This window comes from Lineus longissimus, chromosome 1 (assembly GCF_910592395.1).
Source record: "Lineus longissimus chromosome 1, tnLinLong1.2, whole genome shotgun sequence".
NCBI lineage: Eukaryota > Metazoa > Nemertea > Pilidiophora > Heteronemertea > Lineidae > Lineus > Lineus longissimus.
In genome coordinates this window covers 17,789,916-17,914,673 of record NC_088308.1, presented here as the reverse complement: position 1 = coordinate 17,914,673, position 124,758 = coordinate 17,789,916, and the positions used below count along the sequence as shown (strand labels likewise).

Sequence of the window (124,758 nt, the reverse complement as noted above, 5' to 3'; positions counted from 1 at the left end):
GTGGTACGTCAGGTAAAAATAAATAACCCCATTAATTCTCGTACACTATGTAAGTGCTCGTCAAGATATCGGTCACCATCCGACAAAAGATTTTTCTGTTTTCAGTTCTGTTTCCAATTCCTCAAGCCTGGCGTTTTCTGAACCTGACATTACAACAAGGTCCAGTTTCCGTAAAAACTTTAAATGACACCTTCATTCCTCGATGTACAAGTAGCTCAGCAAATTGCTTTACTTTGCTTGCTTGATCCTTTGAATCCGTGATAGGGGCTAGCGCCGTGGTGTCTATGCTAAAGGGCAAGTGAGAGGCCAAACCCAGCAGGTGGACGCTAGCTTGCATTGGACAGGCCTTAAGCCGATCCTCAAGCCATTGAAAAAAAAAACGGGTGGCCAGTAACCCCAAATGGCGTACAAACGTAGTGACACGCAAAACGCTCATGCCGCATCGGAGGAGAAATACTCTATCTAGAGAATAACTCATCCAAGTCATATGCCAGTGCAGAGCAACGAGAGGACGAATTTGATTAGTTAACTGTCTTTCTTTTTAATGCATTGTCTATTTCGACTCGATTGGACACCGTAGACGCCAGCAGGTGGTTAATTGGGATCCACAATGCTTAGAGGGAATGAAATTTAATTTTTCATGTATGCATCGAGGTTGTCGGAATGGAGCAGTGGCAAGACAGTGTTGCCTCCTTTTCTTCTTCAGCGTTTGCCCTGCACTTGTAGGCGTTTTAACGTGCCACTACGTTTCCGGCCAATTTGACTTATTGCGGGCATAATAACTCCATCTTCTGCTAGAGGTAGAGTCCACGTAAGTCACTCGCATCATTCTCACTTGGTGGAGTCTTTGGTTTGCCCTGTGATGGACACCAGAAACAAGGAACCACGCCCGGCGTTTTTTAAGTCGTCAGCATGGCCATGCTCATTTCTCGCGAATATCTGACCCAATTACTCCCCTTATCTCTACGACGACAAGGCTACAGCTATAAATAGCACATACCTCCCATTCATATATATATCGCCATAGCGGCGGGGATGAATGGAGGCTCACTACTTGTTGCTTCATTACATTATTGGCTGTCGACAAGATTTCCCACCAGCGTGCACCATAGATATTTGAGAAGATGGTGATTTGTTTTTATCATTCATGATTGGATGTGGACGGATTGCAGACGAGGCCGGGAGACCAGGAAAAAATGTGATCAACCATCCTCAAAATGTCGTCATCTAGTTTGAGATATACATTCCGAATGCATTCTTGTTTTCACGACTGAGGGGAAAACTTACCATTTCGACCATTTCGACCAGTTAGACGGTATGACTGTGACCATCCTCTGACGACCTGCCCATGTATATTTTGTATCCTAATAGTCAGTTTGTTGTTATTTGTAAAATAGAATAATTTAGTTTTGAGGGGTTTACCAGCTACCATGCTACCTTGGCGAGTTAACCATAGCATTACATAGAGGTCGATAAAGATAAACATGATTTCATCGCTCTGTAATTCTTGTTTTGGCGCAAATTGGTTGACTTTGCAGGGTCAAGTGGAAACTCTTCAATCATGCAATAACAATCCCAAATTTGAACACCAGACCCCTTTTAAATTATACGAGCTCTATAATCAGTTGCCCTTATCTCAATTTCTGAGACCCGATTGAAGTCGGTATGCGTCGACTCCTCGATACATCATGAACCTAATGAACACCGGATATATTTAGATTCTCCAAGGATAAAACGTGACCAAGATAAACCAACGAAACGCCGCTCAGAATTTGATCTTTCAATTTGCGTCGGTGGGTTGAGATCCTGTCATTCGGTCCTTCAGTCAATGATGATGTGGTGCTGGGGGCCGCACCTTGAGCGATAACTTTGTTCAATTCTCCAAGCAGATCGAAGGGTGTTCTCTCCTCAAAAACTGAATTCCATTACACCGTGCGATCCCAATGTTGCACAGGCGAGTGATGATATCCGAATCGACGAATCATTGACGATCCATCAGTCCCCACAAAAACATATAACCCTGGATCAAAAGAGTGATACGCGTGTTATTTTTCCGACTGTGTGACTGCGCCACTTCGGGACTGGGATCGCTATGATTCTGTATTCTTCAAGCACCTATGAAGTGGTGATCTACACCACGAGTCGTGGAGTCAGTGGCAGATACAAAATGGCGGCCCGCCTGTGGCAGCCATGTAACGATGTGAGACAAGACCACTAATGAATATTCATAGGTTGGAGGGTCGAGGCCTATCAATTAGACGAGTGCATGTTTTTTACTCTCAAGTACATATTTGGAGAGGTATTAAAAAAATATTTGCTGTGGCAAGTCTACAGATATAAAGAAATTATTTGATGAAAAAATTAATTTCGAATTTTGCTAATTGGGTAATAGGGGGCGTGTTTTGAGTTTTTTCTGCCAGTTGGCTGAAAAGAGTGGAAATATCAAAGTCTATCTAATTTGTCGATTATAAAAAAATTTCCGTGGTCAATCACCAATTTCCATCGCACCAGTTACTCGCAAGACTAACCCGTATATCATATCCGAATTTCAGTTTCACTACTTGACGCATTCTTTGATGCGTCGCGGTCAAACATTGACAATTTAACTGCTAAAAGGCTTAAAAAATCAATTGTGGTCTTGTCTCCATTTACACTACATTTTGGGTCAATATAGTGAAAAATTTGAATGTGCTCAAATCACTCTAATTCATTTAGAATATTGTATTGCTGATGATTTAAGGTCAAAACAAGCTAAAATAATGAGAAAAAAACTTAATTTGACCCAAATAAGAGTCAACCTAACCCCGGTCTAAGTTCGGTTTCATTTTTACAAGTATTGTTGTGTTGCCATTCATTTTGTAATTTCTTTGAAACTACTTAGGCCTTGATTCTGAAAGTTGTGCCCTAAGCAGCAAAAATATTCCCAAATCACATCCTAAATTTTCAGCTCCATAACTTGCTTATTCTGGCCAGGGTAGGTCTTTGAATTTGGTGCTGTTGGCTGCAAAATCATGACTTTTTGTCGATTTTGTCCTCTTTCGTCGCTTTGGCACAGTTGTACCACTCTTTGAAATGTCTCTCATTTCTCCAAAAATGTCCAGATATGACTTTCCTTTGTTGGATAGTTGTGGGATGTCATCTACATTAGTTTGAAAAAATTCTCAAAATGTTAACCCCTGAAATGTACCTTCATTGAGACAAGACCACTAATGAATATTCATAGGTTGGAGGGTCGAGGCCTATCAATTAGACGAGTGCATGTTTTTTACTCTCAAGTACATATTTGGAGAGATATTGAAAAAATATTTGCTGTGGCAAGTCTACAGATATAAAGAAATTATTTGATGAAAAAATTAATTTCGAATTTTGCTAATTGGGTAATAGGGGGCGTGTTTTGAGTTTTTTCTGCCAGTTGGCTGAAAAGAGTGGAAATATCAAAGTCTATCTAATTTGTCGATTATAAAAAAATTTCCGTGGTCAATCACCAATTTCCATCGCACCAGTTACTCGCAAGACTAACCCGTATATCATATCCGAATTTCAGTTTCACTACTTGACGCATTCTTTGATGCGTCGCGGTCAAACATTGACAATTTAACTGCTAAAAGGCTTAAAAAATCAATTGTGGTCTTGTCTCATGTAGTTTTAAGCGACTGCGCATGGGTTTGACCTGTTTGCTATCGATGGGAAAATGAATACATGTATACTCAGTAGGCCTATTGCGCAGTCAAATAAAGTTTTTACCATGTCATCGTTTCCATGACAACCCTCAGCTTGATTCTCTACAAAGGTTGTAGGTATTTTTTTTCAGACACATTCGGCTACTAGCGCAGCATCCCGAGAGGGCAGTCCAGCATTCGACGACAGAAACCACGATAGAAATTATTCATTTCTTGAGCTAACGTCCAAGCCGTCACGTCGTTGCTCTGCGTTAAGATTTTATTTTTCGAGAAGACCTTATGATCACATGGTAAATTTTCATTTTATTGACAAATTGAGGAATCAATTATTAAAATGTGAATATTCGGTGACCTCCCAGACATCACCTCAAATGCTGAGATGAGGGGTATTCCCATTTTTCATTGTTTATCAACTTGGCACGGAGCCATAATGTGACGAAAACGTAGATAAATGCGTCTAATTATCACTGTTTATTTATAGAAAGGGCAGAAAAGGGTTGGTCAAAGCTCATTTTAGAGGTTATATAACGTGTCTAAACGAACTTTTTGCAATTTCTATCATAATGCCTCAATCAAGGTGATAATGATGTGATAACGATACACTATGAAAATTATAAATAAAAAGAATGGCGCTAATAACGTATCAGCTATCTGTTCATATTTTGCCACGTGTTATATTATGCAGTTAAGGGCTGTTTTAGTTTGTGAACATTTCGTATTCGCGGTGCACGGTGCTTGATTTGTTGTAATTCGTGTCAGTATGCGTCCTAGCCACGCTACTCCACGTGACCAGGTTTAGCCTACATCTTTCTAATCAGGCAGCCAATCAGCGCCCCCACTTCATCTAGTATTCTTTATATATCACTGTCTACTCTAGCGACAGCACTAACCGTTCTTCCCCCAACCTTTTCCGTCACTGACGCGAATAGCAACGCTGCTGCATTCATGATTTATTTACTGAAAGACTTCGGTATACTGATCTGATGTTGTTGGCGGTACAATGACAACGGGAAACACTGAGGTATGAACTGTGGTTAACTCACAAGGTAACAAGGATATATTCAGTTTTATACATCAGCGGAACATAAAAATCGACTGTCTCCCGATTGACCATTTTTCGGGAACTAAAGCTCTGTGTTATATATCACCTTGTCGGCGATTCAGTGTTTACACTCTGTTCGCGCGCGCATCTCGCGGGATCGAAGTTCTGAGAAACGGCGCTATGTGCGCTCCTCACTGACGGTTCTGCCAATCTCCGGCACACGCTCTGATCGATCGCCGGTATATGAACAAAGGTCCGAAGCAGCATCAGACAGTAGAGCAGTTGGAGTCAAGCTCCGCCAGGGCGACACGATCTTGGTCATTTCTCACGGAGGAGGCTATACACAGAATCGCGTTACGACATCGAATCCGTAGACTCCGGTAGCGGTATTGGTAAAGTGGTCGGAAACTGACTTGGCATTTTTCGGTAAGTTGATATTACTCCCCCAACTTTTTCTTTGATTAATTGTAGATCTTTGAGTGCCTTCGCTTGTGGGCGCGTGTTCATTACAATACACTTGACTCGATAACTTCTCGGACTACCTCAACTATTTTCTATCACCTCTTTTCTTTCAAAAGGAAAGTTTGTCTTTTTATGCTTCACGTCTATTGTTGCTATGAGGATACTCTTTCCTCATAGGATCTGACACCAAAAGTGGGAGTATAGCTCCGGCTGACTCAGGTTGAGATTACAAACTGGTGTGAAATAGCCCGGGTAATAGAACCCGATTCGCACTGTATTAGTGTAACGTTTTGATCAGGGTTAGCAACGTCCTCATGAAAAATGTTTGGTACTTGTAGTTTAGGTGTGCTTGCAAGCCTGTCGCACCCGTGTGATGGAAATCGAACTTCTTTAAAATGGATGAGTGGCCAAGTAAGGGTACAAGGGTTCCTCTGAGTGCGAATTGATGCGATTTCGCATGAATTGCACAACACATGCAATCCTTGCATTGTTGGTCGCAGTTCCGCAGGCGTTGTCGTAAAGATACCCCATCAAAATTAATGCTCTCATCCTTTGGTCGAGGTAAGGGTAGGTTCCCATTGAACATGCGATTGAAACAGCGCAAGCGAAAGGGTTTTGCCAATTCAAGCTACAATGCATCCAAACATTGCAGTAATGTGATGCGTAGTGAATGAAACTCATGCGAAATCGCGTCAAATTGCCTTTTTTTGGTCTAAGGGTGTGTTGCCACTGACCGCAATAGCTTCATTATAGCAGAGGGGATGCGTGATCACAGGACCAGATCCTTTGTCTGGGTGGGTGTGCAGGGAGACGTAGTAAAAGAAGCCGTAACGCCGGTGTTGTCGCAATCGCGTTCAGTAGTAACCTGGCTTAAATCTACCATAAACTACATCGTGATTTAGTGGCCGTGTTAGCCTCAACCTAATATCTATTCTTAAAACTAACTTGCATTCGAGAGAGACTGCCGTTAGTGTGACAATGCGATTGCGATATCAAGCAACCGGCAGTATGTTAACAGACCATTCATAACCGGTATCTATCGAAACGCCAATGAGCCTTTTTCCCCCGGCTTTTTTTTCCTACGTTTCTCTGCGAGAACAGAACGTGTGATGATTTATTCGCTCACTTTACGTCACTATAGGAGCTGTCAGTTGCAATTCGCGCGATATGTAATCAGTTTTATGTGTTTGTAAGATCGATCTAGTCGGGAAAGTAATAGTGCATGCGTTCGTGGTTTGTCAATTTAACAATTCATTGCCGTGCTATATACAGGGTGGCTGTCATTGATTTTTTAACTTTGGTCTTGTATCCCATTTCGGTTTGCTTTACATGTATTTTAAGTGCGCTGTTTACAAGCGGAAATGCGAGGAGGACGCCGTAATTGCGTAACGCCGAAAGTTCATACGGCGCAAGAAATGGTTGGAACCTCGTCCCCGGAGAATGAAATGGCGTCTGTCAACTAAATAACGTCGAAGTAATGCGTTTTTAGTGTAACGTTCTTATGATTTGTTTTATTACATTTATAGTGTCGTATCTTCCTTTGGTGGAAATGTAATGTTATGATGACATCCAATCGGGAGCATTTTTTGTCCAGCTGTGCCTTACATCACCCACACCTTTCCGGCCACGAGAGCATTGTCAGTGAAAGAAAGGATATCAGTATATTATTGATGCTTTTATCATTAGCCCATTGTTGCCATGCCAAACTGTTGTTTCCAGGTCGTCTTGATAGAACTCGGCAACTCTGCCCGATCAATGACATCGATACAAATATGGGGTTAGTTTAGCCTTGTTAAGGATGAAAAAAAGAAACCAAAATCATTAATTGTTCCGCGCACAAAATGCCGGCAAGACTTTTTGTGACAGAGCATTCTACATGGCCGCTCCAAGCCTTCGGAATACCCCCTCCGACGTCCCTGTGTTCCGCAGGGCTGACTCAACTCTATCTTTAAGGGCTCATGCTAAAAACTCATTTGTTTAGAAGTTTCTTTTAAGAGCGCCGGAGAGATGAGGAAATTGTTTCCTCGAGTTAGGCGCTGCACAAATTATTGATTGACTGATTGAACATCGTCCCTTAAGATCGATCAGCAAGTTTTTCATGGTTATGAAAATACCAGTTGTAAAACAGATCTCGATTGCATCACCATATATTTTGGCGGCGCCGGTAGTTACATCTTTATCTTATTGAAGATAGTATTGGGGAAAAGAGCTGCTTCATTTTTGGTATCCTTTTTCAATATATCGTTTGTAATAAACATCGCAACAAATGGCTGCTTGTCGAAATAGCCTGCCATGTGATATATTAATATGATATATCAATATGTTATGTAATACAATGTATGTTATATCAATATTTTATATTATTTGGTGTATGTTGTGGTTATTGTTTGCCTTAAAATAGATCTGTTTATTTTGATGCGCGGTTACCAATCGTCCGATCGTTTGCAAAGACGATATTAGATTCGAATTATAGTCTCGAAACTTTCTCCGCTAAACATGCTAACAGACGACGGAAGAAGCGGTGGCATCTCGTGTGTTTGCATTGATAGATGACGTCGCTCAATTTCTTTTTGTTCGTATTTCAGGATAGCCTAACTTCCCTTTTACTTTTTTTGGATACTTTGCACGGTGTTGTTTTGATATGATTCTAGATGGTTAAAGACCACCGCTTGCAAGTTCAGGGTCATTTTTTTACAGCTGCGCTATTGCATTCGGAGCACAGTTTTTGTTATTTCTATATCATCATTTAATTGAACTCAAAATAAGATAACAAAAATTCCTGTATTATCAGAACGTATGCGGTGATAGTGTAGCTGCCAAGTTCGGCGAAAAAAACCCTGGCATTTGGTACATTTTACGACCTTAAGATTATGATGAATGCTTGAAGCGTCCTTACCGTTGAGGTGCCGTGCGTATTTTTTGTCAATTGGTAGATTGTTTATTCAACATTGTCAGATTGCCTGCAAGCAAACCCATTTGTTATTGATAAACTCCGAGGAGATTTGTGTAAATCCAGTAACATTGATGTGAAAATCGTTTAAACAGTCGCCCCCTTTTTCAGACAAAGTGAAACCTATTTGACTGTTTTGAACATCTGGAAAATCGTTTGTCGCGTGGGAGTAGTCACGTGATTATGATTAGGCCAATCGCGTTCCTTGATACAAACAAATGATTTCTTTAGGTATTGGTGGCTCGAATTGAGTTTCGGAAATGATTAGTACCTTTTATTCCTTATGTTAAGGTCATGTTGGCATTTTGCTTAATTCCTGAATACTGGCGTAGCATAATTTGATAAGGTCATAGTAATTTTACTAAGTGGCAGTTACGATGCGATTCATCTTTAGTGTGCACGGTCGTGGTAAAAGTGTATTTTTGTTGTGTTCGATTAATTTCACCACGCCTACACTGTGTAAGCGCCAGGCACAGCGTCCGTTAACCCCGGTGACGTCACAACTAGCTCCTGTCGCGCCTGAAAAAGAAACCACCTCCTCTAGTCGACTTTAGAAGTAAATGCCATTGTCCACTGTACGAAAAAGAAAGAACAAATTGGCCCTCAGTAGTTTTCGCACAGCGCGGGGCTGAAAAGGATATGGACATTTACTTCTGAAACCGACTGTAACGCGGTTTTCACACCTCAAAGATTAAATAAATCTTGGAACCTAAACTATCGCTGTATTGGGAAATCTCCAAATGCTTATAACAGTAAGGGAACATGATCTAAGTAAAAGTTAAATAGGTATGCCCGCTCGCATATCCGCCAGTGTATCATGCCTAAAATAGCAATAACAATGCAAGAAATATTATAACTCTGTCATAAACGTATATATAGCCACAGGTCCGTTGGAATTCCCCGTATTTTTCACAGATACCAAAATATCACGAATGGCGTCACAACTGTTTCTCATCATGTGTATTGAATTACGAACGACATCGTTTTCGCCTCTGGCAAAACAATAGCATGTAAATAAACTTGCAAGTGCATTTTTGCTGATCGACTACATGATTGGGATAACCTTTAAGCGCAATATGCCAGAGTTGTGGTTATAGGGGACAAATGGCAACATAATAGTATCGGAAACTGAATGTTATTACAATGAATTTAGGCGCTAGAGCCAGTACGAACATTTTTTGCTTGTTTTACCGTTAACATTTATTGCTTATGTCATTTGGGATGTATGTCCGTTGTTGAAGAACAGGCAGATTTTAACTGAAGACAAACTTTAGGCGCACCACTGACATTCACAGCTCAATGTGGAACCGAAAGTCGCTGCACGATTTTCCAGGTGCCCATGATCCCATCAAATTTCATTCCCAAATCACCTTCCAAATCAGTCAAAATGGTAATGTAGCAACACAAGCAAACTACAATGCGCTTTCCATTTGCCTAAGCTTCCTCCAAGTAAACAGTGCGTATTTACCCCGCAGATTATTTGCAAGTGCAATTCCTTCCACAATCAAATATCGGCGGTCACCCGTCACCATCGACATTCGATCAACAAAGCCGGAGCACTTGGTGAATCAGGGAGCAGAATCGATATGAAATTGCTTGCCATGCCTAACTTGCAAACTCGGGTTCTCGTGCCCTCTGCCAAAATTCTTGCACTGCACCGATTAGTACCAGTAAATGGTGCAAGTGCCACGCAATAAATAGCCCTTCAATTTAGCCCAGATAATAGCGTTATCTTCTCATTGTTTCGTGGTAAAAAATAAAGTGCAGTTTGGGTGAAATGTATACGACTTATTATAATTTAGTTGAAAATCTCAAATTCAATTTAAAAAAAATTTAAAAATTCCAACGTACGGAATATACAAGAATACCGTTGTGCATGCTTGAAGTGTATTATTGCAGTAGAGGCGGGCGGAGTCCTTTCGTGTCGCCATTTGTATTCATTTCAGCTAAATATAAATCACTATTATTAGATCGTGACAGAAATAGTCCGGTAACTGTCACATTTATTTCCCAAAATAGAACAGGATATTGACTTTGGTACCTGTGACAAGGTCTGATAACAGTGTCGCACAGAAAAGCAATATCGGAATATCGATTCAATCTCGCTCCCATGGTGGACATAATGATGCTAGCGATATGACTTCCAGACATGCACAGATATCGTCAGTAAAAGAGTAAACATTTCATCCTCTTACAACTCGAAGTATCTAAATATCTAAATAACCGGGCTTTTCTTCACAAATGAAATAGCTGATTTTTTGCTGATTCGTCCTTTGCGTCAACTCCTGCACATGCATGTCACTGAACAATGCAATGCACTACGATCATGATGACTTGCCTGAATAATACCACCTCTTGCACCTGCGTGTCACCTATACAATGCATGTACACGTCAAGCTGCCTAAACATGCGTGTCACTTTCAAACAATGCATGTACCGCGAAGAACTGCCTGAACAACCTCCCCTTGTGCATTTGTTTCACCTATTATACAATGTATGTACTACGCGTCGAATTGCCAGAACATTACATCACGACCTGTAAATTTGTATCAACTATCGAACATGCACAACGATGAATTGCCGTGCCTGCATGTAAACACAACGTCGATACATGTCACTCCGCATACAGCGCATTCTGTATCACATGCTTAGCACTATTAATAAATATGTCGTGTCCGTGTCTGTGTCACATTCATGTCACATTGAGCAAGTTATCATGCATATCACGATCAACCTCCTAAACAAACCGTTTTTATATCATGTCACCTACACCATTACCGGCGGAAATCTTCTTATGATGCTTTATGCAATAGGTTTTACCATCTCCTACCAAAGATAGATGCCGTTCATAGTATCAATCCTATATCAAGAAAGTCAGGAGCGTGGCTATTCCCTGTAGATTGCTAATGGAGCTGTTGCGTGTCTCCCGTCAATTGATATAAAATGTCTGATAGAACGCCCGAGTCGTCCATTAGCGCTGTTTGGAGCATGGTCGTGACAACGCCTACACTGACCCAAGACAGGGACTACTGCGCTCTCCATGTGGCTTCTGTCTATGCGTTAATCATGACCAGATCTTATCAGTGCCAATTCTTTTAAGATGGTCACCAAGAGGGTTTCTACAATATCCTCCTTCTGCGGCTGCTCACCAAGATTGGAAAAACGTGGCCGGAAGCATAGAGAAGAAAATGTCAAGTATTAGGGAGGTTTCGCAACCGCCCGGTTAGGCCCTTCGACGACGTTTATCTATTGTTCAGGTAAACTCACACAATAAACGTCGTCGTAGGGCCTAAACGGGTGGTTGCGAAACCTCGTCGCAACCACCCGTTTAGGCCCTACGACGACGTTTATCTATTGTGTGAGTTTACCTGAACAATAGATAAACGTCGTCGAAGGGCCTAACCGGGCGGTTGCGAAACCTCACTATTATACATGATTTCACGACGTTTAGTCCGGTAACCGGAAAAACGCTGACCGACCGACCTACCGACCTACCAACCCAAGGAGTTTTGTAGTTGAGTCTCAGGTCTCATAGGTCAATTGATATATACAACCCACGATAGCAGGTCATGTGAAATGAAATTGTAAACAAGCGCACGTGCGCTGTTCAAATGACAACAAATGCATGTTGCGCGTTGCAGTTCATGCATTGCATCGGTCGAGACACTCGAGTAGGAAAACTACAGTGCATAGATTAGGCCCAAATCATGTTTTTATATCCACCGACCATGTAGACAAAGCATATCTTTAGAGTATCGTTATCAGTTCCTTACCGCGTGGGTTCGTTTTCCCGGTATAATTGACTGAAGATGCTGCTGTCAGACATGTCGGAATCCATCACGTCCAGTGCGCTGGGCACTACACAGATACATGTGCTATAGAAAAGCGAAAGGGATATGACGGTAGGTCGGTAGGTCGGTCGGTCGGTCGGCGTTTTTCCGGTTACCGTTTAGTCCTGTATCATAAAGGAAATCAGTTTTTTATCATTTGATTCTTTTTTCAAATGTGTGGAGGTTAAGACTAAGAGAGTTTACACGAACGAGAACGATATGTACACGTACCACTGTATCATGAACCTCATTATCTTATACTCCCTTCAAACGTAGCCGGGGACTGTGGCACCCATTCTCGTCCTTTGCCTCCCCGGCTTTGAACGAAAGAGGCGGGGCGCACCTGAAATGCACTTTATTCCAGCCATAATCAACGTTTGTGATATAACGCACTTTCCAGCCGGATCAACTTTGTCAGCATCATATAGCCCCAAGTATTTCCGTGTATAGGCCGAACGCACCGTTTCGTTCCATTTGGACTGAAGACCTACATGAGTTGTTTTCCCAGCCTTTGTCTTTGAACTGAAGTTATTGATACTGCAACGGTTAACAAATCTGTCCTGATTATTATTGAACTCTTAGATTGGACGGGCAGATATATATTCATCTTACTGTCCGCCCTTGCTTTCGTTAATCGTTGTCCAGAGTATCAAGTCCGGGTTCTCCAAGTTATCTATCATATTTCAATTATAAATTGCAACTTTTTAAGCGGCTGGCTGTAAGAAGCAAGCTTTTCATAATCAAACTGAAGACGTTAGATAATCTTTATCACTATCAAGCGATTGATAACTAAATCTGGGGGATTAATTAACGGTACCCTGGACGTCAGCTTACCTGTGTAACAATGCCGCCAGTTCTGCCGCGGAGGCGTTATAACTCCCTGGAAATCACGTCCTCCACTCTCCGAATCATATTTGCAGTAATTATCACTTTTTAGGCGTCTCGCTGCAAAGGACAAACAATAATCTTGCCTCGATATCACTTTCTTAGTGTCATGTTTGTAATACATATCATTGTGTATCTCTTGTTATACATCACACTTTATCACATTGCATGCAATGCCTGCTTAGCCATTGGAGACGAATGTCTTCATTTTTATCCTAAGCTGCTAATTAAGATAACATTATATCATTCTTTAGTGCGATTACTTAATTGTAAATAATACTCCGCTATCCCCTCCGGACAATACATGTTATTTGCCTTTCGAAAAATGTGACAGCTCTCTGGTAGCAGTAATATTCGAATTCTGCAACGGACAGGAAAGGTTACTGTCTGGCGCATCATGTTATGAAAAGGGCGGCATAAAGGGAAATATCTTCTAATAAGCCTTTAGGAGCAGTTAAAGTGGTCCTGCCCTGTCATCCGGCAGGTTGTCAATTTGTTTCTCAAAAACCGATTTAGGGTGAATGGAACAAAACATCACGAATTCTCTCTCCGAGCAACAATGGGCAATAAGGATGATCTGTTATAAGAAAATTGCTCTATCATTCGCTCGCTGTAAAGTCGATCGACCTGGGAATTGGGCGAAATGCAGTAAAATAGCCCAATCTGCCTACCAACCGTAAATCGAGGATCCTTCTCTGTTTGATGAGGTGGAGAATATCCGACACTTTACGAAGTTGATGATTTGATGTCCGTTTCAAAGTTTGACCTCAGGCTGCTCTACCCACATCCAAGTTATATTCTTCCCCCGGCGTTTTTCTCAATGCATGCATTAGGGATTTATTCGACTTCTTTGACTGTCGACCACATAACCGCCCACTGTGGCATATACGGACCTCTTTTGCTAATGGAAATTCTTTAACCATTTAAAGTTACAGCAATTCATAAGGATCAATATACTTTATACATTAAGTATTATTTTTTCGGCGTCTCGTTTGTATACGTGTGGGTTTTATTTCAGCAGAGAATTACCAGTTTAATAAGCAGAGCGGGGAATCATGCCGCTGGAAGACGTATCTGTAGGGATGTATAATAGATATTTCTTCACTTTCTAAGCGGAAAACGATGATTTGGCATCGGTTCAGTGTTGCCCTAACCTTCATTCGCCCACACGCTTTCCTTGATTTGTGTTCTTTCGGCGGCTTTAAGGCTTACTCTGTTTGAACGATTGTCGGCCTAGCATCCGCCCACCACCCTGAAAAAGGATATATACGCTAATGGAAAATCATCAACTATCAAACACCTGACCACATATAGAGCGACTTTTGCCCCTGGATCACTTTAGCATAAGCGAGCAATAGGCAAAGATTGAGAAATGCCGTAGCAATCGAGAATGTCGAGTCTGCCTCCAAGTGCTCTGGCAGAAGCTTGGTATGTTGAGAAACAATGAAACAACTTGTTTGTATCAGTTGCGAGGACCTTGCAAGGTTCGGCAAAGCTGTAACCCCGCAATTCTAAGTTAAACTTTGGAGGGGCGGGGGGCAAAAGTCAGGGGTTGCTCGTCGAATATACGCCGCCCAGCGCACTATTGAAGAGCCTGCAACTTTCTCATCCAGGGTAGTAACAGTTCCTTAGATCAATCATCTGAAAGCGATTAAACCGTAAAAACGGCAAGGTTAAACGATATGTCATCGTTGATCATTAAAGTGACATCGCTTCCAGACTGCCAAGTCACTTAGCATTTTAATCCAACTATTAAAGCGTCGCAACTCAATAACTCCAGATAGAGTAGGTTTGGGTTGCCTCGATTAACTGATCTTACGCTTATATAGACAATTCCATCATCATTTCAAAAAGCTTACTTTGTATGAGGTTACGGGTGCCTAATACTCTGTAAAGTACATATTTCAGCAATGAACGCTGCTTAATACTGACTTTGGTACATGTGAGGTTGCAAAAAGATCCGTGTCACCATCCTCTTACACAATCTTCTAATCTATCTACTCGAAACGATCCTAAAGAAATTGGGCAAATCTAACGCTTTTGAGCACATGGTAGTTATGCCTCCCGTATGTCACTGGCAATCTTGTGTTTGGTCATGGTAATTTTGCCCTTGGCAACATGTACACCTTAAACAAACTGCCTTAAATATATATGGAAGTTTATCTGACGGAAATTCTGAAAACGGTCCTTGTATTTACAAAACTGTTGAGATAAAATATCCAGGGTCCCAAACATCATATTTGACATACTCTCTGTCGCGCCGAATGTCCTCCTGGGGATCCCGGCGCACCTGCTGGCACTATTCGGAAAAGCGATATTGCAGACTATATCCAGGGTACAGAACATCAAGGGCAAATAAAGTAAACTGGCACCTTTTGATCCATGTAGGCTATCCAGACTCGACTCATTAGCTTTGAATAGCTGGAACCTTTTCTAAATTCTCCTTGAGACAATGTACCTTGATGCAGGGGCATTATACAGACAAAGGTCTGACATGTGATGCTGCAGGGAAAAGTTTTCAATCATATTTTACTTAGCTGTGTGATGGCCGTTTGGTGATGAAGCCCTGATCATGATTATGCAACAGAGCAAAGTTACCGTCAACTGTATTTTCTAATGCAACTGGACATTCCTCTGCCTTACCGATTTTCCAGGCCAGGCTACGTTGCACATGGACCACTGTTGACGATTGTCGAACGAACCCCACTAACTACTCAGCAAACCGGCCACCGACATGTTGGCATCTGTACTCGAGCACTAATGTCCATTATCACCTCGGCGAAAAAAAAAATGCTGCTGGTGTGATGAATTACGTCGTTGGGAAATGCAATGACTTTTAATAAAGGAAATAGTGACTGATGAGAAAAAAAGTTGTGAAGAAGGTACTTACCTTCTGTGCGACAGAGGAAACAACCAAAAGAAGGAAATAAGTGATTCGTTATAGAAACAATCTGATAAAGGTTATATGAAATCCTCATTAAGGCGCAGTTGAGGTATTCTTTATAGGCCGAGTTCAAGTTTTCATGTTACATGTATACGAGTGGTTTTTCACTTTTTTAAGAGAGCGGGCCGCATATGATTCATGATGCCTGTTTTTACCGTCATCTTGTGTCCTGTCATATTTTCAAGCCTGTTCTGGTTGCCTGCTTTAAATGGCCGGTAAATGTCGGACACCATCCGGACGCTAGATGGCGTTAAATGGTTATTTTCTCATCCAAAACGTATAGTATGTATTCTGTAGTGTACACGTATACAGTGTACGTGATTTGTATTGCGTTGCGGACCTTCGTAAATGCGTTGCTTTTCTACCTATATGCGAGGCATGTATAAGTCAACTTGTGACGTTACATCTTTCAAACAGTCACAAATCCTATTGTAATTAGCCACAGAGATCTTAGAAATAGGCCCAGATTCATCATCTATAAGATGTAAACAGCATTTCATGGAGGCTGCCATTTTGCCTCTTTGTTGATGAAACAAAGGAAGCTGATTGGTTAATGAGGTCTTCCGGAGCGCTCTGTGATTGGAATTTTGAACTACAGTCAGTGTAAAACAAAGACTTCAGATTGGCACCTGGTAGAGTTTTTAAATGACTGTTACTAATTAATGTGCAAGTAACTTTTCCAGAAAAATGGGTTTCTAGGACACGTTTATCATTATCTAGAAGATACAAGTGTCAGATCATGGTTCGGTGTAATGTCAAACGAAACTTTACAATTTCATGGCATGCCCCATGGCCTAACAGCTACCTGCCTGTGGGCATACTTATGAACCATACCTTAAAGAAGGCAAAAGAGTTCAGAAAATTATGTATTCTTGATAGAGACCATTGGCGAGTACAAGAAAAATCCACAAAGTAATACATTTCTCCAGAAGAATGCAATCGTTAGAGGCCATAAAACAACACAACAATTGTATGCCTAGCGCATCCTCAATGATGGTATCACAAGACATTGCACACATCATCATAAAATGGGGTGTTTGTTGTATATCGGATGGCTTAATGTTCTCCAAGGATCTGCTTTAGGACGTCTGGGTGAATTGCGCGATGAGAGGTTTGGTTTTTATGGACAGCTCTGCGCAGAAGGAATCTGGAGGTTGTTGTTTTCGCCTACTGACCAGAGGCTTGCCGGATGATTACGACATATGTCATTTTGGTAAAAAAGTCTTTTCCACTCCCGAGTACGAATTCGTCTACACTAGACCACTTTGAAGGAGGATGAAAGTTCTAAACTATACAACAATAAAATATCGTCCGATCAATGCAGTGATTGAAATGGTTAAGAACGTGTTTCTATCGCACAACAGGGAGTTATTAACACTTTTTTGCCAACGAACTTCGTAGAATTTATTCCATGCAGACATCCAATCATTCATGCTTTTAATGCGAAAATTTTGACGACACGTACCATTTCATAATAATTTGAATAAACGGTCAATTAAACACAGATTTGGAAAATTTGATGGCAATATCGTAAAATTAATCGTGAGTGTTAGTCGAGTTTAACGATCGCAATATTTTCAAATCGAATATATCTGCCAGTGGAATATAAAATAATGCTTCATTTTGCGTTGCATGCCTAGTGATACTTGCAAATTTTTATCCAGTGTTCCAAAAATGTTGATATAGGGCCAATGGCTTGGAGCTATGATGGTCGATGTGCATAAAACCTGAATCAGCATGTTCAGATAAATTGGATCGGAAAATGTGATCGGCTGTACGGCGACTGATCAGGATGCATCTTCCGAGGAGCTATCAGAAATCGACAAGATTATGATAATCAACTCTACAAAATGTTGGCAATGGCTAATCTCCTGAATTCATGAATGGACAAGGCAGCAACGTGTAGATCATGAGTAAACAAGGAAGGAAATATGTATGGCTAATAAATCAGCAACTTCTCGCAGAAACTAGATATTCCATAAGAAAAGAAAAATTGGAAAAAATGTGCAAATCAGCCTAGTAACTACGCACCCCACAACGAGATCTCAGATATTTGGGTGGTCGAGCGCTCCCGGCAATCTGATATAACCCATCAAGCGATTTTCAGAGGGGGAATAGGTGAGACTTCCGGTTGTATTTTCCTATCAGAAGGACTCTACCAGCAGCGTTCAAGCATTGTCCTCCTCAGCCAATACCCGGCGAAAGGTTGGAGTGTAGCTTCGTCTTTTGATCGAACGGAGCGATCAACCATCAAAATACAAGGAAATCTTGCAGCGAGGTTATTACTGACCGCCTTTAGCTATTCCCTCTGTTCACCTCCTCGGGGTGAGAAAGCAACAGGTGCCGTAGTCAATGGTAACTCTTCTCACGATATCCCTCACTTGATGCATTTGTAGAATTGTACTGACCCCAGTAGAAACACACCCAGTCCACGATTTCTTTGAATCCCATCCTTACCACAATCCGGCCTCTTCCTGCATGCTTAACCTGATCTAATTTCTAGTCCATACGTCTCTGGTCTGGGCATCGCCTGCGTCAGTACCTTCATCCGATTATCGCGACCAGTGTAATCTCTGGCCCATGATATGTCATAGGTGTACTGCATGACTGAATTAAAGGGGAATATTGGCAAAGCCTGAAGGATCTGAATATGTTTAGGGGATTTAAAGATGCAAGGTGTGTGTGTGGGGTGGGGTGGGGGGGGGGGGGGGGGTATTCTATCATTCGTTTTCTATTAATCCACCTAGCGAAGGCCACTATAAACGATGTGCAGAGAATGATAAGCGCGGTGAAAATTTCTGAGATTCTAGACTCCAAAAACGATGCCAAGAATGCAATATGCACAGCATGTTTTTGTGGTAATAAATCTGCTGAACGCTACTACAACAGTCCCGGGGATAATGAACGAGATGTGTTAACACTGCTCGTGATAGTGCATTAATAGTCTTTAGTCTTAAACCAAACGGCAAAGAGGTTTGTGTGCTGCATGAAATAAAAGAATATGATATTGCTGAATGGATGTGTTACTGTGAGACCCTCGACTTGGAAAACAAATGCTAATGCAATCTCCATCGCACTTGTGTGCAGGTCAAGTGCAGTACGGTCGAAATCAAATGCTGTGAGTAGCAACCTCCGCATGTCAATCGCCGGTTACTGGTTGTTGAAACCGCTAATCCGTTCTCTCAAACGAGATCTAACACACATTTTGCCTTAAACCAATGACTACTTTATGATTACTATGTAGTACACACCGTGCATGATCTGCAGCGGTGATCTATACAGGTGTTAAGGTTTTTATCACCAAGGTGGTAAATACGTAAATGGCTTGTCACGACTTGGCAATTTGGTGAGATCGATAGTAATCAGGGGACATGAAGTAGATCGAGTAGTTGTCACGAAAGTGGCGCTGGAAATCTCGACCTACTCCTCGTAAATGCCGCCCCCGCGATTTTCCAGGTTCTGCTAGTTCTTCACTCTACCCACTGTTCCGTAATCCTTGCCCGCCTTCTTACTTGCTACACCTTTTGCTCCGAATCCTCTAAATACCTTCCTTAGCGGACACCTCTCTGTAAACCGGACACCCTCTTTATTAAGGGCGTAGATTCAGTTTAGGAATTGGGTATTTCTGCTGGCGTCCGTTGCTATATAGTTGACACCAAACTACGTATCAATCACAATACTATCAGCGCCATCTATATTCCTTCCGGTCTCGTTGGCATTTACAGGTGTGGCACTCGGCCATCTTTGATTCAGGACGAAGGCAGGAGAGTATAGGTGCTACTATTTCAAAACTAAAATTGCAATGAAGTGATCGCCTCATTTTACTATGATCTTGTGTAAAGTAAGTTTCTCGACTTTTGATGTTACCACGGATGTATGTATAGCGCTGAGTCTGTGATGTGACAATCCATCAGCTGCCATCTTATCGACCGGAGGTGAAAAAATGTAAGACACCCTGAATTGCGTTAGCCATGTTATCTAAGCGAACTATGTATTTAATGGTCAACACCGAGAACGTTGATTAAGTTCGTTGAAGGGGCGCATCTGGGTAAGGTATCAGATTTAAAAACAGCGTATAGAGATTAGACTGCTGAAATTATCGAACAGCGTGGGCGGAACAGTTGCAAATTGATTGAATTTACTGACGAGAGAATTTGATTGCGGCGAACATCTCTGCATGAAAATATTTTGGGTTAGGCTATAAGGAAGGGTTCATTATCACAAATGATGGGAGCGGATCGAATCAGATCGGCCTGATAAGGTCACTCTTTTTGCGCCGGAGCAATAAAGTGTGATTATTACGCGCTAGTAATCGTGTGGCGTGACCTTTCCGATGCTAGCTCATTACGCTTTGAGTGGTAGCATGGTTATTGGGTTAGGTCTAGTGCCTTGTAATAGCTATTTAGCCACCCACTACAACAGCAGTACTTGCAGGGGTTACCGCCGTGGTGTGATACATGCTTGACGTTCTTGTCATGGCATTTCTTCAAGCTACGCAATTCCGGCATGAAATATTTTTCTTGCGGGAGAACTGTACTGATCGAATGGAACATACTTGATCTACGCGCTAGATGGAAGACGAATGAGTAGATTGGCCATGCCCGCTATTTCACTAAAAATGGGGAACAACCTAAAACGTACACCGGTCCGACAACAATTCTCGATGCTCGTAGAGTTTCCATGATGGGTCGAATAATTTATTCGAGTCCATGTACCCATAGTGTAGCATCATCATTCATACAGATCCCGTCCGGCGATCCAACATAAAGAATCAGTCCATCTCCAAAAGCATAATGTGTATATTTTCCTCGGCATTTGTGTCGCGCCTTTATTCTTCAAACAATTGCATTGTTGAGTAGGCGCCAGAATGAAACGCACTGCGCAGAAACTAGTTCGTAATAAAATTTTGAAGTAGACTTGCAATGTCCCATAACATTTGCACAAGTGGTATGCGTAATGCCGCTCTCTATTGCTATTGCCGTATCTCATTGATCTAAACTGTCGGTTCATGAGCGGAAATATGGTCATGTCAAACAATCGGATACACGTGAAGGCAAAACAGGAAATTAAAGAGGGACTCGCACGCTTTAAGGTTTATGTCAGTCCCTTTGAAATATCATATACATTTCATTATACATACATCATTTTGAAGAAAAGTTCTTCCCACAATGAATGAAGGTATCTAGAACTATGAGCACATTGGTATCATAAGTACTTAGATATTATGAGCTAACTTCAGTATTACAAAGATGTGTAGCTTCTGTTACATGTAACCTACATGTAAGCAACATTTTCTTTGACGCCGTGCACTTACTAACCCGTGTAATGATCATATTGGCTTACTTTCAGAGCATGATTCCTTGTATCTTTTTTGCCTAATATCAAGCGCAGCGGCCGCTTCAGCGTCGCAGGTTGACTTCCCGTGCATGATGGCGGAAATCAAAGTTGAACTCCGAGCAACTGCGTGGGTTTAATTTCTGTGCATTATTGCCGATAGTGTGCCATTTCTGCTGGCTCCATTGTCTACATTGGCTGCGTTACCACAGAGACATCAGGTAGGAAGTCGTGCTTATTGGAAGAGTTTGGAAAATCATTTAATAGGCCGGCTGTGAGCTATGCAGAAGGATTTACTGCCTGTCGCTGTCATCTTGATGTTTTCATTGATTGAATTTATGGCATTAATGTGGGTGAAAGTAAATACCTTCTTTGGTGAACTTTACTGCCAGTGCGAAAGTGGATAGCGACTGCAGAATGTTCTGAAGGGAATATCATGAATTAGTCAGAATTGCTATGCAAAGTACCCAAAACGAAATAACGACGAACTACCCACGTTGATCTATCCGTTGTCTTACATGGAAGTTTGGTCCATTAGGAGTATGGACCTGTGGCAATCTTGAATAAAAATTGTTTTAACTGACCAATACATTAGCTTCCTCAAGTGACGCATTTTGGTAGGACGTCAACTGTCTCCTACAGTCGACGCACATTGAGCACAAAAAGAAACGTACCATGTGGACTCGACTCCAGACCTATAGGCTAATTCCTGAAAATTAAATCTTAAAAGTAGGCGGGAGACACAAAGATGAACTCTGTAAAAGAAGCAGAGAGTACAAGCACCTAAATTTATCCCGGCAACAAGTTACACTGAATAAGACTTTCAAAATAGTAATTCAGCAACATTATGACGATCCATATCCAAGTGAACCTTGTTTTTTTGCGACAAACTGCATTTGCAACATTGTCCCACGATTCGAAGTAGCTAATTCTTATTCTTTATTCCATTACGTTGCTTACCCAATTTCGTTGATAAACACATTGACAAACCTCGTAAGCCACCTGAGCAGTCTTTCATCTCGTCTTCCGAGACCCGTGTTCCAATAACAGCGAGTTGAAAATTGCAACAGACCAATGGACCCCAAGAGGCTTGGGTCTAAATATAGGACGAGCTTAATCGAGATAGCGGGCGGATGCGTTATTTTAAGATATTGCTGCTAAATAAAGATTTCCTTAGCCGAAATAGATTCGTGTCGTGCGAGACAGGATGTGCTCCTGTCTCTCGGTAGTGTGATTATATAGAGAACATTATCGAGTTCCTTCATGGTAATTAAAGTAGGTTTTTGTGATTAATTTGGTGATTTGTCTTTTCTATGTAAACGTACTGTCAATGGTATTATGCTATAAATGGCAATTATCGATTATGGAACATGATGTAGTCAATAGGTGCAATATACCATGGCAAAATCAAGCAAATCGGTATACACAGAAAATATTCTAAAAATTCCTCTCGGAATGATTATCGATCTTAATATTCTGCAAGCAGTGGATTAATTTTAGGCCGGGTCTATTTGGCAAGCCGCTCGCCAAACAGGCATCTTTTTTTGTTCTGTTCGGCAAGCCGGGCTTGCCAAACAGGGCAAAAATACTACCCTCTTTGGCGAGCCGGAGAGGTTACAACATGTTGGCCAATCAGAGAGCAGTGACGTCATATTCGAATTTATATGCGCATATTTAACAATGGCCGACTTCCCGCTCTCGATTCAATTTCTGTTACTAAACTCGGGTTTTGATCAATAATCCATGAAGAAGCATGTACATGTACATGACTGTATGGATTTACAAAAAAAGTCATAAACGTGATTTAACTGATAAGCATGTTAAATGCATTAGTGTGCATTTCTAAAGGCGTTTCGGTTGTAACTCCGGTGTTGCTGACCGTGTTGCCACAAATGATAATGAGCTCCTGGATGGTTGAATATGCATGAGTTCGGCTCTCCATCTAGGGCAGAAAAAAGGCGCTGTTTGGTGAGCCGGGCTTGCCAAATAGTCACTTCCATTTCAACCTTCTTTTCAATGTCAGAAAATGTCAAACTCTAAAATTTGATGTGCCAGGGTTTTTTACACTGGTTATCTTATTGTAGTTTTGATGTATAGACATGTAGACATAAAATTGCCATTCGTTACTATTGTGATACGGATATAAATTGGTGTCTCGATCATGTGATATATATTAGCCAGGATGGACCATCCTTCGTCTTCCTATAACTTCATTGATCGCCAAAGATAACCATTGTGCGCGTACTCTATGAGCTTCTGACTCTTCCAGCCGGCGCCTCCTTAAGCTAAGATGCAAAGATAGCGCCTCCCCGTGAAGTTTGCGATTGATGTCCCCTTCAGGACCAACAAAACAAGTCTGGCAGTTCCCTCAATGAAGTCGTTTGAAAAGTTTTTATTTAGAAGTGTTCAATATCCTTCCCTGTCAGGCAAAGAAGCTGATGCGTGGGCGGAGATGCTTTATATTAAACTCTTTTTCTTTAAACCACTTGTCAGGGCTTTCCCTCCAATTTCCTGCGATGTTCTTCAGTTTGAATTGGTATTCAGTTTCATCTGAGAGGTACTGATGGATAAAAATGGATCACCGGTTGACGGTAAGTCATTTTTAGTGTCATTACTCATGAAAGTTTAGCGCAGGTTGTTGAAACCAACGGTCACTTTAAGAAGTTCCTGTGTATACATGGTTTGGGATGCATCAGCACATGACTGTACAAGAAACTGAACCGACTTGTCACGTACCCTGTGATCTTACAGGGCCACAGTCTCCAGGAAAACGCCGGGATAAAATCACTTTGAGATATTGGAATTCGTTAAACATAATGCCCAGACAATGATGCTTTGCCGAATAATATTATTACCCGCCAGACGCGACAATCACCAAGTTGTCCTCCAGACCTTTGCTGATGAAAGTTTCTGATATTTCTAATAAAGACTTATGTCCCTCCAATGACATCTTACTCAGCAACTTTTATTGATATCAATGTGAAGGAGGCATTTTAAACCAATAGCTTGTCGCGGCCTGGATAAATTCCCTGTAAATCACTATTTCGTCTGAGCGATCAACGTGCCTGGATAGATACATATTAAAAATGCCATTTGACAATGATATTGGAACCATCTATACGTTGATGATCGTCTAACTAATGTCCAATACACGTAGCTTAAGTCAGATGACATTTGACCGCTGTTCGGGAAACTATATGAGAAATTTCCGCTCAGCCCTGGGAAATTCTTCACGAATCTTGGTCCAGCTGCCCGAACGCAATGACTTTGCCTGGTGCGAAAGAAATTGTTGTCCTGGGAGTCTAATGTCACAATGTTCCTACTCTAGCAACGTCAATATCAATGACGTAATGGGTAATATTTTAACTTTTACCCCGATATCTCCGCTGACTCGCATCAAGGGGAATAGAATTTCGGTCAAGCTATTCTCAGCTCTGATCGTCCGTGAGGTTGTCTTTGGTAGCTCTTGTTTTCGAGACAAGCAACGGCAAACAATGTCTGTACATGATATTTTTTAACAACGCTGATTACCAGTTGCCAGTGGCAAGCACGACTGCAAAACCGCGCGCACATCTGTTTCAGGAGTTGTTTACGATGGCGAAGCGAGTAAACTTAACTCTGAGTTGTTCAATCAGTTAATTTCAACGTGCCCGGAAGATCCTCTTTAGGTAGTGCATGTACCTTGCCTCTACAAACGGGGTCCTTCGAATCTCTACTTGTTTGAGACTGGCACCAATGGACGTCAATACAGTGTCTACAGAATGGGAGATAGCCAGCCCAGTTTGATCAGAATAACAAATCGTTCATCGTTTCGATATGTTGCCTCACTATTTCTGTGACAGTTAGAAAAAAGGCTGTTTTATCCTCAATTTTTTGCAATGCACATTAACCAGTTTTAGATTTTCCCCATAAGATCATTTTTGTTTATATTTATCCTTGGTATCCACCCACTCGCAACTCAATACTTGGTATGTAGGTTGTAATTTATAACCCAGTAGCGCTATTTCTGAATGTATCAGTGAAAAAAAACGTCGTTTCACACAACGCAGTTTGCAGTATGAGTTGGAATGCATTAAGATAAGACCAGTTTGAGCCCCAGTAGGTTAACATTTAGCCAAATATTGACAAAAGAAAAGATTTCACGTTCAAATAGTAATTTTTCAATTGGGTTATTTGTCACTTTCTAAAATATCAGTCGTCATCAATTTTATATAGATTTGAAAAACGTGGAAATGGTTCTTTCTAAGTAATGAAAATGGCAAAAACATTAATCAAAAACTCAAACCCAAACAGAGACAAACAGTTCAAGGCGCGCGATATGCGTCTGATAGAAAACGAGTTTAAAAGCGAATGGTGCGCCTGAAATGATAGAAAATGAGCAGACCCGCCACCAGCAGTAAAGGTCAAGGACACTCTTGGTAGATGTGAAAGGCATGTGTTGGCGGCTTTGACGTTTCTGAAAATAGCCAAAGCAGTCCATTAGTCTCAGATATCAAATGATGGTCACTTTGTGGAGAGAATGTCGCGGGAGACAACGGTGACACTACCCTTTATGTCCAATTCAGTTAATATAACACCAGAGTTGGGCGCCGGGTTTTGGCATTGTAAAGGAGTAAAACCATATTTGAAATAACACTTGTTTTAACTTAAGGTAGATGCACATGTACACATTGAAATGAATATATGCATTTGTATTCTCATTGGCATTAGATATAGCTGACTGGCTCATGGTTTACACGAATAGGCAGGGTAAAAGCCTCCTTGATACCATGTGAACCCACGAGATCCCTCCACCACCAGTGGCCTGATTAGTTGCTAGAAGATGTCAAGTACCATCAAGCAATGGCGAATTTGATCACGATCAGTGTCTGAGCGATCGCGATCGGGTTTAACATGCCATTCCGTGTTGCCCTAATCAGCGAGGATGGGTAGAGCTCCTCACCTGATTAAGGTCACTGCTTTAAGGACACTGGGGATACCCTGTGATAATAGTGATTCTCTAATTAGATCCTGAGGGATGATTCAGGAAAACATTAATTACGACCAAGGCTGTCTACATGTAAATCGTTTAAGGGTGGGCGAATCACTGAAAGCGATGGTGTGCCTTGATTGTTAGGAACATTGGAAAGGTTTATCAGACATGTACTGTAAGCGCGAAAGTATTTTACTGCGTTACTTGTACGTGTTCCCAAGTTTATCATACAAAAGAGTTTTCTGAAAACCTTCTGCGAAGTCAATTGATGTTACAGACATGCAAAAAGAACTTAGCGCTTCTTTCAAGAAGCTTTTCTCGAAAGTATGCATCGACGATGTTGTAATGTACATGTAGTCCCGTACTAGAGGGCACTGTTGCTATACCATGCCAAGGTGAATGCGAACAAGTTGTAGACGGTTCGTGTTTTGTTTTTTTCTGAGAGACATCAAAGAACCGCCGTCTTTAAGGAACTGTTTATCAATCAGTAGTGTCGTCCCAGCATTATCTCGAGGTATATGCTCCTCCTTTAATCCTGTCTTCGATTTTGATTATTCAGTATTCTATTCTTCATGCTAAACTATTTGTAGTCAGGAATACAAGCAGATCCGGCTATTCTAACCCGACAAAATTGACAAATACATGTAACTTAAAAAGAAAAAGGCTGAAACAACGCTTTATTTGAAGAGGATCGTTTGAATTCTATGACAGGGTGAACCTCATCAAAATTTAATTTAATCTTTGTAACAATGTATGCCCATTGCACGGGTAACAACATCCACCTAGAGAGACACAAGTCTGTATTCATAACAGTTGAATTCGCCAATTTTACTTTAACTTGTTCCGACAGTCCAACAGGGACACTGATAATGGTCTTCTTTATGGTTATGCTTGAAGTGAAAGAGAAAATTGGAAGTGACAATATGCTATCAGGTGACGAGTTCTTGATGCCCTGTTTTCTGATATTGGTCCAATATTGAGTGTAACTTCTCAGATATGAATTGTGTTGATATTCTGTTGGGTTCCCGGCAGACCTGGAATGTCGGAGTGGCTGTCATGGCTGACAGCTCTTTCAACCATCTCCAGTCTCGCTTGGAGAGAGCCTCTTGATTTGAATATTGAACATGTAGCCGTTGAGTGTACTTACCTAAGTACACATGGATGTCACTCAGACTATACCGTTTGGAACAATTTTCTGATTAACTATATTGTGTTAGCAGGTGATGTCGTGATGGTTGCAAAGTACAACCAACTGTAGAATACATTCCTAAATGTCTTTCATCGGCTCAACACTCAATCAGAATGCATTTTCGTCTCCCTCTCGTTCACTGCGATGTCCATTGCATTTCCACACTGCCTCTATAGAGAGTTGATCCCAGATAGGTTGACTGCATTTGGCCAGGTTTCTCGGGCCAGTCCTGTACGCAGCTCGTTGTCACCTCTTCCGCGTTGCAAGAACATTGGTCGTTAATATATTACCTAATGTTATCAGATACAATAATAGTTGTATGATGTAATATCTCTAATATGATGTTGCAGCATATCTAGTATTTATAATGGCACAAATAATGTGCATGCAGGGCAATGGTGTCTTATCGGGGGTTACATAAAAACAATTCCAGGATTTATTGCACATAGTTTTATTGAGGAACCTAGCATACTGGCATGTACATGTATTCCACACTCCTAAGAAAATGTTAAGATTACCAATGAACGGCCTTCTTGATTAATCAACGCTGCATTTACATTACCAACACAGCTTTCGGGTTGGGATGACGGATGTTCCCACCCCGTCATTCTTTATATTGAGGGGAAAGCGTGTCATGAATGTAAAATGGCCCAATCTAAGTAACGCCGTGTGAAAATGTCACTGTCTGAATTTACAAGAAACTGAATGTTCCACAGGGGCTGAGACGTATTTCACTGGTTATATAAGACAAAGGAGATTTGCGAGAAAACCGTATTGAGATGACATGTCCCGAATTTCGAACAGTCGTATCCCTGTGCAATTCTGTTGAGTGAACCTTAGATATGCATGTACTTTTGTATAAGATGATCAAAAAAATGGTGTTACCCTATGTGCAGTCAGAACTTAATTGAAACAATAGAGTCATTGCCTATTGTTTGATTGAGAGTCACTTGCCATTGCCTTTCACCATGACTGAACTTGATATTTATGACCGTACCACACCAAGGGCTTTATGACCTTTTTAAAGGTTACAACGTTGGCCTTTTCAGCACAGGAACAGCCATCGTTGCATTGCTTTGAAGTTCAGAGTCATGGGGTATTTGTATTTAGGATATGAAATTGACATACTAACAGCAATGTAAACATGACTGTTATAAAATGATATGGCACTGGGAATTAAACATGGTTATAGGTAGGAGAGTAAATATACAAACTCGCTACACTTTCAGAGAAAGTAAATATTAAGGTTTCATCCTTTTTCACCTCCCATCACGAGTGTTGATTATAGGCGGGGTTTCTTTGTTCGTCAATCCACCCACGCTTACCTTCGCCAAGCAAACATTGAGGATTGATACCAGTGAATCAAAAACTCTATGCTTTGGACAGAGTCATTCAACAAAACGTCGCTCTTTTGAAAAGATGGACAAAATCATTTAACGAGACAGCTCTAGTCTTATGTAGTGAATGATAACGTCCGTCTCTTCAAAAAAGTATTTTCCAATTGAATGATTTTTTCCATCTCTTCAAAAGAGTGTTGTGTCATGGAATGATTTTGGTCATATTGAATGATCTTGTCCATAACAGAGCATTTACAGTGTTTACATTCTCATGAGCAATTAAGAACAATAATGAAAAGAATCAAGCCAAATGATGGAATACTTGTGTATCCATGTCAATTAACTGTGTTTGTGTTTCCCTTCACCAAACTGAGGCGCAGCATGCTGAGAGGTTGTTAGCAGAAGGAAAGGGAGTGTAAGTGACAATACTAGGATGGGTCGCCTTCCTTCCGGAAACAAGACTAATGAAAATGTGAGTCACAGGTTTTTTTCCATGTCGTGTGGGTGGGAGGAGTGTACATGACAGGCTGGAGTGTTGCATACAAACAATAAAATGCATGGCCCGGTCGCCGGCGTGATTTGACCAACTCGAGAGAAGCAATTTAAGGGTATATCTCCAAACCCAGGAACTCTAACACACAATAAACTACAAGATAAGGGATAAATACACCTTCTCATGTATATTTTTGCCTTCGTTGTAATTTTTTTTGCTAGGAAACTTTGCTCGAAAACATAAAACTTTGCAAACGTGGTAAAAACTATAACCATCATGTTGACCAACAAAAACTATAACAACAATGCTATTTTAAATTGGGATGACATTCAGTCCTGAGTTAATAGGCTTTGCTGGACTTGACACGCTATGTCTTCATCCATCTAATCAACATCATCATAGACTTTTTCAAGGGAGAATAGTGGCGATTGTAGTGGGGCCGATTACCTGAGAGGTGTCTGAATATTGTAAATGTTTAGGACAAAATGGTCATTGTGTATTCGACTCCGCGTTCATACCTGAGCCGGACAGATCAGAAACCTTCACCGAGTGAAAAAGCTGCTGCATAAAACAAATGTGTTCCAATATCTTGCCGTGATTTGCATATTGCCGCGGCTTGCCACGACAGATAAAGTAACATCAAGATTGTAATATGGAAATCATATCCAACGATCAGATCGATCATTTCCATATTCTGTTCCGTCACAGCAAATAGTAGACCGGTGTCTTTATTTTATGGGACGCTGTACTTCAGAAATGGTAATTTTGTCCGGCTGTTAACTTTATTGCATGGATGCTTGATAATATTCATAATGCGACTGGTGATCAAAGATACCGTACGATTGCATCTATAAAGCACTTGATATGTGCATTTTTCATCAACGGCTCTCAATAATTATTAGGAATAGAAGTGTAACTTTTGAGTCTGCTCAACTCATCACTGACTTAAGAAGCGGTGATCCATAGAACATTGCATGATGCTTAACTCAGTATTACCGCCTGATTTTAAACTTAATACACGACTACCTTTCCACAATTTAGTCAAGGTTCACGATCAAGGTTGGTGGTGATAGATGAACAAACCAAGATAAATTTCACTTTGAAATGTTGTTACTTTAAGGCTTCCGAACATTTCTTCTATTGCTGACATCACAGGATTGTTCATTTACACTTTCCTTCCATAATAGTACCTTTGCGTTGATTTCATATCCCAACAGGCTAGATTCAACTCATGATTTCAAGCTTATTTTCACTGCAGATTGGATTCAGAGCACGAACTTATTTTCCCAAAGGAGCGCAATAATGGTAATAATCTTATCCTGCCAACTGACTGAATGCAAAGAATGTGGTGTAAAAGAGTTCAGTTCTGGTGCGATACAGATGTCAAGACTGCATTTGTCGAGCGAGTGCACGTCTCTGGAGTATTGGAAATTGGATAAAGTAACGACAATCGCTTCCAAGAATCGCAATTATTACAGTGTCTTTAACTTGGTTAGGGTAACATCTGTGTTTGAGTTTAAGATCGTACATTCAAATCTGCAGTGCAGTGAACTATCCTCCGTTAAGTTGCATTCTGCTTGATTCGCAATGTTGTAAATTTACCATCTGTATCTGTTTTGAACGATGTGAAAATCGTGCACGTTCGAGCAATGAAGTTGGCATAAAATTGTGATTCTCGAATACTGTGACTTCTCAGAATGGTACAATACCCAGATACACATATATATATTTGTGGTAACTTAACTGAGCCGTGAAGACTAATCTTTCATTCTGATTTTATTAGGATTTTTTTCTGATGGTCATCTTGCGCAAGTGATAAAACCATTGATGCTGACTAACCGACGTCCTTTCGCAATGTATAAAAAACATTTATCACAAGGGCGAGTTCTCTAAAAACAAAGTGTACATATTTAACTTGGGAATATTTGGTTTTTACCACTAATTGGCAGTGATATAAAAGATCCAGGGTTCCCAGGCACGGGAGATATCATATCACCTAACCTCGCGTGATACATCATGCAACGGCGTAATCCTTATATAAGTTCTCGATTAATGGATTATAGAGATACTAGGTGACGCAAAAATGATCGGATTATTTTGATTATGAATAGCACCCACGATATGAATCATATATTCGCCAAATTTTAGCCAGATGAAGCTGAGATCAAAACTTAATGTTTCCAGTGTGTTCGGTTTCAATACTTGCATTAGATTTTTGTAGTTATTGTATAATATGCTTTTTTTTACACTTTGAATAGTGACCAGTCACGCCCAAGTAAACCTGTCCGGGTCCTGAAATGTCGAAAAATATAAATGCTTTATATACTGTGCAATGATAAGTAAGGCGGTGAGATCAAACAAACTGAAGCAAATATCATTGATCTCAGCTTCATGTACCAAAATTTAGTAAATTTCTATTCGCTAAAGTGAGAGCTGTTCAAACATTTATTTTTTTTCGTCGCCTATAACACATGTACACATTCTGTTTGAATGATTAGAGACATATTGCAGAGACAAACCGCACTAACCTCGGACCTTCACCCACAAATGATAATGAACATAAACCCGATATTCAGTCCTCCGATCGGTTCGGGTGGCTTGGGCATGAATAATTTTGCCGTCATCGATATCTGTGGTCATACTCCCACGGGGCAGGGCATCTCATTACTTTCCAGTCTCATCGCGGCGACTGTTCGCTTCGCGGCACCGATCTCAATTGATAAGCGTCACCATATCCTCGGCGGGACAACCTGGCCAAAGTTCACAGCTCAGACAATCAAAAGTGTGAAAAACATCAACATGGCAAATTATAGCCTGCCGGGAACCAACTCCAATATCATGAAAATGCGACTTGTACTTCGAGAACGTCTGTCAGCGGTTGGTGATTTCTCTAGTCAAAAACGCTTAGTTTTCGCAATCTTGTGTCATCAGCTCGGGGACCATGTGCGAACATTTGGAAGATTTCACCTCAGCGCGGCTATTTTTCAAAACGAGTCAGCACCAATCTGCTCTGGCTTCTCATGTGAAACCGAGTCTAATTGAGTTAATATCATCATCGGAATATCAAATATGTACTTATTGTAACATTTCTGTTGATGATGACTGGAAAACAAACTTCGTTTATGAAGAATTCGTTTCTTTTTATGAGGTCTCATCTTGAATGATCATTTTTTCAGTCCATATATATTCTTTTTTCCTTTTCCATCGTGTTGTGACTGTTGGTTTGCAATCCAATTAAGTCTCTTTATATCCAATGGGTAATTTGATTTGACACACCGTGCCGAATCTCGCTCGACAATAGGGCCGTTTAGACGACAGGCGAAAAGACCGCATTCGGATCGAATCTGGATGAATCCGGATTAAAACCACCCAAGGCGATGGTACCTTTTTAGTCCGGATGCAACCACATTGATCCGGATCTTTTTGCGTTTACACGACGAAAAATTAATCCGGATTCGGGACGCATCCGGATTTTTTCGCGTCGTCTAAACGGCCCTAATGTTGCGCTTTGCCCTCAGCGGCGTCGGGTCCCTCCACCTCGCCAGGCCACCCCAACATCAGCTCATCAGTATTCGGACGAGCTGTTTAAGTCAGGACCCTGGGAAAGCGGATAAATCACCCCTCCGCTACAATTATGCTGATTCGTTGCAGCTGCTAGGTACATCGGAATTGGAATTGCGACATTAACGCGCATATCAAACAACATCGGAGCAATGAACTTTGAGATATGTTTCTGGTGAGAGCCGATGTCTTTTTTAAATAGCGTTTCCATGCAGTGGGCAGTCAGAGAGACCACGACTTAGGGGAACACGGCAGAGAAATACATCTACATGTATGTTCTTATTGATTTCTTTTGTTTCTTACTGGCTTACAGTGAGAGGGAACGAAGGAACAGAAACGATAGCTGGCGGTCGTCCAACAAAAGGGTTCAATTTTGGCCTGTAAGTTCAGCAGCTACATTGTATCAGAGTCTTTCAAATTATTTGAAAGACTCTGATTGAATGAAAGATAAACAAAGGGATAATGCATTATGTGTCCTGAATAAAATGATTGTTATGCTTTTTGTGCATTGTATCGAATGGCATAGTGAGACCACTGCCATCTCATACAACAGTATCATAGGTGTTTATTAATTAGATAATTTGATATGTAGATGTATCTGTAATAATCTTTACCGACATTTTTAACACTGATGAGGGGAAGTGATCAAAAGTTCTGAAAAGTGCGGAACATGGGAAATTGATGCTGCAAGCTCTGCTAAGCAACGAATTATTCTCCTGGCCTTATTAAAACTTTGTACTTAATAGTCAATTTATTCAGGACAGGCACCGTGGCAGGGTTTGATTAAATCTGTGGAACTTAATCGTAAAATAACATCGCGCACTGGCGATGTTTGATACGATTTATTTGAGCTTTAAAAAACTGACTGTGAAATCGAATTTTTCTTGATTACTGGCCCATCCAAGTGCATTTATGTCAACAAACTAGTTGCAAATACTGATCAAGAAGTTTTAACCATGTTTACATGAATTACAGGCACCATCGCCATCACCACGGATCTATGCTCTATATCACCATGTACACTCATAGAATTAATAAGTGAAAACAATATTTCATAATAAAGGGACAATATAGGCAGTAGCTTGGCAGGCAAGATAAAGTTACACAAAGTCGCCAATAGGGGTATCTCACATCTCACAGTACGTCGAAATGATTCACAGTTGTACGATGATTTTATTTAGTGCTGAATCAGACATTACCCAATGCCTTTACTGCGTATATTAGTCACCTGAAGATGGCCAAATTAGCCCCTCTGTTCCTGCCTATACTGCTCTGCCTACTGCATCATGGAAAAGGCCTGCACTACAAATATACATGTACGTCTTATCATATCCCTTTTAATATCGCCTTTTAGAGGCCTACGGTGAAGGCTTACTGCTCTGCAGATTGCAGTGACAGGACTGACGTTTGACCTTACGATCACCATATTCTACCGAGATGATTAAAATCAATTTGTTCTAATTAAATTGAATCCCACATAATCTTCCAATTATATACAAATCCACTGTTTTCAAGAAAAATTTGTCTAGAACATTGGTCAGATAAGCTGCCAATATCGGCCCACTCCAGCGTGATGTGATTTGGCAGGGGAAGCAAGGAGATGCTATCTTCTTTATCTAACGTGACATCCGAATTAAATTCTAAATTGCAGAATGGCACTTGGCTGTAGATCATATCTCCTCCCTTTTTATATTAGGCAAGATATGAATATCCATTAAAACTCCCATCCTGGGATTGGGAAGTGCGTTACCATTTGTTTTGCTGGTGAAGTGCGTGAAAGAATAGCCCTGTGAATTATGAAGGGGACCTCGAAGATATCCAAGATAAAATAGCAACAAACCCAAGTTGATTTCTGATTCTGATGGGTAACACGTTTGCTGCACGCACACAGTAGAAATTATTAGAACAAAGCTTAGAAGTGGGCATGTCTAAACATGTTCAAAGGAACACGAAACCTACCATTCATTTTTTAAGAGCAGTTGCCGAGATAAGCTTGGTAACGGTTGGATACAGCAGTCATTCTTTAGGAATGGCAATGTTGTCTGCATACATGTAGGTTTAGACCATTTTCTAGTTTCGAATTTAAAACAGAACACCTTAAGCAATGTGCGTTATAATTCGCTGTAAATAGCGGCTGCGAAAGATTAATTGAAAAATGAGAGGCAACGAGAAATGTATGAAAAAAACGCGACAACACGCCAGCGGGAATAAACCGCCCACTATTTGATATATACCAAGCGATAAATGGCGGCATTGTGGTATAAATCTTAGTACGGTGCTCTATGTCGATTTTTGCACGGAGTATTCTCTGCGAAGCTAAAGATCATTGGGTTGAACATTCAAACCCCAGGCGTATACAAGCAGCCATTTTTCTGGGGCAAATCTACATGTACGCACCCGAAGTGACGTCAGGGAGTTTTTGTCCTCGGAGAATGTTCAGACAAAGCAGTGTCAACAGAATGGACTGTTGAAGCCACGAAACAAATAAGAAATGTTAAGAACTTCAAGAGCATCTCATGCACCGATATATCGATATATATATACTGGTAAAATGAAACCTTAAACGAAGTTGTTCCTTGGTACAGATGAAGGATCTTTTTCCTTAAAGGCACTATAGTCGTGATCAGTTGTGTACTAATAAACATGTATTAAATGATGGTCAACATTAGGAGGGCAAGCGAAGCCGGCTATATGTACATGTAAGCAGGATGAACAATTCAATACTAGTATTATTGTCCCTAAGAAGATGTCATCTCAGAAAATGTTCTCAACTCGACTTGAATGAAAACGTAAAATGGTCATCCGTTCATAGGTAAGAGTGTGATATAGTAGAGTCTTTCAAATAAATATTTGAAAGACTCTGGATATACAATGGGCCATTACCGTGTTTGAATGGACCTCGAGCAAAGAAAGTTCTTGTCAACACCATTCACGGTGTGGAAAAAAATATGACGCACGCTGTCCGCTCAACCGTGTGACGCTTGTCACTTGCACCTTACTAACAGTTAGAAATCACTTCTCGATCATAAACCGCGAGATCAACATACATTCGCAAACGTACGAGGTCGAGCTTTGAATATGACGTTTTGATTTAGAATGAACCTTTTGTTTTCGCTTTCGTACCGATCCACTCGGGTAAACTGTACATCATACGACTTGAAATACATGTATATTAGAAACAAAACTTTCTACAGACACGACATCAGAAATGCACTGCAATCCATGAAAAATAACAAGCTCGACAATGATATATTTCAAGGACAATATCGATGGGCAACACATCTTCAGGGCCAGAAATATATAAGGATCGCATTTTGAACCCGGCCAAACTGTCTAGTTTTAGCTTCATCGCATTTATCGGTGTCGCAGAACAAAGGCCTTTTTGTATCTTGTTTGACGAACAGTATATGCTTCGATGTGACGGGGAAATGTCATAGCAGCTCATCGAGTGCACAATCGGTTTGTGTTGTCCAACTCGAAAAGGTCAGACTAGTCTCTTTAGCAAATTTTTTTTTCTGCTGGAACAGGCTTTCGCGATGGTTCACGGCAAACTTGATGGCGCATTGCGCAGCATGCAGACAGACTGCAGCAACATGAGTTGGCGAATCTTGTTCTAAGTTTGAATTTAGTTTCAGGGAATCCGGTTCGAAAGTTAATAATCTTGTCCCCTGAAGAGTTAATTCCACCATTTGTATGATGATGGGGGTTAGAAATGATGGTATGATGATGGGGGCTAACAAAAAGATATCAGCGTAAAGTATTTTTTAATCATCGATGGGTCACATGAGACCTATTGCGCAGTTTATTTTTTATTTTGAAAGTCCGTTTGAAAATATCCAGCATCATGATTAGTCAGCATTATCAACAAATCAAAAACGCATATTGAAAAACTGAACGAATTCTTTTCGTATCATTGCCTTTTTGCTTTGACTTCATGTCTTGGTGAATTCTTTCCCTGACCAAGAGAATGTCTGTGTGACAAACATAGAGTCATGTATGACATTCATGTAACTTAAAGGATTCAAATGGGCCTGCAGTGTTCCCTGTCAAGCGATATTTGGCCGGAAATCAATCTGTTCTGTAACATCACTTGAATGTCACTGACACGTCAAATGCAATTCGAACACGCGTTTCTCCGATTTAATCTAAAGAAGTGGTCAGTTTATCTGATACAATTTCCTGTCAATGTATATCTGGATTAATTTCCAGTACAACACTCGGATATATTTTTGATATCAGACTTATAGACGCGACTCCAACTGACATTCGGGTGGTGGACGCAACTCGGTTTTTTGTGTTCGGTATACGACCAGCTAGAGGTCGGGGGAAATCACTTCGTTTTTAATCATTGAGGTTGATTTCATTTGATACACGTATTTCATAAAAATGTGATTCGCTTGGTTCTCGTCATCATTAAAATGGATCGCGGATTTCGATAACGACCTCCCGCTATCAGATTCACGGCTGATGATAATGGTAACGAGAAGCGAACAAAACAGCTTTTTCAGATACAGCTTCGCCATGATTTCCCCATGATTAATGTTCTTTCCTGCCTTGTATCGTTGCAGAAATCCAGGGAGAGTTCTCGGCCTATTCAGAGTCCGTTGCCAGCTACGTATAGCTCATCAAAAGCTTGTCGGAAAGAATCCATTGTTTACACCAAAGGTGACCGAACGATTGCCCAGGAAACATCAGAAGTGAACACGACTTTCTGCTTGAAAGAGCGAGGTGACAGGGCCGTCTAATTTGAATCAACCTGATGCAGAACGCGTAGGAAAAAACAACCTCCCCGCATACTGATCATATTATCGAAGCAGCTTCTTTCTACCCTGAGGCAAATGGGAATGTCACTACCTTTGAAGGGATTTCTTTCGCTATGCGCTCAGACAGCGTACGACCAGAGGCCTGCTGTTGAGAAGCTGCATGCCATTGCATCCTCTGCGTAGAATACTAATGTCTTCTGGTCTGTCGAGAAACTTGTCAGATTGGACAAGGCGAAGGAATAAGCACTAAGTTGACGAGTGGTCCATTGATCTATGCCGTGGTGTTATTACAGTCCGCAGACTAATCGCATCCAAAGACCGGTGCTAGTGTACTTTCCTGTGTCTGTAATCAGTGGTAAGGACCGTTAGTTACCATTGCCTATCATCAGATGGTAGCGGCAGCAACACATGACTGTACCCAATTTAGCAACGCCAAAAAGAATTGACTCCATAGCCTTATGCCTCGGGGACTTCGCCCTGACATTGTAATTTTCAACATCAGTGTCACCAGGTTCACAAAAATCGACGCGGACCGCACATCTATAGACCTGCATTGTCTCCGTGTAAATTAGTTAAATAAACGTTAGCTTTGCGAAATAACCCGGCATAGGAATTATCGCATCTGTGTATTAGACAAGATCAAAGTGACAGTGGATGCGTGGGCGTAGCTTCTGCTGCTTCTTTGGGGAGATAGCGGTATATGAGATGATTACTTGGCGGCGAGTGAAGACCCTCAATCGTAGCAATTCGTTTAGCCCTGTGTAGTGTCATTGATAATAGCCGCTGATAGATAAAAATCACAGGTCATTAGAACGCTTATCTTTTCATACAGTATCGTCGCGGGAAGCGAGGGTGGACGACGCCAATGTCATACGTCATCAGAAGGCACTTTCTAATCAGTCAAATTGGCGCTGGAAGTTTCAGAAGAAGTGCTGGCGTCAGTGTATTTCTGGCGTCTGGACTCGAGCGCCTTGCTCTTAGCTCGTTCGTTGCGCATCGAGCCTTTGTTTTGTCTGCCCCCTGGAACGCCTCCTCGGCGGAAGACTCCGCAGCCGGATCTGATGTTCGAACCGTTCGCTTAAAAGCGTTCATTTCCGATGGAGCATGAGAGGAGTTAAGGTATTGTCATTTACAACGTGACGCGCTCAAAGAACTAATGGAATACACCCACAGTTTAATCCCTCGCGACGTGAATGTACTTGCCATGCAAACTGAGTTCCATTTCCATCACATTTATTGACACTCACAGTGCCTTTACCGATACATTTAACTAACGTTTACGCTAAGTAGCAGTATCTATAACGATAATTATTGTAAGATACGTTACTGCAAACTATTCTGTCCATGTTACTGATAACTGATAGGTTGGAATGTGGTTTATTGCAGATTGATTAACTATTGTCAACTGGCGCAGGAAGATTGCAATATGTGGTGTCAATAGTCACCCAGAGGACAAGATAAGACACAGCAATCACTTGAAGAGATATCTACTATCAGTTAGTCATATGCAAGTCGAGACATCCCTAGGGATTCAACTAACTGAGCTGTAGCGTTGAATTGATTCGCAACCCGGATGAAAACGGTGGTGGCATATTATCATAACGCAAGGTGTTGAGCATATCATTATTCTCAGCACATTTCATCAAATTGTTTACATTTGTTGTCATTTCTCAGATAAACCTCTCGCTGTCTGGTCAACAACTCATACCGTCCACAAATCGCCTCTCCTTAGGAACGCATTTGAATAAAGGCACGCAGCTATTTATACGAAATAGCACGAGCGAACGAAAAAAGCAACACACTCTGGAAGGCAAGTATTTGCCGTGGATATAAAATTGTGTTTATACTGTGGATTCGTGGAAATAAAGCGTGCTTGGCGTAGAAAAAGGAGAATAATTTAAGAGACGTACATACATAATCAACGTGATTGCCAGAATATATTCTGGTCACATCCAAGTGCGGTTGTCTCCTGTCGTTGACCGATCCACTTACTTACTGGGGGAGCTTGCCAAGATTGGAACCAGTCGGCCGAGGAATCTCTGCAAATAACTTAATTAATCGCTTTGGTCGTACAGCAGCAGGGAAATACTCTCCGATTCCATTGGTGATCTTCGCTTTGGCTATTACTGGATCCGAGTGCCTGTTTGCGAAAGACTTGAAGATTTGTTCAGTGCTTATCGAATTACACGCCGTAATTGTGGTGAATTTGTCTCCGCTGTGTGCTGAGGCGAATGCGCTATCACTATGGAGCCGCAGGGAGATGAGCAGCGATATCGCCTTGTGGTTCTTGGTTCAGGAGGAACTGGGAAAAGTTCAATCATCTTGCGATTTCTCCACGGAACATTCTCCGACAAGTATAAACAGACAGTAGAAGATCTTTATTGTCGGCAGTATGACTATAATGGTATGATGATAAAGGTCGACATACTAGATACCGCTGGTGACTTCTCTTTCCCGGCAATGCGCAGACTTTCTATTTCAACAGCTAGCGCGTTTGTCTTAGTGTTTTCGATGGACTCAATGGTCTCTTTTAACGAGGTACAGCAACTACGAGAACAGATTAAGGAACAGCGAACAGCTTACCAAGACATTCCGTGTATAATTGTGGCAAATAAAACCGATGTTGATGAGAATCATCGGGAGGTTTCATCCGATGACATCTTGGACTGGTTAGATCGCGAAGATCTGCAAGACAATTTTGTTGAGGCATCGGCGAAGTACGATGACGGAATAATCGAAGCGTTTCAAAATTTATGGGAACAGGCAAAAATGAACCTTTTGCCAGAGATCAAGCCGCCCGTCTCGCGTAAGAGACGCGTGAGCGCGTTTGCGATCCTTGGACAGTTACCCGGGACGGAAAAGTTCAAACAGGATGATAATTCACGACTGTCTCGCAGTAAGAGTTTGATGAGGCGGGGCAGTAAATCTAAGGTCAAGCCTGGTTGTGAAGAGATGGAACGCCTCGATTGCGTCATTTCCTGATTGCCTACGTCACAACCGTAGTGTAAATAATATGGTGGCGGTGTGTTCGATTTAAAGTCATGGCAAGGTTGTTCGGCTCAACTGTTTAACACTTTCAGGATTGACGGCATTTTAAAAATCTTTTGGAAGAATAGTAATTGCATCATTTTTAAAATCGAATAATCAACGTCATTATAATTTTTTAACAAGAAAGTAACAGATACATGTAGTAGGACATCTGTCTTAAATTCCACGCAATTCGCTCCTACTAAATATTTGAGTTTTATTATTTTTGTCAACAATGCGTTTGATTTTTAAATCATTTTGTTTATAACCAAACTGGTCGTCAGTCTTAAAAGGACAAAATAATTTCTTACTTGGTTTGTGAATTCTTAGTACATTATGCAGACTGCTATAACGTTATAGAGCAATAGTGCACACCATAGGCTATGCATTAGCAACATTGATAATTAGTTTTAAATATGTTTAATTGATATCTTCTCAAATGGGTACAGTCGCCAGACCCGGTGACAACATTTTGGTTTCTTTTTCATAATTGTCACTTCATTTCAATTGTTTCTCTTGGTCATTGGACCGACAAACTTGCATAAGCTTATTACATGTAGATATTTTCAGTCACTCGTGTTTTCCGTCATCACATCTTGTGCATATATAGCGATATTATGGATAAAATTTCACTTGACCGTTCCGAACAACCTGGTTTACCAAACAATGCAGCTGCAATTCGATTTCGGGTGTGATGGTTTCAGCGTTAATGTTGAGAAATCCTACAGTGTTGCCACCTTCAAATCATCCTTCGAATTGTCGGATGGAACAGGAGCACTGCTGCGATGCATGAAGATACCTGCCGTTTATTCACCACTTCTTCGAGAAGCTTCTTTCAAGACTCCCTGTCACATTTTGACCAATCAGAAGCTCTTCATCCCGATTGACCAGTGTTGTCTTCAAGATTAAGCCAATCACGATGCAGTATTGTATTAACATCTAGCCTATGTAATACTCGTAGGTCTAATTTTGGTGCATCTATGAGTGAGTGTAACTAACTATTATATTGAAAGGTGAACAAACAGTTTTAACAGTTTTAAGTTAATATTAATAGAAATACACAACAAAAGGTTGCACTGCAGAAAAAGCGGTATTTGCCATTTTTTGTGATGTGTCCTCAATATGTATATTAGTGGCGGGTGACAAAGAGGAGACGTTTCACGTCATTGTCCGATGATTGTAAGCGAATATCGTCTTTAAGCGTGAAAATATCTTCACAATTAAAAATTAGTAAGCATTCTAATGTGGGTGAGCACTATCGGATATTATGGTTACTTCTAAAATATTATATAGTCAGTCCATCTTTAAGTTGTTTGTTATTCATACTGTCCCACTGATGCCCGATCGCATAGGAATGTAATGCACTGTGTTTGTACATAATACATTCATGAAACGGTCGTGGTTGTTTGTAAATAGTGTATCAAGCATGTAGGCTGCCGTTTACTTTGGCCAACCATTTATTGTTAAGACTTTTCTCATGCAACTTCTGTCCATAGGGTTCACTGTATCAGGCCACAGACAAATGGGTCACTAACATAAAGAGATGTAAGATACTTTGTAAAATATCTAAAATAAATCGAACATTATCAAAATTAGATTAAGCGTTCTTTCTATACTGATAAAAGTGCTCCGTTAACGGGCGATTTCTGTCGTTATTTTCTGCGAAGTAGCCATGACATCATGACCATCGTGATTAGAAAGCCGCTACGCCTGGTTAACCTTCAGGTTGTCATGGCTTCTTCATAGGTCGCTAGACAAACATTGCTCGTTTGCGGAGTACTTCAGGGCGTACATGAAGTTATAGTCGGTGAACCATGTCAACAATTTTTAATGACTCAGATGTACTTGTATATATATAGACATCTTTATTCGACATGTAAATTACATTCAAATTTCTTGAAAAATGAATGAATGCAGATTATGTGAATACAAATCATGGTGCAGGTGGAAGCACATTATAATACAGGTCACTACTATGTCCACAGGGTTACGGTATTGGTTCAAATTTGGATTTGATTACATAAGTGGTGTAATGGCATAGACACAGTCCAAATCAAGATGACATATATCTAAGTCCTTATTGAAAAGGACGGGTCCGGACGAGTGATATCGAAGCTTTAATCTCTCAATTAATCTTCTAGCATCACCGTGTAGCTCAGGGAGGCATAAAAGCAATGTTGTGCACTCATTCTGGGCATCCTTCACGGCAAACTCAACCAGACCGACAGCAGTTTCAACATCATTGGCAATTAGTACATCAATGCACCAAAACGTCTCGTCCTTAAGTGGAGCACTGTGACCAAGAAGGACGCCAGTGATACTTCCATCACACAAAACAGCATAACGGTTACCAAATTTTGACATTTCACTGATGATATTCTTTCGCTCTGACAAACCAAGAACTTTCCTTTCTTCGAAAGCAGCAAAGTCTTCAATAGATATGTCGCCAGATTTTACGAATGATTTTTCCGGTTTTGCAGAAGACTCACAGAAACCTGTAACACCTCTCTGATAAACATGCCACATACCCTTTCTGTGACTGAAGCCAATTTGTTTATAAAAGGTATGCGCCTCTTCAATCGAGTCTATCATGATCGCTCTTGAGCCCATTGCGTCTGTTGCCTTGCCCATGAGTAGTTTACCCACGCCTTTCGAACGCCATTCCTCTTTCACCACCACATATGGGCAAATTCCGAGGTCAGCATTGAGAAAAGCCATACAAACATAGCCTGGAAAACGAAGAATAAAAGATGGCTGGTGGAACCGTTAAGTTTTTTTGCATTAAGAGCAGGAACGTGCAAAGTAGGATCAACCTGCACAGAAAAAGAATCTTTTACAGTATACTTTGCATTCGTTTGGCTGGAATACGTTCCTTGAGATAACTGTTTCGTTTCAGCTAACGATGACTTCGAACTTAAAATGTGCATCAAAATTATCTATAACGTCATTCAAATCTTTTCGGAAAGCTACCTTTCAAAATTGACAGACATTTAGAAATATCGGTAGTTCTATATTTTACATGTGACTGAGGAGGACGAGCCAATAAGGACGTTGAGAGAACTATATTGGGTAAAGGAATGACCCTTACATTGCATAACAACCTAAAGTCAGATGGATTCAGCCATACACTACCTATGAGATCTCCCTTGTATTCAGCTGCAATACCCCCATAAACTTTAGAAAATGCCTGAAAAATGTAGTGGATTTGTTTTCGGAAAAGAAGCATTGGCAAAATACATATAGATCTCGTCTCGTTTTTAAGGTCAGTTTCCTGAAATGCAAGTGTGACAGGAATCTACTAATATATCATATACGACCACGTTAATGTGTTAACGAGAGCAAAAGCGTCTTCGACACAAAAGCATGGTCTCTCTTACCAATAATCCAGTAATATGACTATATCCGAGGGGCTTTAAATGACTAAGTCCTATCCGCAGGGTCCTATTATATCATTGATCATGACATTTCCTCGGTCAACCTTACCTTGAGGAGAACTTCATCTGACAGTGACCAATCAAAATCTTTGGTCCACTGTGCAACCCTCAGACCATCTTCTTTGGTCACTGGTCTTGTGGTGACCGCTTCTAGGTGTTGGTCCAAAATGTCCATCTGGTGTTTTTTTCTGAAAATCGAGCGCTTAAGTCCGGTACGAACTATCCTATGCACTATGTATTCATGAATTAATCCGACATTTGCGTTCAATACTGTGAAGGTCTGTCTACTCGACACAGTCTAAATTAAAACATCATGTGCACAAGATTATCCAGCAGCAGTGTATGATATCTCCGGTCATAAATTGCCGCTATTTATGCAGGAAATTATTCAATTCATGTCCGTCATCGATGCGACCAGCCCTTCGGCGAAAGCGGTCACAATGTAGTGTATGAAGATGCTACATGCAGAAGCATGACGGCGGGGATTCTGAACAATGGATCAAAATTAGCCAAGAAAACAGTGCAGAGCAGAAGATGTCAAAATTCAATGCAATACTTCAACGCACACAATCATACAAAAAAACTATTTCGTTAATATAGGTATACCATGATTACTGAGGTGAAGAAAAAAAATCATTAGTCGTCACGAAGCTCAGATAAAAAAAAGGAAGTGACTATTTGGCAAGCCCGGCTTACCAAACAGCGCCTTTTTTCTGCCCTAGATGGAGAGCCGAACTCATGCATATTCAATCATCCAGGAGCTCATTATCATTCGTAGCAACACGGTCAGCAACACTGGTGTTACAGTGAAACGCCTTTAGAAATGCACACTAATGCATTTAACATGCTTATCAGTTAAATCACGTTTATGACTTTTTTTGTAAATCCATACAGTCATGTACATGTACATGCTTCTTCATGGATTATTGACCAAAACCCCAGTTTAGTAACAGAAATTGAATCGAGAGCGGGAAGTCGGCCATTGTTAAATATGCGCATATAAATTCGAATATGACGTCACTGCTCTCTGATTTGCCAACATGTTGTAACCTCTCCGGCTCGCCAAAGAGGGTAGTATTTTTGCCCTGTTTGGCAAGCCCGGCTTGCCGAACAGGGTGGATTTTTAGTGCTGTTTGGCAAGCGGCTCTCCAAACAGGACAAAAAAAGATGCCTGTTCGGCGAGCGGCTTGCCAAATAGACCCGGCCAAAAAAAAATCGAAGAATCGCCCGGCCGGCAAGCGTCAGGTATAAATGAATAGACCATATAAGCCTAGTTAGTTACTGACAGTTACGGGTATTCGAAAAAGCTGGATCGCTGGACTACAGGATTCACTGGACTCTGACTCATGGATCACCACCGCCTGGATTGGGGATCGTTCGGAAAATGGGATATGATATTAATCTGTGTATAGATTTGTTCCTCATCCCTACAAAATCAAGAATTCGCTGAGCAGTCCACAGGCTATGCATTAGCAATATTGATAATTAGTTTTTAGTAACCAGACCAAGTAACAAATTTGGTTTCCTTTTCATAATTGTCAATTCATTTCAATCGTTTCTCTTTATTTAACCGACAAACTTGCATATTATAAGCTAATTAAATGTAGATTTTTTCGGAGTCATTCGTGATCTTGTATAGTTATATTACGGGTAACATTTCACTTGACCGTTCCGAAAAACATGGTTTCAATTGATCAAGCAATGCAGCTGCAATTCGATTTCGGGTGTGATGGTTTCAGCGTTAATGTTGAGAAATCCAACAGTGTTGCCAACTTCAAATCATGTCTTCAAATTGTCGGATGGAACAAGAGCACTGCTGCGATGCATGAAGATACCTGCCGTTTATTCACCACTTCTTCGAGAAGCTTCTTTCAATACTCCCTGTCACATTTTGACCAATCAGAAGCTCTTCATCCCGCTTGACCAGTGTTGTCTTCAAGATTAAGCCAATCATGATGCAGTATTGTATTAACATCTACGTAATACTCGTAGGTCTGATTTTGGTGCATCTGTGAGTGAGTGTAACTTACTATTATATTGAAAGGTGAACAAACAGTTTTAACAGTTTTAAGTTAAAATATTAATAGAAATACACAACAAAAGGTTGCACTGCAGAACAAGCGGTATTTGCCATTTTTTGTGATGTGTCCTCAATATGTATATTAGTGGCGGGTGACAAAGAGGAGACGTTTCACGTCATTGTCCGAGGGTTGTAAGCGAATATCGTCTTTAAAGGCCATATATCTAGGTTTGAAAACATGCTTGATGCTCATGAAATATGTTGAGGGTTAAAAAAACAAGATCCCAGACATTAAAAAATTCTAATAATAAAGTCATTATTTAGTTATTTCAATTTTCAATTTTAAACTATTTGAATTTCCCACCACACACAACTTTAGATTAGTTCCACATGTGGCCGCTAGGGATTTTTTGATGACGTAGATCAGGCTAGTCAGAACAAAGCAAGATGGCTTCCGCATACAGTTCAGAGAGTGAGAGCAGTGAATTTGAGGATGTTTTGGTCGATACAGAAGGATATTTAAACGTTGAGCCGTACATGTTCGAGCCATTGATATCACTAGATCATAATGAGAGTGATCATTCGGACGAAAGTGATAAGGAAGTGGAGGATGAACGCCCTGAACGTGCAGGCAACAGAAAATGGCAAGTTTTGTTTACAGATGGAACAGCTGTTTTTAACAAGTGGCATTTAATATTCAGTTGGATGCAGATATCCGGCTTCATGTGATAATCCGTATCGATAAAGTGATCACTGCAAAGTTTGGCCGAAGGCCCAGGCTTCCAACACTCCAAACGTTTGCACTTCCGAATCCACAGCTTCCTCCTCTCTCGTTCAACTGGCTTTGGAAATTCATGAAAATGGGTCCCATCCGTCATTCGATTGTTCTTTGTGCTATCCTTGACACAATTCGGAGCCACACAATACACCATAGTGAATGAAACACATTACTTCCAGGTGTGCATAATTAATTAAGGCCCTCCTGCTTTTATGATTGCATGACATGTACAGATAGCCTGATCTACATCACAACTTTTGCTAAACCCGCCGCCTTGCTCTAGCAAGCCAGTTGCTAGCCAAGGAGGATACCGCGGTGACGTCACGGCTTTTCCAAGATGGCGCTGCATATTGTAAACAAACTCGATCCACGGCCAAGGGAAAATCAAGTCATCAAATAAAGTTAGATTTTTCGCATCAAATCAGAGTTATTAGTACTTTTCTGCTATGAAATAAGTCTTCAGACAATAAGTTATCATTTAAATAATGAAAAGTGCTGTTTTGATGGGGGAAAATAGGGTTTTTAGAACCAAATAGCCGGGCACCGATCTTCCAAAATTAGCGATGGTTTCAAAACAGTCTCCAAGATATGGGGCAATCTCTTCATTATCAGAATGGATTTGGAGGCATGTTTACAGATTTTACAAGTTCGAGACCTGCAGGACCTAAAACACGCATAGATCCCCATAGATCCCCTCTATTTGTCGAGTTAGCGCCCCTATAAGATCATGCATTTTCGGACACTAGAACGAAATCTTCCTGCGGATATCGCCGTTTCGGTGATGATTTAAGGAGAAATTGACTGTTCTTAGAGTTGTATGACACAGAAATGAGTTCATACTTCATGAATACATGAATATATCATGATATGGGCGGGCTTCTAAGTCAAAGCAATAACAAACTCAACTGCATCTCTACCGTGTATCGCGTAGTGCATTGCCTAGTGTATTTCGTAGTGTATTTTAGCGGAGACATTATTTCCGCAGTTTGGCCACGCCAAACGTCTTTTTTATTTGTGGAAGTTAATCTGCTCTGTAAATTTTATTTTTCACCGGAAGAATCCATACTAGGTATTGCAATATTTCATGTCTATTGGTGTTTTTGTGTACAGGAGCGCACCAGACAGTGAGACGTGGAGATGTGTTCAGCGCTGGTGCTGTCAGTAGACTGATTCTGATTGGCCATAGCGATCAGTAATATGGGTCGTGATCACGTGATATGACGTCACCGCGGTATCCTCCTTGGTTGCTAGCCTGATTAGGTAATCAAGTTGTCAAACACATTATTGGCATAATCTTCAAAATGGATGGAGCTAATTGCATTTGGTTTTCTGTATTGTATAAAGTGTTAGGTACACTTTTGAAATCGTCTTACAGCAGAAAATGGCAAAAAACCTGGAGTTATGGCCTTTAAGCGTGAAAATATCTTCAATTAAAATTAAAAATTAGTAAGCATTCTAATGTGGGTGAGCACTATCGGATAGTATGGTTACTTCTAAAATATTATATAGTCAGTCCATCTTTAAGTTGTTTGTTATTCATACTGTCCCACTGATGCCCGATCGCATAGGAATGTAATGCACCGTGTTTGTACATAATACTTTCATGAAACGGTCGTGGTTGTTTGTAAATAGTGTATCAAGCATGTAGGCTGCCGTTTACTTTGGCCAACAATTTATTGTTAAGATTTTTCTCATGCAACTTCTGTCCATAGGGTTCACTGTATCAGGCCACTGACAAATGGATCACTAACCTAAAGAGATGTAAGATACTTTGTAAGAGATATCTAAAATAAATCGAACATTATCAAAATCAGATTAAGCGTTCTTTCTGTACTGATAAAAGTGCTCCGTAAACGGGCGATTTCTGAGAAAAGACCACTAATGAATATTCATATAGGTTGGAGGGTCGAGGCCTATCAATTAGACGAGTGCATGTTTTTAACTCTCAAGTACATATTTGGAGAGGTATTGAAAAAATATTTGTTGTGGCAAGTCTACAGATATAAAGAAATTATTTGATGAAAAAATTAATTTCGAAGTTTGCTCATTGGGTAATAGGGGGCGTGTTATGAGTTTTTTCTGCCAGTTGGCTGAAAAGAGTGGAAATATCAAAGTCTGTCTAATTTGTCGATTATCAACAAATTTCCGTGGTCAACTACCTGTTTATTTTTCACCATTTACTTGCCCGACTGTCCGGAATAACATAATCTAAATTTCAGATTCACAACCCCACGCAGTATTTGATGCGTCGCGGTCAAACATTAACAATTCAACTGCTAAAAGGCTTAAAAAATCAATTGTGGTCTTGTCTCTTCTATCGTTATTTTCTGCGAAGTAGCCATGACATCATGACCATCGTGATTAGAAAGCCGCTACGCCTGGTTAACCTTCAGGTTGTCATGGCTTCTTCATAGGTCGCTAGACAAACATCGCTCGTTTGCGGAGTACTTCAGGGCGTACATGAAGTTATAGTCGGTGAACCATGTCAACAATTTTTAATGACTCAGATGTACTTGTATATATATATAAACATCTTTATTCGACATGTAAATTACATTCAAATTTCTTGAAAAATGAATAAATGCAGATTATGTGAATACAAATCATGGTGCTGGTGGAAGCACAAATAATACAGGTTACTAATATGTCCACAAGGCTACGGTATTTGTTCAAATTTGGATTTGATTACATAAGTGGTGTAATGGCATAGACACAGTCCAAATCAAGATGACATATATCTAAGTCCTTATTGAAAAGGACGGGTCCGGACGAGTGATATCGAAGCTTTAATCTCTCAATTAATCTTCTAGCATCACCGTGTAGCTCAGGGAGGCATAAATGCAATGTTGTGCACTCACTCTGGGCATCCTTCACGGCAAACTCAACCAGACCGACAGCAGTTTCAACATCATTGGCAATTAGTACATCAATGCACCAAAACGTCTCGTCCTTAAGTGGAGCACTGTGACCAAGAAGGACGCCAGTGATACTTCCATCACACAAAACAGCATAACGGTTACCAAATTTTGACATTTCACTGATGATATTCTTTCGCTCTGACAAACCAAGAACTTTCCTTTCTTCGAAAGCAGCAAAGTCTTCAATAGATATGTCGCCAGATTTTACGAATGATTTTTCCGGTTTTGCAAAAGACTCACAGAAACCTGTAACACCTCTCTGATAAACATGCCACATACCCTTTCTGTGACTGAAGCCAATTTGTTTATAAAAGGTATGCGCCTCTTCAATCGAGTTTATCATGATGGCTCTTGAGCCCATTGCGTCTGTTGCCTTGCCCATGAGTAGTTTACCCACGCCTTTCGAACGCCATTCCTCTTTCACCACCACATATGGGCAAATTCCGAGGTCAGCATTGAGAAAAGCCATACAAACATAGCCTGGAAAACGAAGAATAAAAGATGGCTGGTGGAACCGTTAAGTTTTTTTGCATTAAGAGCAGGAACGTGCAAAGTAGGATCAACCTGCACAGAAAAAGAATCTTTTACAGTATACTTTGCATTCGTTTGGCTGGAATACGTTCCTTGAGATAACTGTTTCGTTTCAGCTAACGATGACTTCGAACTTAAAATGTGCATCAAAATTATCTATAACGTCATTCAAATCTTTTCGGAAAGCTACCTTTCAAAATTGACAGACATTTAGAAATATCGGTAGTTCTATATTTTACATGTGACTGAGGAGGACGAGCCAATAAGGACGTTGAGAGAACTATATTGGGTAAAGGAATGACCCTTACATTGCATAACAACCTAAAGTCAGATGGATTCAGCCATACACTACCTATGAGATCTCCCTTGTATTCAGCTGCAATACCCCCATAAACTTTAGAAAATGCCTGAAAAAAGTAGTGGATTTGTTTTCGGAAAAGAAGCATTGGCAAAATACATATAGGTATCGTCTCGTTTTTGAGGTCAGTCTCCTGAAATGCAAGCGTGACAGGAATCTACTAGTATATCATATACGACCACGTTAATGTGTTAACGAGAGAAAAAGCGTCTTCGACACAAAAGGCATGGTCTCTCTTACCAATAATCCAGTAATATGACTATATCTGAGGGGCTTTAAATGACCAAGTCCTATCCGCGGGATCCTATTATATCATTGATCATGACCTTTCCTCGGTCAACCTTACCTTGAGGAGACGTTCATCTGCCAGTATCCAACCAAAATCTTTGGTCCACTGTGCAACCCTCAGGCCATCTTCTTTTGTAACTGGTCTCGTGGTGACCACCTCTACGTGTCGGTCCAAAATGTCCATCTGGTGTTTTTGTCTGAAAATCGAGCGCTTAAGTCCGGTACGAACTATCCTATGCAGCATGTTATACATGAATCAATCCGACATTTGCGTTCAATACTGTGTAGGTATGTCTACTCGAAACAGTCTACATCAAAACATCACGTGCACAAGATTATCCACCAGCAGTGTATACTATCTCCGGTCATAAATTGCCGCTATTTATGCAGGTAATTAATCACACAAAATACTATTTCGTTAATATGGATATACATGTTCCATGATTACTGAGGTGAAGAAAAAAAAATCATTAGTCGTCACGAAGCTCAGATAATTGTTTTTCGAAGAATCGCCCAGCCGGCAAGCGTCAAGTATAAATGAATAGATAATATAGGCCTAGTTGGTTACTAAAAGTTACGGATATTCGAAAAAGCTGGATCGCTGGACTACTGGATTCACTGGACTGTGACTAATGGATCACCACCGCCTGGATTGGGGATCGTTCGGAAAATGGGATATGATATTAATCCGTGTATAGATTGGTTCCTCATCCCTACAAAATCAAGAACTTGCCGCTGAGCAGTCCATATGCTATGCATTAGCAATATTGATAATTAGTTTTGGTCGCCAGACCCGGTGACAACTTTGGTTTCCTTTTCATAATTGTTACTTCATTTCAATCGTTTCTCTTTATTTAACCGACAAACTTGCATATTATAAGCTAATTAAAAGTAGATATTTTCGGAGTCATTCGTGATCTTGTATAGTTAGTTATATTACGGATAACATTTCACTTGGCCGTTCCGAAAAACATGGTTTCAATTGATCAAGCAATGCAGCTACAATTCGATTTCGGGTGTGATGGTTTCAGCGTTAATGTTGAGAAATCCAACAGTGTTGCCACCTTCAAATCATGTCTTCAAATTGTCGGATGGAACAGGAGCACTGCTGCGATGCATGAAGATACCTGCCGTTTATTCACCACTTCTTCGAGAAGCTTCTTTCAATACTCCCTGTCACATTTTGACCAATCAGAAGCTCTTCGTCCCAATTGACCAGTGTTGTCTTCAAGATTAAGCCAATCACGATGCAGTATTGTATTAACACCTACGTAATACTCGTAGGTCTGATTTTGGTCCATCTATGAGTGAGTGTAACTTACTATTATATTGAAAGGTGAACAAACAGTTTTAACAGTTTTAAGTTAATATTAATAGAAATACACAAAAAAAGGTTGCACTGCAGAACAAGCGGTTTTTGCCATTTTTTGTGATGTGTCCTCAATATGTATATTAGTAACGGGTGACAAAGAGGAGACGTTTCACGTCATTGTCCGAGGGTTGTAAGCGAATATCGTCTTTAAGCGTGAAAATATCTTCAGAATTAAAAATTAGTGAGCATTCTAATGTGGGTGAGCACTATCGGATATTATGGTTACTTCTAAAATATTATAAGCCCCCCTCTTAGGAGGGGCTCTTAAGATACACGTGTGTGCGGGAGTATATAGTGAATGATTAGAAATAAAGAGAGTAACTATTGTATATCCTACAAACAATTTTTTTTGGTATTTTTCTGAATTAACTCCGTTGAGTTTACCGATTTCTCCGCGATCTTCCGGTGGTGGTTGCTATCCCATTGGTTGAAATTAAGTTAGATTAAATTTTAATCTTCATGGGAATTCGCTACATCATATGCCTAAGAAATTGGCCAATTATATCAATATTTTTATTAGAGCAATATCCGTCCTAAATAATGACAGAAAAGGGTGGTTTATTTCAATTTTGTGTCGACATGGTCGAGGTCACGTGACATAAAAACAAAACAATCGCACACACCCGTCCAAAAAAGGCACTTTAAGAAAAATAAATACGTTTTTCCAGCTTAAAACCACATTGACGACTAAGTTATATTGGTCTACTGCCCAAATCTGAAGTATCAAAATGAATCACAAACTAGAACTAGCTCTAGGCCTATTCAGCTATAGTTGCGTGAAAAATTCGGGTGAGCGACGTACATTCTGTACCCTAGCGGCCAATAAATAAACTACTTTCAGCCGTCTGCTCCGGTCTCGTTAGGGAGTTTTTCCGAAATGTACGCGATGGTGACGTGCCCCATTAACAGGATGTAACATCTATTTTAAAATGTGTTTCCAAAGTGAATGCATGAGGACAATCCATTTAAGTGTCGTATATCACTGGAAACGCCCGATTCCCGTGAATAAGGACAATCATAATGTATTACATTACCAAAACAAAAATGTGTCGGAAGGAACTATATGGATGGTCCCATCGCACCCCCCCCCCCCTCCAGCAGTATGACACAGAAGGGCTAGTTGACTGTCCACCGGGGGGGGGGGTTTGGGGGGAGCTTCCCCCCAACGCACTGGTAAAAACCTATGTCGACGGAGGGGGGTTTGGGGGGTGTCCCCCCCCCCCATTGTAACAGCTGTAGTTGTTAGAGCTTGCACTTAACATATGCTCGTAGGGGGGTTCGGGGGAGCTCCCCCGACCTAAAGGGGGGCTCACTAAGTCCTTGACTTTACATATTATAGTCAGTCCATCTTTAAGTTGTTTGTTATTCATACTGTCCCACTGATGCCCGATCGCATAGGAATGTAATGCACTGTGTTTGAACATAATACATTCATGAAACGGTCGTGGTTGTTTGTAAATAGTGTATCAAGCATGTAGGCTGCCGTTTACTTTGGCCAACCATTTATTGTTAAGACTTTTCTCATGCAACTTCTGTCCATAGGGTTCACTGTATCAGGCCACTGACAAATGGGTCACTAACATAAAGAGATGTAAGATACTTTGTAAAATATCCAAAATAAATCGAACATTATCAAAATTAGATTAAGCGTTCTTTCTATACTGATAAAAGTGCTCCGTAAAAGGGGCAATTTCTGTCGTTATTTTCTGCGAAGTAGCCATGACATCATGACCATCGTGATTAGAAAGCCGCTACGCCTGGTTAACCTTCAGGTTGTCATGGCTTCTTCATACATCGCTCGTTTGCGGAGTACTTCAGGGCGTACATGAAGTTATAGTCGATGAACCATTTCAACAATTTTTAATGACTCAGATGTACTTGTATATACATGTATATATGGACATCTTTATTCGACATGTATTAAAAATTACATTCAAATTTCTTGAAAACTGAATGAATGCAGATTATGTGAATACAAATCATGGGGCAGGTGGAAGCACAAATAATACAGGTTACTAATATGTCCACAAGGTTACGGTATTGGTTCAAATTTGGATTTGATTACATAAGTGGTGTAATGGCATAGACACAGTCCAAATCAAGATGACCAATATCTAAGTCCTTATTGAAAAGGACGGGACCGGACATGCGATATCTAAGATTTAATCTCTCAATTAAACTTCTAGCATCACCGTGTAGCTCAGGGAGGCATAAAAACACTGTTTTGCACTCATTCTGGGCATCCTTCCCGGCAAACCCAACCAGACCGATAGCGGTTTCAGCATCATTGGCAATTAGTACATCAATGTACCAACACGTCTCGTCCTTAAGTGGAGCACTGTGACCAAGAAGGACGCCAGTGATACTTCCATCACATACAACAGCATACCGGTCACCAAATTTTGACATTTCATTGATGATATTCCTTCGCTTTGATAAACCAAAAACTTTCCTTTCTTCAAAAGCAGCAAATTCTTCAACAGATATGTCGCCAGATTTTACGAATGATTTTCCCGGTTTTGCAGAAGACTCACAGAAACCTGTAACGTCTCCCATATACCGATGCCACATACCCTTTCTGTGACTGAAGTCAATTTGTTTATAAAAGGTATGCACCTCTTCAATCGAGTGTATCCTGATCGCTCTTGAGCCCATTGCGTCTGTAGCCTTCCGCACGAGTAGTTTACCCACGCCTTTTGAACGCCATTCTTCTTTCACAATCACCACCGGGCAAATTCCGAGGTCAGCATTGAGGCGAGCCGTACAGACATAGCCTGGAAACCGAGAGGGGTAATTTGACAAAGTTTCAGAAGAGAAGACCGTTGGGTTTTGTGCATTTTGAGCAGGAACGTGCAAAGTAGAATCAACCTGCACAGAAAAAGAATCTTTTACAGTATACTTTGCATTCGTTTGGCTGGAATACGTTCCTTGAGATAACTGTTTTGTTTCAGCTAACGAGCATGACTTCGAACTTAAAATGTGCATCAAAATGATCTATAACGTCATTCAAATCTTTTCTTAAAGCTACATGTGTACGTTTCAAAATAGCCAGACATTTTAAAATATTATTTGGATTTGACATTTGACTGAGGAGGACGAGCCAATAATAAGGCCGTTGAGAGGACTTTGTTGGGTAAAGGAAGGACCCGTACATTGCGCAGGCGGATCAGCGAAACTGATATGAGAACCTGTTACAAATGTGGCGTTGTAGGTCACATAGCAACTATTTGTGATTCCTTTTAGCACCTAATCAGGGAAACAGTTGGTCTCATCAACCGCAAACTTGGCAAACTCGAAACCAACAAAGTTGGGTAACAGGCGTCACAACCTACTATATTAACCAGTAGAGGATGAAGAATGCAATTAGTGTAACCGCCATTGTCAGATATATCGTTTGTAGCCGTTACTTTACCACGATGACCTTGTGGTATCTTTAAGAGCTGAAATGATCTGTGATATAGCTCACACATCATATTGAGTTTGGATGCTGCGTACTGGCATGATAGGAACCATCGATCAAACACCATAACAGATAATGAAAGCAAAACAATGGGAGAGACCAATTAAAGAGTAAAGTGTTGAAACTCGTAACGGTGAACGATCCAGGGTGTCTGGATTTGATACAACCGAAAGTCAGATGGATTCAGCCATACACTACCTATGAGATCTCCCTTATATTCTGCTGCAATACCTCCATATGCTTTAGAAATTGCCTGAAAAAAGTACAAAAATGCAGTGAGTGAACGTCTTTGATTTTTTTTCGGAAAAGAAGCATTTGCCAAATAAATAAGTATCGTCTCACTTTTAAGGTCAGTCAACCTTACCTTGAGCAGACCTGCATCTGCCAGCGCCCAACCCAAATCTTTGGTCCACTGTGCAACCCTCAGACCATCTTCTTCTGTCACTGGTCTTGTGGTGACCGCTTCTAGGTGTTGGTCCAAAATGTCCATCTGGTGTTTTCCTGAAAATCGAGTACCGGTACGAACTATCCTATGTAGTATGGAGGCTTGAATCAGTCCGACATTGGCTGGTTATTCAACACGTTCAATACTGTATATGTCTGTCCTCAATACAGCTTCATTAAAAAACATGCCACAATTAGGCCAGAATGGCTATTATGCTAGTCAAGTGGTCGAGGATAAACTTATTATATATAATTAATGCAATCATAATTTCATGTCTATCACGTCCGACGTCGCTGCGACAAGCCCTTCGGCGAAGGAGGTCACAATGTAGTGTATAGCTTCTTCTTCGTCGTCGTTCTCTCTTAGATGGTCAGTCCCGTCCTAGCGATGTACGCCGTCGTCTGCCCTAGCTGGTCCTGGTCACCGTACAACTGGTCCTTGATGGTGGTTAAGATGCTACATGTGGAGGCATGACGGCGGGGATACTGAACATTTCATCCACATTAGTAAAGAAAACAGTGCAGAGCAGAACATGTCAATGCTAGCCGTCCAATGATCCAGCGTTTTCGAACACGTGTCAAACCAGGAACGTTGGCAGAGGTTGGGAGAGAGCTCAGAAGTCCGTAGGCCTATTGAGGAGGAGGAGATCCTTAGCATTAAATTATGAGGAACCCTACCTCAAGCATAACCAAACAGGCATCCTTGGGATTTAAGGAGGAAAGAACCCCAATTTCCCAGCATTCAGCGGTAAAATATCACTGTCCCGTATATACTAAAGCTGTTATCAGCGCGAGCAGGGAGGGGGGTCCAGACCCCCTGGTTACGCCCATGGATGATGTCCTGTAATTGTAATCGCATTTCTGTGGATACTTAAGATAATATTACCAATCATTGTGGAGGGGGACTTACTTTTGTTTTGGTGTTCTATATTGATTGCATCCAGGCGCATTCTGAAGCCATGTCCAGTCCATTGAGAGGAACATTATTTTGATTCCAATTCCGTTAGAATTGATCACCTTACGCCGTGATCGAATTTATCAATAAATCCTCCAATATCCTAATGGTGAAAAGTTCATCCAGGGACGCGCAATAAGCGGATGGTTAAGGATGAAACAAGATTCCAAGCGGCGGAGAATGGATTACAGAGCGCAGAGAGTGGATTAGCATGTCTGTGCAGCAAATAGAAGTACGTTGATTAATCCAGCAGTTGAACCTTATTTGACTCCAGGCATTGCTATGACAGCTGATAGATTCCAAACGCGCTCCCTTATGACGAGGAACAACTGTCCCTTGCAGGCTTACAGTCAAATAGTTAATCGCCTTGGCGTTCGTCTGATTTATCAGCGAATATAGGCAGGTTTCGCCAGCCTTACGATGAGCTACATGTGAACGAAGAGAGGTACGAAGTGTGTAACGTTAAATGTATATGTTATAGCCCGAGTTTTCGAAACCGATTCCTCGTGTAACTAAGTATAAAAGATGATTAACGAGGGACGCGTAAACGAATTATCACAGGGCTTGATGACAAGACAGACCTTCGCAGTGCCCAGCTCGAAAATCCCAACAAGATACTTACCGTAGATGCGTCTTCGTCAAGATCTTGTTCATTTCAGTTTGTACACATGTACATGTACAGTCTTTACAAGGTTGATGTAAGATTCTGAAACGTTATGATCTTACAAGAATCTTAAAAAGACATATTTATGTTTACGACACAAACGAAATTTAAGAACTAAGAATCGTATACGAATCTTGGTTGGGGATATTTGGCAAGTAGCACCACTTTTTGTCCTGTTTACAGAGCCGCTGGCGGAACAGCACTGAAAACCAACCCGGTTTGCCAAGCCCGGTGTAATGTTTTTGAGTGTTTCTGTTTTTGAGTGTTTTCCCTCATTGTTTGGGAACGCTCAAAAATAGATTGACGAGTTTTTATGTGTATCCCCCCTATTGAAAAGTCATGGTCTCTCTAGCTGCCTATTGTTTGGAAACACTGACACATGGGAAACAACCACAGATGTTACACCGGCTTATCGGGATTTTCGGCCGGAGCGTCGTTCGTAGGGGCTGCGAAACCTGCCTATCGTAATATTGAACAAGCGAAGGTCAAATTAAGTTCAATGGAAATTAGACAGGATATTGATGTTGTTGTTATGTTTTCGTGTTATTCATTAGAGACGATATGAAGGATGCTTGGCAATTTGATGAAAGTGACAGCTCCTTCAAGGACAACGTGCTTCGTCGGAGCGAAGAAATTTCGCCAAGCATGCAGTGAGCAGAATTTTTCACAAGACAACACGGCCCTATCTAATTAGGGCAGCCCGACCCAGAAGATCACAAAAAAACATGTATTTATCAAAATTAACGCCGACTTTCACACTCTACCGTATGGTATTCACCTTAGCGACGATGTCTTAAAAAGGCTTTTCCAAAAACGGCGAGGTTTCGTGCAGATACCGCTTTGCGCTCAGCGCACGAAAACGCAAGTATGCTAGCCGCTCACAGAAAGTTGGCCGTTCACGAGAAGGAGGAGCAACATATCATAGACTTATACGGAAAGCCATCAACTGAGACATCAACTAATAGGAGCATTCGTCTTTCTTACGTCGCACACTGTTGGCAAGGTCAAGGGATTGCTGTCAACGGATGGTGTATCATTCCCAGGCAACAATCCCATGATTCATCCTAAATTGAATGTGCAGTGCACTGCAAGACGTAGTCTGCGGACGAGGTTAATTTTCTTTTTTGGTTTGGCCACAGGAAAGGATTTGTGTTGGGGTTAAGGAATTTAAAAAATTCCAGTTTGGACTTGAGCATTATGCGAAAATTAACAAGTCATCATCCAAGCCGTAGTTGGAGTGTTGGAGTACGACTTCATTATAGTTGCCTAATGCCGACCTGCTTTCGACGTTATTAGCATAGATTCCTTTATTGTTTCCAGGCTATATACCCAATAGCAGGTTGTAATTCTCCTTTCGATAGCAGGAATGACAGTCGCTGGTAGTCACAGCAATGACACCCGGTCGCTCATGGTTTGATACTGCCTTCAAATATGTATACCCATGACAAGCCACTATTAGCACATTTGCATTCCGATCTGAGTTTCACTTGATATAACTCTAGGCCTACATACGCGGTCAAATTTCAACGCCAAATTTCTGCTGGCATAGCGTTATAAGAAATATTCACACCACCTCCTCTTTTTTGTTTCTCTGCCTCTTCGTTCGCTCTCGAGAGTGGATAATCTATATTCTACCAGTGGGAAGCAGGCATTCCTTGGAGGAGCTACCTCGGAAGCTGACGTTGCGCTGTACTTCAGATGTTACCAGTCTAATGTACTTTCGGTCATCAGGTTCGCATTGCTGTTTATCTAGTTCTCTGACGATTTTCATTGGAGTGCGATCATTAATAAAAGAAAATAACGTCAATTTACATTCCCAAGGTCTACTTGGCATGTCACTCGGAGGAGACTTGAGACTGTCAGACCCCCATTGCTACCTCACTTCATCAGGCGAGCGAGTGATTTGCACCGCGATGAAGGAACTGGCACATCGTCACTCCCGAGACTTATTGGCCGAGATGGCTGAGGTTGGCTGGGTGGCCAAATATATATCATTTCAATTGGGCAGCAAACACCCATTTTTCCTGGCAATTTATCTTGACATACCGTTTTGCTTTTCTCGCTTTACTTAATACGTGGATGCTTCATAGTTGTACCGCCAATAGAAAATATATTGAAGCTGTCTTAGATCAGCAAAAACTGTCTTCGATCAGTGAAAGTTACTGGAGTATGTTGGCCAAGCCGTTGTGTAATTATGCATATGACATGTTTACGACAAGTTCAAGGTTATGCATAGCAATTACTTTTAGGCCCGAAAGACTGTCCAAATCACTTTTTTGTTCTTGATCATGGATCTGTCCTTTCACAGTAGTTTGCCAGAAATGATTATGCTATCACTGTATGGCAATACGAATGACCGTTCATGCAACAATAATTCCTTCCAGGCCCTTAAGTCTGTGACAGTCCAGATAAGCTGATTGTTATGTTCTTGACCGTGGTTCAGTCGTTTGGTTGTGGTCTACCTGAAATAATGAGCTATTGGCATTACAAATAACCTGTCCGCGACATGTCTTGTTTATCTAATGATCTCCACTCCTAAACTTAAGTGCATGGTTTTGGGGGTGTATTCTTGACATTTCGAGCTTAACCGCAGGCTCACTCTGACTAAGAGAGGTATTAAACCAGGATAATGGTAAGTCTCTATTTGGTCTGTCCAGTCCAACATTTAGGCACTTAGGCCCTTTGATACACGTGTTTTACGTCGTGATATGCGTGAATCGTCTCGGAAAGATCCTTTGATTACATTTTAAGTTCCGGGCACTATACGTTTGGCCCATCCGGTATTAATTGTAACATCGTAGCTCTACTTTCACGTCTTAATGGACGAGTTCTTGGTTACGATTCAACAAATTGGGCACGTTTGTGGTATCTTTGATAGAATAATGCCTCAAATCATATTTCTTCTATTTTTTCCAGGCAAGCCAACTCACTGCAGAACAGATTGCAGGTAAGTTACTGAAAAGAGAATTTTTGGTCAAGAAAACAATTTCCTGAACTTTTGTGGCAAGACATGTCACCACAAACTGCCGTGAAAAGAAAAGTTCAAGAACATTCTTAGGGGATTCGAACCTTTGTCCCTCGGCACGGAAGTTCTACCGTGTCGCAGTGACTTCGCCTCCGTGCGCAGCGATTCACAGTCTAAAGGCCTGAACTCACTGTCGCGTTTAAACCCCTTGGAAAAAGGCTGTGATTTCACGCGACGGGAAAACGTTGCGACAGTGATTTCGTAACCTGTTCTCACTGAAGCGTATAACGCTGGCGGTGAAAGGGTGCAAACAAGGGTGTAGACTTTGCATACCAAACAGCTGGCACAGGCGTGTTGCAACAATGTCTGACTCGGATTCGGATTTTGCCGAAATCATGGTGTTGTACCTGTATGCGAAACGAAAAAGAAAGTGCAGGCAATTTTTTTCCAGATACCTTCCTTCTTGTCAACATCTTTATATTCTGACAAGGATTTGTCATAAATCGAAGGTTGTTTTTCGATTTGAATTATCAATCTCTCTATCAGGTCGGAAGACATGGTGCCAATGGGATTGAGAGACAATTCCTAACTGCACACATGTAGCGGCACTGCAGTGACAAATGTCTATCTCAATACCACAATTTAAATATTTGTCAACCTTACAATTTATGTCACGAGACCCCACGATGATGTTATAATTCGCGGCGATTATACGCTTCGGTTGCTAATTTTGCAACGTACTTTTGCCCGAGCACGTGGCACGCCGCGTCAAAAACAAGGTACTTTGTCGCTTCGCCCAAGCGGGAACACATCGATTCTATGGAATTCAATGGATACCATTTGTTGCGCTAATCGCGGCGTTTTAACGCAACATCGAGCGCCGAGTTCAGCCCTTAAATGTACATGTAGATGACATCAGCCACATAATATGTTTGGATCAAAATTCAACTTAACCATTTGCACTACATTTGAAGAAATAACCACGAGTGACTGAAATAGGAAGCCGTGGACCTTATTTTTACCTGAGGCTCCAGTTGAAATCTCCGAGAGGTGCTTCAATGCCTGACTGAGTCCCGCCAATTTCCTTAAGCAAGGGTTTGTGAAGTCATGCAGTGTAAAAATCATATAAATTTATTTTTTGAAATGTACGATTTTCTTCTTCATATTTCAAGAATGCTTTCTCCGTATTCGACAAAAATGGCGATGGCACCATCACGACGAAAGAGCTGGGCACCGTCATGAGGTCTCTCGGTCAGAATCCCACAGAAGCTGAGCTGCAGGTCATGGTTAACGAAGTGGACGCTGATGGTAGGTAGAAACTTGTGTGTACTTCCTGCTGACGCTCCTTGTTGGTGCCGATCAGTTAAACGCTGGCGTTTGTCTGTGACGCCGATTCAAGAAATGGGCCCTTGAGGCTGAAAAGCAGACTAGAGACGGTCGGGGGAATAGATAGGCCTACAGATTATATAGACATATTTCAAGCGCTCGTTTTCTCATGGGTGTTTCTTCCCTAACAGATAGCATTCAGCCATTTTCAAGTGAATATGCTCCATATTCTGCCACTTCGATATCATAAATATGATACACATATATAGGCAATTTTATTCTTTATTCCTTTCTCATTTCTCACCAGGAAACGGAACCATTGAATTCCCAGAATTCCTCACAATGATGGCAAAGAAAATGACAAATACTGATTCCGATCACGAAGCGGGAATACGGGAGTCGTTCCGAACGTTTGATACGGATGGCAATGGTTTCATCACCAAGGCAGAGTTTCGCCACATCATGACCAAATACAGCGAGAAAATGACTGTTGAGGTAGTGGATGAGATAATCAGGCAAGCTGACAATGATGGAGATGGAAAGATTAATTATGAAGGTATGTCCGAATTTCAAACAATGCCATACAAGCATGCATGTACTGTATCATCTTACAAACGTTGAGATCGAAGTGCCTAAGATTGCTTAATACCCCCCATCCCCCATCCCCCACCCCAATCCGTTCATCTAAATTACGTTGGCCCGTATGTGTCCATTCTGAACCATCAGAGTTAATCGGCCCGTTACCTCCCCTCATACGGTGTTGGTATAACGGAGTCCGGGTTGGCGGGGTGGATCCAAGGCATGAGGGTCAAGATGGTATGTGTCATGTATTTTTTCTAATTTGACTATTGAAGTTATTGTCTGTTCTGTTCTATTCTGAGATCGGTTATCGGCTTTATTTCAGAATACGTCAAGATGATGATGAGCAAGTAAAATCCGCAGTGAAGTTTCAATGGAAAACCAGCTCGGAAAGAAACGACACAATGGCACACACAACACTTTTCGTTCCTGACGATCGTATTTATCAGTTAACTGAGCAAATTGGATATTTCTAATAGCTAGTGGGAATTTCATTCCCGGGTGTATCTTGATAAAGCTGTAGAGCTGAAAACGCAATCCCTCCTATAGCCAAAATTACTGTTTTTTATCAAAATCAATTCATCGATGTTTCAACCTAACTCATGTTTAAGCCTTTCAGTACCTACCCCACTGGCCCCTACTTTGAATCTGTTTACTAAAGTAAATTTACAGAGCTATAAAAGTTAGACCAACAGTTATACTCCTATTATACTCGTGCAATATAACTAAATGCATATAAAATAAACGTGAAATTAGTTTTAAAACAGAGGTGTCTTTTTTATTGATGATTTTCGTTCACAGTTACATGCTACAGGATTTTTAATGTTCGTTTCCCGTCCCAATAAACATTGGGCTTTTCTTCGATAACCCCTCCTTCGAATGAGATTCCATGATGTACCTCGTACTATCTTAACCAGTAAACATAATCGCATTCAAGTTGATAGTATCGTATATATGCGATGGTCTCCTCCTTTGACCTCAGGCCGAAGTCGAAATCACGAGGCCAAGAACCCCATTTGTCACAGAACCCTTATGGCATGCAAAACTCTATGATCCCACCCCATACACAAAATACTCTGGATTAATAACTCCCGCAGAAAACTCCTGAGTCCAATAAAGGGCGAACGCTGAAGAGAAGAAAACAGTTGCATTGATTGCCTGCTTCGCCGTCCGGCCTGTTAACAGGTTAAGAGAGGGGATACATTCACACCAAGCCCGATAATGTCCTGCTGCCTGCCCCGCCGCGCCATCCTGTCAACACGGTGAAAGAGACATGACAGTCACAACCAGCACAATTATGTCCCGTTGCATGCCCCGCTGCCCTGTCCACACAGTGTGAGAAATGAAACAGTTACACCCAGCCCGAGGATGTCCTGCTAGCAGCTCCGCCACACCGTCATGTCAACACGCACGGTGAGAGAGATGGGACAGTCACAACCTTCCTGAAAAAGTCGTGCGTTAGCTTCCCTGCCGCCTGTCAACTCGCTGAGAGAGATGAGACAGTCAAAACCAGCCCAAAAAGTCCTGCTGTCTACCCCGCCGTCGTGTCAGCACGGTGAGAGAGACAGACGGTGAGAGAAACAGACAAAACGAGCCCGATTATGTCAAGCCAATCCGCCGCCGTGTCAATATTGTGAGAAATAACACAGTCAAAGCCAGCCTGATAATGTCCTCCTATACATGCCTTGCCGACCTGTCAACACACCGTTGAGATATAAGACAGTCACACCCGACCCGATCATGTCCCTCAGCCTGGCCCGTCGCCGTCAATGCGGGGAGAGATGATCCAGACAGTCACACCCAGCCATTATCATATCCTGATGCCTGCCCAGCCGTCCTGTCAACAAGCTGAGAGAGATGAGACAGGCACAACCAGCCCGATTATGTCTTGCTGGGTCCCTACAACCCTGTCAACAAGGGGAGAGAGGTGAGACAGTCACACCCGCCGATTATGTCCTGTTGACTGCGTCGCCGTCCTGGCTACCCCGCTCTCCTGTCAACACGGTAGGAGAATTGAAACAGTCACTCCCAGCGTAATTATGTCCTACTAGCTATTCCGCCATCCTGTCAATACGGTTAGAGAAGAGATAGTCACACCTAACCATGAAGTCCAACTACCTGCTCCGCCATCCTGCTGGCTACGCCGCCATCGTGGTTAGAGATAAGACAGTCACAACCAGCCCGATTATGTCCTGCTGCCTGCCCCGCCATCCTGTCAATACGGTGAGAGTCACACTCAGGCCGATGATATCCTACTGCCTGTCCCGCCCTCCTGTAAACACAGTGTGAGAGATATGAGAGTCACACCCAGCCCGATTATGTCCTGCTACCTCTTCCGCTGTCCCATCAACACGATGCGAGAAATGAGAGTGTCACACCCAGCCCGATTTTGTCCTGCTGCCTGCCCCGCTGTCCCATCAACACGATGCAAGAAATGAGAGTGTCACACCCAGCCCGATTTTGTCCTGCTGCCTGCCCCGCTGTCCTGTCAACACGGTGAGAGAGTTGTGAGTGTCACAACCAGCCCGATAATGTCCTGCTGCCTGCTCCGCTATCCCGTCAACACGGTGCGAGAAATGAGAGTATCACATCCAGCCCGATTTGTCCTGCTGCCTGCCCCGCCGTCCTGTCAACACAGTGAGAGAGATGAGACAGTCACACCCAGCCCGTTTAATCCTGCTGCCTGCCCCGCTGTCCTGTCAACACAGTGAGAGAGATGAGACAGTCACACCCGCCGATTATGTCCTGCTGCCTGCCCCGCTGTCCTGTCAATACGGCAAGGGAAATGAGACAGTCACACCCAGCCTGATTATGTCCTGCTAGCTATTCCGCCATCCTCTCAATACGGTTAGAGAAGAGATAGTCACACCTGACCATGAAGTCCTACTACCTGCTCCGCCATCCTGCTGGCTACCCCGCCATCGTGGTTAGAGATAAGACAGTCACAACCAGCCCGATTATGTCCTACTGCCTGCTCCGCTATCCCGTCAACACGGTACGAGAAATGAGAGTATCACACCCAGCCCGATTTTGTCCTGCTGGCTGCCCCGCCGACCTGTCAACACAGTGAGAGAGATGAGGGAGTCACACCCAGCCCGATTAGTCCTGCTGCCTGTCCCGCTGTCCTGTCAACACAGTGAGAGAGATGAGAGAGTCACACCCAGCCCGATTAGTCCTGCTGCCTGTCCCGCTGTCCTGTCAACACAGTGAGAGAGATGGGACAGTTACACCCAGCCCGTTTAATCCTGCTGCCTGCCCCGCTGTCCTGTCAACACAGTGAGGGAGATGAGGGAGTCACAACCAGCCCGATTATGTCCTACTGCCTGCTCCGCTATCCCGTCAACACGGTACGAGAAATGAGAGTATCACACCCAGCCCGATTTTGTCCTGCTGGCTGCCCCGCTGTCCTGTCAACACAGTGAGAGAGATGAGAGTCACACCCAGGCCGATTAGTCCTGCTGCCTGCCCCGCTGTCCTGTCAACACAGTGAGAGAGATGAGAGAGTCACACCCAGCCCGTTTAATCCTGCTGCCTGCCCTGCTGTCCTGTCAACACAGTGAGAGAGATGAGAGAGTCACACCCAGCCCGATTAGTCCTGCTGCCTGCCCCGCTGTCCTGTCAACACAGTGAGAGAGATGAGAGAGTCACACCCAGCCCGTTTAATCCTGCTGCCTGCCCCGCTGTCCTGTCAACACAGTGAGAGAGATGAGAGAGTCACACCCAGCCCGATTAGTCCTGCTGCCTGCCCCGCTGTCCTGTCAACACAGTGAGAGAGATGAGAGAGTCACACCCAGCCCGATTAGTCCTGCTGCCTGCCCCGCTGTCCTGTCAACACGGCAAGGGAAATGAGACAGTCACACCCAGCCTGATTATAACGGCCTGTTACCCGTCAACATGTCAATACGGTTAGAGAAGAGATAGTCACACCTAACCATGAAGTCCTACTACCTGCTCCGCCATCCTGCTGGCATCCCCGCCATCGTGGTTAGAGATAAGACAGTCACAACCAGCCCGATTATGTCCTGCTGCCTGCCCCGCTATCCCGTCAACACGGTACGAGAAATGAGAGTATCACACCCAGCCCGATTTTGTCCTGCTACCTGCCCCGCCGACCTGTCAACACAGTGAGAGAGATGAGGGAGTCACACCCAGGCCGATTAGTCCTGCTGCCTGTCCCGCTGTCCTGTCAACACAGTGAGAGAGATGAGACAGTCACACCCAGCCCGTTTAATCCTGCTGCCTGCCCCGCTGTCCTGTCAACACAGTGAGAGAGATGAGGGAGTCACATCCAGCCCGTTTAATCCTGCTGCCTGCCCCGCTGTCCTGTCAACACAGTGAGAGAGATGAGAGAGTCACACCCAGGCCGATTAGTCCTGCTGCCTGCCCCGCTGTCCTGTCAACACGGCAAGGGAAATGAGACAGTCACACCCAGCCTGATTATAACGGCCTGTTACCCGTCAACATGCATGGTGAGAGATCAGACATTCAAAACCATCAATATATTTGTCTTTTCGGTCCAAACCATCTTCTGGGGAATCGTTGGAGGTGTAGGCCAGAGTTGCAAACTTGCACCACATTGTGTATATTTTCGATGTTTGAAAAATGGATAGACATGTCTCATTCTGTAATATTGTAGTATGTTTATTCCCTCAAAGACCAGTGGGGAAGCTAGGTATGCTAGTCTACATGCTACTATATAAACACATTACTGTGTTAACTGCAAGAAGTTACAAAAATACCAAATATATCTTAAACAAAGTAGGCCTACTGCACAGTAGGATTAAAATACTTCCAATGTAAATATCAATGTCTATCTTATACACGTAAACTCTCCCATCAACAAAGAGTAAAACAGCATCACCTCATCACCAATCTGTCCCAAAAATTAGTCAAGACAGTATGAGTAACACTTGGAAACAAATGCACACATGTAACATACATCAACATGTACGCACAACCAAAGTTTCAAAATGTTTAGTGACATATCAGAACAGGTGGTGATACTTCTCAAGGCTTGAGAGGGGAGGGTATAAGATACACGTTGAAACTTGCATAGCATGAACCAAGGGGTTGTGCAAGGCAATCAAAATTGAATTAAGTACATCTAAATTAGGAGTTTACAGTAAACTTTTATCCAGTTGCCGTCAGTCCTCTACTTCTAAAGGGTTGTCAAAATCAATGCTACAAACTAGGTTACGGTGAACTCCACAGCCAGAAGGTAGCGTTACAATCTGTTGTGAAAGGTGACGACGACAAAAAAAGTTTTTAAAAAGAAACGGGGAAAGAATAAACAAATGAATTGGAATTAACAATACATAGATTGGCACGCCAAGAACACTCCACAAAGCTAAAACATTACCAGTATTTGAAATGTTTGCTTGTAAATCTTATTATAGTCAACTTCTACACTCCAATAAATGAGAGAGCAACTCGGTACATTAAGTAGTCCTCCATCAAAGAATGAATGCAGGCAGAAATCGTGTATTTTTTTCTCGACAATAAAACCATCCCAAAGAGCCCGCATTTGCATTTGCTACATATCTACTAGTGATAGGCCAAAGGAATTCTAAAACGTATCATTATGTACCATATTTGTCATATTCTATCCAACACACTTGTGCTGCCCTACGACCATGCCAATAGTCTCAAGTTTTTAAAACATCCTCGCATACCAGTGTCAGTTGAATGCTCATCCGCTTGCCAACAAATGTTAATTATAAACCAAATGAAAGTCCCTGAGGTTCAGGATGCCCCTTCAACTTTGATATACAATGATAGTCGAATTAGCCCACAAATCAAATTCATGACTTTTTTATGACTTTACTGCTGAAATTTTCCAAAATGTTATGGGTCTTTCATAAGTTCAAATTTCATGACTTTTTCTGTGGGAACCCTGCCTAATGGATCAGACCAATGGGCATTTCAGAATGATGGGATGTTACTGCGTTAAGATATTTTCTAATGAAATTCAACAACATCTTTAACCCTTTAGATCCTAACCAGCCGATACCCGGCCTCTGATTTTCGTCTGCATATCTCTAACCGGCCGCTAGCCCCCCCCATCAGTACGTATCTAATCTCAAGCGACACCATCGCCATCTTTACTTAAGCAATGAAACTAAGGCCGGTTTTCACCCGGTTAGGGATCTATTGATGAAGTTTTAAAATTTTGTAGCTTGCTTGTACACACACGGTGGTCTTTTTGGGTGAAAATTGCTGAAATGTTCCAGGGAAATACAGGGCGACACATAAAAATGTTCCAGGATCTAAAGGGTTAAAGCTATAATAAACACCAATTTATTTACTACACGAACGCTACTACCTCCAACACTTACAAAACACAAAACCATTATAATAGACATGTAGGAGAAATGCAATTGATAGAGAGGTGGCCCTCATCTGACCCTCACTCCGACTTCAACTTCAATGTTTGATTACAGCTATCTAGTAATAGGTTCAATTTAACTTAATTGGGAACATTTTCATAATGTCATACCTCCTGGCTCTGCACAAATCTTTTTGAAATTCCAAATTGTACCTGTGGGTGCGACATATACAGTAGAACCTCTCTATTAAGGACACCCTCGCGACTGACAAGTTCTGTCCTTAATAGAGAGGTGTCCTGATTAGAGAGGTCAAATTGAATGGAAATAACCAATTTGGGGACCAAAACTAGTGTCCTTAATAGAGAGGTTGTCCTTAATAGAGAGGTGTCCGCCAACAGAGGTTCCACTGTATAATGAAGTCGTTGTCCAAATATGGAATACGCTTCATTTTTTCTGCCTCATGCGCAAGTCTGATCCGGAATTAAAAACATTTTTGCGCTGGAGAAATTGGTTCAACAAAAAAAGTTGGTGAATTCAGTTGAATCCAAGATGTCATTTGACATATGAAATATTCGAGTCTGTCGGATGAGACTTAAAGCCGTGGTCCCTTGTACCTGAGTGTCTGTGCTGGGGCAAGTAAAAGATCACACATAGGTGGACTCCATACCTCTGGCAAAAATCCAATAGGGTTACGAAGCAGGTAATGATATGATGATGATGAACTATAATTCACAAAGTTGAAGTCAAGTGGAAGTCGTGAATGATGCGAAACCTCGGTAACATCAGTTTAAGTTATTGCCCGTATATACATGTATGACCATGGAGTAGGGGGAGGCAAGGATGATTTCAAATAAAATTAAGAGAAATAAGGTAATTATCATTAGTATTTCATGCAGACACTCCATTTACTCGTCACTATTGTTTTGATAAACATTTGAAATTTCGCCACTACCCCGAGGCTGAATACTGAATTGAACTTCAAGATTGTTTTAACAAAATATAAACGAACACACTCATGATCTGTTCTTGGATAATATACTTTTTCAACACGTTGTCATGAGGTTTAAACCAAGAAGTTAAATCCTCCCTGTTCCTAAACACACGTTCCATTATGATGGAAGCCCATATTAACTTTGATAACAGAACAGGTACTGCACAAATCAACAGTCAACAACATCAATTTCACTCTAAAGATTAACATTCTATGCAGCCATTGTGGAAAACGTGTTTTTCTTAATAAACGTGCTGACTGCACAAAAGGTATTTTTGGATGACACTTAGTGTGGTGAAGACAGCAACATCAAAGAGAATCTGTAGGGAACTTCTCGCAAGGCCTCTTCTTGAACACACAGTAAAAGTTCTACAAGGGAGATACTATACTTTACCGGCCACATCAGGCCAACTCTTTCTTCAGTACTCCAAAACGACGCAAACTTACTCCTCCAAGTTTAAAAAATATACAGTACAAGGAAAATCAGGTAAACAGAAATAGGAAATTCTAAAACAATTTCGGCAGCTCTGCAATCATGGCACAAATCACTCTTTCTTTAACAAATATTTCTCAGACAGCACGCTTTATGTCAAGACTTCTTGACCACAGAAAATAATATGTCTATCATATGAAATAATAGTTAATGCACTGGTCAATGTAAATCTTGTTACACCTCAACTCAGGTAGGGGGGCACCACTAATTTGGGGTCAAAAATAGAATCTGAGTAACTATTTTTTTAACCTTTCTTTAGAACAATTAGAAGTGTTGAATACCTGTCAATACTTTTTATAGAAAGTTATTTAACTAGTGATAATTTTCATCAAAATGAGGTGACCTCAAGACAATTTTAAAAGGTGAACTACAGGCAATTTACAATTTTATGTCTTGGGTGAATTGGTGTCAAATCACGACACTATACCAAAAAAGGTCAGGTGTATCAGTGGCTCTAGGTCTCTGTATGGTTTATGTGAAATATCTATGGTTTAACAGAATCTCTGCCCTTAAATGTAGTTTCAACAGACAGAGGTAGAACAATCAATGGCATTTCATAACGAAACCTCGTAAAATGCTAAATCTTACGTCATCAATAATTCATGTCATAAAGTTCACAGAACTTTCAAAATTTTGCACAAGTCAAGTTGAGTCATAGCCCCTCACACAACTGTTTCTTATTTGGAGGGCGAATCCCAACGCTGGTGAGCACTGCTTGATAGGATTCGCAAATGTACAGCCTGATACTTGTCATTTTTCGGAGGTATGAGACATTTCTTGTATTCTATAAGATCTCCTGCTTCTGGTATGAAATCCCCATCAATACTGGAAGACAAAAATAATTGCATGAGGAATTGTAGATTTCAGAATTTGACTATAAGGGTCACTATCATTTTTAAAAAACATGCTAACAGGTTACAGGCAAATTAGTTGGGAGCATTCCAAAAGAGGTTAAAGCTGACTTTTTTTTCTGCGGAGGGGATTATCAATTTCACCATCCAAACTTTGTCTTTTTCAAATATTGAGGCTTCATCATAATTTGGCATCAAGAGCCGCCATATTTGTTTCAAAGCTTACAAATCATTTTGAAGAAACATTGAATCACGTTCATTTTACACATTGTTAGTACACTTTTAGTTTTACTTACTCGGACACGTGGACAAATAATTTTTCTTGAATCAGTCGCTCTTTTGGATCATCAGGAGTGACAAAACCATGGCCTTTATTCCGACAAAAGTCCACCACATGGCCTTTGTAGTGAGGTCCTTCGGCTGCCCTTTGAGATCTGGAATAATGTACATATGAAGAAATTTATTTAGATTTCCAAATGTTGGGTCAACTATGATGTACCCGTAAACTTGAAATCATCATGTTGCTTAAAAATTGTTGTAAAGACGAAAAGAATGTGTGAACTTTATAAAACCAATTCAACCAAAAGGCAATAAAAAATTTTGTATTATGAACTTAATCTTTAAAAAGTTTAATGGAGTTCATTACATAATAGAAAGGATTGCCTTGGATAACCAAAAGGGGTCTCCATCACATTATTATTGTACTGTATTTACTCACTGTGACTGTGTTCTTGTTCTTCGAGTAGTTACTGGACTGGGGATAAGGAAGGACTTCAATACAGTTGGCGAGATTGGCGACACAGGTCCATGAGGGGGATGATGATTAGGATTCGGATCAGCCACATTATGAAGAGGAGAAGGGTGAGGTGCTTGTGCAGGTTCACCGTCAGACATCTTATCCTTTTTTTCTAGCCGAGGCGTCACGAGCAACTGAAAGGAGAGAAATCCTTTAACTCTTTCACTGCCTTACAAAACAAATTACTTGCTTGCAAATGTCCAATTGCAGAGATACGTACTAAATATCAATTTCAACATTGTCGTTGAGTAGACTGATATAGGCCTACAAATACTATAAATACAGAGTTTAAACAAATTCGTATTCACAATAACTGGACTACGGGATTGTGTATTCATGGATTTCCATTTATTAACTGGACCACAAGTAATTACGAACGGCGTACCCCTTCAAGTATTCATAATCTTATTAATCATACTCGGAACGAGTTTAGAATCCCCGATCACACCCCAAAAAAAGGTCATCGGTTGACTAACCAAGCACCACTGTTCAATGGATTTATAGTTGAATGCGATCAAACTACTTCATTTCCGATCGGGGATTCTAAAGTTTAGCCATCATACTCATAGTAAATGAATTAACGTAGTAGGCCTAGGCCTATGTAGGCCCTGAAATGTTGATTATCCCTGGTCACATGATGATGATTGATGTGATGCCTTGGCCTTGACCTTGGACTCGTTGGTCTTCTTCTTGGACATCATCACCATAGCTATATCAGTATCGATTGATATCATGATATTGTTCGTCATTCAATTCATCATGTTGTTGGATGATTAGCATGTTTGTATGGTTCTGCCATCGGGTAGAGTGAAACAACTAACAACTTTATTACAGTCGTGTTCCTAGACATATTTACTTACATAATACACAAACACAGACGTTAATCAGTGATGAACTAGACCAGATTTCGGGAGATTTGTGAAGAAATTTCTCGACAATTGTGTTAGACCTTGGCCTTCGTGGCCTTGACCTTTTTCATGATAAAACTTGCGAACCAATTCCTCATCGGCCGTGGCAGTCTCCGAAGACACGACGCCAAAGGGAGCTCCTCCTATTGTAAACTCCGTTTCCAATAACGTATTCACTTCTATAGTAAACTCAGTTTCCAATACCGAGGACTCAATATCTGACAAATCAGGCTCGCTTGAACCCCACACAATCAACAATCAGCAAAGCGAGTGAAGAAAAATGGGAGACGCAAACTTGGCAATAGTATCGGTGTCCATCTCTCCATTGCCCCGAGTACCAACAATCGGAGGCATTTTGGTCAGGACTTTGAAGGAGGGAAGAATGGGACGCACTGACCAGTTCAAACCAAAGTAGGCACACATGTACATGTACCTTTCAGTTCCTGCTGTGTCAGGCAAGTGAGAATTTTTAGTCACAAGGCCCCGTTTCAATGCAAGTTCTTGGGAAATGGCGATTCAATCATACACGCCCAATTCTGCCAATTTCAACAACACAATGTAATTAAATCATCCACGCCCATTTCTGCCGATTTCAAAAACACAATGCACGTGACTGGGGAAATGGAAAATAGTACCATCATTGCAGCGGGCTCACCGCCGTACAGGAAAGTAATTGAATCAAGACGACAATTCGCCCAAGTAACGACACCTCAAATCAGAACCTGGAAGACCTGCGATCAAGGAGTGTTACTGGAATCTGTTGCAATGTGGTTCTCAATGATCAACTGAACACAAGATTTATACAATGTGAACTGTTTATTACTGAACTGTTAAAATTACGACTTAAATAAGCTGGCTGTAGAAGCACAAATGAGCAGACAGGAGGACGCTATTGCAGTTACCCTAATTATGCCGCAACGCCAATCACAAGACTGCAGCAATTACAACAACTTTTATGCAGCATTCTACAATTACGAGAACTTGATGAAGCATTCTCTACAGGACACCCTTTATAAGGAAAGATTTTAACCAGACAGAATGTCTTCTTTTCTCACATCAACCCTGCTTAAATGTTAGCTTCAGTAATATTATTAAGTCTTGTACAATAAAATTCACTGAGAATACCGCATTGATAAAATTTGAAGCCCTTTTTTTATTTTATTACACTATAAAAGGAAGACCAGTCAGTTTTTGTTCCCAGGCTTCCAAACTTGTTCAAAAGAAAAGGATATTGCTTCACAATCAGCACAATAAAAAGCCACCACATATTAATGACATCAGATAGCAGAACACCACGTATGCAATCAACACAAATTACATCATAGCTTGTGATACAGTTCGTGCTAGTACGTGTAATGGGAAAATTGAGGCAGTGAACCACCAAAATTTTGAGGTCTTGCAGTCCGTGTGTACACATATGTAAAAGATGAATGGATAAATCCAAAATGTTGACATGGATAATATAAATGAATGGAGTGGAGAGTTCAGGAAAAGAGATTTACCCCTTGCCCATGTGCACAAGGAAAGACAAAAACAAGTTTAATCATCCAAGTAACACATCGGAAACCGATTTCCATTAACTTGAGCAAGGTGAATCAATTCGATCAGGGTATCCATTGTACACATCCATAAATAACAGACCTCACACAATGGAATTAACACAAGAACAACATATTTCCGAGGGGCATCTCTAAATGCATTGCTACACTTTAAATCACAGTTTATCGTCTTCTATCCAGCTACTGAAGTAGTAAACTTCAATGTTCTTAAAAAGAGTACTCAAGTATGTCAAGTAGGCTTCGTATCAAATCAGAATTTCTCGTCCGCATTTTCATTTCCTAGTAGCTGCCCCAACTTCCTCCACCTCCACTGCTTGTAGCTGTACCATTCTGTTGATAGCCCGACGAACCACCGTTGCTGTAGCCATTACTGCGGGCGCCACCACCATAGCTGCTGCTGAACTTCTTGCTTTTCCACCCTGTAACCAAATGGTAGACAACAGGGTCATTGACAATTGAAAACCCCAGTCCGATTTACTCAAAGCATTTTGAGAAGGAACATGCATGCACATGTAAGGTGAGGGAACGTTGTTGACCGGCGATAGCCTATTGTGAAAGTGAAGTCTCAAGGACTGATTGGAGAATCACATTTTTTACAGTTATCCAATGGCTACTCGATTGGGAAAGCTCAAAGCTGCAATTTCAGCACATCGCCAAAATAATTCCAAAAAAAATCGGGTCGGCATTTAAAGATGCACTGTTGCATCAGTTATTAGGAAAGACTTCTGCGTTGAAAACAAGAGAAAAATTTCAAGTATTGAACATCCCCCAAGGAGTAGCCATTAAGGAAACCACCGGATCAGGGAACAAAAGCCACTGAAACCTGTGCTTGAAGCATTTTTGAGTGAGAAAGTAATTGTGCCCTTTGCTCAGTCTGAAAACGTATCTCCATTCCACTTTGCAAGACTCACGGGCACAAGGTACTTGGGCGAATTAGCAATCATTCGGAGTCGTAGAAAATCTCTTCCAACAGAAAATACCAGGGGTGGCCCGTATAACACACAAATAGATTGGCAGGCAAGTGGCATTCTGTCCACCACAACATGGAGGACTTTCACCAGCCTTTTCCTGGAGTAGTGTGTTATAACCAGGTGGCAGCTGAAAACAAATCACTGCATGTTTAGCCACCGAAGTCTGTTGGAAGAGCGAATTGGGACAGGTAACATGTCTGAGCAGAAATATATTTTAAAGTACTGGCAAGTCGGGTATTCACTTGCCCACCAGTCATTGGCAACGGCTACCAATCTGAGAAATGCCTCTAGGGTAGCACTTGAGCTGCCTTGGGTCACGACGCTGACACAAGGGCATGGCATGGCTTGGGCTGGCTGACAACTACCAACAAGTTTCACCATAAAACAACTTCACAACAGGCACAAGCCACATAGAGTGGTCGACTTATTCCAAGTGATCTTCTCAACTTGGTATGTCCGATTGACAATACAGCTTATTCTGCATCTTCAATCGTATGTTGAAAGTATTCAGCCAGACATCCAGCAACACCAGCCATGATGGGAATGTTGTGCATCATAAGGGGTGCAACATGCAAACAGGATTACAATGACCTCCATATCAAAAAAAATTAAGAGGGCAGTTACCCTCTCCAAGTGGAGACCAATGGGAAATAATGGACCAGGCAGTAGTCGGGTACACAGGTACAGAGACAAAGGCAGCTGCTGAGGGTATGAAAGCTACCTACCTGCCTGGAGATTTGACTGGATTTGATCATGATCACCCTGGAGAATCAGCACCAAATTTGTTAAGAGGGCATTCCTTGGTTCGAGTCGGAATTTCCAAGCAATGTTATATTTAGTCATATCACTATTACACATCAAAAATGGTAAATACGATCTTAAACCGATGAATGCCCACAGGAAATAGGTGCTTTTTCTCCACGGTGATTATACAAACATGAGAAATAAATTATATGGGGCTAATTTCATCATAAGCTATTAATGAGCTTCTTAAGATTACACAAGCACCTAAATGAAATAGAATTTCCATCTTACAGATTTATTACAGACCTCCAAAAGTCAAATAACAACAGCCGATTGATTCTAAATCAAATGACCGACCCAGTACAACAAATGAATGCACCTGGCGACATTGAACATGATTACCCACGGACCAGCTTAGATTCGATATCAAACACTCTGTACCCCCAACACAATATGTTCTACATATAGAAGCAATGAAGCTGGCCTATCCCGAATTATCAATTTTAGCTACTTACTACAGTGAAGAGCCAAGAAGCTTTTAATAAAGTCCTCTCTATTTGTAGGCACAGATTCATAATTTTTTCGGTATTGAACTGAAGTCCACAACAAAAGTTACAGATGTTTAGACCTATCATTACAGCTTAGATAAAATGTGAAAAAAATTAAAACTGTGTAGTAGTCCTAGTAAAATATGAAAGTGCTAAAAACCTGAACACCACGTCATCAGCAAACTGTCTTGGAATAACACAAACTGTCTTGGATTTGGAATAAAAATAATCCTCGTTTGGGGCCATTTCCTCTTGCCCTATTTCAGTCCAACGACAGTTCTCGGTACATGAACTAGAAAGCCACAACATCCGACAATGTCACTGGCTCAGATGACGAAGACCTGAACCTATCCATCAATCAATGAATGACACCACACTAAATAGCTCTGGCTCATTCATAGGAAACGGAAAGTAACGGCTAACAACATCCATCGGACTATTAACTAAGTAAACTGTCAGCCCAAAGATGTGAATGTTACTTTGGAACTGCTGCGTTTTGATACTGTTGATACTGCTGATAATATGCAGCAGTGGCAGCAGCACTAGTGGCAGGGTTTGCTTGGACTTGGTTAGGTGGTGGTGGTGGTGGAGGCTGGGCACCAAACTGCCCCTGCTGCTGACCCTGATTTTGCTGCATCCATTGACTGTACCAGTATGCCATGGTCTGCATGTTCTGGTATTGGTCAGCAGGGGGCTGAGCAGCGGGGTTGGCGGCATTGGCAGAAGTGTCCTTGGGCTTCACTTCCTTTTGATTTGAAGCAGGTTTGGCTGGAGCTGCCCCACCAGATATCGGCCAGTTCTGTTGTTGATTCCAGTTTTGCTGCTGGCCATACTGTTGGCCTTGAGCCCCGCCATATCCACCATTACCCTGTCCTTGTGGGGCCGAGGGTGATGGTGCTGAAGGACCGTTGGCTTTGAAACTCATGAGGCTGGGAACACCACCATTCTGCGTGGGGTTACCACCTGCCGATGATGGCTGGTTGTTTGTCGGCGGTCCAAACCGACTACTTCTCTGCGGCTTCCGGGGTTCCTCTCCGAATCCACCTGTAGCTCCGGGTCCTTTTGCACCAAAACCACCACCCCGCGATTGCCCACCACCCCGAGGAGGCTGTCCACCGCCCCGGGTTTGTCCACCACCTCGGCTCTGATTCATACCACCAAAGCCACCACCTCGTCCTCCCATACTGCCCCGACTACTGCTTGGTCCATCATTAGTTCTACCCCCCCTGAAGCCAGAATCTCGTCTTTCCCTACCGCCATCTCTGTCGCCACCGTAACTACTTCCACCAAATCCACGTCCACCGCCGCGACCCCCTCCGCCGCGTCCTCCTCCATATCGGCTGCGTCCTGAAAAACAAACGGTTTTGATAACAGAGGCAGGATGCAAGGCACCGGCATCAAATATATGAACATTTCCCGCCTGAAAGAAGTACAAAGGCAAGGTGAAGCTAGAAACTACATGTACCGTAGTCAGCTGGTCCACAGAAGACTGCATTGCGACACCGATGCACAGTACCTTTTCAAAAAAGAACCGAGCTTGCTTACATGTAGCACGAATAGGGCCATTGTAATGAAAAGTAGTAGGAGACCCAGAGAAAACATATACATTTGACAAGTGGCCCTGGCTGTCACACGAGTTCCAGGGCCTACCAGGAATCGAACAGGACCTCCAGAGGTGACAGGCACCAACGTTTGCACAGCGCCAACTCCCGACAGCCCACAGTATGTTGCAATAAATCACAAAAGATGCCAGGATATGTCAAGACTTGACAGTTGCTATAAGCCATTCTATAATATATTCATGGAAGTGATGAATCTGAAATAATCAACTACCTTTGCCATATCCTCCACTTCTCGCCAATTCTTCTAGCTTTGGGTTGATCTGTTGATGGGCTTCCTTCAGAACAGAAACCAGATCAGTTGCCTGTCTTGAATTTTCAGGTGTGAAGAATGTGTATGCTGTGCCGGTGTTATTGCTTCGAGCTGTTCGACCAATACGATGAACATAATCTTCAGAGCTTGCAGGGTAGTCGTAGTTCACAACGAACTTGATATCTTCCACATCTGTTCGATACAACATTTTGTGACAGGCACAAAATGAAGTAAAAGAAAAAGAGAAATGAATAGAATTAGCCGAAAATCAATGACCAAGACCTCCTAGAAGGGAATGGGTTAGAACAAGCACACACATGATAAACAAGCAGACGTTGAGTACTTACTGTGCATATCCCTCAAGAGACAACAGTGTGCAACTCATCAAGTTGAACTGAGCCTGTCTATTACTGTTGAATGATATGCAGTTGTTTCTGCAACCATTGTTGACAGCAACATTTAGAATTTACCAACACATCTTTTTTCATAGTTTTTAGATATGAACAACTTGTTAATACTGCATCCATAAATTAGAAACATGCTAGGTTTGCTGAAACAAGAGTACATGACAGAGAAGTTCATTACCACCTTAGGACCTCGCCCAATGCATTCTCCAGTCTAAAAAAAAACAATCTGAAATATTCTGTTGAAAGAGCCTGTAGCGAGACAATATCCTCGGCAACCATCAGAAGCCTTTATGCAAAGCTCCCAGCTCAAGGATAGAGACATTGCCACATTGAGGCACCACCCCAAAAACAAAATCCATTCCGTGCAGGAGGATGCATCAGAAAAAGTGAACTTTGCAACTTAGCACGTAGTCAGGACTGCTTTTCAGGTTCCCAACACAACGTTATAAATCCAAATAATTCGGGCTATTTTTACTTTTGTGATAAATCCGCCAATCGTGGCAGTCATTCCGCTAAGCAAAGTTCCATGGTAACAACACAGGGCAGAGTCTCCGACATGACTTCAGTCCGCATCTTCGAGGGAGGGTATTGGCACATTGTTCATTCATCATCACCTACTCGCTCAAGGCTGCACTATAATCCAATGCTACGCGTCTTGGTCTCGCATGCCAACGAGAACTCGTACGAACAAGCACTGGTCTTATCACAAAGAGCAAACAGAGGAAGGTTAGCCATTATACGCCTGGTCTGCAACATTTGATACTAGTCACAGAAAACATGACCAGGCTAATTTATGTATGAGCTGATCCTAGTCATTGGCTTGGGATGAACATGCATCCAATTAAATGTCTGTATAATTGTATCCTAGTACGTAAATGCAAATAACCACAGAGGCCGGGACTATCAAGCAGACATTTCAGAACTCCTTGCTTGACAACATATTGAAAGGCCATTTAAGTTATAATAAAGTTTCATGCTCTCTCCTATTATTGTCTATGCTAGTTCGTCCTGATATCCTTCAACATACATGTGTAACTCCAGAGGCCAGATGCATCATTAGTCAAAAGGAAATTGTGAATCAATTCGTTGAAGCAGCTGATGGTTTGATGAAGTTGAATTCTTAATAGAATCCCAAGGAAAAGGTCAAACTTGATGGAACATGCCTCACACAATGCAACAGATAACATCACTGATGGGTCAACCATCTAGCAGCACTGTAGAAACCTAGTGCCGGCAACAGGTCAAAGAAAAAAGATCTAAGAAATAACAGCCTGGAAGTTTCGAGACTTCCCAAGATTTCATACTGAGGTAGTTCAGATAGGACACCGAGGCGAACATCTGACGATTGCTTCAGGTGAAATGATCTCCATTCTAGGAAATATTGCCGAGAATCTTGGCTTCACCAAAAAGTGCTGACCTTTCATTGTCAGATTGAGGCTAAACCACACCACCAACCAACTCAAAACTGTCCAATTTCACTTGAATTTCAAGGGCACAGTACTTCCATATTATTGGAGTGTATAGGGAAAGTAAGAGTTTTTGCTCAACTTTAAAGAGGTATGCCGTTTAAGGCGAACTGGCTCATGCCTCACATGGCAGAACACATTCATGTTGTATGGGGAAAATCTTGGAAGTCTCAAGACTTCCAGACTACAGCTATTGTGCAACCTAAGAGGATTACACGACTTGTTGCCAGTCGGGCAAAATGAATTACAGGTTATTAGATGACCTCCATAAAAAAATACCCCGATAAATACTTGCCTCGAATTATCTATCTCAGATTGTGAACTTTTATGAGGAACATGCAAGTTCAATAATTGCCTAAATTTGGCGACAGGAGCTAGCGATATGTGACAATTTAGCCACTTGACTTATATGCACAGACATCCCTTAACATCGACTAGCTTTTTTAGAAGCAATGGACCAGCTCTAAGAACGTTCAATGACTACATTAGAAACCTCCTCTGTGGAAACGAAATTGGAATAATTTGTTTGCTCTATGATCGTAATTGACTGTACCCCCAATTTTAACCAATATTTGCAGCTCGAGATAATGAACGTTGAACAGGCCTCCCCCAACCTGCTTACCAAGGTGTCATGCCGGCGTCTTCCTGCCTCCGCAACAACTCTGTCAAAATACTACCAATAAGAATTAATGATTATATCATGTGGTATCATCATTAACACTTTCTGAAAGAGAAAATCGGATGCCAAGTTAAATTGTGCACTGTGAAGTAAATTGAAGTTTTTATACTAAAATTACCAAGAAGATTGACTCACTTTTTATCCAAATCATGGCTTATCAGAAACCCACAACCCGTGCCTTTTTTGAGTGCGTAAAAAAACTACCAGTTAGAAAGAATTGCATCCCAGCAGTGAATCAAACATCTTATGTAATGAAGACTGAAACAAACTGGTGTTGGTTTTTGTGACTTGAGGCTGCTTGCTTATATATTGCTGCCGTCTCATGGGATTTCTCACTAAGGCCTGCCAAATGTATGGTGGTTTACTATAAACTTGGGACACAATATGCAAACATCTCTATCCAACAGATAACATGACCAGTACCACAGCAGCTGGCCCAGTGTTGTTTTACCAACAACAGAAGGCATGGCTGCGCCAGCACGAATCTTGGGCTTGTCCCTCCTGTGCACACGCTACAAGACGCGTCAACACGGGGAGCTGCAGCTACATAGGGTTGTCACACACCTAGTCCACGTGATGCAACATCAGTGGCCACCAGGATGAACGATCTTCCAACCCGGAAATCTGAAATAAGAGAGGTAAAACAAAGCTAGTAGGTATACTCTTTCCCCTAGCATGGGCACGAACCTAATCCACGCGATGCAACATCAGTAGCCACCAGTATACAAGTCTTCGACGTTTTGAACTCTGTAAAGAGAAGGAACAGCACATTGGATACGCAGTTAATAAATGAGGCAAAAATAGACCTTCAACGACCAAGCTAGTTTTGGATCAGTTTCAGTTAATTTCCCAGTGCTTTAACTTACGTGCCCAAGGCAACACAAGTTGTATTACAGGAAAGAAGGCAACAGTATGAAATCAACCAAGCGCAATTATCTTTTAAAATTGGCCTTGATATATAATGCGTGTTTTTTGTCCCCAACAATAACACTTCCAACTTAAAATATTCACCAAGCCTTTGAAGGTCGAGCAGCACTTTTAAGCAAAGCAATGTTTAACAAAGTAAAATAAAGAAAGAAATCGGCAAGCGCATCATGCTCAACAGACACAGCAGGAAGAAGAAGATTTTCATAATCGATATTGGACTTGGAGCGAGTACAACAGCTGGAAGCAAAACCAGCAAGCGTAAAGCAAGGGGTAGCTAAATGAGCAGACTCATTACTATGTCAAGCCACGGAAAACCACTGATTTCAAACACAATATTCAGCGGTATCGATTTCAAATTATCGCACTGCCTCACTGTGTGAATGGACCCAAATCCCTCAGATTAAATCTTAGGAAACAGCTGCCAGACTGAATAACACTGACTAAGAAAACACTGGCATACATTTGTAGACAACTATTTAGTTCAAGCAGTTTCAAATTCATATTTTAACTGGGGTGGACAATAAAGCTCTAACACTGAAACTTTGGCACAGCGCACACAGATGTATGGTCACCATTCGTAGGCCAGGCATAATTTTAGTGTGATAATAAAGTAAGTAGACCCAAGAAAATAGACTGCATCTAGAAGCATTTTAGCTGAAGTGCACAAAGCAAAAAAGTGATGAAAGCAACTGGTTGAGAATATCTAGAACTCCTCTGTAAAAGGGAAATGTTCTGGAAAAAAATTTCATCAAAAAAATGGAAAACAATTACTTATGATTCATAAGATGGAAACACGTCACTGAAAAACTTCAGACTTCATAACAGTATTCATGAATAAACTCATTACTGCGAGGCGATAAGTATTCTTTAAGCAAGTACCGTATTTTCCGGCGTATGACCCGCGGCTTTTTGCCCTCAAACAGGCCCAAAAAGTGGGGGTGCGGGTAATACAAAGGTGCGGGTCTTGCGTGGATTCTGAGAGGGATAAGCCCCAACCCCAAAGAAAAAAAAGGGGACCAAACTGGTAACTTGATAAGGATTTATGTCCATCGTTTTCGCATTGTTTTCAACCAATATTTCCGCCATGATCGCATAGTTTGTGATGTCTCCGCTAGGGAAAATAGTTACGGCCATGCTGGAATTGATCCACTTTGGTTAACAATTAAAAAAAACATGGCGGTTCTAGGATGTCAACATCAATGAATGGCTTACTATTTTTGGAGAATGCGGGTCTTGGAGCAGTGCGGGTCATAATCAGGTGCGGGTCTTGCGTGGCTTTAGGTAATGGTCAAAGGGGGTGCGGGTCATAGGGCAGTGCGGGGGATAATCCGGAAAATACGGTACTCAGTAAGTTCAGATAGCTCTTAGAACTAAAGGTGCACTGCTGTTTGCGCCACTGCAGTGCATCGAGTGAATCATCGGTGAAACTACATGAAATAACTGATCAGTCCCACTCTTCCTTTTCTTATAGTCTCACCAGATCTCAACTAAGACAGTACAGATTACACTTGAAGCCAACATCTCAACAAGCTACACTGTGCATGCGGAAAACACCTACATGTAACTATGAAAGCAGTTCCTTGTATTTCTTAGTTAAAGTGCATCAGAATGTCAAGCAAACATAAAACAGAGACCAAGGCATCCTAAGAATTGAATTCCACTTTTCTTAACCCTAACCCCCCCCCCCCCCCCCCCCCCAGATGGTACATTTCATTTACCTTGAAGAACCCAGTCCCTCTCAGGCTGTGTTTTGTCACCATGGATACAGGAAACGGGCCAGCTGAAAATGAAAAATAAAGTTCAAATGGTGCGCTTTGAGCATCTCGGAACAAAAGATAACTCGTCATTTTACAGACATTATAACTTGTGTGATCTTTTCTAGGTATCATGCACATACAAAAATATACGAAGAATTTTTTACAAGTAGTCTCATTCTCCTTTGTCTCTCACCAAACAAAGCCAAAACTCAATGGAAATACAGGAGACAATGGCAATGGTTATCAGAAACATTCCACCACACAAGGATACTTACCCTTCTCTTTTGAGTCTTCGTGATAGATCATCCGCCTTCCTCTTGGTCTCCGTAAAGATCAGTGTCTTCTTTTCAGCCTCTGCCATGATGTCCTCAAGAAGAGCCTTCAGCCTAAAAAGCACAGGAATAAGATTTACATTCGAAATATTGATACCAAACTCGACTGTAGTATCCTTTCCCTAGCTAAAATCACAAGATTGTTACATCATGTCATACTGAAGGAAATTACCCCTAATGGCATATCCTGAAACGCTCCCTGCATGCCAAAAAGTCAAACGGACTCGGTCTCAGTTTCCTCCCAATTGATCAAATTCAAATGCAACATTTCCACATAAACATCATGTTGTTGCTAATGTTACGGACAAAGCCCTAGTAAAACGTGTACTCTCTACTAAGGAAACCAACGTATAGGCTTACTTTCTCTCTTTCTCGTACTCCTCACAGACGTCAATGATTTGAAGAATGTTATGATTGGCGTGAAGTTGGAGTGCTCCGATATTGACTTGGAGATACTCTTTCAGGAAGTCTTCAGCAAGCCTTCGCACCTCTTTGGGCCAAGTGGCACTCCACATGAGTGTCTGTCTGTCAGGCTAAAAATAAAAGAACCAGGACCAGGTCAATTGAGCTCTCATTCCAGGATAAAATACAAGGGAAGCTAAATGTATTCGAAAACACACATTGGGACTTCAAAAATATTGTTCTCGAACTCTCTAATGGAGACACTTGCAGACTTTTGAAACAATTGTCATTGAATGGACAAACTGTTAACTATATCCGACATCCTTGGACTTCGCAATATGTCGTTAGTTCATTTCAAAATTACGGGCAGAACATCAGAGTATTCAAGTACAAGTACATCAATGGTGTCTGCATTCCTACACTCCATTCCTTTTTTCCAAGCCGACTATTAGTAAATATACATCGAGACAATCAAAATGCCCCACTCACTCTTATTTGTTCAAGAATTTTTCGGATCTGGGGCTCGAAACCCATGTCCAACATCCTATCAGCTTCATCCAAGACCAGATATGTACAACGTTTGAGATTTGTGTTTCCTCGCTCAAGGAAGTCGATCAGGCGACCAGGTGTGGCAATACAGATTTCAGCTCCTGGAGAGAACAAAAACAAATCAATTTTGAAGCTACCATTTCTAGTCATTATAACATCATCACGACTTGCCAGATATCACAGACAACTTGCCACATACTTTTACATTTGGCATTCTTCAGTAAAATCATTTCCTATTGGTCAGGCTGGTCACACTAGACACGTTCAATTAACAATATGCAGAGGCCAACATTTATGAACCTTTGTCTTGTTCTTCTTGCATCTTCTCTCATCATCATAGAGAATACAATTAATCAAGCCAATAGCCTCAGAATTTACCAGTCAGTCACCAAAGGTCAGACTGGGGCGGTTATTATGTCATCAACGGCTTTCTAACTGGCCCCACGGCTCTAAAGTACCTTGATTAAGGGCATACATGAGCATATTACGCCCCCATTAGAGAAACTTTCATACCTCTTTCAAGAGATCTGATTTGTGGTCCCTTTGGCGCTCCACCATAGACACAAACATTCTTGATTCTTGATGTTGATCCAAATTCTGTAGCCACTTGCTGGACTTGCTGTGCCAGTTCCCTAGTCGGAACCAATACCAAGGCCTACAATTGAATAAAAGCACAAAAAATTTATTTTTTGGGAATTCCCTCATGACACGAACACTACCTTTTCTAGGGTTTTGAAATCCCCAGTCTTTAATTGAATTTATTGAAGCAGAGAGAAGGCTAGTTAGTCAGTTTTTTTCTAAACTTACGATTGGTCCATCATTAGGTCTCAGGTAAGGCTGATGATTGATGTGCACGATTGCAGGAAGTATGAACTGGAACCAAAGAGTATGACAATTAAAAGGAGAAAACGTGGCTGGCTAGGTCACACATTGAGAAAACCAGCAAGGATATAACAATGAGAAGCAAGCTGCATTATGCCTATGCACTGAAGATGGCCCTTGCACCAGCTTAGCTGAACGGAAATCAAAACTGACGACACAAAGGTAAGAGGCTTAAATTAGATACCAATTCACATCGATATTTCAATCAACATCGATAACTTTTGTCCACATTTCGAGGTCAACTAAAAGAAGATTATGCCTAACAAAACATTACCAGTTTGTTCCAGTCACAAAAAAAAATTGGTTTCTCATTATCTTATCATTCTCATACAGAAGTGAAGAGACATCACTTCAAATTGATGGATAGGAGCACGAAAGTCAAGTTTATTATATTCTCCAACAGATATAAAACCGAAATCGGCTCTTCTAAACCATCTAGCCCGTTTATTTGAAAACGCACCGATAGTGTCTTTCCAGATCCAGTCTGTGCAACACCGACAACATCGCGGCCACATAAAGCAAGAGGCCAGCCCTGTGCTTGAATAGCTGTTGGTTCCTTCCAGTCTTGTTGTTTGATCACATCGTTGACATAATCTAGAGAGAAACAAAACAAAACAAAATATTAAAATCAGTATCTACATGTACCACACCACTTGACGTTCAGTTTTCAATAAAAGACTTCATATCTTCTTCAGAACCATCCACATCTTAGCAGCTGTTTATGAGGTATGTTGATTGCATGACCTCATGACTATTGCAAAAGCACACAGGTCTATCAATGATTTTGGACAAAATCATTGATAGGCAGAAGTCACTGGGTAGAATCAGAAAGAATCTTGCATGACAAAGCCAATTGTCTAATTTCAAACGTGTTGACCGTATGTTGCATTTGTTCAGGCAGAGGTCATATACCTACCAGGGAAGTTGGCCTCGCCAAATGTGATGATTGGATTGGGGCAGCTGTTTCCACGAAGTGTGATGCTTTTGGCTGCACGGAATGCTTCAACTTCAGCCTGAAAAAGGTAGTTGGTCATCCATTACAAGTACAACTACTGTATGTAGAACTTGAACAAGTGCGAGAAGACTTATAACACTTCATTCCGCAGTTAGAGCTGATATGGGGCAGCACAGCTCTACTCATCTATTTAGAGATAAATGAATACTTACTGGAGATCGATTGGAGACAGCTGGATGTTCATGGTAGAAATTCTTCTCAATTTTTTCTAATTTCTCTAAATCCCACTTTGGAGGACGTAGTCTTTCACCAGGCTGGCTTCCTTTGAATGATTTTCGGCCGCCATCAAATCCACCACCACCCCGGTCACGGCCGCCAAAACCACCTCCACCACCACGTGATCCTCCAAATCCACTGCTGCCGCCTCGGCCACCTCCAAATCCACCACCGCGGCCTCTCCCACCGCCTCTACCTCCACGGAAATCACGTCCTGACATACTCGAGTCTCTTTCGCTGAAAAGATATAAAGTGAATTTCAAATACCATACTGTTTTAATCATTCATACGATAGTATGCAATGCAAGCAATGGAGGCAGCACAAAAGGCAAGGACGGTCAGGAAATGTCGCGCGATATTGTATCGCCACATGCGACTGTGAGAAGATTGCGTGCAAAGATCGCCACTTTAAAATGGGAATTATAGTCAAGACATGACGTTATAACACTGCCAGAAGTGGCGATACAATTAGACCGCAAACATGTAGGCCTAGATGTACTGTAGGCCTAGATGTACTGTAGTGTAGGCCTAGGCCTTATTCATTGTCCACAGGAGAGCGAGTAACTCACTGTACCATTACCATAGGAAGGTACTATCCGCTAATTCCCACTGTTTCGAATCCATGACATGCAGAAGAGGAGTCCTGAATCAGAAATTCGTGGGAGTGGCTAGATAATGAAAATGGCCATGCCTAGGGCGAAGACCTATACATCATTGTACATGTTACATTTCGAAGCCAGGTCACGAGGTGAGACGCACGCACTGATGATAGAATGATGACGCATGCATGGATGGACGGTCATATTTTAAAGGGGTAAAAAACTCATTTTACGATGGAGGTTGTAGCCTAAATTTTCTCTCCGACTTCTTGAGCTGTTAGATTCAAACTTCTTGCTTCTAAGAGACGTTGAAAAAAATTAATTCGGCATTATCTTACGATAGTTTGATAAATTTCTTTCAGTTCACAGTTTCTGGTCCGGAAAAGATGGAAGCCGGGCACAAAGAGGAAGGATACTGTCGTCTATTAAATGTCGTACCTATGTACCATGAATGCACGGGTACTCCATTCGAAGTTGTTGGTATTTCGTCATTGGGCACGGGGTGCATATGCAATTAGTGATTCGGTCGTGAGCTCATTGAATTTCTAAATATATTTTCATTAGCTGAATAAATGCCTTAATAAAGACAGCAATTCACAACATATTTACTTGTTTTAGATTTTATCAATATTATATAGAAACTAGTAAAATAATTTGCTCATTCTGAGACTTTCTTTGGGAACTATACTACTCACGCAGACAGATAATGAGGTAAAACGGTCGAATCAATTAGTAAACGGCCTCGACCCCTCGACCCCTCTGAAGCATGTGCCCTGCACGTGCTTTGAGTGTTACTGTGAACGGTCTTTTATAAACCTTACGGCAAAGAAGATGTAAGATATTTTGTAAAAATGAGTATTTCGTCTAACGCCAGTGTCGTCTGCATAATGAATTGTCGTGGCTGCTTCATTATTCATCTTTTAGACTGATATCATGATATGCACCAGTCAATCATCACATCCCAACCTTGTACCCCCCCCCCTCTCCCTCATGCCTTTGCCAATGGTGTGCAACACTGACTATCTGCATTTCCGTAGACTGGTGTACTGTTGGGGTGCGACTTGACATTTCATCTTTGTGTCCTTGGGCAAGGCACTTAACTCTACTTGCTTTGCTCCACCCAGGAGTAAATGGGTACCAGGCTTGCCTGGGAAGTTAACATGATGTGATAGAGACCAGCATCCTATCCAGGGGGAGTAACACTCCGAGTCGCTTAATGCTTCGGAGAAACTGGGATAAGATCCGGCCGGGTGATCGGAGCTGTTCGCGGCTCGGGCTATAGCTCACCGGACTAACTTAATAAATAATACATGATACACGACACTTAAGAGTTGTATAAAAATGTGTCATTCAAAAACTGCGGCATTCCTAATTCATGCCAGCCGCCTGCCGTGACATCATCACTCGGGGAGGGGGGGAGGGGAATGAAGTCGTACCATAACAAGATGGTCATTTTTGTTCTTGCAAAAGAAATTGAAATCATTCGTTCAGGAAAGACTCCTCATGATTTTTCTCTGCCTGTTGACCCTTTGCAGTGATCAAGCACAGACACCAACTTTGTAAACCAAGGTTCTTGTGTATTTCAGGCAAATAAAAATGGAAACTGAAGATCAAGAGAAGAAGCAAGTCCTGCGAGCATTCTCAACAGAATTAGGACTGCTTTCGAGGTGCGATGGCTCAGCAACGTTCACCACTGGAGATACATCTGTCCTTGCAGCTGTCTATGGCCCGGCAGAAGTACGGGTCAGTAAGGAATTGATCGATAAGGCTACCGTTGAAGTTGTGTACAAGCCAAAAGTTGGGATGCCAGGTTGTTCTGAGAAAAGCCAGGAGAAACTGATTAGGAACACTTGCGAGGCTGCCATACTTGCAGCTCTTCACCCAAGATCTAGCATCTCGGTCGTCCTGCAAGAAGTACAAAACTCTGGGTCACTACTTGCTTGTTGTATCAATTCTTCATGTTTGTCTCTTCTCGATGCTGCCATCCCCATGAAGTTCTACTTCAGTGCTGTGACTTGTGTGATTGACTCTGATGACGAGGTGCATTTAGATCCTACAAAGGATCAAGAGGAGGAAGCTAAGGCCATTGTAACATTCGCTTTTGATAACAAAGACTTGAATATTATCACAGCCACATCTAAAGGGTGCTTCACACAAGAACAGTTTCAGCGTTGTACGGCGTTGTGCAGAGAAGCCAGTAAATCCGTGTTTGAGTTTGTCAAGGAATCTATGAATCAAAAACTCTCAAAATTATTACAGGAATAAGATCATTTGGAAAGCATTTTTCCATTAAGTGAATCTTTTGTAATCAGTTGTTTATATTAATTGTATTAAAACTTGTTTGGAATTGAACCCTGGCAGTTTACAGTGCGTTTTTCAGAAGAATTTATGAGTTTCTCCACATTTGGGACGTTACTCAATACAGGGCACTGAGATGGTTGTGACTTTGTCTCTGGCATCTTACTACTGAGTAGTGCCAATATCACATGGATGTGACACTTCTTGCTCAGAGTGGATTAATCCTTGGTGTGTCCTGCAAACTGGAATGGGACAGTGTCATACCCAGTTATCTGAAGAATTGTATGCCCCACCTTGGGTACGCACATTGTGGTATTCAAGATGGTGTATATACATCTGAATTCAAAGGTAGAGGGACTCCATAGTCTTGTCCTGATCTGCATATGGCAAAATGCCCCAAGTGGGAATGGCTATATACTAGCTTTACCAAGAGGTGTACATGGCAGGACCGTCTTGAGATGCATATCATTGCCCATGTTTACAGAAGGGGGAATACGCTTTTATCTAGTACCATTAGTGTACCCGGTAGTACCATCAGTGTACCCGGTACTGGTTGTGACACTGCAACTGGTTATGGCATCCACAGAATTGGTTATGAACTGGTCCTTGGGTTTAGAGTGTTTTTGTAACACTGATTGTGATCTGAGACTATACTGTAATAATGCAAGGGGTAATGGGATTGGAGATCTATAAAGGAATTAACCAACACTGCCTGTGAGAATTGCCTAACATATCAGATGATCACTGGAGGAGGCTACTGTAATCGCAATCGAATCAAACCCACGATTCATTATCGAATGTAATCGTCTGAACTAAGCCAGTCTGAGATGGAGACAGGTTGTGACTTGTGACACTGGCTGTGGTGTCTTTTGTGCATTACTGGTTGGGATTAACTACCTGTACGTTGCCTGGTTGTGACATCGTCTCTGCGGTATAAAAGTGCAGAGACAACAAAAAACATCGAATAGTACAATCTTCCCTGACGACGACGCGACCCTGACGAATAACTTGCAGACACCACATCATTAAAAGTAGCATATACTGATAATTATGTGATGACTTCTTTTTCCATCGACATTAAACTGGCAGAGATGATCCCCTCACAAGAACCGACGAATTCAGCATTCCAAGATTTCATCACTGTAGTTCCTTCTCGAGACATAAACTGGCAGAGGCGACTCCCTACAAAAGCTGAAAGAGACAACATCCTCGCGACTACTGGAACAACTATTGAGTTCATCTAATTGTCTCCAGGGTAATGTCTCTGGTTTTAAAAAACAAGAGACATTACCCTCTCAATAATGCTGACGCAATTTGACGTCATGAATGTCGTTACATGTAACAGTACATTGTATATCCTCTGACGAAATGAACTGGCAAAATCGACAACCTCACATTTCAAAGTAAATAAACTGGCGGAGACGACAGCCTCACTGCACTGCTGACACAAACTTCTGTCATGACTTAATTCTAACGACATCAACTGGCGGAGACAAGACGATATTTAGTCACTCATATTCTGACTACATAAACTGACAGAGACAACCTCACAACACTGGTGATGTTATATCGTAGAGACGACACTGGCTGTGCTGCTGTCATACCCTATTGTCATGATGTCGTTCCTTTTTCTGACAATTATCTGGCAGATACGGTATATACACACGACACATGTAGCACTGTTGTCACAATCTACTATGACGATCGTCGTTCCTTTTTTTTCTGACAATTATCTGGCAGTGACGACAAAGGTAACACTCCTGTCACAATTTACTATGATGTCTATCAACACTACAGGCAGATGCATGGTCTATATAGATGTTATGACTCCGGTTTGATGCGTCTTCGGAGATGTCTGAATAAATAAACCGGTGGCCTGGGCAGAGACGTCTGTTAAGACTGGACGATTGGACCCTTTTATATCTAGGTCCTAGTGACGCATAGCCTATATTTGTCACATCGAAATATGACAGCATTGTTGAAGGTTGACCTGGGTTGTCACAGTTTTTGACGAGGAAGAATATATTAATGGAGAATCGATTTGTAGATATCCCGTAAGTAGGCCTGCGCTCATGATATATGTGGGAGACGGAAGTCTGCTTGTGACACTGGTGATATACGCTTATTAGTTGGACGAACGGACTCTGAACATAAACCGAAACCTCGGGGTCAAAGTCACTAATCAGCTGACGGCAAACATGGAGCGAACGATGGTGTTGGTATTTCCAATTCTGGTGGTGTCCTGTCTCTTATTTTCCGTCACTAGAACCCACGCACAACCGGTAAGACTGCAACTAAACTATCGTTTTGTCCCCGGGCCTCGGCTACGTCAAGGAGCTGAGGAGGGGCGGTGTAAGACTAGTCTCCTGTAAGGATAACGCGCGAATTCCACATCTATGGTATAGTCTTATTTTGTGTCCAGAGCAGCGGCACCTCGCAACCTGAAGACGGCTAAATGACAGACGATCGATTATTGATCGTCTTTGATCGGACTTAACTCCAATCATAACCCTTGAGGTATACACGTATATCATTTGCCCCCTGGGTATCTTTTGTCCTCGTTGATTCTATAAAGTTATCTCTATTATTTCAACCACCGGATACATCTGCATGCCTAATATCGGGGGCTCGAATTACGTGATTTTCAGCCGAGCATAGCGAATGTTGTGGCGTTTTGGATCTTCAGCGAGCCTGCTGGCGAAGACCGGGTTGACGCGTCGCCAAATCACTACCGTCTTCGGGAGGATGGAGGACCGATAGGGCTAGTTGAAGATGGCATATTTACGGCTTACTCCGCCTATCTTACTCCAGGTATATACAATGTTGCCCGCGGTTGCTATTGATCGAGCTGAGTGTGAATAATTGTAATAGCTAGTCATTCTGGTGTCTGTACGAACCGGACACATTTTATCATTTCTCAACCCCTTATGGCGACGACAAGTTTCGAATGTGATCCGACGCCTTTGCTTTTGATATTCTATCTTCAGTCATATCGGTCACTGAGGATATTTGATTTTGATTTTCTGTTCTTTCAACCCCTAGGAAAACGTTTCGTGTTGCCAAGGAGAGAAACCACATTTCTGAATTTTCGCGGGAAGTCGGACAACAAGTTCACCATCGTGTCATGGATCAAAAGAATGCCTTATTGTGGCACACCCAACTACACGAATCCTTTTCCTTGTTGTGAATTCATTGCTGGTATATTCAATGAGAGCTCAAACCACAGGCAATACGGGATGTTCCTCAATCTGCACAGCTTCAACTCATCCGACCAAGTGTGTGGGTTGGTCTCGGACAACGGCGGCGACACTCCCGGATACAAGGGTTGCGTGTCGGGTTCTTTCGGGCGGACCAAGGTGCCCTACAACAAATGGCAGTGTGTTGCTGTCAGCTATAACAACAACTACGTGAGTGTCTGGTGTCCAGGCTTTTCGTCAAGTTGAACACCTTTTCCATGAGCTTTTTGAAAGCTCCCTACAACTTAAAGAACTACGCCTGCAAAACCGCGGTAACGGCAGACGCCCGCGGAATAATGCTCGCACAACACGAGGACGCCCGCGGTCCATTTTCCCCGCAATTCTGTGGGACAAGGGTGCCGGTGAAACATGAGGTTGTCCCAAAATTTCAGTGTTTCCATATATATGTATATAATAGACAGCTAGAGAGACCATGACTTTTCGTATATCTTCCAGCATTCCCCAAAAAGTGGGAAAGGCTCAAAAACGTGAACACCGGACGCCCGAGTTTGTGGTAGGCCTAAAGGATTATGATGAGCATTAGTTTATACTTAGTTTTTATTTTGGTGTTGCGGAAATAGCAGTGAAGTAAGTGCATGTTACTTTGTAGTCCATGTGGGCGTGAGTATAATACATAAATATCTTATTCGAATTTCAGGTAAAATCCTACTTGAACGGGCACTTAGACAGAAGGGGGACACTCAACCCAAACTATTATCCCAATGGTATCTTTGACCCAAGCTCTGGTGGGGCGGACTTTACTGTGGGCGGGAATGACGCCTTTGGAGAAAAGCACAACTACTTCCACGGTTTGATTGGAGGACTTCAAATATTCAACGCGACATTAACAGAGGAGCAGATGTCATATGTGTGTGGGGAACTACCAAATTAGAGCCGACAATAGCGGATGAAATTGTTGGTATGACTGACGTTGCAAGTTCAAATGTTCATTTTGGTGGAAGGAATTTATCGAAGGAGTACGATATTTAACATTATAATCATGGAAATACATGTCTCGTAATCCATCGCAATGTTCATATTAATAATGTGCAATTTGTTGTTTTCATATCCATCAGCAGTGGTTAAAGCTTTTTTTGATCTTTCATAAAACATAAATTAGTTTTTAGCTTGAGAGGAACCCGGAGCAAGTAAGCGGTAATGTGAGATTCTCGAAGCAGCAAATACATATTGTGAGGCAAGAGGGTCATCATCAATAGCAATCCCGTGTGAACACATCCTGAGGAAATCGGCAGGGCCAGAACCGAACATTAACCCCCGATTTCCTCAGGATGGTGTGATCATTTACTAGCTTAGTGGTTGCATCTTGTGAGTAGGCCTATACAATAATATGTGACCTTTATCCAAGACGGAATTTATACCCCCGATGCTCGGAAATACAGTGTGGTGCCATACGGGCAGTAAACATTGATGATATCGAGGAGGTTTAACTTCCTTGATATTATATGAAACGAGCTATGTGAACGCCGACTTAGTTTTGACTTCCTTGTTCCAACTATACATGATGTTAGACCATTAAGACGCTATACGGTTGATACAAATTTTATACTCACATATCTTTATCCTCGTCAACCCCAGGCATTCCTTTCAGCAGACCTTTTTATAGTTTATATAAGACACTCCTCTTTCTTGTGGTTCAGGACTATGTTGTTTGCTGTTGTCAATGATGATGTGAAATTGTAAATCTTGCTTTATGACACCATCGGGGACACCAGCGACTTGCAATGATCTTAAATGAATGGTCAATTGCTATCGATCAACCAGTTTATAGGCCCTGGCCAGATGTGTATACCATGAAGACTCAATTGTGCCAAGCTGTCATATACAAACAGAATTTTTCAATAACTTTATTAAAAGACTCTGATACAAACTCACACAGACACCGACGTGACAAGCCATTTAATTAGGTAATTAATATTTGGTTAGATAATTAAGAGAGTATGCTGTGAAATTTATCGCAAGCTGTCCTCCAAAATGACACATGGGCCTGAGTGCCACCACGCCATCAGTGTTCTCATCACATATCCATCTATAAAGAAATAAAATCATTATTGAATTTACATGTACTCGTTTCCGGCGTGAGCTAGTTAGTCTACTTCGTCTGACTGTTTACATGTACATGTATTGTGATGCAAGGGTGTTTTGTTATGGTCAGGATTCGTCGCTCATAGTTCATGAAGAATCGTCAAGAGATCACCACTGCACATTCTCAAATATTTCCCCTGATTAAGCTATTGAAACGGCCAAGGGCCATTGTGCTCTGGGGATTCAGTCGATAATTCAGTACACCCAAACGGCTGATTTACGTCATTTGATCGGCCATGTGACCAGTGATGAAATACGCCGTTCTCAACTGCAATTTACACTTAATAGCTAAGTACATAGCCACGCCCGACTCGGGTGCAGTTGGATGCGGATGTCCCCATCACCGAAGTTTATAAGCAACGGATAATGGGCGAAGCGGTAGTTGGTGGATGGGTGGGCTGGCATGATACAGGACCTTGAGGGAAGCGATTGTCGGTGACTACTCTATAATGATATAATCCGTGGCCCGGCCTGGTGATCTCTTTAATAGGCCACTACACTCTCCAAAATGATTACACATCGGGACGGCCACAAGTACTGAAGTAGCATGGCAAATGTGCACCTCCCAAATGAAAACGAAACATCAAGTTTTACTTCAACAAGATTTATTTTTACAACCACTCATGTTAGCACATTCAGTCTCTGCCCATCACAAGAAACAGCAGGATTTTGATTTTCAACATTTAACATCAGACAATAGATCTGGTTGGCAAGACAACAAGGGGCTTCGTCTTACAACATGGAAGGATTTTATAGTTGGGGTCATCAAAACTTAATTAGGATAGAATTATTCATTCAGCAATGGCTCCCAACACAGATCAAAGGAAGCAATTAGTTGATCTAATTAGTTGCCAGTGCGCTCCACACTTTTATTGTTAATGAAACTTTTTTCGGTTGTTTAAATAGGTACTCTAGTTTCACCTATTTGAGAACTTTTTAAAATCTTCACTTCAAAACCCCAAAGTCGCTCAACGCCGTTCAACATGTTCAATTAATATGGAGAATGGTTTGGCAACACCAACTTGTCTGGTAGACGACGTCATATTTTGGCCTGGGCTGAGTTGTTCAAAACCACGTTAGCTAACGGAGTCGTGAGTCTTAACGTGAAAATTTTAATGGATTTAACTGAAAGAGATAACGCCCTTGAGGATACTAGGGATTACGTGATTTTTTGTGCTTTTGAACAGCCGGCTCTGGCCTTTGTTTCAATTACGGAGCAATTAGTGAAGCAGTCACAGATCGGTGAAGATGGTTGGATATTAAAGTGGACAAAAAGGTATCCACAAATACTGCTAAGGAGGTTTGGTCACAAATAACAAAATTTGCTTTATATTCCGGCCGGCAGAGTCAAGGCTGGCTGTAGGCCAGTACAATGACCATGCCACGCAGATATAGTCTTGATGCCAAGAGGAGGCTACGAACACGGATGTAGAGGATTAGCGACTACAGGCTATGATGTCATCATCCGTGGACAACGATGCGTTAGTCTGGAACTCATCTCGAGCACTGGCTTGATCGCGAGACCCAAGCGAGATTTCTCGTCTGAAACTCAAATTGCTCTACATCTGTGCTACGAAATACAGCAGAGAAAGCCAGTTTTTTATTCTTCCAGGGGAAGCTTTAAAATTTACTCTTATGACTTCCTATGCCTGCTATCGGAAAGTTGGGCTGGGTTTATATTGAGTTCACTTCGTCACCATCTTAAAGCTTCAAGGGTTAAATTCATACAACTCTGATGTGCTCGTGGTCATTAAATTGAATAAGCAGACCTCAACACATCCTGGCACTACATGTAGTTGTTTTCAATATACTCCGCCTCTCGATATGTATACGTTTGAGAAAAAAAGCTTGATCTCAGGGTGACCAGGACACTGTTTAGGTCAACACATCAAAGCATGTTGAGAAAAGCTTGCAAAGGGATGGGATCCTCCAGGTTCTGCAAAATTGTGAGACCTCATGTCACAGCAATTATAGAATTCCACTCCATTAGCAGAGAACAATATCATGCACAAAACATAAACACTCCGGTCCATTTGAACAATGATTTTGGGAAGACAAGGGTTAACATTACTAACAACAGTAAATTTGTTTATGAATTAAACCGTATGGAATCTCAATAAATATCTGGAATGTTTAAGAAGGGCTTTCAGGTGACTGATAAACTAAAACATAATGGGGATACCAAAGCACAGCTCGAAATAATTTTTTATGTTGACGTCAAATATTTTAATTAGAAAATACTTTTAAGGAAGCGATAGTTATCTTTACACTTTTTTCATTGCGGGAGGAACGTCACCATATCATTTGTTATCTTAAAGGGGGACTATAGGCAGGAGGAGAGGGGCTAATTTGGCCATCTTCAAGGGACTAGTATACACAGTAAGGGCCCTTGGTCATGTCAGATTTAGCACTAGATATATCCCTCGTACAATCGTGAATCATTTCGACCTACTGTGAGATGTGAGACACCCCTATTGGCGACTTTGTGTAACTTTATCTTGCCTGCCTAGCTGCTGCCTATATTGTCCCTTTAACCTTCTTTAATTTCGGGAAGAAGGTCAATATACCATGCACACTCATGGTTTCATTCCTTCCATACATGTATTGATACTCACAATAAATATGTTTGTCAAGTAATACAGTCATGGGTCACAGCACCAAATGATACAATATAAATATGTCATGTAAACAATGGCAAATATCCCTTACAAAACAAAAACATCTAAAAACAACAAATCTTGTATATATTATGAGCATTGAACAGCAACAGGTAACACAATGTAACAGGTAACATCTACATTCATTTTAACAATACAAGCACTGACATAGTACCAGGGGGGGGGGTGTTGGTGATATAATATGTGAACATCCAAAGTCTACATCTAAAGTTACAGGGTGTATATGGGAGTGAGTCGGGTCACAATCCTTTGATAGTCCACATGAATTATTCTTCCACGCTAGATTTTCGTCAAATCGTTCATAAATATCATACCCAGCAATTTGATACTACTAATTACTAAAATTAATGTCCTGCAGACCATTCCACTGAAATAAATTATTTCGTGGTCAACAGCTAGTGATACTAAAAGTCTAACCGTCTTATTAGAAACACACCATGCCTATTATCAAAAGTGTGAATCCCTTAAAGAGATCTCATCATGAAATCCTTATTTGAACCCTGCTAAACATAGTCAGTTCGTAAACTCTGTCCGTAATCCAAAATGTAACGCGATCTCACCAAGACCCAAGCTCACATTGTTAACGACCTGTGGGGTTCTTGAAACTTCAAAGATTTATCAGTCAAATGCTCATTTTCCTTTGGGTTTTAACAGGGCCATTTAAAACTCCCCATTTTAAAAAGTTTTTCTTGATAGCTCCCTTTAAGACCAAAGCATGGATGGGTTTTTCACCAACTCAATAAACAAGTAAACACTGTATTTTCCAAATGAAAAGCATCCAGCAGGTCTCGCACTTTGGTCAACAACTTAACCCTGCTCCACTGGTAAACGACAAGTTTGTGCACAAACAATTTCTAACACCATGTATTACAAACATTCATGAACAGATAAACAAGATAAACATGTAAACAAGATCCATCGGAAGGCACAAACAGTAAAACTTCACTCAAACAGTTATAAAATCATGACAGATATCCAAATCACCATTTGGGTAAAGTGATAAATGCTCTTCCTACATAAATAGGATAGGAATTCACATTAACCGTGCATACCAAAATAGCCAATATTCATCCGTAAGAGTGCCGCACTTGCAGGGGTCGAGCGACATCACACACACACGATGTAACACAAATTCAGTTATGACGTCTGATGAAAAAGAAACTAAATTAGAGCCAGGCCAGAAACCTCATCTCATCAGTTTTTGGAACAAGCATCTATGCACTACATCAGCATTGTGACAGGTAATATATTACCAGTAATACTAGTTTCATTTCAAATTGATACTTCTGGTTCCACAAGTAAATTTTAGCAGGATTTCCACAAAATATTACTCTGAAGCAGTATCTATCCTTTACTATACCACTACACTGCCAAACTCATTGTGAAATAAGAGGGTTGTTTACTATTGCACCAAATGCCGTGGCTGTACTGTAATAATATTTCAATAGTTAATGGGGCTTTGAAACACTAAACAGACTAGCGAACATATTGTGTGATTGTGCAAACTACTACTGATAATTGAAGGACTCCAAGAATTAACTGACTTTAACCAAGAATTGGAAAAGTTTCATCAAAATATGGGAAATGGAAATTTTTGGCAAGTAAGGTTTTGGTACCAAGTATTTTGGAAACAACCAGAATTAATCGGATTCCAATAGAAATTGTAGAAGTAAATACTGATAGAGGTTTTGGAATTTTTTTCAGAAACAGGAAGTCACAATATGGAGATTAGATAGATATATATATACGGGTAGTGGAAGTCTTTACCAAAGGAGATTTACTATTTAGTACTAAATTTAATACCGTACATTGTAAAGAATATATGTGACCCACCACGATAAAATGAGCCGCAAGTCGCACAGAAGATGAGCCTGCAATGACACCAGGACATAATAGAATAAATTAATGTACTCAGATTTCACAAAAGGCAAACAACAGTGAAGTGAACAACCAGTCTGTCTCAACCTGTCAAGCTCGGAGCGACATGCGACTCATTTTGTCGTGGTGGGTCACATATAGTGAGTCTGGGTAGCGATCCACCCAATGGCAACATTATAGTTTCGCCCATAAGACAAGTTTTTGGAAGTACATGTACACAGTATACATTGAAATAACCTTTGTAGGATCTCTACCAGTACAGGGACTTTTGGCTGAAGCTATAGGGCCCGATAGCCCGTGGTTTGTTTTCCAGTCTCTAAGTTACCAACCAGTCACTAAGTGACCATTACAATAGACTATACCTACCTACGAGTCACTTTTTGAACAATAAGATGACCCACCAGGCTCCTGACTACAGTCTCTCTTCAACCATTGAATGCTATTCCTATTCACGATATTCGTCCTTGAGCACAATTTTCTACTCAACTAAATGCAATATGTAACGAGTGTACATTTATGAGATCTGAAGATTAACAAACGAGCAAGTGACAAATATTCAACAGTATAAACAACAATGATAACACACTTATTTAGATTCTATGCTCTCCCTCAAACAAATAAATGCAATCAGCTGACCAAGGTTGAAATCATGAAAGGCTCGAGGATGTCCTGTATTCATCATATAATAATAAGGAATAATCAGTCAGAGTCAGAAGTAAGCCAAAATACAAATGTAGGTCAGCCCTATTTATTTCTCTGTGATCTGACACTAAGAAAATCTATTTCCTGTTGTGTTAATCACCAGATTTTTTGTGTTTGGAGCCTTATCATGACTTTTGCCCGGCAGCAAAATAAACCAATGGTACTTCATGACACACCAGCATTTGACTAGAGTGTAATTTTTAGTAAAATATATTTTAACATGTTTTAGCATGTTAAATAAATCTAAAGATCTAATTAAGTATAAATGACTATTTAGGTAAATTTTCTAACTTCAGTAGTAACTCAATTTGTTGGTATATTGCACTTGAGTGGAATCAACCACAAAACTGTTCAGGAACGATTTTAAGAGATAAAATAGACTCACCTCCCTCGAATTTTGAAAAACGTACCCAGAAACACATGATTTCTTTCTAGGCCTAACTACAAGATAAGTGTCTGCAAACTTTCAGCAAGACAAATAAACAAAGAGCACTGATTTACAAGTCCTTCAAGTATGATATGCCAACAAACGAGAAACACCCTAATCAGCAGATGTTAAATTCTGAATAAAAATACAATATTATGCATCATACAGGAATGTGAAAACAAATAGTTTGACCTCTTTTTAGATTTACACTGATTGTTTCAGCATTGAAGCTCTTTAGGTGGTTTTGTGACAAAAAGTGCTTCACTGCCAACCACACAGGAAGGATAGCTAGATCTGAGTCCAAATCAAGGCCAAATGAGACCTCAGCGCCTTGAGACGACCCATTTTGATCTGGATGCATCCAGATTTCACCCGATAGGAGCAGCTCACCTTAAAGGAGATAACTCCAGGTATTTTGCCATTTTCTGCTGTAAGACGATTTCAAAAGTGTACCTAACACAATACAGAAAACCCAATGCAATTAGCTCCATCCATTTTGAAGATATAGCCATTTATGTGTTTGACAACTTGATTACCTAATCAGGCTAGCAACTGGCTTGTTAGAGCCAGGCGGCGGGTTCAGCAAAAGTTGTGATGTAGATCAGGCTATTGCCCTACTTGGGAGGACAAATATCAATGAATGCTCTTAAAATTGATATATGAAGTCTGCTTTTTCATTGACATTCGATATACCCTATAATAAGGTAAGGTAATACAGACAAATTTATACCATTATAGTAAGAAATCAAACATCAGTCTGATCTATGTCAGTAAACTTGCCGCCTGACTTCACTTAGAAACCTAACCAAGGCTGTTACATAACATGTAAACAAAACAGTTAATCTTGCTTTATCTCTGGACTGGGTGCTTCAATTTTGATCAAACTTGATTTAATGCAGAGCTTTAAGTCTACTCTTTGAGGATCTGTACATGTCATGCAATCATAAAAGCAGGAGTCGTGGCCTTTAAGCCAGATGTGACAATAGGACGAGTATCAATCAGTTTGCATTGAAATGGAGAATATTTATAGCACATTCTGAACAGCCCACGATTATCAAGCACATGCCCAAGCAACCTGGATACCATTCTTAGGATGGGGAAAGTTTAATGCAGTTGAACAGCATATATGTGACTCGCTCTACCAAAACTAGGCGCTTGTCGCATCTGAACTCGACAGGTTGATACGGACTTGTTGTTCATTTCCCTATTGTAGACCTTTTGTGAAATCTATTACAAACTGATTTGGTCACATTTCACAAAAGGTCTACAATAGGGAAATGATCAACAAGTCCGTATCAACCTGTCAAGTTCAGATGCGACAAGCGCCCAGTTTTGGTAGAGTGGGTCACATATCCTCATGTTCTTTGTAAAGTCAAGGTATGGGGGTAAATCAATGCAAATCCAATAGAGTCTAATACATAAATATCATGTGCGCTAGCTATTCAAATATAATATAACCGTGTATTTTCATACCTAAGTATTCAGTCAGTATTTGGTCACCAATTCACTACAAACATCGATAAATACTACTAATTCTCCTGGTGGTTAACTACAGAAATGTTCTACGTCCTACAAAGCTAGGTGATATCCAACAACTAGCAAAAAACTAGCTACCACGCCACAGGTGTTATTTTTAATTTTAATACTTTTCTTCTTTTTTTCAAATAACTCGAGAAGAAACACGATCTCACAGGCGTTTACTTCTGTGTGCTCTCAGCTTAACCAATGATGAAGACGGTTCCGAATCAAACCTCAACGGGTCGATTCTCAAGATCGAGAGCACCTTACAACAGCAGCACCGACATCAAATAAGATGCAGAATTATAAAACAAGCAAAGATGCTCACTAATTAGGGAATTTTATGGAGTCAATCTCAAAAAGGAAAACTAGTGCTCCTCATCAACTACTCTAGTTTAGTATCTCTTGGAGAACTGACACTGAAAAGTAGATCCTACCTTTTATTCTACTTACCCGTATGTACTGTACATGTACAGGTTTGCTCATTTCTCGCCAGTACCGTAAAATATGCCAACTTTGCCAAAATGTGCCAACTTAGCCGCACCTTAAAACTTCTCCTAAAAGACAAGTCACGGGTATTATCATCAAAATGATTTACCAGGAATTTTGTCACGATACTATATGAACATCTTTGCATGCCTGATTTTCATTTTGACTTGTTTGAGCTGATAATGACAATACTGTAAACCACCAAAGTTTTGCGTATTCCATGAATTAAACCATGATTTGCAAAAATAAAATTGGGAGAACAAATCTAATCGGAGAAACTGAAGAAATTTAGTAATCCACCAAAATCAAAACTTGTAAGAAAATGTTTTTCGAAGATTGCAGAAATTAAAAGGCGCAATTAATTTGTGATTTACAGTATTATGATAACAGGGATTTATCATCACTGCACAACACAGTCGCTGTCATCGGGAGGTAACTCGGGCAGCGGAGGAAGGAAGCCTGGGGGTGGTTCTTCGTACGGCCCGTTAAAGATGAACCGCAAACCAATGGCATATTTGTAACTGTACGACTTTCGGCTGACATAAGTCTCCTCACTTTCTATCGAGCGGACGTTCTCAAACAAGTGAATGTGAAGCGTCTCCACATTGAGGATATTGGCACCTGGAAAAGACAAGTATGTAATGATAACTCGGCTCTCCGGTCTTTTCCATAAAAGCATTCGCAGTACAAAACGGCCTGTGGTTTGATATATCTAGGTGCTGAAAACACCAAGTACTGAAACACTAGGAAGAGTTGACTGTGAGATAACTCTGATAATAAGGCATCTACATGTACAAACGCATATGAACTTAGGGGGCTTGTGTTAGTAAGAATTAGCAAAGCACTCGCTCTCTTCAGCAGATCAGCTGTAGGTCTACAAACAATCGCACAGAAAGTTTATCAGTGATATTTAGCCAAGCACTTGCCAGCCCTCTTCATCAGAACAGCTGTAGGCCTACACTCCAAACAGAATTCAATTACTCAAAATCTTACCGGTGATATTAAGCCAAGCACTCGCCCTCTTCATCAAATCAGCTGTACACTCGACACGGTGTTCAATCATTCCTTTCCTGGCTTTCTGTGCCGGGTGGAATGTTCGATAGGTCAGATAAGCGATGGGAGGTACATTGAGTGGATCAGCAGGTCTCGCGTACCAGATGCGAACAATGCGCAGTGTATTGCCAGGGTGCTGCCAAAGAATGACAGATTCTTGAGTATCAAGGCACTTCTCTTTCTCATCTGAAATCAAAACAGTATGCTGTCAGAGTTTGTTCTTTCCGAAATGATTTTTTCAACACTTGAGATGCTCATGAAATGTCCAAGGGAAGATATCAATTGGCACCGCAATCAAAACAGTGTTCCAACTGGGTTTTGACTGTACCCCTGCCCGAAATCTTAATATAAAGACATTGATATTTCAGATATGTCCGAATGCTGCACAACTATTGGCTTAAAGAGTGCCAGCAATTCTATCATGTCACTACATCACAGTAAAGTGAGAAGTCAAAGGTCACAAGTGATGTGTCACAGCCCATATCAGGTAGTCATCATCATCATCAAAAGCGACATCGTGGCCAGTTGGCCTCTTGTCTTTCTACCCATGTAGGCACATCACGAAACATGCATTGCATGTGCAATGTACACCGTAGGTCCATATAAGGCAGCAAGAGGGTTAAAATACCTTTCTTAAATTTGCAATTGACAGACTGTACGTTGGTGACACGGATTCCAGTTTGAGTGCGGATCCACATACTAGCTCGGCGGAAGATATTCTGGTAGCGGTCATAGCCACTGCTTGTCAACTTGTCGGGAGCAAAATCAGCACAACCTGCAAATATAAAGTTGTGAAAACTTATTGCACTGAAATTAAATGCAGTGGTCATGGTGAAATCAGTCTGCTCAGGTCAGGGGGCAACACAAACATGTCGAGCATGGATGATGCGATGGTTCTGTAAATGTTATCTGCCTTGCAGATTTTCAGGACAGGGTGAAAAATGATGAACACCTGCCTTTCGAATATGAGACAAAAATGAATTCAAGCAAAAAGACATTCATTCTCAGGTGAAAATTATTGGACAAAAAGTTGTCGCAGTCTTAAGTCGTCTATTCTTTATCAAGAGCGTCAAGTGACTGACTGGGAGGTCCTTCCTAAAAAAATATTGACTGGGTCATATTGCACTATCATGAGAATTATACCATAGCAGAAAAATGTTACAATGAGAAAAGCGATAGAGTACCTATTTCCTCAGTCCTTGGCTCTCCAGACACGTAGAACACACGTACAAACTCTATCATGTAGGCCTTTGGGAGCAGATACGTCCTCTCTGCATTAACACCTTCCTCATCATAACATGCTCTCTGTACCTCAATGGTCAGAACCATACCTAAAAGAAGGAGTGCTTTTATGAAGATGATTCAAAGCTAAATTCAGGGGTCAATATTTTACCACCGAAAGATATTTTGTGGAAATCTTTCTTTTGTGATTGCCAATATGGGGACATGTGGCGGCCCCAACAACATTTTAAAAAAATCCCAAGTACCATGCAAATGAAAGGCCAACTTGTCTAACATAGCAAATGCTACCCTACGACCTACCTGTGGAGATCACACAACTATCACAGGCATGACAGGTTCATTAGTATTTATGGACATGTACCAGGAGATCAAAGCTCACCATCAGGCATTCCCGTTAGTTTTGCATCATCAAGGATTAGGCCACATGATAACAAACATTTGTTGATTGTCATTTTTTCTCAAAATGTGAGGTGGGTGATTTTGATTTTTAATTCTGATAGGTTCGTCGACAGGGTCCAATACATATCAAAAAATGATTTGTTTCTCCTAATTAAAATGGTAATGCACGCAATATGTGAACCAGCAGTCACAAAAATAGAGCAAAAAATGGGTTTGATCACTTCAGTACTTCCTATCATTTTACACAGCACATTTAATGGCAGAATTGCAGCAAATTTGATGGTTGAAGATTGCCAAAACGGCTGTTTTTAACTGGTTTTTGAAGAATAAATATTTCAAAGGGGCAATGTGCTATATACATGGGGCGGGCTGAGAATGAGATGATCAACAACTATAATTTTCTTATGTGGCCTTAATCATATTTTCCCTATTTTATCCATGTCATGATGCAGAGAGTAGCCTAAAGATGTATGACAGTGATGTGCATATATTTTAGAGTAATACCTTTATGAACGCATCTGCACAAATGGAGGAAAGATGGAGGAAAATACATTGAGTGCTCAGCTAAACACCGCTACTGATAGACCTGTGACTCTAAATAAACCCTGTTAACATTAACCCTTTTGCTGCCACAGCACACTTAAGGCCAGGTCTAAATTTTCCCCCTGTTCCAGCACTCAACACGGTCCCTTTAAGCATTTCTGCCTTCATAGCATTATTCCCACTCTCCACCCACGTTTTTAATACGGATAAGATTTGTTCAACCTGCTCTACTTAAGAAAAGCATTATTACAACTGCCAGAAGATGAGGAGTCAATTAAGAAAGATAAGAAAATATTGCCATGGATGCTCACGCCCTTCATCATTCACAAGTAAGAAAACAATTTCAAACCTATCATTGTGGACACAACCTCTTTATCCAAAGCTTATGTCACAGTGTCACGCCATTTGTTCTCTTTACAAGAAGTTTGTTAACTTAAGACGAAGAGTCAGCAGAGGCATCATACTGTGAAAATCCTTCTTAAAAGATTCAAACATGGCAATGTAGACCAGTCTGGTTTTTAGCTCAACTGAGGGGAGCTTATACTTGTGACGAAACTGTGGTATCCGTCATCGGTAGGCCCGGCATTCCCCTCAAGGTGAGCTAAAAATAGTTTTGTTCTGGAATGAGTTCTGCAGGAAAGTGATGGGAATATGCCCTCATCCAGAACATGTTTGGCAGGCAAGAATATGCACACCAGTCCGTCCACTGTAAAAAACATATAATTCTTTGAGTCTTACAACCGATAAAAAAAAGATTCTTACCATCAATGGGCTCTTCTTTTCTCACTTGATTGTATTTTTCTATAAGATGGAATAATGATTCATAGGCCGGTGGCTTAAAAACCCCTCCATTTTTGTACTGTTCTTCGGGTGTCAAATTCAGGTATTTGAGCTGAGGGGCCTTTGGCACTGGCAACTTTCGTTTCGGTACATCTTGAGGTATATACCACAGCCTGCAGAGAAAACAGCTTAAAAACTTCAGCTTTTTTGAAACATGTAGGACTGGTGTTATTTTGAGGTTTGGGAAACGTGGATCCCAAATAAATATGGGCAAAAAGAATATAGATAAGGTTTTCTGAGGCATATTCCATCAGATTCTAAATACTCAGACTAAGAAGGTAACTGGAAGTGCATATTATATATTATGACAGCTTAGTTCATATAACATACAGCAGGAGAACTAGTTAAAACACGGTATCAAACTTCTTCCTCAGAGTGTAAAACTGCACAATTTTGGCAATTAAGTCAAACGTGCTTCATATTGAAATCATGCCATTGGTAATGCGATTGGTGATCAACATATATCGAGTATGATGACAGAAGAGTGTCATGTAATGCTGCACTCGATAAATCAGTAATACCTGGAGTACAAAGATGGTCTACTTGCGTTTGCATGTTTTTAAGTCATACAATGTAGCATTGGCAGAGTTCTAAATTAAATTAGACATTAAGCCAACAATGACTTACCTCAGTGCAACGAGAATAGGTCCACCAGAAGACACATCATCAAACACTTCATTGTAGGCCATCGCTTCAGACAAGAAGATTCCATTTGGAAGACCAAACCTACATAGACAAGATCAAAACTAATTTGTTTCTTTTAATGTATAAAGATTATAAGAATCATTTTCACAATACACAACACTGTTTAATTAAATGTTGGGGCAGTCCCTTTTTGAAATATTATTCATCCTGCTTTACATTTGATCAGAACACTTTCACATGATTTATCCTGCTTTGATCAATATCGATCAGAATACTATCACAAGATTTATCCTGTTTCAACTTACTTGTTCTTTTCTTGAGTCTTGATCAGAATACTTTCACATGATTTAAGCAGTACAGTGGGGTGATCCCTCAACCAGGTATTTGCCTTTGCTACCACAAGACTGAGATAAAAGGAAAAGGAAATGCACAGCTAGGAACTTGGTTTTGATTCTAATAACGAGAAGGTCAAGGAAGGTCCCTATATTCATGAGCTTAAATCTATGTGTACACACAAGGCTGATGAAACAAGCCATTTCTATGTCGTGAAATTACCATGGGAGGATTATTGCCTTTTTTAGTCTTAGCTCAGTTCTCTTCAGTCTGAATGGATTCGGAAGGTCATTTGGCACTGCATTGAACATTTTCAAAGACAGTAAAGGTGATTCCTGAGTTACAATCATTAATGACTGGTTGCAGAAGAGGCCCGCGGGGCCCGGCCAGCAATATCATTGTCATGCCTGCCTTCATTTTGTCATGCTTGAACAAATGATGTGACTGCCAGGTGACACACGCGCACGCACAGCTAACTGCTCAGCAACAACTGCAGCCAAAATAGGGGCAGGGCCTGGCCCCATGACTGTAGGTGCAGGCCTACCCGACTGGCAATAGGCCTATATACTGGGTGGTCACAACATACGGGTAGTGGAACCGGTAGGCCCTTTGTCAGATACGCTCGTACCACCTAGAGTTGGACCAACAAACGGCTCCAAAAGCATTGTCTGGCGTCTTTTACGATGAAGATCTATTGTAAAGATGGTTTGTTGGTCGACCTTAGGTGGTACTAGCGTAGGCCTGTCTGGCAGCCGCAAAGGGCCTATCACCATACAGGCGTGCGAGTATCAGTTGAGTAGGCTCTTGCCTCTTGTTAATCACACGATTTGTTATTGACAATGGCTTCAGCTTCTCTCATCCACATAACCATAAAAAACGGGAGTGAGGTAGAGGAGTGACAAAAAATGTGATTTGATTTTGAAGAAATTTACAGTTAGAAGTTGAAATGCAAAAAATTAAGTCTGTCATGTTCATCATACTGATACTCACCTAAAACTTTCATAATTAGGTACAGCTCCGCCCTTTTTGATGCACTGGGGTAAAAAGTCCACAAATGCCATCCTCTCGGCTAAAATAGAGTCATCGTTAGCATGTCAAGGGAGTAAATAAGGGCACATCCAGTCATTATTTTGTTAGAAAAATCCTGGGAAAAAGGGCAGAGACCTGTATTCATCCACGACCGGAAGTGTGGCACAGTCACATAGAGCTTATCAAAATGTCAAGTTGTGGTAAATACATGGCTGGGATGGACCAAAGTGGAATTAATTCTCAATCTGTGGTTGATTCTTAATCTACAGAGTCAGGCCATCACAGAAATATGCTTTTTGATAATATATTTAAGAAAATGTGGTCTCACTGGTCAGTTTAGAACTTGTACTTTGACAGGGCCATATCAATGCGCCAGTGACGTTTTGATGGATATTGTGTACGGAAATCTTTTTTTCTCAGGCAATCGGTATTGGAATTTTTTAAAACTTTATTATGCTATTGGCAAAGGGTTCTTCTTGACACATATAAAATTTTGTGCAGATTGATTGGTCCAATGAGTACTTTTTTTACCAAAACCTATGCACAACAATGTACACGTAATGTACACATGTTTTAATAGAGGACTCTGGCCAAAACATTGTTTTTTCTATTATTCCACATTCACGACCAATTCCTACCTTACCGCGAATTCCTCCCCTTTGAGTGTCTTCGCGACGCGACAACAAGACGTAATCGGATGAGCCTTCTACTAGTCGCCCCGCCCCCTGGAAAAGTTCTGTATGTATGATTCAATCACATGAAAAAAAGAATCCGGTTTCCCTACTAAAAAGAAATTACCCTTGGCTACTAATATGTAAAGTCAATGACTTAGTGAGCCCCCCTTTAGGTCGGGGGAGCTCCCCCGAACCCCCCTACGAGCATATGTTAAGTGCAAGCTCTAACAACTACAGCTGTTACAATGGGGGGACACCCCCAAACCCCCCTCCGTCGACATAGGTTTTTACCAGTGCGTTGGGGGGAAGCTCCCCCCAACCCCCCCCGGTGGACAGTCAACTAGCCCTTCTGTGTCATACTGCTGGAGGGGGGGGGGGGTGCGATGGGACCATCCATATAGTTCCTTCCGACACATTTTTGTTTTGGTAATGTAATACATTGTGATTGTCCTTATTGACGGGAATCGGGCGTTTCCAGTGATATACGACACTTAAATGGATTGTCCTCATGCATTCACTTTGGAAACGCAATTTAAAATAGATGTTACGTCCTGTTAATGGGGCACGTCATCATCGCGTACATTTGGGAAAAACTCCCTAACGAGACCGGAGCAGACGGCTGAAAGTAGTTTATTTATTGGTCGCTAGGGTACAGAATGTACGTCGCTCACCCGAATTTTTCACGCAACTATAGCTAAATAGAGCTAGTTCTAGTTTGTGATTCATTTTGATACTTCAGATTTGGGCAGTAGACCAATATAACTTAGTCGTCAGTGTGGTTTTAAGCTGGGAAAACGTATTTATTTTTCTTAAAGTGCCTTTTTTGGACGGGTGTGTGCGATTGTTTTGTTTTTATGTCACGTGACCTCGACCATGTCGACACAAAATTGAAATAAACCACCCTTTTCTGTCATTATTTAGGACGGATATTTCTCTAATAAAAATATTAATATAATTGGCCAATTTCTTAGGCATATGATGTACCGAATTCCCATGAAGATTTTAATTTAATTTAACTTAATTTCAACCAATGGGATAGCAACCACCACCGGAAGATCGCGGAGAAATCGGTAAACTCAACGGAGTTAATTCAGAAATTTACCAAAAAAAATTGTTTGTTGGATATACAATAATTACTCTCTTTATTTCACTTCATTTACATTATATACTCCCGCACACACGTGTATCTTAAGAGCCCCTCCTAAGAGGGGGGCTTATTATAAGGGCCAATACCCTAAAAATACCTTATACCCGTCTTCTTCTTCTTCTTCTTCTTCTTCTTCGTTCTATCTTAGATGGTCAGTCCCGTCCTAGCGATGTGCCGTCGTCTGCCTTAGCTGGTCCTGGTCACCGTATGTTAGGGCACTAACATTGGAATGGCCAAGACGGGGTCAGTCGTTCTCCGCGAGAGGGCGTACTTTACAAATTAACGACGATTTCCCTTGCGTTTGGACACTGTCTTGTCGCTGCTTTTCGTGCTTTTGCCGCGGTTATACTAGCATGAGTAGTTTGTTCCGAAATACTAGCGTTGGGATTGCTGTTCGCCATCATGCAATCGGTAAATATTATTGCTTTACGGTCTGGATGATTAGGGAAAAGTATTGTAGAAGACGAACAAGTTTTTTTCGTTGATTCTGTGAGAAAAAGACGCTTACTCGTAGGCCTACCGCCCGGTACCACAGAGTACAGACCATCATTCATGCAATCGATGCATGGCGTGTGTGTCATTGACACTGTCGAGTGTGTGCAGACTTAAGACTGCAGTCTAGGCGTTCAGGCTACAGGCTTCATCATGTCTGTGTATGTGTAAGCCTAGTGTCAGTCTCAGCTCAGTCTTACTCTCTGTGGAGTGTGCGTCCATCATGATATTGTATTGCCAACACGTCATGGAGTGCATAGGCCTATATCGGCACTAGGCTATAGATCCATGCACTTCATTGGGACCAACGTTTACGAAAACGTCGCGTCTCGTCACGTTACAGTAATGTAAAATGCATGGTGACGTGACGACAGCCAACACTACGTCATGTAAACGTTGTTCCCAATCTAGTGCATGAATCTATAGGCCTAGGTCTATATTATATATCACCACTTAGGAAATAGACGTATTCGAAGAAGACGGAATCGGTGCCAAAACAAATCGAATGCGCACACTCGGAATATGTCAGAAGGCCTAGTAAGCCGACTTCGGACAGTGCCTAGAGAGACACGGCGATCCTTTGTTCAAGGGTTAGTGCAAACTTCTTCGAATTCGTCTTATCAACGTAATGACGTAACTGGTGAAATAACGAGGCGTAGGCCTAGTGGTGAAACAATATTGCGCAATGTTATTTTGGTAGAAGGTTGTGGCAGTGAAGGGACTGTGTGCATGCACTTGAGGGAGTGTGTTCATCCAGATAGGCCTGTTTGAAGAAGAGGAATCGGCTCCAAAACAATTTAAACAATGAGTGCGCACACCCAGAACATGTCACTCGTCAGAAGGCCTTAGCTGACTTTGGACAATGCCTAGGGACACCACGCTCTGGTCAGCACCAAAACAAACTTCTTCGAATTCGTCTATTTATAGGACCTTTGCAGTATTGCCAGATACGCCGGCACCACCTAGGGTCGCCAAAACAAACCATGTTTACAATAGATCTTCACAGAAAAGGATGCACATTGGCTCGAGACGACATTCGAAAGTCGGTCAGCGGGTAGCACGTGTGCACAGCATGATGCACTGTCAAGATTTTTGGCTCACCGTAGGGGAGTCTATACAATACCGCAGTGTCCGTCGTCCGTCGTCGTCCGTCGTCGTCGTCGTCGTCGTCCGTCGTATCCTAGTTCAAAAACAGTGGCACGTTTCTTAACCGCTAGGCCTATGAACTTAAAACTTTGTACACATGACCCCCTAGGTCAGATGACCCGTGACACTAAATTTCTGTCCGATCTGATTCTCTACTTGGCCACCAGGGGGCCAAATGTGGATATCTAAAAAGTGTGATATCTCGCTTATTAGTGACTTGTTTTCGATGAAACTTTTGTTGTAGGTACTCATAGCAAATATACATCTTATATCATATGGGTTTTTAATTTGACCTACTTTTCAAGGTCACAGAGGTCATATGGCGTAAATTGGCCGTTAGAGTGTAAACTATGGCACGTTTCTTAACCGCTAAAGCTATGAACTTGAAACTTGGTACATATAACCCCCTATATCACATAGCCTCTGGTGCTGAATTTCAGTTTGATCTGATTCTTAACTTTGCCACCAGGGGGCTAAAAGTGGAAATCTAAAAAGTGTGATATCTCGCTTATAAGTGACTTGTTTTCGATAAAATTTTTATGGTAGGTACCCTTAGGAAGAATACATCACATATCTTACAGGTTTTCAATTTGACCTACTTTTCAAGGTCACAGAGGTCATATGGCGCAAATTGGCCGTTAGAGTGTAAACTATGGCACGTTTCTTAACCAGTAAAGCTATGAACTTGAAACTTGGTGCATATAACCCCCTACATCAGATAACCTCTGATGCCAAATTTTGGCTTGATCTGATTCTTTATTCGGCCACCAGGGGGCCATAATGGAAAAAGTAAGAAGTGCAATATCTTGCTTATTTTTAGTGATTCGTTTTCAATAACATTTTTATGGTAGGTTCTCCTAGCAAGGATACATCACATATCATATGAGTTTTTGATCTGACCTGCTTTTCAAGGTCACAGAGGTCAAATGGCGTAAATTTGTCGTTTGATTGTAACTATGGCACGTTTCTTAACCATTAAAGCTTTGAACTTGAAATTTGATACACATGACTCCCTACGTCATGTAACCTCGGACACCGAATTTCGATCTGATCTGGTACTCAACTCAGCCACCAGGAGGCCAAAACTAAAATAGGTAAAAAGTGCAATATCTCGTTTATTATTGACTTGTTTTTGATGATATTCTTATGGTACTTACTCCAAGCAACGATACATCACATGTCATACCGACTTTGGTTTGACCTATATACTATACATGTACAATGTGTCTTAATCTGGATGAATTACAAAGCACCAAATATCTATACGGTGAGCACAATGGCCCCTGGCCGTTTCATTTACAATTTGTAATACAATTTTTTAAAGGATATTTGATTGACGGGGTGCAATAGCATCGGCCAGCATCACCATGGCAATGACGGCATGAAAGAGGCTTGGCATCTCCAGCACATATCGTTTAAGATATGTTTCAAATCAGTTGCAAAAAATTTTTTCTACCACTTACATGTATTTCTTTTTGTTTTGTAAATATGATTGCATCGGGATACCAAATCTTGGTAACTCATGTTTTTTAAATGTGGCATTGCAGGCCCTCCGTGCCACCCCTGGGGTTTTTAATGCCACTCGTGCCCACACTCAAGTGTTTTGAAGAATGTAAAATCCGTAAGTATTTACTAAAATTTTAATTAATACAGCCTTTAATTTTACAATAAAATACTGTTACTACTGTTGTCCATTCATGATAAATTATTTGTCCGCATCGTTTTTGGGCTATGGATGATGGAGTGTAAACGCGTGGACTGGATGGTCAAACTTTTTCAATACAAATTTTTGATTTAATTGATCTGTCATCGCTTGGAATTGAAAGTCATAGCATCGGTCGTTTTTTTTAAAAAACTGCTTGTCATTTTTTGGCATGTGATATTTGACCCTTTATGTCCTAACCGGCCGATATCCGGCCACTGATTTTTGTCTCGTTTCCTAGCCTAGCTGCCTGCCAGTACGTACCTAATCTCAAGCAACACCATCGCCATCATGAAACTTAGGCTGGTTTTCGGGCGGTTTAGGGATATGCAATGTACTTGTTTTCATCCGTTTGATGAAATAATACTAGTGAAATTAATTAGCTGTCTTGTACATGGGGGGGGGGGGCATTTGGAGGTCGTTAGGGGTGAAAATTGCTGAAATACTTGGAAACACTAAAAAAATTCAAGGATTTAAAGAGTTAAAACAGAATAAAAATCTTTTTTTCATCTGACTCTGAGTTGGGCTTTGTGCTGGGTCAAACTTCTTTTCTGAAAATTCATACATGTATGATGAAGTTCAACTTCATACACAAGCTCAGCTCCTGCATCATTCAGTCCATAAAGCTTTTTACTTCTCGTGCTACAGGTATGTAAAGGCAAAAAAGGTTTGACTGTCATTGTCTGCACTTAGACAGCCGCAGAAACGTTTCTTATGTCTTTATGATGAATATGATTGTCGAAATGTTTTCAAAGGATTCAAATTGTTATTTTTTTGCAGAGTGTGTGATAAACATGTGTAAAGAAACCTTTCGTAAGAAGCCAGAAGAGCTTTACAACAATTTTGGACTGGGAGGTAAGAAACATGCAATTTTTAAATTGCCTTTTAACCATTCATGTCTTCTCCATCAGTTCATCTTCCGACTTCGTCATGGACAATTTGCACAGCAAACAGCAATTTGATACCTTTCATTTGACAAATGTTATGTTATTTCAGATGGAGGCCATCATAAACTTCTTGTAGGATGAGTTGCCGCAGACAGAGATGAAAACCATGATGAATGTCCGTGAGCCAGAGGTGGGTCTGGAATTTGACAAATGGTCAGCCTTATTGATGGTATCTCTCCATGAAAGTACAGCACATGACAGGCGAGAAACTTGAAGCGAATTGGGTTAAACTGACCGTCTGCAACCAAATACAGTGCCTAGAGATGATTTTGAATCACTTCATGCATTATCCTGTGGATAGTCATGAAACAATAAAAGACCTACGTACAGAGATGGGTACATTTTCAGGCATATGGAATAATTTGTGCTCAGAGGAACGCAGTGGCACAGCGTTTGAGCATCAACATTGTGATCGGGAGGTCCTGGCTTCGATACCCGGCATGTGCCACGTTGTAACTCTTACCTTCTGGATAGGCTGGGTAATGAAAGCTCTTTTAAAGCGCCATATAAAACTCCTTGTTATTATCGTTATTTGGGCTGATTTTGTTGGGAAACACGAAAATATGTCACTTGATTGTCCACTGCATTCTTATTATACACTTAATTTGTAATCAAAGTAAAGCATTATCATCACATCATAGATGAAATTTTATAATTTGATTTTCCAGGCTATGATTTGTTTAGTACAACAATGCGAGGGACTTAACAAAATTGAGGCGGAAATATTCTTGAGGCAGTGTCGGTGCATGGAAGAAACGGAAACATTGGATTAAGGATTTATTTCATAGTGAATTACACAGTCACAAATGGATTACACACGTTCTGGATTAGACTAGTTTCTGCTGCAACTGACATTTTTGCAGGTGCCCACTCGTAGGCGATTCCTTGATGTCTTCCTTGAATTTTACATGATATTATGTCATTTTCGCCAACATCGGGTTTTGGCGCCAAGACGTTTGTTCCTAGAACAGTTGATTTAAATGCCGAATGTGGTCAGTTTTAATTTATATCGCAGGTGTCTACCCAAACAATTTTAGATGCTTTCTGCTGAATCTTCTATTACTACTGTTTTTACTGGGGTTTCATCGATGTTTTTTGGTGGAGTGTGACTCTAAAGTAATAGGCAGCTTGTTATGCCCCCGCCAATGCGTAAAGCATTGCGGAGGCATTATGTTTTACCAATGTCCGTCAGCCGGTAGGCGTCAGGCGTCTGTAAACTTTTCGTTTCCTCTCATTTTAACAAGAACGCTTTGAGTAATAACCATGTAACTTTTTATGTGGGTAGAAAAAGATAACGTGTACAGCGGGCATTACAGACCAATAACTCTTTCACGATGTCAACTAAACCTAGTCAGCTATGACACCAGCTGCCCGGGGTTGTCTGAAAAACACTTCACTTTCCTAATACACCAACTCAAAGTGCTAACCGGGGCATATGCTACGCCCTGCGTTGCTCTTGTTATTGCAGTATTTTTGTTCTTCCTCTGGTTCACCTATAAACTATTTTTCCAATCTCCAATCATGTTTGATGCTTTAGCCATTTTGTTTCAGCTCTTAGATAGTAGAAAAACGTGTTATTCATTATTTCTGGTAGCACAAGTCCTGGCACGAAATACCTTTCCCGTCATAATATCAGTACCAAGACGTCACAGGGTAGGTCCTAACTCCAGGAAACGCCTTACTAGTGCACTGTTCCACGTGAAAAGGGTCACTGCTTGGAGAGCTAAATGGGTCAACATCAGAAAAGCGCGATAATTCAGTCTTTGGAATTTTTCCTTTTTTTTGTGCAATTTGTTGATGGAAACTACTTATGTAGAACAGGAGGTGACTGGGCAGCGGACAGCTTGGTAATATTGCCCTTAACCCCTCGCCTCCCTAGAGGGGACGATATATCGTCCCTGTATTTTGTCTCGCGTAGGCGGTACGATATATCGTCCCTATACTAATGCTTTAGTATAGAACTCTCGGTACACGTTAGACGCTATTGTACAGTGTATTCGTGTCCCTGGTGATCTGCAGAAAACTAGATTTAGTTTCATTCATAGTTTACAGAGGGCGCTGCAGTTTGATTGGCGCTTGTGCAGCGTCACAGTACAAGAACTGATTAGCATATAAATTAATATTATGTTGTATTATTCGATCAATCAGTAATAGACAATAGTCAATCAAAGGTTATCAATCAAGTTACGTTGATCATTAACAGGTTGTAACTGCATCAATTACAGTTCCATATACTTTGTTCAAATCAGAAAAATCAATCAATTAGAGCAAAATCAATCAAAAAATATTGATTATTACTGATTATTGATTACCTCTTACCTAATTGATACCCAGAAACAACGCCAATTGATAGCCAAGGTAATCAGCTTTACGAAAATGTATGGTTTTATTAGTCGTACTTCCACCTATCAAATCCCCGTGTCCTTTGCGCTTACACCTATGAATTGTCGTGTCTAAATAGACCCGTGTGTCAAATCCCCGTGTCTATTAGCCCCATCGAGCTTGATGCGGCCAATCGGGGGCTAATTTAGACCCGTGTTCAACACAGGTTTTTGATAGGTGGAATCTGAATAGACACAGCAATTGCAAGTTCTAAGATCCGGTGACAGATGGCGCTGCCTCGGTATTGCGCATGCGAAATTCCCCTCCAACGGGAAAGAAACACAGGAGAGCTCCCTACCTACAGCGCACCTGTCGCCGGGGCTATTAATCATTATCTAACACAACTGATAGGTGTAAGTGCGGCTCTAGGAAAATTCGTCCCCGGAAAACTCGTCCCCGGAAAATTCGTCCCCTAGGAAAATTCGTCCCCGGAAAATTTGTCCCCGAGGAAAATTCGTCCCCGGATAATTCGTCCCCGGATAATTCGTCCCCGAGGATAATTCGTCCCTGGAAAATTCGTCCCCGAGGATAATTCGTCCCTGGAAAATTCGTCCCTGAGCAAAATTTCGTCCCCAGAATATTTGTCCCCAGAAAAAAATATGTCCCCTAGGATAATTCGTCCCTGGGAAATTCGTGTCCGAGGATAATTCGTCCCAGGAAAATTAAACAAAAGTTGAAAGTTTCTGACATTACTTTCCAGTAATAACTACTGCTTACTACTTTCGACTTTTCACATTCAGTGTTATATCTCTAGTTACTACCCTACTAGCTAGTTACCTACTCCCCTCTTTTCATAGTGGGTAGAGGTAAGCAGGCGAAATAATTAATTTTTTTACAAATAAGTATTTCTACTGGTCAGAATGAAAGAAAAACTCTAAATTCTTCAATAAAATATTTCGCCTGCCTACCTCTACCTACTATGAAAATAGTGGGGTAGGTAACTAGCTAGTAGGGTTGTAAAGAGAGATGTTACACTGAATGAGAAAAATCGAAAGTAGTAGTTATTACTACAGTCAATTCGACAAGACTTAAGAGTAGTCTTGGAAAGTAAAGTCAGAAACTTTCAACTTTGTAAAATTTTCTGGGGACGAATTATCCTCGGGGACGAACTTTCCAGGGACGAACTATCCTCGGGGACGAATTATCCGGGGACGAATTTTCCGGGGACGAATTTTCCTGTAACCTGTAAGTGCGCCGCGGGTTTTTTGACACACGGCGAAGACGCGGGTCTTGAAAAAACACGGGGTTTTATCATAGGTGTTCTGTAGGGACTGTATATTGATATAACTCCTCAACCTCTTAAACAAAACAACGTTTATTTCTCCTTGCTTGCTACAAAATCAATCAAACTTTACAAATGTTCATCGCGCGTGCTCTCATGGGTGGGCGCGGACATCTTAAACTCCTCGCCATTACTCGTTGTTGTCGTCGTTACACATACAACCGTCTCAACCAAATACACAACAATAGGTAGAACTATGGCTATAAATCAAGGATGCATAATGAAGGAGGTACAATATTTAAAAGTATTTTTACGTTATTTTGCATAAAACTGGTAAAAAATCTCGGTACATCGCGTTACATAGGCCTCGGGAGCCAAAGGGTTAATAATGCCTAAGGTCCTTTAATAATTTTGGTACCAAACCAAGTGCTTGAAGTGGTTGGAATACCATAACCTATGCAGACACGTGAGGGCCATTAACACGGAACCAGTGATCTTGACCGATCCAGATCATTCTAGATTGGTTTGCTGCGTTTATCCTCTTGACTCCCAAAACTTGAAAATCACGGGATCCCAGGGTGGTCACGTGGTTGCGAAATTGGGTCTGACGTTCACGATGTATGGCGCCCGCATACAACCACCAAAGTCCGGTGACGAGGCACCATCTACCCAGGCATGCTCTAACCGACCCTACTGTACATCAAACAGAAAACCAGCAATAAAATAGCGTCCCAGCTCAAGGGAATAAAAATATTACTGAGACCGACCTGTCGGTCGTTGGGGAAAAAAACATTATTTCAAAATGACTGACTGGTCGGTCACCGGGATTCAAGAGGTTGACTGCGCACCATTGGTCATTCGCAAGAAACACAATGTTTAAGTTTTGAATATAAAGTTAAAATAAAAGATTGAGGTGTGTCGTGTAATCAAACAATGTGCGTATTCATTTACGCAACACTCGTTAATCATCTTCTGTAATAATTTGTTTGAGTAATCTTGGAAAGTTTTGAAAAATGGCGTCCATTACATTTACATTCTTCGCTCGTGCCTCATCTCAATTAGACCCCTTTGACGAGAGATAATGGCTTTTTCTGGCATTTATCTGAAAAACTTGACTTTCCTGAGAAACATGACAGTGCCCAAGTTGTAGGGTAATTACACATTTCTTCAAGTCCCAAGATAACATTCATTGAGTTAAGTTGAAATCAGCATGACAGTGAACTGAATGGCTGCAAGAATTTCCAGCAAGTACTTGTACCGGTAATATTTTTCTCTGACAACAACCGTTTTTGGGCCTTTTGAGCTTATTATATATGAGAGTAGTAGACAGATCAAGTTGTTTGAAATGACTGACATAATTTTAAAAGCCCTTGTCCTGCAATTGCCACCGTGGTAATGTACCTAAAGTGCCCCAGCCACATATGTACAAATGATAATCATGTTTGGCAAAATTAAATGTGTGGTGAATATTGAAAGTTCAAGTGTGAACACATTATGTAAAAGTGTGGAATTACACAGCGAGAACTGTATAATCCCCGTAAATGATTTTTATACATATTGAAGTCATGAAGACTGTGAGTGTGAATTTTATCCTGATACTTAAAGGCAGAAAGGGAATTGAAGATACAGTGGAACCTCCCTTAGCGGATACCTCTCTATGAAGGACAACCTCACTATTAAGGACACTAGTTTTGGTCCCAAATTGGTACTTTCCATTCAATATGACCTCTCTAATCAGGACACCTCTCTATTAAGGACAGCATTTGGCAGTCCCGATGGTGTCCTTAATAGAGAGGTTCTACTGAGTGACAAAAATGGTATTTTTTCCTAATGTTAAGTCGGGATCGTGGGATTATTGATTTCTGCCCGTTTCTAGTATTGTGAGGATGTATTTGGTCATTTGTTTTGATGCATGAATGAAGTAACCCAGATCCCAATTATTGAAAAATTTGTGTAGAAACTTCATTTGTAGTAGAGTGTGTATATCTGTTACTTCTAATGATTTTAAAGTCTTGAATAAGGGTTTGGTGTGGGCAATGAGCAGAGCAGATAATAATAATTAAATGACCTGAAATCTATCGCCTTGTCTATTATCTTTTTCACTAGGCTAAAGTTCATTTCTGTGACTCTTCTTTGTATCACAGTGACATCTCTGTGAGACCACCTTGTTGTCTGTTAAAGACTGCACACCAAGACATGGCTCCATAAGCAATATCTCTTTGAGAACATCTTGGTGTCCGATTAGGACTGCACACCGAAGACTTCCCTCCATAAGGAACGCTCTAGACTCTACGAGAAAATATTGTTGACCGATTGGGACACCACACTGAAGACATGCCTACATACCTTTGAGACCACACCGAACACATCCATTTGAGACCCCCTTTTTGTCTGATCAGGACAGCACACCATAGTCTCCATAAGTGACATCTCAATGAGACCACCTTGTTGTCTGTTCGGTGCAGCACGCACACTGAAGATACGCGTCCATAAAGGACATCTCTATGAGACCATCTTGTTGTCTGATTGGACAAGACAAGTCTCCAAGAGTGACATCTGTATGAGGACACCTTGTTGGCTGATTGTGACAGCACATTCAAGACTTGTCTCCGTAAAAGACATCCATTCAAGAGTAAACTGAAGACTTGCCTCAAAAAGGGACATGTCTTTGAGACCATCTAGTTGTCTGATTGAGACAAGACATGTCTTCATAAGTGACGTATGTATGAGGACACCTTGTTGGCTGATTGTGACAGCACATTGAAGACCTGTCTCTATAAGTGGCATCCCTTCGACAACTCACTAAAGACTTGCCTCAAAAAGGGACACGTCTTTGAGACCATCTAGTTGTCTGATTGAGAAAAGACATGTCTCCATAAGTGACATATGTATGAGGACACCTTGTTGGCTGATTGTGACAGCACATTGAAGACTTGTCTCCATAAAAGACATCCATTCGAGAGCACACTGAAGACTTGCATCAAAAAGGGACATGTCTTTGAGACCATCTAGTTGTCTGATTGAGACAAGACATGTCTTCATAAGTGACATATGTATGAGGACACCTTGTTGGCTGATTGTGACAGCACATTGAAGACTTGTCTCTATAAGTGGCATCCCTTCGACAGCACAATAAAGACTTGCCTCAAAAAGGGACATGTCTTTGAGACCATCTAGTTGTCTGGTTGAGACAAGACATGTCTCCATAAGTGACATATGTACGCGGACACCTTGTAGGCTGATTGTGACAGCACATTGAAGACCTGTCTCTAGTGGCATCCCTTCGAGAGCACACTGAAAACTTGCCTCCAAAAGGGACATCTTGTTGATACCATCTTGTATTCTGATTGAGACAAGACTATGTTTCCATAAGTGACATCTATATGAGGACACCTTGCTGATTGGGGCAGCACATCGAAGACTTGCCTCCAAAAGGGAATCTCTTAAATGACAATCTTGTTGTCTGATTGAGACAAGACAGTCATGTGTCCATAAGTGACACCTCCATGCGACATTTTGTTGACTTATTGGGAGGGCACACTGAATACTTGTCTCTATAAATATCATCTCTATGAGACTATCTTGTTGATTGATTGGGACAGCACACTGAAGACTTGTCTCCATCAGGAATATAACAGAAAAGAGGTGGCGGAAGGGGCTCTTTAGATAATGGCTGAAATTACAGCTAGACATTACGAATGTTTTCATTTCATCATATTTTGTTGGTAGGGCATAGATCTCAACATTATTTAGCATTCGGTGCAAATCGACTACGTTTGGAGGGTTCAAATGGACCCTTTCAATATTGGGCGGGGTACTTTTTGGGGCTATTTTCAAAAAAATTCAATTAAAAAACAAATTTACCGTGCGATGGACATATATACCAGCTTTATATGAATAAATGATTGTTCCAGATCATTTCCACCAAAAAAAGTATATTTGCCATATTCGACTGATAAATCAGGTACTAAGGGTTGGGGTCTATAAGGATTCTCAGTTAAAGTCAACCGAAAAACCTAAAATTATGAATTATAGTTTTTTTTATCTGTTTTTGGTATGAGGGGATTACAAATGATGAAACGGACTAAAAGTAAGTTGTTCAGTGTGAATTACAGAAAATATAAGGGTTAGATCGGTCAAAAAGGGCCAAAATAAGACCTAATGCAATATGCCTAAGAATTGCCTAAAATCACCTCATCCACTGGGACAATTTCCTGATATATTCCCAATTCTGCACAGATCTAATTCAAGACCAACGGTCTTTTACATTTTTCTCGGTTGTTGGTGGTGCCGAACGAGTTGAAAATGCCATTTTCTGAAGGACAGTCATAATTTTGTCTTCCACATCATTTGTTTTTGTTAAAAAATAACTCATTCAAACCAGTTTTCTATGCATAAAGGAACACTACATATCTCCTTTGTAACAGAAAAACAATAGACCTTGGGATAAATCACAAATGAAATCAGAGAAAGTGTTAAAACAGACAAGGAGGAAGGATGTGACAAAGTTTAAGTGTCCTTAGCTTAAGTGACTTTATATCATATGAACAAACTTTTATTTCAATATAAAGCCATGTTTCATGTAATATTATTATATTTCCTACCTTTACCGAACCATCAATGCAGTTTTTGAGCAACTGGTGAGGTTATCAGGGTTAGGGTTAGCGTTGGAACACACAAAATTCACAATACACAGAAAAGTCAGAAGTGGGCGTGATCAGGGCAGCACCGTGATTCTAACATTTTCTGCTCGTTAAATCAGACATTCTCGGATTTCTACTAGCTAGCCCAAGACATTCCGATGATGTAGGCTCTGGTCAAGGTTTAATATCGATTGATGCAAATTTTATGTTATGTTTTGTCTTGTTTTCATGTTCAATCTCCCTCGTTTGAAAAAGCCGGCTGACATGTCATTGTCTGTGTTTATACACGTGCATTTATTTACACCTTAAATACACAGTCTCAGGGCAGCTAGTGCGCGCGCAGCTAACACGCGCACATGAGCCTGCGGCGCCTAACGGCCAACCCTAAAACCAACTACTGCTTTTAGCGTTATTCCAATGTTAGTGCCCTCACAACCGTACAACTGGTCCTTGATGGAGGTTCTCGATGGCCATATCTTCTCCCTTAGGGCTGCTAGGTCAGGGCACTTGGACAGGATGTGGCGCCAGTTGACAGACATCGGTTCGGAATTGCAGGGGCACATGTCACTCTCTCCGATTCCAAACTTGTGGAACAGTTGGTGTTGTAGTCAGCAATGGCCGGTCAGTTCGGAGGCGGAATATGATATCCTGATCAAGTGTAGGGGCCTAGGCCTTTTTTTAGTTGGGTTCATACCGTACACTTTATCCTAGCCTAAGACACCAAAAACTGTTAAACCGGTGTAATGTTTTTGAGTGTTTCTGTTTTTGAGTGTTTCCCCTCATTGTTTGGGAACGCTCAAAAATAGATTTTTTCTGTGTTTTTCTGTGTATCCCCCCTATTGAAAAGTCATGGTCTCTCTAGCTGCCTATTGTTTGGAAACACTGACACATGGGAAACAACCACAGATGTTACACCGGCACTGAGATCACTGCAGAATGTATTTGGTATACGGTATAGAGTTTGCAATATTATATTGAGGGCTGCACCCATCCCAAGTACCCCACCCCGCCCCCCCACCCCGCCCCCCCCCCGCCCCCGGCCGAGTCAAGTACTTCCCGGTTTGACACAGACCTTTTTCCGAATTTGGAAACGAAAAGATCAATTAGGCAAACTATATGACTGATGACTGAACTAAGAA

General features: G+C 41.3%; 10 protein-coding genes, 1 long non-coding RNA gene and 1 other non-coding gene across 16 annotated transcripts; 5 read left to right on the top strand and 7 right to left on the bottom strand.

Annotated features, from left to right (window-relative positions):
- The first annotated feature begins 4,884 nt into the window (after nt 1–4,884).
- On the top strand, nt 4,885–42,055 carry LOC135489506 (ras-related protein O-Krev-like). Its single transcript, XM_064774892.1, has 2 exons — nt 4,885–5,148; nt 37,248–42,055. The coding sequence occupies exon 2, from the start codon at nt 39,687–39,689 to the stop codon at nt 40,422–40,424; it is 738 nt and encodes a 245-aa protein (XP_064630962.1). The 5' UTR covers nt 4,885–5,148; nt 37,248–39,686; the 3' UTR covers nt 40,425–42,055.
- Nucleotides 42,056–42,388: 333 nt separating this feature from the next.
- Nucleotides 42,389–44,226, bottom strand: LOC135492872 (uncharacterized). The gene is made up of 3 exons (XM_064779596.1): nt 43,953–44,226; nt 43,602–43,656; nt 42,389–43,198 (listed from the first exon to the last, which is right to left on the bottom strand). Exons 1-3 carry the CDS (start codon nt 44,076–44,078, stop codon nt 42,486–42,488), a joined length of 894 nt encoding a protein of 297 aa, XP_064635666.1. The 5' UTR covers nt 44,079–44,226; the 3' UTR covers nt 42,389–42,485.
- Nucleotides 44,227–49,211: 4,985 nt separating this feature from the next.
- On the bottom strand, nt 49,212–51,305 carry LOC135492801 (uncharacterized). The gene is made up of 3 exons (XM_064779483.1): nt 50,855–51,305; nt 50,503–50,557; nt 49,212–50,099 (listed from the first exon to the last, which is right to left on the bottom strand). Exons 1-3 carry the CDS (start codon nt 51,047–51,049, stop codon nt 49,387–49,389), a joined length of 963 nt encoding a protein of 320 aa, XP_064635553.1. The 5' UTR covers nt 51,050–51,305; the 3' UTR covers nt 49,212–49,386.
- Nucleotides 51,306–54,133: 2,828 nt separating this feature from the next.
- LOC135485903 (uncharacterized) lies at nt 54,134–57,022 on the bottom strand. The gene is made up of 4 exons (XM_064768312.1): nt 56,983–57,022; nt 55,993–56,129; nt 55,827–55,881; nt 54,134–54,942 (listed from the first exon to the last, which is right to left on the bottom strand). The coding sequence occupies exons 1-4, from the start codon at nt 57,020–57,022 to the stop codon at nt 54,230–54,232; spliced, it is 945 nt and encodes a 314-aa protein (XP_064624382.1). The 3' UTR covers nt 54,134–54,229.
- A 4,107-nt stretch (nt 57,023–61,129) lies between these two features.
- LOC135489497 (calmodulin-like) lies at nt 61,130–63,305 on the top strand. Its single transcript, XM_064774880.1, has 4 exons — nt 61,130–61,165; nt 61,829–61,964; nt 62,290–62,538; nt 62,887–63,305. Exons 2-4 carry the CDS (start codon nt 61,895–61,897, stop codon nt 62,913–62,915), a joined length of 348 nt encoding a protein of 115 aa, XP_064630950.1. The 5' UTR covers nt 61,130–61,165; nt 61,829–61,894; the 3' UTR covers nt 62,916–63,305.
- Nucleotides 63,306–67,181: 3,876 nt separating this feature from the next.
- Nucleotides 67,182–73,002, bottom strand: LOC135489487 (cold shock domain-containing protein CG9705-like). Its single transcript, XM_064774869.1, has 4 exons — nt 72,879–73,002; nt 71,941–72,152; nt 71,519–71,656; nt 67,182–71,196 (listed from the first exon to the last, which is right to left on the bottom strand). Exons 2-4 carry the CDS (start codon nt 72,114–72,116, stop codon nt 71,049–71,051), a joined length of 462 nt encoding a protein of 153 aa, XP_064630939.1. The 5' UTR covers nt 72,117–72,152; nt 72,879–73,002; the 3' UTR covers nt 67,182–71,048.
- Nucleotides 73,003–73,723: 721 nt separating this feature from the next.
- Nucleotides 73,724–88,260, bottom strand: LOC135489471 (uncharacterized). Of its 3 annotated transcripts, XM_064774860.1 has the most exons (14): nt 88,190–88,260; nt 87,189–87,489; nt 86,938–87,034; nt 86,482–86,615; nt 85,947–86,012; nt 85,653–85,794; nt 85,080–85,240; nt 84,549–84,721; nt 84,132–84,242; nt 83,818–83,879; nt 81,737–81,796; nt 78,582–78,812; nt 78,003–78,095; nt 73,724–74,904 (listed from the first exon to the last, which is right to left on the bottom strand). In XM_064774860.1, exons 2-14 carry the CDS (start codon nt 87,471–87,473, stop codon nt 74,765–74,767), a joined length of 1,755 nt encoding a protein of 584 aa, XP_064630930.1. In that variant the 5' UTR covers nt 87,474–87,489; nt 88,190–88,260; the 3' UTR covers nt 73,724–74,764. The 3 variants fall into 3 exon arrangements, with proteins under 3 accessions (XP_064630930.1, XP_064630921.1, XP_064630913.1); XM_064774851.1 differs by lacking the exons at nt 73,724–74,904; nt 81,737–81,796 and adding an exon at nt 81,860–81,919 and having other exon boundaries at nt 76,480–78,095; XM_064774843.1 differs by lacking the exon at nt 73,724–74,904 and having other exon boundaries at nt 76,480–78,095.
- LOC135499103 (small nucleolar RNA SNORD31) lies at nt 85,501–85,570 on the bottom strand. The gene has a single exon (XR_010449232.1). It is a non-coding gene; the product is annotated as a small nucleolar RNA SNORD31 (small nucleolar RNA).
- Nucleotides 88,261–88,603: 343 nt separating the features above from the next.
- On the top strand, nt 88,604–90,203 carry LOC135492670 (exosome complex component RRP46-like). 2 transcript variants are annotated; one of them, XM_064779286.1, is made up of 2 exons: nt 88,604–88,684; nt 89,438–90,203. In XM_064779286.1, coding segments are annotated over exons 1-2 (681 nt in total). In that variant the 5' UTR covers nt 88,604–88,682; the 3' UTR covers nt 90,117–90,203. The 2 variants fall into 2 exon arrangements, with proteins under 2 accessions (XP_064635356.1, XP_064635439.1); XM_064779369.1 differs by lacking the exon at nt 88,604–88,684 and adding an exon at nt 88,762–88,905.
- Nucleotides 90,204–92,233: 2,030 nt separating this feature from the next.
- On the top strand, nt 92,234–95,463 carry LOC135489467 (uncharacterized). Its single transcript, XM_064774834.1, has 4 exons — nt 92,234–92,431; nt 92,798–92,960; nt 93,192–93,556; nt 94,044–95,463. Exons 1-4 carry the CDS (start codon nt 92,348–92,350, stop codon nt 94,275–94,277), a joined length of 846 nt encoding a protein of 281 aa, XP_064630904.1. The 5' UTR covers nt 92,234–92,347; the 3' UTR covers nt 94,278–95,463.
- Nucleotides 95,464–102,516: 7,053 nt separating this feature from the next.
- LOC135492585 (uncharacterized) lies at nt 102,517–109,372 on the bottom strand. Its single transcript, XM_064779169.1, has 8 exons — nt 109,226–109,372; nt 108,208–108,306; nt 107,885–107,983; nt 107,180–107,370; nt 105,418–105,564; nt 104,862–105,008; nt 104,174–104,419; nt 102,517–103,801 (listed from the first exon to the last, which is right to left on the bottom strand). The coding sequence occupies exons 1-8, from the start codon at nt 109,294–109,296 to the stop codon at nt 103,581–103,583; spliced, it is 1,221 nt and encodes a 406-aa protein (XP_064635239.1). The 5' UTR covers nt 109,297–109,372; the 3' UTR covers nt 102,517–103,580.
- A 1,941-nt stretch (nt 109,373–111,313) lies between these two features.
- Nucleotides 111,314–118,660, top strand: LOC135489460 (uncharacterized). Of its 2 annotated transcripts, none has more exons than XR_010447166.1 (5): nt 111,314–111,496; nt 114,271–114,344; nt 115,206–115,280; nt 115,422–115,502; nt 116,041–118,660. It is a non-coding gene; the product is annotated as an uncharacterized LOC135489460 (long non-coding RNA). The 2 variants fall into 2 exon arrangements; XR_010447167.1 differs by lacking the exon at nt 111,314–111,496 and adding an exon at nt 111,538–111,738.
- The last annotated feature ends 6,098 nt before the right edge of the window (nt 118,661–124,758 follow it).

Coding starts and splice junctions, on each gene's coding strand:
- LOC135492872 (XM_064779596.1), bottom strand. CDS start 44,078: ATGGACATTTTGGACCAACACCTAGAAGCGGTCACCACAAGACCAGTG. Junction 43,657..43,952: donor CAGATGAAGTTCTCCTCAAG/GTAAGGTTGACC, acceptor TACATTTTTCAG/GCATTTTCTAAAGTTTATGG. Junction 43,199..43,601: donor ATACAAGGGAGATCTCATAG/GTAGTGTATGGC, acceptor TTCGTTTTCCAG/GCTATGTTTGTATGGCTTTT.
- LOC135489487 (XM_064774869.1), bottom strand. CDS start 72,116: ATGTCTGACGGTGAACCTGCACAAGCACCTCACCCTTCTCCTCTTCAT. Junction 71,657..71,940: donor AGAACAAGAACACAGTCACA/GTGAGTAAATAC, acceptor ACATTATTCCAG/ATCTCAAAGGGCAGCCGAAG. Junction 71,197..71,518: donor TTATTTGTCCACGTGTCCGA/GTAAGTAAAACT, acceptor TTTGTCTTCCAG/TATTGATGGGGATTTCATAC.
- LOC135489506 (XM_064774892.1), top strand. CDS start 39,687: ATGGAGCCGCAGGGAGATGAGCAGCGATATCGCCTTGTGGTTCTTGGT.
- LOC135489467 (XM_064774834.1), top strand. CDS start 92,348: ATGGAGCGAACGATGGTGTTGGTATTTCCAATTCTGGTGGTGTCCTGT. Junction 92,961..93,191: donor CTCCGCCTATCTTACTCCAG/GTATATACAATG, acceptor TTCAACCCCTAG/GAAAACGTTTCGTGTTGCCA. Junction 93,557..94,043: donor TCAGCTATAACAACAACTAC/GTGAGTGTCTGG, acceptor TTCGAATTTCAG/GTAAAATCCTACTTGAACGG.
- LOC135489471 (XM_064774851.1), bottom strand. CDS start 87,473: ATGTCAGGACGTGATTTCCGTGGAGGTAGAGGCGGTGGGAGAGGCCGC. Junction 85,795..85,946: donor GACCTAATGATGGACCAATC/GTAAGTTTAGAA, acceptor ATTCAATTGTAG/GCCTTGGTATTGGTTCCGAC. Junction 78,813..81,859: donor TGTTGCATCGCGTGGATTAG/GTTCGTGCCCAT, acceptor TGTATCGAACAG/ATGTGGAAGATATCAAGTTC.
- LOC135492801 (XM_064779483.1), bottom strand. CDS start 51,049: ATGTATAACATGCTGCATAGGATAGTTCGTACCGGACTTAAGCGCTCG. Junction 50,558..50,854: donor CAGATGAACGTCTCCTCAAG/GTAAGGTTGACC, acceptor TACTTTTTTCAG/GCATTTTCTAAAGTTTATGG. Junction 50,100..50,502: donor ATACAAGGGAGATCTCATAG/GTAGTGTATGGC, acceptor TTCGTTTTCCAG/GCTATGTTTGTATGGCTTTT.
- LOC135489497 (XM_064774880.1), top strand. CDS start 61,895: ATGAGGTCTCTCGGTCAGAATCCCACAGAAGCTGAGCTGCAGGTCATG. Junction 61,965..62,289: donor TAACGAAGTGGACGCTGATG/GTAGGTAGAAAC, acceptor ATTTCTCACCAG/GAAACGGAACCATTGAATTC. Junction 62,539..62,886: donor TGGAAAGATTAATTATGAAG/GTATGTCCGAAT, acceptor GCTTTATTTCAG/AATACGTCAAGATGATGATG.
- LOC135492585 (XM_064779169.1), bottom strand. CDS start 109,296: ATGGCATTTGTGGACTTTTTACCCCAGTGCATCAAAAAGGGCGGAGCT. Junction 105,009..105,417: donor GCCAAGGACTGAGGAAATAG/GTACTCTATCGC, acceptor TTATATTTGCAG/GTTGTGCTGATTTTGCTCCC. Junction 104,420..104,861: donor CAATTGCAAATTTAAGAAAG/GTATTTTAACCC, acceptor TTTTGATTTCAG/ATGAGAAAGAGAAGTGCCTT.
- LOC135485903 (XM_064768312.1), bottom strand. CDS start 57,022: ATGCGCCTGGATGCAATCAATATAGAACACCAAAACAAAA. Junction 56,130..56,982: donor TATAGAACACCAAAACAAAA/GTAAGTCCCCCT, acceptor CTCGATTTTCAG/GAAAACACCAGATGGACATT. Junction 54,943..55,826: donor ATATAAGGGAGATCTCATAG/GTAGTGTATGGC, acceptor CTCGGTTTCCAG/GCTATGTCTGTACGGCTCGC.